The sequence below is a fragment of the Corylus avellana genome, chromosome 1 (genome assembly GCF_965113065.1).
Source record: "Corylus avellana chromosome 1, dhCorAvel1.hap1.2, whole genome shotgun sequence".
In the NCBI taxonomy this organism is placed as follows: domain Eukaryota; kingdom Viridiplantae; phylum Streptophyta; class Magnoliopsida; order Fagales; family Betulaceae; genus Corylus; species Corylus avellana.
Window position 1 is genome coordinate 45,495,504 of NC_142490.1, and position 130,114 is coordinate 45,625,617.

At 36.3% G+C, this 130,114-nt stretch overlaps 19 protein-coding genes, 2 non-coding genes and 3 pseudogenes across 23 annotated transcripts; 19 read left to right on the top strand and 5 right to left on the bottom strand.

The window, feature by feature from the left end:
* Positions 1 to 788: 788 nt before the first annotated feature.
* LOC132170603 (uncharacterized) lies at positions 789 to 4,258 on the top strand. Its single transcript, XM_059581633.2, has 7 exons — positions 789 to 1,050; positions 1,155 to 1,234; positions 1,352 to 1,482; positions 1,674 to 1,835; positions 2,273 to 2,387; positions 3,660 to 3,864; positions 3,970 to 4,258. Exons 3-7 carry the CDS (start codon positions 1,462 to 1,464, stop codon positions 4,064 to 4,066), a joined length of 600 nt encoding a protein of 199 aa, XP_059437616.2. The 5' UTR covers positions 789 to 1,050; positions 1,155 to 1,234; positions 1,352 to 1,461; the 3' UTR covers positions 4,067 to 4,258.
* A 97-nt stretch (positions 4,259 to 4,355) lies between these two features.
* Positions 4,356 to 8,453, bottom strand: RP1 (PPDK regulatory protein). 2 transcript variants are annotated; one of them, XM_059581632.2, is made up of 4 exons: positions 7,999 to 8,453; positions 5,501 to 6,140; positions 5,283 to 5,410; positions 4,356 to 4,430 (listed from the first exon to the last, which is right to left on the bottom strand). In XM_059581632.2, exons 1-3 carry the CDS (start codon positions 8,422 to 8,424, stop codon positions 5,307 to 5,309), a joined length of 1,170 nt encoding a protein of 389 aa, XP_059437615.1. In that variant the 5' UTR covers positions 8,425 to 8,453; the 3' UTR covers positions 4,356 to 4,430; positions 5,283 to 5,306. The 2 variants fall into 2 exon arrangements, with proteins under 2 accessions (XP_059437615.1, XP_059437614.1); XM_059581631.2 differs by lacking the exon at positions 4,356 to 4,430 and having other exon boundaries at positions 4,901 to 5,410.
* Positions 8,454 to 18,711: 10,258 nt separating this feature from the next.
* GA2OX8 (gibberellin 2-oxidase 8) lies at positions 18,712 to 20,469 on the top strand. The gene is made up of 3 exons (XM_059584252.2): positions 18,712 to 19,163; positions 19,818 to 20,139; positions 20,239 to 20,469. The coding sequence occupies exons 1-3, from the start codon at positions 18,712 to 18,714 to the stop codon at positions 20,467 to 20,469; spliced, it is 1,005 nt and encodes a 334-aa protein (XP_059440235.2).
* TRNAV-CAC (transfer RNA valine (anticodon CAC)) lies at positions 19,272 to 19,345 on the top strand. Its single transcript has one exon. It is a non-coding gene; the product is annotated as a tRNA-Val (tRNA).
* A 4,856-nt stretch (positions 20,470 to 25,325) lies between the features above and the next one.
* Positions 25,326 to 29,753, top strand: LOC132171384 (Chaperone DnaJ-domain superfamily protein). Its single transcript, XM_059582690.2, has 10 exons — positions 25,326 to 25,492; positions 25,586 to 25,648; positions 25,735 to 25,801; positions 25,917 to 25,976; positions 26,799 to 26,849; positions 26,991 to 27,071; positions 27,490 to 27,602; positions 27,788 to 27,905; positions 28,853 to 28,979; positions 29,324 to 29,753. Exons 1-10 carry the CDS (start codon positions 25,374 to 25,376, stop codon positions 29,425 to 29,427), a joined length of 903 nt encoding a protein of 300 aa, XP_059438673.2. The 5' UTR covers positions 25,326 to 25,373; the 3' UTR covers positions 29,428 to 29,753.
* Positions 29,754 to 30,449: 696 nt separating this feature from the next.
* On the top strand, positions 30,450 to 37,068 carry TDP1 (tyrosyl-DNA phosphodiesterase-like protein). Of its 2 annotated transcripts, XM_059581680.2 has the most exons (16): positions 30,450 to 30,612; positions 30,715 to 30,894; positions 30,982 to 31,191; positions 31,757 to 31,924; positions 32,177 to 32,237; positions 32,960 to 33,036; positions 33,155 to 33,412; positions 33,899 to 33,988; positions 34,142 to 34,276; positions 34,632 to 34,781; positions 35,519 to 35,622; positions 35,942 to 35,995; positions 36,082 to 36,172; positions 36,408 to 36,488; positions 36,610 to 36,757; positions 36,832 to 37,068. In XM_059581680.2, exons 1-16 carry the CDS (start codon positions 30,601 to 30,603, stop codon positions 36,927 to 36,929), a joined length of 1,917 nt encoding a protein of 638 aa, XP_059437663.2. In that variant the 5' UTR covers positions 30,450 to 30,600; the 3' UTR covers positions 36,930 to 37,068. The 2 variants fall into 2 exon arrangements, with proteins under 2 accessions (XP_059437663.2, XP_088374081.1); XM_088517955.1 differs by lacking the exon at positions 30,982 to 31,191 and having other exon boundaries at positions 30,451 to 30,612.
* Positions 37,069 to 38,263: 1,195 nt separating this feature from the next.
* On the top strand, positions 38,264 to 39,070 carry LOC148589939 (ubiquitin domain-containing protein 7SL RNA1-like). The gene has a single exon (XM_088512419.1). The coding sequence runs from the start codon at positions 38,264 to 38,266 to the stop codon at positions 39,068 to 39,070; it is 807 nt and encodes a 268-aa protein (XP_088368545.1).
* Positions 39,071 to 41,227: 2,157 nt separating this feature from the next.
* On the top strand, positions 41,228 to 42,040 carry LOC132170079 (ubiquitin domain-containing protein 7SL RNA1-like). Its single transcript, XM_059580987.2, has one exon. The coding sequence runs from the start codon at positions 41,228 to 41,230 to the stop codon at positions 42,038 to 42,040; it is 813 nt and encodes a 270-aa protein (XP_059436970.2).
* Positions 42,041 to 44,920: 2,880 nt separating this feature from the next.
* On the bottom strand, positions 44,921 to 45,891 carry LOC148589940 (uncharacterized). The gene is made up of 3 exons (XM_088515824.1): positions 45,710 to 45,891; positions 45,156 to 45,225; positions 44,921 to 45,097 (listed from the first exon to the last, which is right to left on the bottom strand). Exons 1-3 carry the CDS (start codon positions 45,889 to 45,891, stop codon positions 44,921 to 44,923), a joined length of 429 nt encoding a protein of 142 aa, XP_088371950.1.
* A 167-nt stretch (positions 45,892 to 46,058) lies between these two features.
* LOC148589941 (uncharacterized) lies at positions 46,059 to 50,432 on the bottom strand (annotated as a pseudogene).
* Positions 50,433 to 51,109: 677 nt separating this feature from the next.
* Positions 51,110 to 51,916, top strand: LOC132168482 (ubiquitin domain-containing protein 7SL RNA1-like). Its single transcript, XM_059579472.2, has one exon. It carries the CDS (start codon positions 51,110 to 51,112, stop codon positions 51,914 to 51,916), a length of 807 nt encoding a protein of 268 aa, XP_059435455.2.
* Positions 51,917 to 54,052: 2,136 nt separating this feature from the next.
* Positions 54,053 to 60,240, top strand: LOC148589942 (ubiquitin domain-containing protein 7SL RNA1-like). Its single transcript, XM_088515831.1, has 2 exons — positions 54,053 to 54,200; positions 59,576 to 60,240. Exons 1-2 carry the CDS (start codon positions 54,053 to 54,055, stop codon positions 60,238 to 60,240), a joined length of 813 nt encoding a protein of 270 aa, XP_088371957.1.
* A 9,064-nt stretch (positions 60,241 to 69,304) lies between these two features.
* LOC132172832 (ubiquitin domain-containing protein 7SL RNA2-like) lies at positions 69,305 to 70,114 on the top strand. The gene has a single exon (XM_059584399.1). The coding sequence runs from the start codon at positions 69,305 to 69,307 to the stop codon at positions 70,112 to 70,114; it is 810 nt and encodes a 269-aa protein (XP_059440382.1).
* A 2,582-nt stretch (positions 70,115 to 72,696) lies between these two features.
* Positions 72,697 to 73,518, top strand: LOC132170080 (ubiquitin domain-containing protein 7SL RNA2-like). The gene has a single exon (XM_059580988.2). The coding sequence runs from the start codon at positions 72,697 to 72,699 to the stop codon at positions 73,516 to 73,518; it is 822 nt and encodes a 273-aa protein (XP_059436971.1).
* A 2,699-nt stretch (positions 73,519 to 76,217) lies between these two features.
* Positions 76,218 to 77,651, top strand: LOC132168713 (ubiquitin domain-containing protein 7SL RNA1-like; annotated as a pseudogene).
* A 1,866-nt stretch (positions 77,652 to 79,517) lies between these two features.
* LOC132170081 (polyubiquitin-like) lies at positions 79,518 to 81,557 on the top strand. Its single transcript, XM_059580989.2, has 2 exons — positions 79,518 to 79,896; positions 81,115 to 81,557. Exons 1-2 carry the CDS (start codon positions 79,518 to 79,520, stop codon positions 81,555 to 81,557), a joined length of 822 nt encoding a protein of 273 aa, XP_059436972.2.
* A 3,372-nt stretch (positions 81,558 to 84,929) lies between these two features.
* On the top strand, positions 84,930 to 87,100 carry LOC132170082 (uncharacterized; annotated as a pseudogene).
* Positions 87,101 to 89,018: 1,918 nt separating this feature from the next.
* On the top strand, positions 89,019 to 91,224 carry LOC132170469 (polyubiquitin). Its single transcript, XM_059581460.2, has 2 exons — positions 89,019 to 89,124; positions 89,925 to 91,224. The coding sequence occupies exon 2, from the start codon at positions 89,925 to 89,927 to the stop codon at positions 91,068 to 91,070; it is 1,146 nt and encodes a 381-aa protein (XP_059437443.1). The 5' UTR covers positions 89,019 to 89,124; the 3' UTR covers positions 91,071 to 91,224.
* A 7,007-nt stretch (positions 91,225 to 98,231) lies between these two features.
* On the top strand, positions 98,232 to 99,147 carry LOC132172257 (MYB-like transcription factor ETC3). The gene is made up of 3 exons (XM_059583729.2): positions 98,232 to 98,423; positions 98,629 to 98,713; positions 98,813 to 99,147. Exons 1-3 carry the CDS (start codon positions 98,276 to 98,278, stop codon positions 98,898 to 98,900), a joined length of 321 nt encoding a protein of 106 aa, XP_059439712.2. The 5' UTR covers positions 98,232 to 98,275; the 3' UTR covers positions 98,901 to 99,147.
* Positions 99,148 to 100,034: 887 nt separating this feature from the next.
* On the bottom strand, positions 100,035 to 102,567 carry LOC132171616 (postsynaptic protein-like protein). The gene is made up of 4 exons (XM_059582986.2): positions 102,473 to 102,567; positions 102,234 to 102,351; positions 100,560 to 100,651; positions 100,035 to 100,468 (listed from the first exon to the last, which is right to left on the bottom strand). The coding sequence occupies exons 1-4, from the start codon at positions 102,486 to 102,488 to the stop codon at positions 100,404 to 100,406; spliced, it is 291 nt and encodes a 96-aa protein (XP_059438969.1). The 5' UTR covers positions 102,489 to 102,567; the 3' UTR covers positions 100,035 to 100,403.
* A 1,474-nt stretch (positions 102,568 to 104,041) lies between these two features.
* On the bottom strand, positions 104,042 to 106,449 carry XTH8 (xyloglucan endotransglucosylase/hydrolase 8). Its single transcript, XM_059582744.2, has 4 exons — positions 106,245 to 106,449; positions 106,059 to 106,159; positions 105,757 to 105,959; positions 104,042 to 104,513 (listed from the first exon to the last, which is right to left on the bottom strand). The coding sequence occupies exons 1-4, from the start codon at positions 106,435 to 106,437 to the stop codon at positions 104,111 to 104,113; spliced, it is 900 nt and encodes a 299-aa protein (XP_059438727.2). The 5' UTR covers positions 106,438 to 106,449; the 3' UTR covers positions 104,042 to 104,110.
* Positions 106,450 to 109,287: 2,838 nt separating this feature from the next.
* TRNAL-UAG (transfer RNA leucine (anticodon UAG)) lies at positions 109,288 to 109,367 on the top strand. The gene has a single exon. It is a non-coding gene; the product is annotated as a tRNA-Leu (tRNA).
* Positions 109,368 to 111,519: 2,152 nt separating this feature from the next.
* Positions 111,520 to 113,381, top strand: LOC132170520 (thiamine thiazole synthase 2, chloroplastic). Its single transcript, XM_059581524.2, has 3 exons — positions 111,520 to 112,067; positions 112,348 to 112,813; positions 112,933 to 113,381. The coding sequence occupies exons 1-3, from the start codon at positions 111,631 to 111,633 to the stop codon at positions 113,098 to 113,100; spliced, it is 1,071 nt and encodes a 356-aa protein (XP_059437507.2). The 5' UTR covers positions 111,520 to 111,630; the 3' UTR covers positions 113,101 to 113,381.
* Positions 113,382 to 115,733: 2,352 nt separating this feature from the next.
* On the top strand, positions 115,734 to 117,694 carry LOC132171763 (Tetratricopeptide repeat (TPR)-like superfamily protein). The gene has a single exon (XM_059583160.2). The coding sequence runs from the start codon at positions 115,754 to 115,756 to the stop codon at positions 117,470 to 117,472; it is 1,719 nt and encodes a 572-aa protein (XP_059439143.2). The 5' UTR covers positions 115,734 to 115,753; the 3' UTR covers positions 117,473 to 117,694.
* The last annotated feature ends 12,420 nt before the right edge of the window (positions 117,695 to 130,114 follow it).

Sequence of the window (130,114 nt, forward strand, 5' to 3'; positions counted from 1 at the left end):
CAATTTCATCCAATCCTCTAAACAATATCCCTCTATAAAACTGAAAGTTGTCACAATTAATTACCCCCAAAAGTAATAACAAAAATTATATGGAGTGTGGTGGAAAATGTCAAAACAAATTCTTACCAATTTGCCAAAGGTATTGACGTGCACCAATGCAACACTACAGCCTATAGGCTATGGACCTACAATTTTTGTTAAACTCAATTATTTACTCTTGCCCATGTGAACTAAAATCTTGGCTCTACCACTGGATATATATATATATATATATATATATATATATATATATATATATATATATATATGCCCCACTGTATTTGTATTGATTTTGTCTTTTAATTCATTAAAACTTACCCAAAAAAAGAAAAAGAAAAAGAAAGTCATGTATTATAATTGCCTAATTGGCGATTTCCGGAGAACAAAGTGGATTTGAAGAAAGTAATTAAGCTAGTTGTTCTATTCTCTTTCCTTTAAATTAGGCTAACACCCCTAATCTGCCGTGAGTGATAGTTGCACATACTTACACGTGTAGCATCAAGCCTGAGTTTGATATTTATCCCAAAAATATATTTAAAAAATGTAAAGACACCCAAAAAAAAAAATTAAATTAAATTAACCCAAATATGGATTAATTAAAGGGACATTAACATTTCAAAGGTAGAAGCAGCGGATGCCGTTTATTATAGACGAAAGGTCCAGGATAGTTAGAGTGGGTCAACCCTGCGTGATCTCCACCACCCACATCGTCCATTTGAATGATCACAAACAAATATAAAAGTATTAATAAACGTTACAAGGATCGCATAAACAACTCATCGCCATTTAAAAAAGCCAGAGAAAGAGAAGAATTGTAAGAAATTGCCGGCTCCTACTGTTTACACTTCTGCAGACTCCTACACACGACCAATATTTCTCTCTTTTCCCTTCCAACCCACCCCGATCATCGTTTTCCTCCTCAACGGAACAATTTCTATCTCTTTCTTGATCAGCTCTGTTCCTTTGCTTCACCAGAATTATCTTCTCAATTCGACAAAACACGGAGTGGTTGTAAGTCAGTTATAATCTACAGCGTTTCTCGTAGAAAACAAATTAACTTTATTTTATTTGATTAACGTCGTCGTTTGTTTAATTTGTTTTTTCGTTGGTGACAGGTTGAGGAAGATAGAAGAAGAATCAAAGGTTGTCTGAAGAAGAAGGAAAAAAATAAAAACAGCTCTGTTTTCTTTTGTTGGTTAAGTTTCTTTCTTTCTAATCATTCACGGAGAGTTGTTTCTATTATGTATTTTGTTCATCCAAGTTTTGACTTATTCGTTCCCGTTTGTAATCCCTTTTTTTCTTTTCCAATCAGGTAGTACATAAGGATTGACCCATTCGGCACGCCACGGTGACGCTGCCAAGTGCCAACCACCTCTCTTCGCATTTTTCTTCGTCGACTTTCTTCCCTGGAAAGTGACGGATATGGCGGAAAATCCAAAGTTGGTGAGCTTCAGTTTTCTGGTTTTTTCTTTCAAATTACATTTCTTCCTCCCAACTGTTTTATTGGGCTTTGCATCTTTTCTTCATCCATTCATTAATTGTCTCATTCATTCATATTCTTCTCTATCTCTCTGTGAGTTTTTTCTGGGTCGTTGTTGAATTAGTTCTTAGAAGACAGATAATGATCATGACAGGTTTGTGGCTCAGAAGAGAATATGGGTAACCAGAAAATATCGGTTTCCGATCATATGAACGGCTTTCAGTATACCGCCGATAATTCCGACAGCTTAGTTATTGACATGGAGAGCTTCTCCCGCCTCACCAATAAAGATATTACTGCAAATTCACGAATTACTGTAAGCTTTTCTTCTCTTTAATTAAAAGCTCTCGTTTTTTTTCTCTTTTGTTTTTGAGTGGGGGTGCCTAAATTTTCAATTTTCAATATTAAATTTCAACGTACAGTTGTTTTAATTAATAATAGTTAATTTCTCAATTATTGTTGACATTGTTGAATGGAGAAAACAACACACCCCAGATAACGCGTTTCCATTTCTGAATGGAGAAAACAACACAGCCCAGATAACACGTTTCCATTTTGTTCAATTTCAAATGGAATGTCTATCTCGAACATGATTTCACTATTATCTAGCTACCACCATTGCCAATGTACTTTTGACTTTCCCACTTCTTTAATGGCACATTAGTAAATACAAACAAGCAAGCTAGCTAGCTGCATCATCTTTTAAGAGCCTTTTTCTCTGCCCTGCTTAATCTTCTACTTTGATGGGAAAAGTTGCAGAGAAGCCTTTCCCGGAAAGGGCCTCAGCGTGGCGGCGAGAAAAAGATTACTCCCATTGCTAGTACTGCTAACGACAGAGATATTGTTGCCTCCACATCATCGCCCAGAGGTACCATTTTCTTTACAAACTTATTCCCTTTTCCACTGCTCTAACAATTATTGGTTCTTTTCTTAAAAGTTTTGTTTTCACTTTCGTTTCTTTTCTTTTTGGTTTTTTTTTTTTTTACCTCAAAACAAAAATATTAATAAACAACTTAAACACAAATACTCTTAAAAACGTCAAAACAGTTTTACATTTATGTGACATCATAACACTATTTCAAACCATCGTCAACAAATTAACCATTTACATTCATCATCATTATTATTAAAGGTATTAAAGTGATTTAATTAATGGATTAGTGTGTCCCAGTTCCAACCCTTATTAGTTGGATTTGTTTTGGAGAATTGGGGTCAAAATGTGGGAAGAATAAGTATTATATTGTTGCTATGGATCATTAGTCATTAGACTCATTACCAACCTCTACCAGTCTCTCACACTGACGTAGGGACTCACTAGTGTTTCTTCACGATTATTAATTTTTAAGAGAAATTTCACTTTCCCCTAAAATATCGGCGTCTTTGAAATCATAACATCAAACTTTTAATTTTTGCAATGTCGGTATCACAAGAATTTTCTCTTTTTAATTTTCACCAACTTTTGGTTAAAATACCCATATTTAAAAGGAGAAAATTTTTGGAATACCGACCTTGCAAAAAGTAAAAGTCAATGTTATGATTGCAAAAACGCTGATAGTTATGAGATTAAATGAAGTTTTCCTGTATTTGTTTTTTTTTTTTTTTTTATAGTTGTTTAATTACATGAATTAGGGCGTGATGGTTGGAACTTGGAACATGATTTAGTTTGGTCCACAGCATTTTGGTGGCATTAGTCTACGTTTCCCTAGTTGTCACCTACCCTTAAACATGTTGGAGACACGTTATGAATGGAAAGGGAGAGAAGCAACTCTATTATGCGAAAAACAAACTAACTCATATACGATCATATATCATGGGGTCAAGGGATTAAGTAGCTAGATTACAATTAATTATGAAAGAGATGTATTATCAGATTGCTGGGTCACTATGGAGTGTAGAGCAAATGAATTTGGGACTAAGGACTTGGTATCTTGTCCTTTTTCTTTATTTTGGTAGAAATGTAGAAGACAGATTATCATTCCTTTGTGGGCATGCATTTCTTGGAGGCATGTGCATTTGTATTATTGGAAAGTGGACGGTGAAGATCGTCTTGGCCAAATTATATATTCTAGATATATATATCATATATGTGTGTGTATACTGGGGGATGAAATTATTAATCAGGAGCTGCTATATATGGTAGGGTCTAGCACGCCTGAAAAGTCTGCAGTGGTGGCAGTAGGGACCATGGATAATTCTAGCAACCCACAAGTTCATCATCAGATCACCATCACCACCGGCAACATCACCACCCCCACCGAAAGCAGAAGCATTTCTAGGAGAAATAGTTTTAGGCGTTCTCCATGGGTCCTTGATCCTAAGAAGATTCTCTTCTTATTTGCCACCTTGTAAGTCTACTGTTGCTGTTGCGGCTTTCTACAGAGACACTTTGTTTCCTCCAACTTCTAAAGGTTTTCCTTTTTGCTTTTTCTTTTTTGTTTGTTTCGCGGCAGGTCAAGCATGGGAACAATCTTGTTGATATACTTCACCCTTTCAATTGGCAAGCTCAATGCAGATGAAGATGGTTTGGATTGGCAGCAGCGACCATAGACACAGCCATAAAAGAGAATCAGGACAGAAGTGGACATGACATGGCTTCAGAGTTGGCAGTTCTAAGCTTTTTTTCTCCAGGCATTTAAAAAATTTACAGACGAAGACAATGACATACTGCATCGTGACAAAGAAAAAGAATCTTCTTTTTTAGAATGAATGGCAGAGATCAGAGCAAATGAATTTTTCTTTCTTTCTTTTTTTTTTTTTTTTTTCTTTTGTATATTTGCTGTCTCTGTACAGCTTAGTGGATGATTAGAAGTCACTTTTTGCTCTCTTTCTTGCTCTTTCTTCCTTCCCATACCTTCTGCCCCGTTTCCTCTTTTGGCACTCCAACTTGGACAGGCCTTTTTGTTGTATGTGGCTTCCATGTGAGTAGGCAGAGGGATGAAAACAAGCATTAGATTTGTAAGAAACAAAATATGCTCAATGTGCGCATGCGCACTAGAATCTTCTACTTTTTTTCAGAAACATGGGAGGGTGAGGGATGCTTTGCCTAGCATTGAACAGACAAAAATTTAGGTACACCCAGCAACTTCATAACATCTCCAATCCATTATATGTTTGGTGACAAATTTCTAAGAATTAAGAATCAGAAGAAGTCATGCTTCATTTAACTTTAACAGATGCTACTCTGCAAGAGCTGACAGCTTGACAGACATCCCCACCCGGGTCAAGTTAGGCATCAGCATACAACATATGCAACATAATACAAGAAAAGTAACGCTACTTTTCAGACCAGCTGAACGTGACATGTTTTGAATGGATTTCCTTTTGGTTTTTTTAAGGCATTACTATACAAGAGTGAAGAGTAGCATTAGTCTACACGAAAAATAAGGCAGGCATACGTCAATGGGCAGATACAAGTAACAAGATTTACTTGTTATGATTACAATATGACAAGTTTAGCAGTCATGGCAACAACATGAATATCGATTACCCCAAAATCCACCAAAGGTGTGCCTAAACCCTGACTATAATAGTTAGTGACAAAACCATTTGAGGGAAGGTTTGAACAACCAATCATGTGGGATGATACAGCCAGCAACCATTCTTTTTCATGATTATATACATTAAGATATCTAGTGACAAGCATATGTTTCAAAATTGATTAGTTCATTTCAACTTATTGTTGAGGATATTGCAACTTGTGCCATGAGGGTTCAATATAAGAAGGAACTCTCTACTATTCAGCATCAGCATCACATATCCCTACCTCCTCGATAACAACTTGACATCTCTAGTAGCGTTTTGAGATTCTTGGCATTGAGCACCTCTGCTTCCTGTCATTGTAAAGCCTCAATACAACCGCGGCAGTTTCTTCTATTGCTTTTCCTGTCACTTCTGAAATAGCAGGAGGTAACAAAATGCAAGTTTCATTAGCAGAGAGAATCAAAATCCAAAGTAGATGGTTAATAAACATCAGATTCTTACCGATTACTGGCCAGACTGGATTTTGTGCGAAAATCCTACCGGCATGTTCCAGATCATCTCTAACATAGTCCATCTCCGAATAGTTACTCCTTGTTTCTTCGCTGAAGCCCAGACTCTTGGCTCTTGCTTTTCTGATTGTTTGCAAGACTAGAGGATTTATCGTCAAACCAAAAACCTTCTCTGGATCTACCTCAAAGAGACTTTTTGGCAATTCTACACCCATTACAATAGGCACATTTGCCACTTTGTATCCCTTTTGTGATATATAAATTGATAATGGCGTCTTCCCAGTACGAGAGACACCAGTAAGAACAATATCAGCTTTCTGAAGATTTTGGGGTAGTGCTCCATCATCTTGCTTGATTGTAAATTCAATTGCCTCAATCCGACGAAAGTATTCGTCAGTAAGGGGAAAACTCCTGCCAGGAGCCCCGCGGGGGAGGCCAGATGGTACGACCCCTAGATGCGAAGCAATTGCCTCTGTGATTGGGCCGAGTACGTCTGTTGAGGGTATACCCCACAGCTTGCTGGCTTGCCTGGCAGAATCAGCCATTGATGGGTCAGCTAAAGTGTACACAAGCATAGCACCATCTTTGGCTGCTTGCCTAACAATCTCCATTAACCGCTCTACATCATCAATCTGGCAAGTATGTGGATGCCATAGCATCAAAGTCAGTACAAGTCACGAAATTTAGGACAATTCAATTCAATTCAATTTGAAAAATGCAGAACACCTAAAGGGGGTGGTGAATAGGTGTTTGTAGACAATCACAACATTTTAAAAATCTATCAAGCACACTGACAATCACCAAAATCAGATAAAGCATAAAATAAATTCAATATGCAGATTTTGGTAACGAAGTAAAAACTTTTAAAGAACTCTTTAAAAGAAAAATCCTTCTAAGGGCAACCAACTCTTAAAAAAAATCCACTATACAAGAAAACAACTTTCAATCAGTCTATACTCACAAAGCCTTTGCAGTCTAAACACTGGCTTGTATCCCCACAAACAACTCGTTTGTCTCTTGTCATAGCAGCTCCAGAACTTTGACCTTTCTTCTATAGTGTTCCTTTGCAACCCGGGAATTTGGGTTATATTGTGGTTCAAAAGGCTTATAAAGGTAGGGTGAAATCTGGGTTTAAAAACGTAAGTAGGCTAAAAAATATAAAAAAAATTGTAGCCATTTTGATCGATCGAACTTTAGGGTTTCAAGATCGCATGTGTTTGATCGATCCAATTGCAATCGAAGTATCGATTGAACCTCTCGAGTTTTTGCATAAAGACTTTATGTACATCTTTGATCAATTGAACTTCCAATCAAACCTCTTCACAATCAGTATGGGAAACTTCTGCACCACTTCGATCGATCGAACCTCTTGGGTTTGGATTTGGCTTAGGTGCTGTAAAAGAAAATTAATTACAGCACCTATCTTGTAGTTTTGTAATGATTCATATTTAATTTCACTTTCTCTCTTTTTCTTATGAAAGACTTGAAATTAAATCTAGACCCTTGAAGAAAATATTACAGCATAAGTGCTGTATTTTTTTTTTTCTTTTACAACACCTACACCTAATCCCTTGAGTTTTTGTATGAGAACTGGTCACACTAGTTCAATCGATCCAACTACAATCGGGCATCGCTCGAAGTCTTCAAATCTTCAATTTCGACGTTCTCTTAAACCGACATTTTACACCGACTCAACCCTAATCCAAGACCTAAACTATTACAACCCAAATCACATATATGTTTTGACACATGAATTTGTCAACACACTTGTACCTTAACACAAGATGCAAGATTTACCATATAAGAAGTTGGGTAGTCCAGGTTCTAATGGGGAGATCTTACTATTGAAAAAATGTGGGAATATAATGTATAACTTTCAACTGAATGTTGTTGTTCAAGGAACTCAAGATGAGTATGCCAAATTGGGTCCAAAAAAGAGCTTCTCTACATGAAGCTTTCATCATTGCCACCCTCCTACAAATTCATGGCCCAGGATCAGGAACCTCCTTCTACTACATAGAAAATGTTTTTCAATCAAAGCTGTTGGGGATTGCATAAAATTGACATTGGTAAAGTATAACGTATTCCTTCAAATTAGGTTAAAGATTATTCTCACAATTTACATGTCTCCAAAATGCAAGTTATCATATTCATTTTTAATAAAATAAATAAATGATTTAAATACCAATAATTTTTCAATTATTAAGATATTTTATAATGTAAAATTCTTTAAATTTTAATTATTTTTTTCAAATTAAATAATTAAGATTTAGTCTCTAGTTGTAAAATATGACAACAACTCAGTGAACTCACATGTGATAAATATTAATGTGGTAAATACTGAGTAAGTGAATAAGCAAATTAACTAAATTAATTAAGGTAATGATAAAGAGGTACACCTACGGCCGAACTATAGCATATCTCCTTATCTTAAAAGACTTAAAAGAGAGAGAGAGAGAGAGAGAGAGAGAAAAGTAATAGACATCTTACTCCAGAAAACAAGTGGGTATTTACAGGGCACCCACGATCCACCAAGCAGTGGTCGAATTGCCCCAACGCCGCGCTGACGGAATGCTCCACCGTCCATCCAGTTCCGTCAGAGACCATGTATATCGACTTGGCCCCCGCCACGTCCACGTTATCGTCGCCGTCACCTCCCGTTGTAGAAGTAGGCTCTAGGGACGTGGTCTCTCTTGGTTGAACCCGAGGCTTCGGTTCCACTACCTGGGCCCGGTGGGCCGGTCGGTCCAGCTTGCGGCCCGAACGTACGGCTCGAGCTCTGGACCACCGGTTCAGCTGACCGCTGCCTTTGAGCTTCCGAGCCTGTGGCTCAGGGTCAGGTTCGGGAGCGACTTGGTTGGACGAGGTGGGTTTGACTCGTAGGTTCGAGATGCTTAAGGTAGATGAAGCTAACATTTTTTTTTTTTTTTTTTTTAAGTTTTACAGTTTTTCTTGGAAAAGAAAAGGGAATACGGGAAAGAGAAATGCTTGAGTGAGAAGGAATCAATCATAAATAATTGGGTTTGGGCCAAATTCTTATTAAACAGATCTGGGCCCCGGCCTTTTAATACCAACCATGCGCTGCCCTCCCGTCCCATCCCAAAAACCCTTTTCTTTTTTTTTCAAGAACAAAAGCACATATTTCTTAAACTATTTGACAAACAAACAAAAATATTAAATTCATAACCTTAACCTTAACCTTTAATTAACTCTCACACACCAATAATTTAAGAAATAAAAAAATATATTTTATCTGTAATTAACCAATTAAGTAAGTCTCACACCAATAATTTAAAAACTAAAGTTACATTTGTTTTATAATCTTATTGGTGCCGCCCAAATTGGAGATTGTCGGTACAAGATATGTTGACATGATATTGGTATCACATCATCTATTTGCGTAATGCATACAAAGTGACAATTGAATAGACTTAACTTTTTCTTTTTCTTTTCTTTTTTTGACATGTCCGCACAAAAGGAGAAGGGGGATTCGAACTAGTAATATTCGCTTCATTAGGTATAGTCCTAATTGATTGAGCTACCTCTTAGAGACTTGAATGGACTTGAGTAATTTCTCTTCTTGCTCACTTTATAAACTTTTTTTTAGCAAAAACTAAAAAATAAAAAAATAGTCGATAGTTTGAATCTTCATTTCCTCCTCCTTTCTTTTTTGCAACATCTTCAATCAATTAGCTATATCTCCACCAATTCTTTTTCTTCTTTTTTAAATTGGAGAAAGGGTACAATAATATTTTTACAGTAGCTTCAAAATCAGTAATTTTGCAAAATTTAAGTGGGTAACAATTTTATAGTCAATGTGCAAGGTGTAGGGCTTCTTTTTTTTGGGGTGGGGGGGGGCCCAAATCTAGGTGGAATTATCGCTAATGGGCCCTTTGGATGAGTGGATTTTTTTTTTTTCAAGAATGTGGTCCAAATTCCAGGATGGGAAGTTTTGAGCAACAATTGATTTGGATTTGGCCCAAAGCCTAAAGTCAATTGATTTGAAATTCTGTCCGACAGTTGGAAATGACACATACCCCCGAAATTCGACTCTCTGTACTTCGCCTATGGGTATTGTGCTTGGATAATCCCCCTTTTCAGCTAAGAAGAAGAAGATGAGACCAACCCATATTTAGATTAACACGTGTAAATTTTTTACTTTACATGTCGATATTATCTTTAAACAAAAAATAAATAAAAAAATAAAAAACAAGAAGTTGGGAGAGTGGTTTGATCGGCATATACAAATACGAGGCGGTAGTGATATACTGCACACCCGGCGTGCATCAACGTACAGTGATGCACGCCCAGCGTAAAATTTTTATTATTATTATTTTATTATTTTAACTTTTAAAAAAAAAAAAAAAAAAAAATTTATGTCTGACGTGCATCACTGTTAATGCAGGCCGGGTGTGCAGTATATCACTACCCATACGAGGGTAGTCAAACTATTCTCCAAGATTGTGAGATAATTTGGCTATTCCAAAGTTCTTTTTTTTTAGGGCACGTTAAATCTTTCCCATAGTTGCATGAGTGGTTTAATCACTCCCGAAAGTCCTTTCCCTTAAGTACTTGAACAGGTAGTTTGACCATCTTATCTCTGTCTCTCTTCTTTTAAAAAAGATAAAGAAAAAAATTAGTTGCATTTTTTTTTTTCTTTTAGTGAAAAATGCGACATTTAAGTCAAAAAGTCGGGTATTTTGATTGTTTCAATTAAATTTTTGTATGTATAAGTCTATTTTAACGTCAAACGCTAATGGATAGTGGTAGAGCGACGTGGAGACCAATAGGGGCCATGGCTCCCACAAAAGTTTGAAAAAAATTTCTCATTTATATGTTAATTAATAGAAAAAGATTTTGAAGTGATTGGCTAATAGCCTCCCAAAAATATCTACCAAGAAGCAATAATCTGGCAATTCAAGAATAAGTGGTTATTTTCACAAATGCTGTAAGAAGATGCAATGGAAATTGTAAATGCTTTGCGGATGGGATGGGACGACAATCGTAGAGTCAATATTATCTACTAATCTAGGATGTAAAGATGTTATAATTAAAATGTCTTCGATCATGGAGTGTGAAGCATGTCAAGAGGAACACAAAATGGTCATTCATAGACTAATTATGAAGGTGACAATTTAGAATCCTCCGAAGCAAATTTAGATGGAATATTATCCGGTTTTATTTATGATATTATATTTACTGAGAAAGTTAATTACATTATTTTCGCTAAAAATGAAAAAATAAAGATGGCCTTGTGCATTATATAATTAGGATGCAAAGGAATTAATAAAGAGAAGAAGAATTAATTGTTAGCATTATGCAAAGAAGTAGATAGAGGAGGAAACGAATCCAGCAATCCACATGATGTGAAGCAAGTGGGAGTGGCATTGTCTCCTGCGGCCAAATTGCCACGTTTCGGCGCGTCAACTTCATATAATAAAATTGAAAAGGCCGAATCTTTTGGGCCTCATAATGATTGAAGGGATTTAATTAAAGCAAGGGCCTCCAACAACGACATGACCTCTTGCTTTGACCCTAAAGACATGGACACAAGACTTGAAAGAGACCAGTGAGAATGACAAAAAGCGTATACAGAGTTGATAATTTTTGACATAATTTTTAAAATACATTCAATACTATAACAGAGTTGACGAATGACAAAAAGCGTGTATCAAGATTAATAATTTTTTACATAATTTTTGAAATGCATTCAATAATTGACGAAAACTTTAACCTGAGTTAACTGTTTTAACCTTATATTCATGCATCGATATGATTCGAACTCAACACAATATTTAAGGTCGATTGGCAAATTTTTATACAATGACATGCAAACACGAATCGTCAACTCCTTCCCTCTTACTAGCAATACTTATCAGCCATCTATAGGATGATAATGATGATCAGTTGAAATCCACTGAAGATGTTTTGTGCTTTCTTGAAAGAAAAAAGGAAATTAAAACAGGAAAAAACATATTAATTGTGATTTGAATGCAGATAATATCTATATATATGTCGTTTATATTGGTCTTTGAAAGATAGGGCAAATCATGTTAACTAGGTTAGTGTTACAGACGACTAAAGATGTCGACGGAGCTCTGTCAGCCAGAGGTATATAAGGAGGATGTAAGAGGTATAAGATGGAGGTTTTGAGCTTTCGACAACTCAACCTGTGGCCCATTAAACCTAATTAATAAGCTTTGCTCCTTCACGTCCAGATGCATCTCACGTATTTAATAATTACTTGTCATTTTTAGTCGGCAAAACTCTCCATATTTTATTCCCGGGCCATGCTCCAGATAAGATACTTAATTAACCTTCGGTCTCCCAACAAGACCACTCATGTTGTTTTAAAGAAATCATCAGATATGCATGGGCCTACTATACTCCTGTCTCTTAAGGTTGTTGTTTCTCCTTATCTCAAAAATTCATTAAAAAAATTTAAGTGAAGAAAAAAAAAATGTCAGAAAAGCAAGAGATCTTTGGTGTTTTTGATTTTGTAGCTAGGGTAAACTTGTATGTTACTTCGATTATGCAGAAGCTAGCTAGGTAGCACCCTATTTTACACCACAAGTTGCTTATCTCTTCCATATTGTGAGAATAATAGAGGATTTCTGCAAAATTCAAAAGGCTTCAATTCCACGGTCAATACCAGTCATGAGTATATCAATAGTACTATAGTGCTGCACGTTTAAAGTGCAGGCCTCCATGGATGGCAATTGATATCGATGCTTGTTCTAGATAGTCCACATGTACTGCCTCCCTAGCTATCATGGCCACATCTTACCAAGCCTTATTCCGGCCACCTGGTCGGTTCGCATCAGAAAACGTGAAATGAATGTGCATTTTTAAACAAAATCGTAGAAAATATCTTGTTTAATTGAGAGTAGGTATAAAAAAGTGAAAGAATTCATGTTTTCGTGCATTTTAAAATTATAATTTTTTTTTTCTTTTTTTTTTTTTAAAATTGCTAGTTTGGAAAAACTGGAAGACCAAGACCAAACTAACCCTAATTATATTTTTGGGCTGTCAGCATGACGTTCACACTCTCTATATATGTTGCAAATAGTGTGTAGTGATCGATTAAACGGCTGGTGGAGAGTTGCTATTTATCCATGTGACATTGTGACTAAAAGAACATGAAAAGAAAAAAAGAGGTTAAAGTTTTGGGACTTGGGTGGTATTTTTCTAATTGAAAGGAAATGTGATTCTACGATTAGCAGCAGGCCACGTAGCCTGACATGAAATATTTCTTTGGTTCTCCTGATTATAAACACAGGAACAATTTTGTCTATTATAAGGGAGTACCAATGATTTTTGGGAAAAACCATAATATATATATATATATATATATATATATATATATATATATATATATATATATATCACAAGATATTTTGCAAGGGGTTTGAGCCATCAATCTGGAGGCCTGATATCATATCATTTCCTATTTAGTGTCTGTTTGGAATTGCGTTCAAAAAATAGAGTTTTTAAGTTGAAAATAGCTTTTGGGCAAAAGTTTTATTTTTAAGCTTTTGTTAAAAGTGCGTTTTGGCCATTTTTAGGTTTTTTGGACTCTTAAAAGTGCTTTTAATTTTTTTTTACCAAAAGAATACTTTTTTCTTCAAACAGACTTTTTGAGTGTTAAAAGCACTTTTAGGCCATTCAAACGCAATTTCAAATAGGCCCTTAATCACCACACATGTAGCACCTCAGATTTTGAAAGTCTTATTTTAGAGATATTAATTTGATGTTATGATTATATTAATATTCATATTAGGCAATGATGTTAATTCTTGAGGGATTTATGATATTGTATGAATGGTAATTGGAGATTGGTAACTAGAATAGTAAATGGTAGGTAAAATAGTAAATGGTAGGTGAAATAGTAATTGAAGGGTAGAATTGTAAATGAAAGGTGGAATGGTATTTGATTTTTTCCCTATAAATAGAGCTCTTCCCCTTCACAATTTTCACCACTCATATCCTCTCTTCCACATATTCTTCCTTCTTCCGTTTTCTACTCGGTCTTTCTTCTTTCTGAAAGTATTTACACGAAACAGAGAGAGAAAGAGCGAGACAAAGCGTTGCAAGAAAGAAAGAACACGAGAGAGAACGGACTTGAGAAATTAGTTTGAAAGATATACTAGTGGTGTTAGTCAGATTGGAGCAACTAGATCATTCAGACCACTTTTTAGCTTCAGTCTAATAGTAAGTAAATTCACTACCCCTTCTAAAAGTACTTCATGTCATGCTATTTATTCATTCTTGTATCAAACTGTAAATGATTATTTTATTTACCTGTCATGGAGATATGTTGCATGCATGAAAGATTTCTAAAAGAATTATTTAGAAAGTTTCTATTTCTTTAAATGCTTTTTAAGTACAACAAGTTTATATTTGGAAAAGTTTCTATTATAAGAAAAGAAAGTTGAGAAATGATGATGATTATAAGAAAGAAGAATGATGATAAACCCTCCTACATGTTGCCCTAAGATGCATCAAAAGAAGTACAAGAAATGAGTTAAATGTTTATGAAATGAGGGCACATGTATGGAGGAGAGTATTTTTGGCCCCAAGATAAGTAAGGATGAGAGGAGTTCGGGACCAATACTCGGATGGAGGCGAAACCACTGAAGGAGGCTATGCCAGAAGGTGGTATTCCATCAACATGACCGTTGAGTGCACCAAGAAAAGAGTTAATTAACGGTCGGGCATGGCTGAGGCCATAGTTCAGTGTCATGGTCACAATGACCCGCAACCCTCGTACACAGGGGTAATAGTGTACATGGGCCCTAATATGAGAAAATGATAATATAATTTCAACGATGATATACTATGATGATTTTTAATGATGATATACTATGATGATTTACAATGATGATTTATAGCGATGCATTATGATTATGATTTATAAAGATGATTTATGACGATGATCTAATAATAGATATAATAATACGTATATGCTACGGAAGATGCAACCATACATACATGTATTATTATTATGGCTGGATGTATATTTATTTGTAAAAACAATTATCAAAACTGAGAACAAGGAGCAAAACTATTTATTGTTGTGGATTTTACTTGCTAGGCCCCCTTTGGGCTCATTCAGTTTTATTTCTTGTTTTCAGGTAGAAAAGACGCTGGAATAGAAGGCCGGAATGAGGGCGGGAATAATTATTAACTTTCAAAGTCTTTTCATATCAATTATTGTAATAATATGATATTCCGCAACTAAAGTTTAATGTTTTTTAATTTCGTTTGTAATAAACTCTCTTGAATAATGTTTTATACATTTATCGTATCCTTTGAAATCAAGTACTCTGATAGACCTTATAGATCTTTGCAAGAACTTTTGTTGTAAAATGAGAAAAGTGGCAAACTCAGCCTTAACGGGCTGGGGATGTTAAAGCACACACATGGCCTCACGTTACAAAATTGTAAAGATCAAGATAATTTAGGATAAGTTTCTTTGTTTCTGAACTAATTCCTTTAAATCAAGGTTTGGAAATTAATTTATTTTTATATCAATTTCAGTAACATTAAAGAAATTATATTTTTAATTAACAACCTGCCATTCCACGATATTGATTTAATTCAACCAACCCATTAATCAATCATTGTTAAAAAAAAAATAAAGAGTTGATTAATACTGCAAATGTATAATATCGTATACCCACTCTTGAAAGCCAAATCTTAAACCCATACAAGACACGTACACCCTCTACACAAATCGGGTATGTAACGGTACTCTATCGGTTTTTATTTATAAACTTGATTTAAATAGACTTACAACAATAGCAATTGACTCTCAATACTGTAAAACAATTCAAAAAAATCCCAAATATATATAAAACAACTTACAATTAATAAATAAATAATCTTACTTAATTATAAGCATATATATATATATATACACAGAGAGAGAGAGAGAGAGAGAGAGGGAGAGGGGGACCCAAAACACCTCAATTCTGAACGTGGACCAATTAGAGAGGGCAACGTAAAAATGTTAACATGCATGTGGGTGATAGACCCTAGGTAGCTAGGTAGCAGGGATCGATGTGCGGACATCCACTCAGAGGTTACGGCAATACGGTCGGTCCAGTAGTAAGCATGTGCCATATTCACAGGATTTCAGATTTCACACTACAAAGTTGGAGAGAGAGAGAGAGAGAGAGAGAGAGAGAGTAGCAGTGGTTTCAATTGAACCAAGTCTCCTTCAGTGTTGCATCAATTTTATCATTTGGTTCTCATTCCTCCAAGTCTATCTGTTCCCTATCTGTCCTTTCTTATCGACACACTCTCTCACTTCTCTCTACACACCATAAAAGGAAACAACATGATCCACGACGCCTAATTTTTCTCTGATTGCACCTTGAGACGCGTGTTTTTCTCTTAAGCATACCCTTAATTTCCCTTTAATTATCATTACATCAACTATGCTTATCATTGATTCACTTTTTGGCCTATAAAATATGTTCCTACCAACTTACAGGACTCCATCATAATTCACACATCTCTCTCTCTCTCTCTCTCTCTCTCTATCAATCTCTCAAACCCAGCTTTCTCTTCCTTCCATTTGTAAGTTGATTTTCTTAAGATCTTTTCCTGCCCCAGTAGTTCATTTGTTCACATGCTTTTGTTTCCTTTTCATTGCCCGCTGTCAGCAAAGTAGAGAGATGAGCTTTACATAAAATAAAATAAAATAACAAAAACGTACACATCGACACCTTCGGGCATTGCCATGCAAGTAATCTTTCATTATATTGCCAGTTGCCCCCATCTTTGAATTTTCTGCCACTCTAAGAAAGTAACGTTGAGTTCATCCTCCTGTTTATTACTCTAAGAAAGTGCCACCAAATTAAGCTCCCATAGTTTGGTGCGTGCATTGCAGCTAAAGAGAAGCAATGGTGGACTCCCGGAACATTGAGACTCAAAACCAGGTAAAGGATAAAGAAATATCATTTTTTATTCATTCAAGGCCGTATACTTTGTTATGTAGGAGAAGCTATTTATGGTAATAATACAGCTGATTATCTATTGATGTGATTTTCTTCAATCATTGGATGTTTTTGTTTTCATAACAGCCATTCATTACAAATCAGGCTTACATTCGCTAGAAGATGGTGCCATCAATAATTAATAGCAGTACATAGTACTAAGGTGTACCATCGACACATCAAATAACAACTTTAATTTCTCCCATCCTAGCTAGCTAGCTATTACTTGAGGATATATATATATGTCACAATCTTAAAATAGCTCTCATGTTTTAGCTAGCTATTACTTGAGGATATATATATATATGTCACAATCTTAAAATAGCTCTCATGTTTTTTTAATCCTTCCCGTCTTATTTTGTCACCCTTGATTTCTAAGATTCCTATATTCTATACAATATATTCCTGGCTAGCTAGCTAGGAAAGCGCACAGGCCAGGGAACAGATAGATATGTTTTTTTTTTTAGACAACAAGATATGGGCAAATCAGATCTTTCTAGAAATATTTATGGCTCACCTAATTTCAAGACTCCTATATATGAAGCTAGCCGAAGAATGTATAGGTTTACAAGTTTTTTGGACAGTTACAATAATCATAGGATGGCCGTTGGCGCTTATAGAACTTCCATGAAGTAGAGGCTAAATGATCTCGGGGAAATTAACAGAATGGTCAATACAATTATTTGTATTATGATTCTTTTGAAAGTTTATATTTTCAGACAGTGACACAGAATTTGTGGGTAATCCAGTTTTTTTTGGTAAGAATCCAGTTAGTTAGATTACTATAACTATTGTCTTGTTTATTTCTGCCATAAGATAGGACATAAAGAAGACAGCCATTGAACGTCTGGCAAAAACCATTAGACAAAATCATAAATCAAAAATACTTTAAGGAGACAAAGCCAATTGGCCACTCGTTAGAAAAGCTAACTATATATGTATGCGCGCAGCTAGCAAATCAAGCTCCAAACTACCATAGAAATTAACACAACAAATCCAACTTAAAGCTAATGCCACCATGGGATTATAAGTTATATATATATGTTTCCAAATTAGTACTATAAACAAGACAAACAAGCTAGAACTCATCATCTGAATGGATTATCCTCGTTTAATTAGTATAAGTGTCCCAACATGGCAACAGGGAAAAAAGTAATTTTTTCAGTTTCTTGATTTTGTACACATATATCTGCAAGTGAAATATTATATCTTTGATTTTAGTTGTTAATTTTACTTTTGTTGCAAGGAGTTCGTGGTTTGAATAATTAAAATCTATTCATATCTTTGATTTTAATTGTTATGAAATATACAACATGTCGTTTTGTTTTTTCTTCATACTTCTGTCGCCGTACATGTTACTTGACAACAACGAGATAAAAACCAGGAGTTATCCCATTTTTTTTTCTTCTTTTTTCTTTTTTCCATAATTTTTGAGATTTAAGGCTCCGAAATGTCCGCCGTGAAAAAAAAAAAAAAAAAAAAAAAAAAGGAAAAGAAAAAGAAAGAAGAAAAAAGAAAGAGAAGAGACCTCCGAGGGGTGAAAGTGAAACCATGATTTAATCAAGGGACGGCCGGATGGCCGACATAATGCTCTTTCAATCAACGGTAATGAGAGGGCAATCAAGGGGATGGCCGACATACAGGGAGGTCCCACTTTTCTATTTGTCGGGCCGGCCATACTCAAATGAGCTGATGATTATATGTCTTTGAGGAGTGTCTTCTCCGTAATAGTCCACAAATAAAAAGGTACAAAAATGTTATTTTGTAATTTTTATTTAACTAAAATATATCTTATTTTATACGCTTAAATGAAATGAATGGTTGAAATTTATGAATTTAAAAATTTAAATGAAATCTCAATGCATTTCTTAGAAGTCGAGCACAGAAGAAAATAGCAAAACAAATTTGAGAAAAAAGAAAAGAAAATAGATGTCTTCAAGTGTAAGAAAAAGACATGGATCAGCTTTGTGTCCAAAGTCCAAAACGAGGAAAAAGAAACGCCAAAGGGTTTTCATCGACGAGAAGAAACAGAAAGGAAAGGGTAGTGGGAAAGCATTTGTCCTATATTCAATTTTCCTTGTCTCTATCTCCCCAAACCTACTTATGCTAACCCTTAGTTTAACCGAACAAATGTTACTCGATCTTTTATATAAAACCTAGCTCTGTTGACGGTGTCTTTCTCTTTCAGCCGCTAATTAGCATGGAGTCGGACCCACCATTTCACGAAGCCTACAAGCGCCTCTTCGACAAAACCATCGAAACTGGTGACGGCGCCAAAGATAACGAGCTTGTCATCGTCGAGGAATGCGAGCTTCCGTTGATCGACGTCGGCCGTTTAGGGCTTGGCGAAGCGGAGATCAGGGAGGAGTGCAAGGAAGAGATAGCTAGGGCTTCGCGAGAGTGGGGTTTTTTCCAGGTTGTGAACCATGGAATTTCCCGTGAGATTTTGGAGAAGATGAGGTTCCAGCAGGAGAGGGTGTTTAAGCAACCCTTTGAGAAGAAGAGCAAAGAGTACAAGTACTTGAACTTTTCAGCCGGTAGCTACCGTTGGGGCACCCCTTCCGCCACATGCTTGGGGCAGTTATCATGGTCTGAAGCTTTCCACATTCCTTTGATCGATATTTTGCCTTCAGCCGGCTTCGACAGTCTCAGGTAAATTATTAGGGCCTACTTTTCAATCTTTAATATTTTCGTTTGTTGAAATTGATGCGAAAGACAAATAGGGAGATAACAAATAAACCTGTAGAAAAGAACTCAATTGTCTGGGTGGTGTAGTCGGTTATCACGCTAGTCTCACACACTAGAGGTCCCCGGTTCGAACCCGGGCTCAGACACTTTCCTGAAATCCATTTTCTTCCTTTTTTACTTTTTATCATTTATCATTTTTTGGGTGAGTGAGAGAGATCGAGAGAGATCGAGAGAGAGTGTGTGTCCTTGTTTCGCATCAGTTTCATTCAGGGAGAGAGTACAAGAAGCTGACGTATAAGAGTCAGCCTCTTGTTGACAACATCACATGTAGATGTTTTTGAGCCACACCTTGTGGCTGATGGAGCCCCAGTACTTGACAATTTCGCAGTTCCATCGGTGTGCCACCAAATATATGAGCCACACCAGGTATGGACTTTGCATGCATGGCCTCTCTCTTTCTCTCTCTGGGGCCTAGCTAGGAGCATGACTGTGTAACCGCAGATCTACACCCAGTAGAGGTTTACTTGTTATCTATGCATCCTTGGATTTTCTTTGCCTGCCCCTGGCCCTACTAGTTATTTAATTCCGACTTAATTACTTGCCTTGTTATTATCCCAGCACAACAATGGAACAGTTTGCCGCAACAGTTTCCAGTCTGGCACAAAACTTGGCTCAGATTTTGGCTGAGAAAATGGGCCACAGCTCAACTTTCTTCCAACAAAATTGCTTGCCAAGCACTTGCTATCTTCGAATGAACCGATACCCACCCTGCCCTATCCCTTCAGAGGTATTTGGCCTCATTCCACACACCGACAGTGACTTCCTCACCATTTTGCATCAAGATCAGGTTGGTGGTCTCCAATTGGTGAAAGATGGGAGATGGATTGCTGTTAAGCCTAATCCCGAGGCTCTTATTATCAACATTGGTGACTTGTTTCAGGTAAATTTCACACCCACACAAAAAAAATATATATATATTTACAGTACTACAAGTTTTACTGCAACTTTTTTACAAACTCATTTGATATTACACACACAGGCGTGGAGCAATGACGTGTACAAGAGCGTAGAACACCGGGTTGTCCCGAATCCTCTACTGGAAAGGTTCTCCACGGCATATTTCTTATGTCCTTCATATGACACAGTGATACAGACCTCCCGTGAGCCTTCAGTGTATAGAAAATTCAGCTTTATGGAATACAGGCAGCAGGTGCAAGCGGATGTTCAAAAATTGGGTTTTAAAATAGGGCTTCCTAGGTTTCTTGTGTAAAGCCAACACAAGTGTGTGTTAATTCATACATCGAGTACTAGGTAATGTTGGGAGAGAGAGAGAGAGAGAGGTGTAGTTGAATTAGAAAATAATTAAGAAAGGTATATGAGTTTTCAGCATGATTAATATTCCATGCTGGTTCAATTGTTCCGTGTGATCCACTATAACGCAAAGAAATTTTTTTCGGATATTGTGCTTGAGATGGGACTGTGATACATGCATTTAAATCTTGGGATACAAATTCTATTAAATCAGTGAATAAAAAATTATAAATTTAATTACTAAATTAATATGTTGTCACTCTCCTTCAATTCAACGCAATATATATATATAGGGATTAAACTTTGTAATTAATCAGGATTCAAACTGATCGAGGACAGAATCAAAAATTCTTATCGATCGATAAGAATCAAAGTATATATGAATGAGAAATATATCAAGATTGAAGATTAAATTAATATATAAAATATAAAAGTAATATAAATTTAATGTTAAGAAAAGATAAACAACAGAAAAGATAGAATAATTGTTTCTTAATATAATTACAGCCATACAAATCATATATATGATGCAATCAAGTGACCATTACCTACTAAGTTAGATATTGGATACCGCCTTAACCCTTTTTTTTTAAAAAAAAAAAAAGCATTAACCAAGATGAGAGATTGAAAATCTTTCCCGTAGTAATAGTCTGTTTGAGATTATGTTTAAGAAACAAAGCTTTTAAGTCAAAAAACATTTTTTGGCGAAAGCTTTATTTTTAAGCTTTTGTTAAAAGTGCGTTTTGACAATTTTTATAGTAAAAAAGTCAAAAACACTTCTAAAATTTTTTACCAAACATATTAGCTTTTGTTTAGCATGACTTTTTAAGTACTAAAAGTATTTTTTAAGCTCTCTAACGCAATCTCAAGCAGACCCTAAGTTATTCTCGCCTACTTATAAAAATTTAGATAATCTCTATATATTTGAATGAATAATCTCTATATATTTGTACTCGTTGGAGGGTAAATTTCTCTTTCAACTCACTCTATATATTTGCTAGGAAATAGAGGGGGCAACTAATTAAAGAGTTGCACTTAAACAGGCTACATTCTCTGTTATGAATTACAACCAAACAGGAGGATGCAATGCCTAACATGTGTATAATTTTTTAAGCGTTTTGATACCTAAAATTGGCTTAATTTTTATAATTTAAAATTTTACAACTCCTTTAAAAATGGTAGAGAATCTTAATCCCATCATGCCCACTAACTAGTTGATTAATTAGCAATTTATTTGGAGTAGCTAGGGTTACCAAATTCAAGGCACCAATCCCCAGATAGCTCATCATGTGCAAACGAGATTACTAACCGTCTATGTCCTTTTAGAAGTGCAGTCGTTGGTGTTTCAACTGCAATGATAGTATTATCTCTGCGTCATGACAGTGACTCTCGCACATATAGTCACGCAATTCAATCTAATTACTGTGGTCTTACGCAATTCCATCTAAATACAATGTTCAAATTCAAATTGAATTTCTCCTCTGCAGCACCTGTACGTTCCCACTGGAAGATGCTGGATTTGACTCTTTGATTTGTTAAGAATGTGATATCATATCATTTCCCTTCTGCACTATAATTCCCTCTACCTGAAGAAACTGAACTTGATTTTTTTTTATCACTAGTTATGGGAATCTAATATCCGATACGCATAAAAGTGTACGTACGATGCATATAATACAATTGATTTCAATGATCTTTTGAGTCATCATTTATCTAAAAAATAATTGTTTCTTGCGTATAGGTTTAAACTTTTCTTTAATAACTAACACGCTCAATAATTGAAGTGGAAAGTGAACGCTTTGATATTATATTCAATCACTATTTATCTAAAAAAATAATTACATAGACTTTACTTTGTGTAATCTCTAATATTAGTACTAGCTAGAGATGACCACACACGTATAAGAATTGATTTAGTTGAACACTTGAACTGAATCCCCAAATGAATCAAGGATTCAATTGACCTGGTCCATTATGCAAAAGTTTAAACTCAATCAATACTGTAAAATCTGAAGTCCATCATTTTGTACGGAAAAATCTTAGAGGTACTAAATTTTTTACTAAGATGATGCTAAGCTTATAATTTATAGGAGAAAATCAAAACAACTAATAAAGAAAAATGCTACGGGTACGAATGAATAAGGTCCACGTCATTTTGATATTCATATTTTAATAAAAAATTTGGTAGCCATAGCATTTCTTTCTTAAGTGTATGAAGAAGAAGGATTAAAACCCCCAAAAGTTAATTAATTTACTTCAGATTATGACAATAAGGTTATATATCTTTAAGAACTAATCACATTTTCTGAATTTTTCAAGGACAGTTTTGGAAATTGTAAAGAAATGGGTATGCTAAAAAAAAAAAAAAAGAAGGTTTCTTAGCCTTTTTTTTCTTTTTTTTTTTTGGGGCAAGACCAATTAAAATAAGGTTCTCTTAGAAAACTAATTATATTTTCTGATGTTTCATAGAGAACTTTGGAAATTGTAAACATGATCAGTAATTGAGTATGATAAAATTATTTTTGAAAAAACATGGGTCTTTTTTTTTTTTTTTGTTCCAACACCCAATTACGTACTCAACTTTCTATTTTACTAATTATAAGTAGGCAAGAAATGGAGAATACGAAACATATATATTGTGGAGTTAGAGATGAATGACGAATATGTGGAAGGAGACTATATATAGAAGAGCTGCTTGAAAAATGATGATTTTTTTTTTTTTTTTTTTTTTTTTTTTCCATATTGTTAAGGACTTGCAAAATAAATTGGAAGATGAGGATATTATGCTCATGGCGGTAGTGACTAGAAATTTGTGGCTTTGGAGGAATTTTGTGGTCTATATATGGACCATGGTGGGGTGTTTAGTCATCCTACTCATCTTGTAAGGAAAGCTTTGGAATCCTTGATTGATTTCGAAATTGATAATGCAGAGCCGCCACAAAAAAGGTTAGCGACAATGCTTCGACTCTTAGGTGGTTGGCGGTTACAATAAGTTTTGCTAAGGTCAATTGAGATGCAACTGTAAATAATAATAAGAAGAAGATGGGTATTGCGGTGATTATAGCTCCTCGACAATATGTCGCTGATGCCACTATTATTGAAGCCACGATGAGTCGACGACACTGAGGGTTGCAATTTTTGCTAAAGAATTGGAGTATCTAATGGTGGAACTATGACTGGATTCTCTAGATGGTACATGCATAAAGGAAGGAAGAAAATAATTGGTATAGTTTTGGCCAATTGATTGATGATGACAGGGTTGTAATGAATAGTTTGCATAATTGGAAGTTGAAGGTGTCTCATGTCAAGAAGAAGGTTAATGGAGTAGCTCATAGGCTAGCAAAGGAAATATTTCCTATTATGGATGAATAAGTCCATATGAGTGAAGCTCCCCATTGTCACAATATTGTAACTACTAATTTTCAAGTTTTGCCCTATTAATGAGAGATTGTTGGATTGATTTTTTTTAAGAAAAAATAGTCGAAACTATAGTCGTTTCTAACAGTATCAACATTGGTGAGATAGTATATATCATTACTTTATTAGAAAAAAATATATCATTACTTAAAAAAAAAAAACAAAAAAACGCTATTATATATGTATCTCTTATATTATATGAGTAATGTTATAAGTCTTTTTTTGTGTTACTTTAAGTAGGAGTGTATAAATGGTTGCGGTTAGTGGTTATTGGCTAAAACCGCTAAATTGCTAACCACAATCGCTTAAAGCAATTATTGGATTTTAATAACCGCAACCGCTCCGCTTAATAGTTATTTATTTTATAAAAGGTGGTTAGCGATTATTCAAACCAATAACCGGCGGTTTTAAGACCTTTTTTTTTTTTAAAAAAAAAAAAAAAAAAAAAAAGTGCTTTTGAAGTGTTTTGGGTCTTCATTGTACCTATTTTTTGAACTTATTTAAATAATTTTGGATCAAAGTGTTTAAAAAAAAAAAATGATGAAACCATATCCTTAACTGGTATTTAAAACAATACAGTTTTGGTGTTTAACACTAAAAAAACCTTGTTTTAATGTTATATTTTTAATAGAAAATAGAACAAAACATATATATTTATAGTATTATATATAAGGGTAGGCAGTTAACAGTTATTAACCGCCTTTTTCTACCCCTAAAACCGCTAACCGTCCTGCCTTAGGTGGTTAGTAGTTTTTTACAACAATCTATCAAAGCGGTTATAAGCAATTAATGGTTATAACCGCTCCGTTTGTACACCCCTAGCTCCAAGAATGATGTGATTTCTAAAATTATCATTGAATTTATTATTAATTATTATTATATTTTAATAAAATAGTATTTTTAAAAGTCGTCTCTCTCTTCTTCTTTTTGTTTTTTGTTTTTGTTTTTTTTTTTTTTGTTTTGTTTAAGACAAAAATAACACTGATAGAATTAACATGTACATCTCCCATATTTATCTTTTTTCTATCCAATAATTTATTTGAAAATGATACAGAAATATATGAAGAAAGATTATTTTATTTTATTTTATTTTTTTGAGAAACTTCACTTTAGCCCTCTGAACTTCTATTCGATTTTACAAACTTCGTGATCTTCTAAATCTCTTATTTTGAACCTCAGAACTTTCAATTATTTTTAACTGCTAAAATTAACGGAAGGGTTTTAATTGTGAGTAATTGGAAATTCAAGGGATCAAAAATGAGAGATTTAAAAGTTCAGGTTTGTAAAATTGGGTGAAAGTTAGGGGCAAAGTTATGTTTTTTTTTTTTTTTTTTTTAAATTTTTTTTTAAATAATAATAATATCGCTCTTGCTACACAATCTCTTTCGTTGTCAAAGCTCCAAACGAGAGAACTTTCAAAGGGAAATCTTGTAGTCTCATTTCCGGATGGCGCCAGCAGCAGCATTCCGGTGGTGCGCCGCCGTGTTAGCGCTGATGCTGTGTCTTCTTGTCTCCCCATCAACGGCGATCTATTGCGACGAGGACGATTGCTACGATCTCCTAGGGTCAGCTACCAAAATTTTCTCTCCGTTTCCGAATCTACCCCTTCATTTGTCTCAATTTTACTTCCACTGATCTATCTTCACCTGCATTTCTAGGGTTTCGCAGAATGCTAATGCTTCGGAAATCAAGAAAGCCTATTATAAGCTCTCACTAAAATAGTGAGTTCGTGATGTTATGATCTCAGATTATTTTCGGATTTCTCAAACTTTATTAATTTATTCGTTTGTTTGTTCTTGAAATTCAGCCATCCGGATAAAAATCCCGAGCCTGAATCAAGACAGCTGTTTGTCAAAATCGCCAATGCCTATGAGGTACTCTGGATCTTGCTTTTATATTGGAATTTAGTCATCCGGATAAATAAATATTTCTTTTCTTGTTCTGCTGATTTATTTGCTAAAAACTCACATTTCATTATCTCTTTTGTAGATTTTGAAGGACGAGGCGACGCGGGAGCAATACGATTATGCCATTGCTCATCCAGAGGAGGTAAACAAACAAAATCTTAAGTATTTATTCGGACATTTTTTGTGCCTTTTTATGCTGAAAGTGTGATATCTCGGATTATAGAAGTATTTTTTTAAAAAAATTGGGAAACACGAGAGGCTTGCGGGGCTGAACGTAGTTCTGCTCCTGGAAAGCTCCAATTGTAACTTTGACTCATTCTTTTGGGTAAAACATTTTGTTATGGTACTTGGAATAATTGGGTGCTGATTTACATTGGATTAGATTGTGGGTCGTTTTGTGAATTAGATCTTGGATCTTATGGATAGTAGGTAGTCTTGCGGATTAACATTGGTAAAATCACGTTCTCTTAGTAAGTGACTTAGCATTTTTAATTTGCTATAAATAGGATACAGGAAAAAATTGTACTAGTTGCTATATGAACTTTGAGTGTAGTGGTTGATTTACTTGGTCGTAAACTTAGTCCTTAGCTTAATGTCATAATGCTCTATTCGTGCAGGCCTTACGATTTTTTAAGTTATAGCTTTATATGACTGCAGTAGGAGCATTAAGAGTTGTTGAAGTGTAAGGGTATTCGCATTTTTAATTTGGTGTTAGAACTTCTATTTAAGTAGCATCTCTCTCTCTCTCTCTCTCTGTCTAGTGAATTGTCTGTGTGATATGATGACCGTCTTTAAATTAGTGTAATATTTTGAGTTATTTGCTTCCTGCCGCTGCATAATCATCTATCTTCCTCTCATTTTGTAGTGTACGTGAAAGTTGAGTTTCCCACAATTAGAATATTAGATTTGTTGAAATTTACATGTTTATGGAAAATGCTGTAACTGTCATCTTTTTTCTTTTCAGGTATTTTACAATACAGCTCGTTACTATCGTGCATATTATGGTCATAAAACAGTGAGTACATTTTTTTTTTTTTTTTTAATCTTAGTATCTGAGTGTTCTGTCTGGTTTAAAACTAAATGTGATGGTAGATAGACTAAGATTTGCATTTCATTCAAATTGTCATTAAAATTGGTTTATGCATCTACTTGCTAGGATCCCCGCGCCGTCCTCGTTGGCCTTCTTTTGATTCTCTCAGCATTTCAGTATCTCAATCAGTGGACAAGGTATAATCAGGTACTGTGACATATCAAGTATTGAAACATGATGCCATATGCATCTTGATGTTAGACTGTTCCATGGATGTGCTGAATGTTGCTAAGCTAGTATTGCTCACAAAACTTGGAAGTAACCTGAAGTTAAGACATCACAGTATTAGTTGGCATAGCTGATGTTACTTGCATGTCTGGAGTTCTACAAAAGTCTTTTTCTTTTCTATACTGCAATATACTGCTCTTACTGTTAATGGTCAGAATTTAGAGTGTACAAGAATAATATTTTTTTTAAAAAAAAATCAGCAGTAGGATAAGAGCGTATGTATACCTTTTTTTTAAATTTTTTTATGGGGGGGGTGGGTGGGGGGGATATCACACATAAAACTCAGAAAGTGTGATGGATTTATTTTACATAACTCTTTTAATTCTTCTTGTTCTAGGCTGTAGAAATGGTCAAGAAGACACCTGCTTACAAAAATAGACTACGAGCTTTGGAACTCGAACGCAGCGGAGGAACTACAAATAAGAAGAAGACTAACAGGCAGCCGAACAAGTATGAATTTGTCAAAAGCTTTTTGAAAGTTATTATAAGTTTCCATGGATGTTATTTTCTTCTATTGATGATATGTCCAATGCCTTCTCCCGTCCTTTTTTAGGATTATTCTTTAGCTACTCCCTGATTTTGATCTTTCTATTTTATGATTCTCAGAATATTGTTGGGTTATGTTATTATGGCAGGAAAATTGAAGAAGATGTTGGACAAGAACTTGAACTACAGATAAAGGGAGCTGAAAAGCCCTCCATCTGGGATCTTGTTGGTCTCCGCTTCGTGCTCCTACCTTACAGCATTGGAAAGGTTCTATCCTTGTTCTTATTCAAGAATATATTAAATTTCTTTTATAAGTAATCAAGATATCATTAAAATTGTAAGGCGCTCCAGGTACATAAGGAGCATACAAGAGAAACCATATAGTTAGAAGGAGTAAAAAGAATAAGAAAATCATGATAACTAATCACCAAAGGATAAACAAAAGCAATTGTCCAAAGATGCATGGTATTGAAAAATAAAGACTTAATCTCCTCCAAAGTCCTCTCACGGTCTTCAAAACTTATGTTATTCATTTTCCTCTATAGACACCACAAAAGGCACGAAGACACCATTTTCCGTACCTTTGTAATGGCATGGGCTCTTGCCTTTTGAATCATAATTGATGGACCACTCCAACCTTCTTCTTTTTTGATAAGTAATGGACCACTCCAACCTTCTTTATCTCCCTACTGCCTATGTTCCCAAGTTTAGAACTGGAGGCCGAGCCTTGATGACTATGGCTAGCTTCAACTTCAATAGCTGTTAGAATTGCCATAAACTGCTCCTAGAATATTTGTGGACTTTTGTTCTTCTTTTAGCCTTAATGGAGACTCTTTTTGTATACATCCTGAGTACTAGGGTTGCGCCCTTCTATGCTTTTCAATGATATGAATTAGTTAAAAAACAAAAACTGCTCCTAGAATCTCTGGCGCCCCCCCCCCCCCCCCCTCTTTTTTTTTTTTTTTTTTTTTTTTTTTTTTTTTGTGTCCAATTCTTCTGTCTTAAGAATGGAATATAATGACATAGAGCTGCTTGGAGGTTCCCCATGAAATGAGAACTTGAATATGTATTATTCAACAATAGTGAAGATGGCTATAGGTTCTTGCTGATCAATTTCTCTGGTAGTGTTTCTGCAATTAGTATTTGACTTAGATGCTGATCTTAGCTTATGGAACACAAAGATTAATGATTTAATTTTTTTTTATCCAATCCAGCTATTATTATGGACAGCTTGTTGGTTCTGGAGATATAAGGTGGTAAAGGCACCATATTCTTGGGAAGACGCCTCTTACCTAACACAAAGATCCCTCGGAGTTCCCTTTGATGCATGGAGAAATATTGGTGAGTAGAATTTAATTCATATAACCTTTTCTTATATTGGACCGGATGAATTTTGTTGGGCTATTAAGTGGAGTTTGATCTTTAGATGATATAATGCATGACACTCTTTACTGGGCAGAGGACCAATAACCCTGTTTATGAGAACCCATGGTTATGCTGTCCAATTTCATGAATCTATCATAACTTTGTCTGCCATATATTGTTTGTTTCCTTTGCCCATTCACGATTGACTTTTGGCCACACAAAGCCTTTACGAAGGATGCTAAACTAATAAAAAAACTTCCCATTATGTTTATGGAAATGGTTAGAGTTTCACTGATTAATACTTGGTGTGTGTTTATTAGATGATTCTACGAAGGAAGATCTTGTTCATAGACGTTTATGGGAGAAATCCAACTTGGAAAGCTACCTGTCTGAGACGCGGAAAGAATCAAAGCGCAGGCGATAACAGATTTTGTGCCTTTGCTTTCAAATACTCTTGGAAATACTGACGACGCAATTTTGATAAAGTCAACCTATACGGAAGAGTTTACTCATAATTATACTAAGATACGTCAACTGTCTAGGGGTTGGTTTATTTAAGTAGACTCCAGAGGTGAGCTTATGTTAGTTTTGTGGCGCCCTTGTTGGCTCTATTTGTTTTATTCTAATTTATAACCTTAGATGATTTACTACTTGTAAACCCATTATGAGATACACATTTTTTTCTTTTTATGGTCATACCTAACTTTATTATGCTGGCGAGTCTAAGTGCTCTGCTCTTTTATTTATTTATTTTTGGCCAATTTGTGAATTTACCATCTCTAAATAACAATTCTTGTCCCTTTTTTTTTTCTTTTTTTCCGAGTAAATAGCTTTGTGAATAAAAAGAAGGGTATTTGTAAAATACATTCGTGAGTCAACGCGTCAAAACAAGTTACACCCTCAATTTTATTTATTTTTTTTAACAGCTTAAGTTTATTGAAAAAGTGCAATAAATCTTTTTGTTGGTTTTCGATCTAAAATTTCAACTCTCTGATAATGCCATGTTAGGTTAAAATAATAATTTTTGATAAAAATTTAATAAAAAAATCAAATAAAAAGAAAAATTAAAAGGGTGGCCAACAGTGGGGCTGCCAACTCTAAGGCAGTTACCCATAAGTGTTGAGGTTCATATTGTTGAGAAACTAAATCATTCTTTCCTTAGAATGATCAGTTTTTTTTTGAAGTCCAAACATCCGATGAGATTAGTTCCTCTAAAAATAACGGAAATGTTAAGATTTGGGAGGATAAAATCTCTAATAATTTGCTGTTCAAATTGTAGCTTAGGAAAGAGTCTATATAAGATCATTAATTTGTAGTTCTCTTATTTTTTATTTTATTGAGGGAAAAAGTTCTCTTATTAATATGCTTGCCAAATGGCTGAAAATCTCAACGAGTCTCGGGGAGTCCCACTGTCACAACTCACAACAGTAGCAAACAGGTTGTGTTGAGAAACCACACACGAGCGGCTTCGTGACTTGGGGAAATCATGAAACGGTTCGTATCGCTAAGTACACTATGAACCCGGCTCTTTCGCTCTCGAAACCATCTTTTGGCTTTGGCACTTTCGCTCTCATCTCATGTAACCAAAGATTCTCCAATGGTGTCTCAGGTCCTCCCCTTTCCCTCTCTAAATCTCAACAACTAATTGTAACATAAAATATATAAACTATCTTTTATTCTCATGTATAAAAGCTCGTTTTTATTTTTGTAGATTGGATTTTTGGTTCCTCTTACTCAAAATCTAGAGGAAGACACATCAATCCCAAAGCTCACTCTCTCCGAAGGCCCAAATGTCATCGGCCGCAACAGTGTCCCTGCGACCGACAAGAGGCTCAGCCGCAAGCACCTCACTCTAACCGCTTCCGCCGATGGCTCGGTCAACTTGTTTGTGGTGACTCACTAATCCTTTTACTTTTTTACTTGAAGACAATTATATATGTTGTTTTGTTTGACTGATTTCTTAGAGTGGGAATTGTAGGAGGGTACGAATCCCATTGTGGTTAATTCCGGGAATAAAAGAAGGAAGCTGTGCTCTCGAAAAAGCGCTTCCATTGTTGACGGTACTATCATAGAGCTAATTCCGGGGCATCATTTTTTCAAGTATGTAAAACGGGGTGGTGACAAAAATGCGCCTTTGCTTGCTAATGAGGGGCCAAGTCGAAAGAGGTCGCGTCAAACAAACTTGCAGGTGTGATCTTGGGACTTAAATTATTGATACTATTCTAAATTTTTGTGTTGTTTTTGATAAAGGCAATTTTATTCACGCTTTTGGGAATCGTTTGCATTGTTTTCTTAGGGAAAATTGGGAAGAGTTGTTGTCCAAAAGACCATAATTACAGTTAATAAGACAAAATAATCACAAAAAAAAAACACTAAAATTTACGTTGGTTTCTTAATGTGCGGTATATCTGCAGGTGGAGGTGGTCACAAAAAAATTCACATAAAAAATGAAATACAAAATAGTGAAAAGAAAAAAAGTTACAAACTTCTCCTTTAGGAGTACATTTAAAAAAAATGGCAATTTGAAAAAGTAATTTTTTTTCATGTCTTCAATCCGCCGGCAAGGGGTTCGTTTTTAAGAACACTATTTTAAAGGCTGAAATGCGATTTTAAAGCCGGAGCTACAATTGTAAAAATCGTATTTTCATTAACTGTGTTTTGAAATTTATTTATTTATTTATTTTTTTCAAACTGCTCATTTTGAAAGCTAAACCAAACAGACAGTTTACTGCTTTTGTGTCTGAATTGTACAGGATGGGGTGGAAAAGAAGAGCCTGGGAAAAGGAGAGAGTAGTGAGAAGGCTATCCAACGTTTTCAGGTCCCTAATGATAAGTTACCTTGGACCTTTCGCCTTTTGCAAGTGAAAGGGCTGCCGGCTTGGGCGAACACCTCTTGTGTTTCTATAAGGGATGTGATTCAGGTAACAATATTGTAAAATCTGCAAAGGCGTTTTCTGCCTGCTTTAATCTGTAAACTTAGTATGTAGTTTTTTTTCAGTCGAGAGTTTTCTGATGTAAATTGATGGTGTTTGTATCACTTTCAAAGAAATAAAGGATTGTCTATAACACTATCATACAAATTGTAGGAGATATGGAGCCACAGAGTTGGCTGATTGTTAAATTGGTTTTTTTTTTTTTTGTTTTGATTACTGAATCAGCTATTTCTTTGGTAGGGGGATGTTCTCATTGCTATCCTTTCAAATTACATGGTAGATATCGGTTGGTTGTTACCTGGTGAGTCCTGTTCACTTTGGTTCATCCTTGGTTTGCTTTTGTTTCCTGTCTGTTTGAGATAGACTGTCAACATCTTAGACTGACAAATCCTGTTGAGAAGTAGTCATTTTGAATCCTTAAAATCAATGTAAATAATGCGTGCATGTGTGCACACACAAGCACTTCACCTATAATATCTGAAATCATTTTCCAATTCCCATGTCTAGGTTGCAATTTGAAAGAGCTGAAGATAAACTTATCTGCACATTGTTATTGTTTGTTTATATTACTCTTGAGTTAGGCATACAGATTGCTATAGTTATTTTTTTTTGGCCCTTGGTTACAGGGATAATTCCTGGTAGTTTTATTCATGAGCAAGTTGTCTTTTTGCTAATGATGTTTGTGGTTTTTTTTTTTTTTTTTTTTTAATTTTTTAATTTTTTAATTTTTTTTTTTAAATGGGTATTTGTTCTGCTTCTTTGGGTGGTTTTTCACTGCTCCTCAGATAGGTTTGCTACATGTGTTGCCTATATTACAAGTAATATTTGCACTTACATAATTTGTTCCTATTATTGTTACGCTTCCACTGCATTTTTTACTCTCATTTGCTGTTTGTGTATTATTTTGTATCTAGATGCAGTTATGGGCTAATCTCATCAGCTATTTGATGATTGCATTTTTCTTGAATCCAATGCATACATTCCTTTATAAGTAATGCTTTCTTTTTCTTTTTCCTGTTGTAGCATGTCCAACACTTGCAAAAGTCCCTCATGTGTTGGTCGTTCATGGGGAAGGTGATGGAACATTGGATCATATGAAGGTTTGCTTTTTTTTTTTTTTTTTTTTTTTTTCTTCCAATTAAATACTAACCTCTGCAATACATAAAGGTTTAGATTGGGGGAAACAGATGCTTACTTAGTAACTCTGATATTTTCTAGAGAAATAAGCCTGCAAACTGGATTCTGCACAAACCGCCCCTGCCTATTTCATTTGGGACACACCATTCAAAGGCCATGCTTCTTGTCTATCCTCGGGGAATGAGGATTATTATACATACTGCAAATCTAATATATGTAGATTGGAACAATAAAAGCCAAGGATTGTGGATGCAAGATTTCCCCTGGAAAGATCAAAATAGTCCAAGCAAAGGATGTGCATTTGAAAATGACTTGATTGATTATCTGAGTGCCTTGAAGGTATTACATATAACATCTTATGTGGAAGATTGAGGCCTGAAGTTATTATTTGGCTTTCTCGAGCACATGTAATATTTCTTCAGTCGATTGAGATGATATTTTCCTAGAAGTGATATCATGATTCTCTTTTTATTCCTTATTTTCTTAATTTGTTCCCTGCAAAGAAACTGATGCCTATATCATTGGCATTTTTAATCTAATTTTTGATAAGTCTTGATTTTTCTTCTTTATTTCTTTAACTTTCATGCTTTGTTGCTTCGGGGCATTTTATTTGTTTCTGATCTTTAGTTTATTCTCTTTCAAAAAATTGTTGCCCAACAAAGCCCTTGTCTAACCCGTAGATTTGGAACGTAAGCTTGCCTGTGAAAGAGATTGTGGATGGGTGGAGCTTGACATTGATTTTGTTGCTTCAAATTTTATGTTCTCTTTGTAGTGCTGCTGTCCAGATTAAGCATACTAACCTTGTGTATTTTTTTCTTTTTACAGTGGCCCGAATTTTCTGTTAAATTGCCAGCCCTTGGAAGCTTCAATATCAATCCAGCTTTCTTTAAGAAGTTTGATTATAGTGAGGCAGCGGTACATTTTCCATTCCCTTAATTTTCTTTTTTTTATTTTTTCTTTCTAAAATGACATTTCATTTCTGTTGGGAGGATATACTGTTAAAGTAGTATCTATCTGTGTGTAGCATGGCATTATATGAGGACATGAAACTACTTGCGTATTTTTCAGGTCAGATTGATTGCTTCTGTCCCTGGATATCATACGGGTACCAATATGAAAAAGTGGGGACATATGAAGCTACGAACTGTTCTCCAGGAGTGTACTTTTGATAAAGAGTTCAAAAAATCCCCACTTGTTTATCAGGTATAGTTAAAATTCTTCTTGATGGGCATAATGATCATGTGGCAGTTGATGGATTTTGATGCTAGGGTTTTCTGTTAGTAGGTGAAGAAATCAAATAACAGATTCTGCTAATTAATAAACTTTTCTTTTATTTGGTTTCTCTCTGTTTTATGCTGTTCTGGACCTAGTCTTTTCATTAATACTTTTCTGCTGAACTTTTTATGTGCATAAGTTTTGTAATGGATCTTTCCATAATGTTATGAAATGAAAGTGCTGATTGGTTTCTTGAATTTTATTTTTATTTATTTATTTTTAAGAAAACTGGCACTGTATCCAATTCTTAATGAATTTTGCTAATTATCTTGTATTGTTGCAGTTCTCTTCTCTTGGTTCTTTGGATGAGAAGTGGCTGGCTGAGCTGGCTTCCTCGATGTCATCAGGCTCTGCTGAAGATAAAACACCTCTTGGTCTTGGGCAACCACGTATTATATGGCCTACTGTGGAAGACGTCAGATGCTCTTTAGAGGTACTAACAAGTAGGTCATTCTTGCAGACCTTTTTACCATACCTTGCATTACATGCTAGGTACGGTTATCTTGCAAAACCACTTCCAGGTTTTGGACATTCGCTGTAGTTGGGTATTTGGTAGACTCAGCAATCGTTGTAGACAGCTGATTTCATGCTTATATTGATGGACGCATAAGACTTACAGCCATTGTAAAGCCAATAGCCAACAGACTCAACACCTTATGAACATAAGGTTCTGAAATTGTTTTAAAAACTTCTTGGATTAAGGTAAGGCTTGACTGTAGATGAATTCTAAGAATAACTGGTCATTGAAGTTTTTGTAATATTATAATAGAAGCATCTTTGACTTACCAAAAAAATAATAGAAGCATCTTGGATGCTGACACATAAATTTGTTCTATGATTTGTTAAAATTTTCCAGATGTCTTAAAGCCAACTGTACAGTTCTTAGTTCAAAGGCGAGTAAGAATTTCTGAAATGCATAAAAAGCCTATTAATCATGCCTTTTTTCCAATGAGTTCGGACTAATCAAGTAATTTTGAACTCACGAAAGATGTGTCAAGTTGACTTAAGTTGACAATTTCTTCTCAAGAAAATAATTGCAATGTAGAAATTGATTAGCTCCAAATTTTTTCATGTAAATTTTAGAGTATGCATACCATATTAGATTCTTCTATTTGTCCATTTCTATACATTCTGAGTGAATTCTGTTTTTGTTCTTTCTTTCTTCCCCAGGGTTATGCAGCTGGAAATGCCATTCCAAGTCCACTAAAGAATGTGGAGAAAGAATTCTTGAAGAAGTACTGGGCAAAGTGGAAGGCAAGCCACACTGGTCGCTCGTATGTATATCTCATCACTAGAGAGAGTTTGTACCTTAAATGCTAATTAAGGTTGTATATTCGATTGGAAGTCTAATATCAAATTTAGTCAGTTGCTGAACGAACTTGTTGGCTTCTTGTTACTTCATAACCATTTAGGCATTTAGTGAAAAAATGGTAACCAGAGAAACTAATAATTTTGTTTGGTATTTGTTATCTTAGATGTGTTGTACCTTCTGACGCAGAAATTCACAGTATTTAGTGTTCCTACTTTCTATTTTTTGTTTCTTTAAGTATTTTTATTAATTATACTTAACAGTAATTCTTTTCAATATTCCAGTTGTGCAATGCCACATATAAAGACATTCGCACGGTATAATGATCAGAAATTCGCGTAAGAGTTCATATTATGCCTGTTGGTTGGGTCATTAAATTTTCATAGTTTAAGCATGGACCTTGAACTTTACTCTTCCCCAACAGTTGGTTCTTGCTGACCTCATCAAATCTTAGCAAAGCTGCCTGGGGAGCCCTCCAGAAAAATAATTCTCAGTTGATGATCCGTTCTTATGAGGTATGTATATCAATATTTGCACCAACTGAAAGATGAGAATTAAGTTACAAAATGAAAGCTAGATAATGAAGTTTGAAGAACATAGTTTTAAAACTAACCTCAGATCCTTAGACTGTTTTTCTTTGGATTAATGGTTATATAATTTGCCCTTTGACATTATTGAGTCTTTTCCTTATTGCTCCAACTGAAGGATTGACATTGTATTTCTACCATTTTCTGTGTGTTCTTATTTCAGCTGGGAGTGCTATTTTTACCATCTTCTATTGAAAGACACGGTTCTGGATTTTCTTGTACAAATAATGGCGATGTCGTGGAGGTAATGACTATATCCTGGCTTGTGAGTTCTTTGATCATCTGAGCATTGAATTCATTGTCCGACATTTAGAGTGTTAGTGAAAGAAGAATCTAAGCCAAAAGAAAATTTCTGGGAGTTTCAGGATAAGTGCAGATTGTCAGAAAATTCAGAAGAAGAGAGAACAAAACTAGTGACTCTGACTTGGCAAGGAAGCAGAAATCCAGACTCATCTGAAGTAACTCAATTGCCTGTGCCTTATGAACTTCCTCCTCAACCATACACTTCTGAAGGTCACCCTCCCTATCCCCTCAGCCTGTGCCTTTAGGAGTCGCATATATCTGACTTCTTCATCTCCTCTCTGCAGATATCCCCTGGTCTTGGGACCGGCGCTACAACAAGAAAGATGTTCATGGTCAAGTATGGCCACGGCAAGTACAGCTGTATTCTTTCCAAGATTCCTGACCTTCTTTGTGTATATGCTAGGAATTCCATTATTGTGTGCTTTTAGTTTCTCTTCTTAGTTTTGTTTATTGTGAAGAGTAAAATGTGGTCAGCCTACATCCATGATTCTACATTTGGTTAATATGAATATTTTTGGATATTTGGTGCGTGGATCCTTATGTTTTATAACTCTGGAACTTGGTCAAAATACACTTGTTTTTTCATGAGTTTCGTGCAAGGTCAAGATATCCCAACATGGCTCAAACTAGACATTGGGGTTAGCAATTTTTTATACTACTTGGAACACAAATTCAGTACGAAATTAATGGGTTAGAGTTAAAGATCAGTTTTATTGGTTTAATTAAATAAGTTAGGTTAAAATTGATTTATAGTTTTATATTCATTTCTCGATACGATTTGGATTGACACCTTTAATTATCGACACGAATTGAAATAAAAACTTTTTGACAAATTGACAATTGGCTTAGACGGCACTATTATTTTTCACATAATTCAAGAACCCACAAATTTTTATGTTTCTCTTTCAGCGACTACAAAAACACATATTTTGAAGTCTAAATTTATGCATCGTTTAAAGCAAAATTGAATAAGAAGTCCAAAATCAACACTTCTTGTTGTCTGCATGTCTCGTGAGTCATGAATCGTTTCAATTATTTAATACGCATCGTTTATAAAAGTTACTGTTCACCATCTTAACATGCGGCTCGATGGTGAGGGTGGGCAACAAGAGAAGTCTTAGGAAGCCAAACAAATGAATTTAGAAAAATTTTCAAACTGACGTGGTAGACAAGAAAAAGAGAATTGCATTTTTTAATTTAAAAATCTCTGCCACGTCAGTTTGGAAATTTTTTTAAATTCATTTGTTTTGCTCTCTAGCACTTCTCGGGCAATAAAGGGCGCTCTGGATAATTAAATTTTTTTAAATTTAACACGTGCAACCTCTGGCAAGCATTTTTTTTAAAAAAAAAAAAAAAAAAAAAAAAAAAAATTGAAAATTTTGGGTGCTATTTTGGTAATCAAACTACATGTAAAAATAATATAACCGTAGAATATATACCTTGCCAGAAAATCTGCCTGCAGGATTAGAAAATCTAGATGACATATCTTTCGTTTATTCTGAACCAAAATCCGTAACTTCCTTAGAGACTATCCCAAGTTTCAAAAACATTTGATTGAGAATTATCAGCATGCATATAGGCTTTCAGTTAGACAATATCGGAAATTGTTACAACAATCTCGCCATCCACATTTTGTCACCATTCAAAAACTCTCACATATATACAAAGTTTTGTCGTAGAAAAAGAGACTCACACCCCACCTCTTGTTTTCCAACCATGGATGTGATTTTTGAGCCACCAAGAGGAAGGCCATTTTCCATTGAAGTGGGTTACTTTGACACTGTCCTAGAAATCAAAGAAAAGATACAAAAATACCAAGCCATACCCATATCAAACCAAACACTCATCTTCAATGGCAATGTCCTCCAAGACAACCGCGATGTCGAGCACTGCGACATTCTCCAAAGCTCACACATTCAACTCATTGTTTCTCCCGAATTCGATAAAGCCGCTGTTGAGATTGAGAGCTTATCACTGCCCAAGAATTCGAAAGTGCAGCTCAACATCAAGACCCCAACGTCCAAATTTCACGCCCCTCTAGAAATGGACGTAAACAACACCATTGGACAGTTAAAGGAAAAGATACAAGAAATGGAAGCTCTACCTATTAATCGGTTGATGATTCACTCGAGCGGTACTGAATTACAAGACCATAGGTCTTTACGTGATTATGACCTTTCCGACAATTCGGATCTTGACGTCAGTTTCAAAGGGTCACCGACGAATTCGACGGCAGCACGGCCGCCGACTACTGCAGGATCGAAGAAGTTAAAGCTAATGGTGTTGGCGAAATGCGGGACGAAGAAGATTCCGATTGAAGTGAATGCATCGGATAACGTTGGGGAGCTGAGGAAGGAGCTACAGAAGTTGCAGCAAAGGCTACATTTCCATCTTCCGCATGAGGGTTATTTTTTCATTTACGAACAGAATGTGATGGATGATGACAGGTCGTTTCGGTGGCACCATGTTGGACAAGGTGATACCATAGAAATCTTCAATGGGAGTGTAACCGGCGGTTCATGAATCACGATCGATCATATGTTTTTGTTCCATGATTATGTGCTAGAATTACTTCCGGATGCAATTTTGAGAGTCCATGTGGACAGATGCTTGGGAAGTCAAGCAGAATAAACAGAAGCAATATTCCAATTAATTTCACATGTCTTTGGAAACATGAAGCAATCAGCTCGGTATCGTTTTTAGAATAATTCTATTCTTCTGACTTATTTATTATATTTATTTTACATAGGTTAAAGCATCGTATTTTAAATGTTTTTTTTTTCCCCTTTTTAATGGCTAACATAGAAAGTTACTTAAAACAAGTAATGTTAACCTGTGAAGAGTATCATAATTATTACTTATGAGTTATGACTAATTCTATTTAGTATACTCAGTGAAAATTAGCCCCTCCAAGTTGTGTGAAAGTTATATAATGTTTACTAAACAATATTACTCTTTATAGGGTTAAATGGTTAATTACCTTTTTTTTTCCTCTCGAAACACTACTCATTTACAAGTTGCACCCATTAAACTACCATTAGTTAGTAAAAACCCAATTCTGTTAGTCCAAATCATTTTACAATTAATTCTTCTCGGCATACAAACTTCCCAACTAACGATCAACACTGGCAATCATTAATATATCCCCTTTAATACGAAAGGGTATTAAAGGGGATATTCTCTTGATTATTACTTGGTATTCATTTAAGTTCTTATTATCTTTTTGATCGAGTCAATAAAATAAAACAACTTATTTTTAACATGTTCAATGCTATTATACTATAGGATGACCACTTACCTTGATTAGTAGATGAATAAGTGTTTTTTTTTTTTTTTTTTTTTTTTAAGTAACTCCTTGTCGTAAATGCAGCCCATATGTTCAAAAGACACGACAAGGATTTCTACATACGAAGTATTAACACACTCATATGATTGGGTACTATCTTTTTCTTAGGTTTTTGTTTCTTCACCCTTATTTAACAGATTGGTCACATAAAGAAACACTAAAATCCCAACTTCATTTCCCCATATAGGAGGTATTTAACCTATGGTATACGATATAGAGTAATCTTAAGTTGCACCTTTATTTCAACCAATTTTATTAGGCTAATGTAGCAATGCACATCGTTATTGGATAAGTTTTATTATTAAAAAAAAATTAAAAAAAAATCAAGAGTTGATAGGCACAACCACATCATCCGTTATTGGATAAGTTTTATTATTAAAAATAAAAATAAAAAAAATCAAGAGTTGATAGGCACAACCACATCATCCGAGTGAAATGGAAGTATAACATGTGGATTTGGATCCACAACAAATAGCTGCCCAAATTTCTAGAGAACTTATATGGCCCACCTGAATAGGTAGGTGGTTAGACAACTTAAAATTTATTTTGACATGTGGCTTTTATATGAACTCTCTCACATTTGTTATCTAAATTTCTAGCAATTTGGACAGCTAATTTCTGTGAATCTTGATCATCTCAATTTTTTATTCCTATTTAACCTATGGCATACGAGTAATGGGCGTTTGACTACTAGAGGAGTGAGACACTAACTAAATCGATCCAACTATTCAATCATATTGAGGGTCTTGTAAATTAGGACCAAAACCCCTTACAATTGGTTATCCAAATTACAGGGGGTCGCCAATTGCAAGGATCCTTGTGAACAACGTTAATTAAATTTTTTTTAAAATTTACTGTGACTTTAAAAAGGAAAAGATGATAAAATATTTTTGACCAAAATAATTTAATCGTGAAAATTTATTGCGGACCGGGCTTCGTTCGTATTTGCTCACTAGGCTTAGAAATAGTCAGAAGAAAAGGATAAACAGATGATTTTTACAGCAATTAAACAATATGTGTGTGAAGTCATGCAAAGTGCATGCCCATTTAATTGGCCCCTTTTAAAAATTATTTTCTTTGATTATTATTATTATTTTTCGTTGTGAGTGTTAATTTTTTGCGAATCATGTTGGAAGCATGCATGGGAAGAAATTTTCATGAATTTAACAAGCAAATATAGCATTGTAACTACGTACCCCACCCTTATGGCATGAATTTCAATTGGTTTAAAAGATGGCCTACATTGTCTTCTCCTTATTGAGACTTGACATATAGTGATAACATCTGAGACTTCTCTTGGTGGCCTGGCCTGCTTGATTTCTTCTTTTCCAACAATGGATGTGATTTTTGAGCTACAGCAAGGAGGTTCATTCTCCATTGAAGTGGGTTTCTTTGACACTGTCCTAGAGATCAAAGAAAAGATACAAAAATACCAAGCCATACCCATATCAAACCAAACCCTTATCTTCGATGGCAATGTGCTGCAAGACAACCACTATGTTGGGCAATGTCAAATCCATCAAAACTCACACATTCAGCTCAATATTGTTTCTCCTGAACCCAATAAAGCCATTGTTTCTCCTGAACCCAATAAAGCCATTGTTGAGATTGACAACTTATCGATGTCCAAGACAATCCAGGTCAACATAAAGACCCCAAAGTCCAAATTTTATGTCCCTGTACAAATGGACGTAAACGACACCATTGGAGAGTTAAAGGAAAAGATAAAAGAATTGAAAGATGAAGCTATTATTGATGAGATTGTGCTTCATTCAAACGGCATTGAATTACAAGACCATAAGCCTTTACGTGATTATGAGTTTTCGAACAATTCGGAAGTTGACGTTAGTTTTAGAGGGTCACAGAAGTTAGACATAATGGTGCTGACAAGGTGCGGGACGAAGACGATTCCGGTCGAGGTGAATGATTTGGATAATGTTGGGGAGTTGAGGAAGGAGCTGGAGAGGTTGCAGAAGATGATACCTTTTCCTCTTCCACAAGAGGGTTATTTTTTCATTTACGAGCAGGATGTGATGAATGACAATAGGTCATTTCGGTGGCACAATGTTGGGCAAGGTGATACCATAGAGATATTCAATGGCACTGTCACATCGATGACGCCAGACCACCCATCGCGTCCAAGGTGAATGATGGGAAATTACCGTCAGGTGCTTTTCAATACCAACAAGACTAATTAGTTAATTTCTTATGTATTTGTGCTGAATGTCAACGAAATTGATGAACAAGAAAGAAAGAGGAGACTGATTTGGTGGACTGTGATTTGGAAGACCTTTAGTTTAATAACTTTCTCTAATTTTTTTTTTTTTTTTTTCATCTAGAAGATTCCCATCCTTGGGTTGCCTTTGACGTCAAGTATTATCATATATACTTATTATATTTTCCCTTTTGTCTTAGAATATTTCTACCTTTTGTAGCTATAGGGTTTCACTATAAATTTGGATAAGTTGTATTAGAATAATGAGATTTTTCCATTAATAATATTATCAGTTTGCTTTATCTTTATTTTGTGTATTTTTTTATAATTTTGTTTGGAAATTTAAATAATATTTTATAATTTTATTATTAATGGGACACATGGCGACATATTGACCTTCGAATCACATTGGATGACTAGGATTTCAAAAATTATTGATGGGCAATTTTCCCCCCGATTGCTAGGATATTCGATTGCTCACTTTTTCTTAGTAATGAAAAACAATACATAAACATGGCATTTAAAGACTATTGAGACAATGATGAGTTGTCAAGAAGGTAAAGAAGGTAGGATAGACAATTGGATCGTACACCCGCCCAACTCAAAGGATAGGCCAATCCAACTATTCATTTTGGGTAAGACCAATACAAATTATACAACCATTCAATTATAGTGTAGATCTCAGGGTGGTTAAAAAAAAAACAAACAAACAAACACACAAAAACAAAACGAGAGAAATGATCAAAGATTTCTATTTGTTATGTTTGTTAAAAATTTTATTTTATACTTTTCAAAACAAAAGCGTTGACAAACAACTAAAAACACAATTATTTTAACCTTTATGTTTTATCAAATTAAACACTTTCTTTTTTTTTTTTAAAAAAAAAAAAATCCTCAAAATACATTAACAAATAACAAACATACCCTATTGTGCTTAAGTCATGCCAACTGCATGTGTTAGAACTATCTGCTCACTATGCATGAAAATTGTGAGAAGAACAGTACATTTCTAAACAATATTTGCATGATACAACATACACTATGGACCTAATCATAATTCACTAGTTGAAGAACATGAGTACCTTAGTTAAACTAAGGTAACACTAATTTTCAATTCTTCTCCTTCAGATACAACATACACTATGGACCCTCAAACTTTTCTAGTAATGCATTCATGCACTCCACAAATTTCATGTTACGAAAATGAATATGTAGCAGTTAATTTCCTTCTTATTTTGTTATTTTATTGCTATTTCCTTTTATTCTTTCCTTTATCCATGCCTAATTTTAACTATATAATCTGCTAAAATTAATTTATCTACACAAAAAATGAATTCGTTGGTTTCTGGCAGACCATGGCGATCACCATTCACCGACTAGGTTATCTGTTTAAATTGAAGATTCTCATTGCTGCAAAATTGTTGATATAAAAATTTAGTTAGAGAAAATGATTGGTCTCTCACCAGATAAGATGGACTTGACCTATAACGAAGAAGTTCTAAGAGATGAACTAACTGTGCTAGATTATCAAATTACCCCTGTGACAACCCTCATTGCTAACAACAAAATCCTAATTTGGATCAAGGCGGATCCCGTGCATCTGTGTAGCTTATTAGAGACGTTACGGTGGGGCAAGTGAAAGAAATACTCCATGCAGAGTTTGGGCTGGAAGAATTCTATATATATTAAATGCTAATTAACAATAAAACTAGCAGCAGAAATAATTTAATATATAAGTACCTCCCGCCATCGCTTTGCTCAAGCAGATTGAAGAGTAACTTCATAGCAACCAAAACTTGAAAACCAAAAATATTGAGAGGTTCTTCTGACCTATGCCTACCAGTGTGTACCAATTGATGGAATACACATGCCTTATTTATAAGTAGGTCAAAGATCCTCAATTAGAGCTGTTACCTTAATTATTCCTTCCATCAAGGAATAAAAATCAAATAAAAAATCAATACAGAATATTTGATTCCACAAAATAAAATCAATAATGAATTCAAATATTTGTTTCCACAAGAATTAAATCTACAATTTAATTCAGAATATTTGATTTCATAGAATTAGTTTTAATTGAAATAAATCACTGAACACCGTAATTATATATATTTTATAATCATAATAATATATGTGACATAAGGGACATACCTTAAATGAAATTTTTTACATTCTCCCACTTGGCCCTTATGACACATAAATTCTTTATGGTGTTTAGTTCTATGATATGGAATCATCCCAACCATTCATGGAATCATCCCACTCACTCAAGGAATACTACATACGAATCATGGAGGTAAAGCTTTTATATGATAAGTCGTCCTTTCCATGTATCACAACGTGCAATATCTCCCTAAATGAGTACTTTACGGATAATGTACTTTATGAATAAACTTCCTATAAGTCATTCGGGTCCAAACTTAACTTTTATCCCCATGGATAAGGTAATAAATGTAAACAAAACTTTATTAAAATAACATGATGTCTATAGACTGATTAGAAAGAACTAAGTACAAAATGAATCAATGAGCCTTATATGCTCCACATGACTTTTAAACTGCTTTACCGGTAAACCTTTAGTCATGAGATCCGCAATCATTAGTTCAGTACTGATATTTTCAATGAATACTTCATTCCTTTTGATGTTCTCTCTCACATGAAGGTACTTGATGTCGATATGCTTACTTCTACTTCTACTTTTATTATTCTTAGAGAAGAAAATGGCAGTACAGTTATCGCAGAAGATCTTGATTGGTCTCGCTACAGAATCGACAACCTTGAGACTACCAACAAAATTTTTCAACCATAATGCCTATGTAGTGGCTTCATAGCATGCTATAAATTCTGCCTTCATTGTAGATGTAGCAACTATAGTTTGCTTGCTGCTTCTCCAAGATATAGCCCCTCCAACAAGAAGAAAGATATATCCTGAAGTAGACTTCCTGCTATCTACACATCCAGCAAAGTCTGAATCTGAATATCCAACTACCTGCAAATGGTCAGTGTGTCTGTATGTCAGACTGTAGTCATTGGTTCCTTGCGAATACCGCATGGCTTTCTTTGCAGCTTTCCAATGTTCTAATCCTGGGTTGCTTTGATATCAACCCAGCATTCCAACTGCCATTGCAATGTTAGGTCTAGTACAGACCTGTGCATATAATAGGCTGCCAACTGCAAATGCATATGAGATAATTTTCATCTTCTCTTGTTCTAATACATTATGGGGACACTGATTTTTACTGAATTTTTTTTCCTTTAATGATAGGTGCTACAGAAGTTGAACAGTTCTTCAGTCTGAATCTCTTTAAAACCTTTTCAATGTGAGCCTTCTGAGACAATTTTAATATTCTGATTTCTGTCTCTATGAATTTCTATGCCGTTGACATATGAGGCTTTACCGAAATCTTTCATTTCAAAGTTTTGAGAGAGGAACTGTTTAGTCTCTTGTAGCAAACCTAAATCATTACTTGCAAGCAAAATATCATCTACATATAGGACTAAGAAAATAACTTTACTCCCACTGACCTTAAGGTATATGCATTGATCAACAAAGTTTTCAATAAAACCATATGAGGTAATAACTTTGTGAAATTTGACATACCATTGATGGGAGGCTTGTTTTAGCCCATAAATAGATTTCCTTAATTTGCAAGCCTTCTGACTGTCATCATCAAATCCTTTAGGTTGTTTCATGTATACCTCTTCTTCAAGATCCCCATTTAGAAAGGTTGTTTTCACATCCATTTGATGTAGCTCTAGATCAAAATGAGCTACTAATGCCATGATTATTCTAAATGAATCCTCTTTGATACTGGAGAGAAGGTTTCATGATAATCAATGCCTTCCTTCTAAGTAAAGCCCTAGGCCACAAGTCTAGCTTTATAACGTTCAACATTACCAGAAACATCCGTTTTGGTTTTGTAAACTCATTTGCAGCCTATGGCTACAGCTCATTTTGGTAAGTCAACGAGATCCCTGACTTGATTTTTAGCCATGGATTCCACCTCTTCCTTCATGGCATTGAACCAAAATGTGGAGTTATCTTCACTCATGGCTTGTGAAAACGATTTTGGATCATCTTTAAGACCAACGTCAAAATCAGACTCTTGAAGGTATACAACATAATCACTAGGGATTGCTGGTCTGCTTATTCTAGAGGATCTTCTTAATCCTACTTCCTCCGCATTTGGAGGAGGTTGAGTAGGTTCATTCAGAACTTGTTCCTTAGGAGTTGGCTGTTCTGAAATTGATTGTGGTTCAAGGCAATCATTTTGATTTTTCCTAAGCACAATCAAACGTCTTTCATGTGAAGGAGCTTCAGTCAACTCTCGTGCTTCCTCTAATTCAACCATTTGAGGATGAGCACTCCCACAAGGTTCAGCATCCTCTATAAATTTTGCATTTATAGACTCAACAATTCTAGGACTATGCGAAGGACAGTAAAACTTAAATCCCTTAAAGTTAACTGCATAGCCCATAAAAAATCCGTTGGTTGTCCTTAGGTCTTATTTCTTCAGATTTGGATTGTAAATCCTCACTTTAACAGGACAACCCCATATGTGTAAATGATTTAACTTGGTTTCAACCCATTCTATAATTCAAAAGGTGTCTTGAGGATAGCCTTGGATAGAACCCTGCTTAAAAAATACACAACAATTTTTAAGGCTTCACTCCATAAAAATAAAGGCAGATCGGAACTACTAAGCATGCTCCTAACCATGTCCATAAGTGTGCGATTCCTTCTTTCTGCTACACCATTTTGTTGAGGTGTGCCAAGCATCGTGTATTGAGCCATAATACCTTCCTCTTTAAGGAATTTCGCAAATGGACCTATCATTTGTCCTTTTTCTGTGTACCTACCATAGTACTCTCCGCCTCTATCAGATCTTACGATCTTGATTTTCTTTTCCTTTTGTTTCTCTACTTCTTCCTTATAGGTCTTGAAAGCATTTAATGCTTCAGCCTTATCATTTAGAAGATAAAGATACATAAACCTTGTATGGTCATCAATGAAAGATATGAAATATCTTTGACCATTTATGCAGGGAGTAGAAAAAGGTCCACAGATATCAGTGTGTATGATCTCAAGAATCTCATAACTCTTTTTGGCACCTTTAGTGGTCTTGGTGGTTTGCTTTCCCTTTATGCAATCCACACAAGTACCAAGGTTTGTAAAGTCAAGAGTTTTTAAAACTCTATCATTTACTAACCTTTTGATTCTCTCTATAGAGATATGTCCTAATCTCCTGTGCCATAACAAAGCGGAGCTTTGATCCATTGGACTCCTCTTTATGCCAACATTAGTATGCAATGATGAATAGTTGTTTTCAAAGTTGAGATCTAGATCAATTTTGAATAAACCATCAATTTTTATTCCACCACCAATCAATTGTTCACCTTTAAAAATACCGAAAGTTGAATTGATAAACCAAAATCCAAAACCAACAATATCCAATTTGGAGACAGAAATTAAATTTCTAGAAAATTCTGGAATAAAAAATATATTTTCAAAATCTAAAACATATCCAGATTTCAAAATTATTCTAAAAGTCCCAACAACATCTACTTGTGAAAACAGTTTATTTCCTGAATAGACACGTTGTTCATTGCTTGCTGGCTTCCTTGTTGTGAGAAAACCCTGCATTGAGTTGACAATATGGATTGTAGAACCCGAATCAATCCACCATTTATTATTCGGAGTCTTAACAAAAAAATATTCATGACACACTAGAGATATAAGATTACCTTTTCTTTCGAGCCACTTTATATACATTTGGCAATCTTTCTTCATATGCCCTTCTTTCTTGCATAAGAAACAAGTATCCTTCTTGCCAATTTTCTTGATTGGCACCTTGTTCTCCTTCTTGAATTTTTGGGCATGCTTGCCTCTCTTGGTCTTTCCCTTAGCATGAATAGTCGTGTGAACACCTTCTGGCTTCTCATGTTTTAACCTCTCCTCCTCTTGAACACACATGGTCAGAAGTTCATTTATAGACCATTTATCCTTATATGTGTTATAGGATATTTTAAAAGGAACATACTCAGGGGGGAGAGAGTTCAATATAAAATGAACCAAGAATAACTCAGATATATCAATCTCTAGGGACATGAGTTGAGCTGCCATGTCCCTCATTTCCATAATTTGCTCACGCACACTTCTAGAATTATCAAAGGACTTGCTTGATAGCTTCTTCCTTAGGGTGCTAGCTAAGGCCTTGTCGGAACTCACAAATTATTCCTCAACTGCCTTAATGAATGCCTTAGCCTTAGTGCATTCAGGGATGGAACCCCTAATGCCCTTAGAGACATGAGATTTCATAAACATTAGACTTAAGCGATTAGATCGCTTCCACCGTTCATGTTTAGCAATCTCTTGTGGGGTTCTTTTCTTCGTGAGGGCGGGTGGTTCGTCCACACGGAGCGCCAAGTCAAGCTCTAAACACCCCAATGTAAAAGATAAATTTTCTTTCCAGTGTTACCATTAAGCATTGGAACATGAAAAGTTCCATCCATTAAAGCAGAAGGAATAGCTGCAATAACCAAAGAAAATACTTTAATGTTATGAAATAACTTTATTTAAATTAACCAATGTTAATTTCATAGTAAATTTCAACCTACCTGTGGGCAAAGGTTACATCACGCATGAAATTTACTCTTTATTAATATGCGGACTAATAAATTTAGCATTAATAAATAAAATTTTCCGTACCTGTGGGCTTAAGAGAAATTTTATTTTCAATGTTAAATTTACTATCTTATTCTAATTAAGTCATAAAAATAAAACGTTCATGTGGAGATTGGCAAATTAAATTTGTGAATTAATTACAACATGATGTTAATCTTCTTTATGAAGTTCACATATATAATCTTAATGCAATTATCTTTATAAAATCGGAATGTTGTGGCTCTCCCAAAATTATTATGATCATCACTACTTCATTAACATCCAATAATTGTATAGATGCCAAAATAAAGTTCTCAAGAATAAAAGACAAAACCAACATGTCAGTAGGTAAACAGTTTGTTTTCAAAGTACAACTGGATAGTGTCTCAGGTAAGTGGGGAGGCGCACAATGGCACACTTAAGTCCCAAGACTTGCCTTGTCAGAGCTTTCTGATTGCAATTTTGGATAGTAGCATAAACATTTACCAACATATGTGGCTTAGTTAATTATTCTCAAGTCTAGGCATCAAACAATTTATTTAAACAATAAAAGTACAAATTTAATCTTAAGTCCAAGCATTAAAGAAATAATAATTTCAATGCTAAATAATTTAAATGATAACATATATTAAATTGCAAAATAAAAGCTTATGAAAATACATGGCCTAATGGTAGAATGTCTTAGGCCCCTTTAACCTTAAGAGCCCAGGTTCTAATTCCATAAGAGCCCTAAACTGTTTTCTCCCCCTTTTTCTTTTTTCTTTTTTGTTTGTTAATTGAATGGGTTATTGGGTTGGGCTTCCTTATTGGGCCAGCCTTTGGTTTTTGTATTGGGTTGGCTCAATCGGGTTAGCCCACTTAATAAACCAAATTTTTTTTTTTTGTTTTTAACTGTATCGGGCTTGGTTTAAAATAAACCCATACCCAAGGGCCGAAAAAACACTAGGCCCGGTTTCCTTATGGGTTAAAAACCCTACCCGGAAAACTTAATCACAACTCGGAAAATATTAAAACCCTAGCAGCCGCCTATCTTCTTCTTCCTCATGCGCCGCCGCCGTTCCTCATGCGCCGGCTACCAAGGGCCGGCGCTCCGGCCAGATGACAGGCATCCCGTGTGCGGCTGCTGCCTTTTTTTTTTTTTTGGGGTAGCCCCGGTGAATAGCCGCTGTTTCAGCTAGAAGATCGGCAAGCCCGTGTGGGCGGCCGTTTTTGTCCATCACAGCCGGATAAAAAATTAATAAAGTTTGTTCAGCATTAAGTTATTTGTGGTATTAGAGAATTGTTAAAGATAAGTTTTAATTGTTTAATTAAATAAACCAGGTTAAAATTGACTCATAGTTTTATATTCATTTCTCGATACGATTTGAATTGACACCTTTAATTAGATGGGCACGATTTGAAATAGAAACTTTTTGACAAATTGACAATTGGCTTAGACGTCACTGTTATTTTTCACAAAATTCAAGAACCCACAAATTTTTATGTTTCTCTTTCAGTGACTACAAAAACGCACAGTTTGAAGTTTAAACTTATGAATCGTTTAAAGCAAAATTCAATAAGAAGTCCAAAATCAACAATTGTTGTTGTCTGCATGTCTCGTGAGTAGTGAATCGTTTCAATTATTCAATACTCATCGTTTAGAAAAGTTACTGTTCACCATCTTAACTTGCGGCTCGATGGTGAGGGTGGGCAGCAAGAGAAGTCTTAGGAAGCCAAACAAATGAACCCAGAAAAATTTCCAAACTGACGTGGCAGACCATGAGTTGCAGACAAGAGAAAGAGAATAGCATTTTTTTTAATTTAAAAATCTCTGCCACGTCAGTTTGAAAATTTTTTTGAGTTCATTTGTTTGGTTCTCTAACACTTCTCAGGCAACAAAGGGCGCATTCAGGGCCGATCTACCGGGATAATTAAATTTTTTTTAATTTAACAAGTGCAACCTCTAGCAAGCTTTTTTTTTTTTTTTTTTTTTTTTTTTTTTTTTTTAAATTGAAAATTTTGGGTGCTATTTTGGTAGTCAAAGTACATGTAAAAATAATATAACCGTAGAAAATATATCTTTCCAGAAAATCTGCCTGCAGGATTAGAAAATCTATATGACATATCTTTCGTTTATTCTGAACCAAAATCCGTAACTCCCTAAGAGACTATCCCAAGTTTCAAAAACATTTGATTGAGAATTATCAGCATGCATATAGGGTTTCAGTTAGACAATATCGGAAATTGTTACAACAATCTCGCCATCCACATTTTGTGTCACCTTTCAAAAACTCTCACATATATACAAAGTTTTGTCGTAGAAAAAGAGACTCACACCCCACCTCTTGTTTTCCAACCATGGATGTGATTTTTGAGCCACCAAGAGGAAGGCCATTTTCCATTGAAGTGGGTTACTTTGACACTGTCCTAGAAATCAAAGAAAAGATACAAAAATACCAAGCCATACCCATATCAAACCAAACACTCATCTTCAATGGCAATGTCCTCCAAGACAACCGCGATGTCGAGCACTGCGACATTCTCCAAAGCTCACACATTCAACTCATTGTTTCTCCCGAATTCGATAAAGCCGCTGTTGAGATTGAGAGCTTATCACTGCCCAAGAATTCGAAAGTGCAGCTCAACATCAAGACCCCAACGTCCAAATTTCACGCCCCTCTAGAAATGGACGTAAACAACACCATTGGACAGTTAAAGGAAAAGATACAAGAAATGGAAGCTCTACCTATTAATCGGTTGATGATTCACTCGAGCGGTACTGAATTACAAGACCATAGGTCTTTACGTGATTATGACCTTTCCGACAATTCGGATCTTGACGTCAGTTTCAAAGGGTCACCGACGAATTCGACGGCAGCACGGCCGCCGACTACTGCAGGATCGAAGAAGTTAAAGCTAATGGTGTTGGCGAAATGCGGGAGGAAGAAGATTCCGATTGAAGTGAATGCATCGGATAACGTTGGGGAGCTGAGGAAGGAGCTACAGAAGTTGCAGCAAAGGCTACATTTCCATCTTCCGCATGAGGGTTATTTTTTCATTTACGAACAGAATGTGATGGATGATGACAGGTCGTTTCGGTGGCACCATGTTGGACAAGGTGATACCATAGAAATCTTCAATGGGAGTGTAACCGGCGGTTCATGAATCACGATCGATCATATGTTTTTGTTCCATGATTATGTGCTAGAATTACTTCCGGATGCAATTTTGAGAGTCCATGTGGACAGATGCTTGGGAAGTCAAGCAGAATAAACAGAAGCAATATTCCAATTAATTTCACATGTCTTTGGAAACATGAAGCAATCAGCTCGGTATCGTTTTTAGAATAATTCTATTCTTCTGACTTATTTATTATATTTATTTTACATAGGTTAAAGCATCGTATTTTAAATGTTTTTTTTTTCCCCTTTTTAATGGCTAACATAGAAAGTTACTTAAAACAAGTAATGTTAACCTGTGAAGAGTATCATAATTATTACTTATGAGTTATGACTAATTCTATTTAGTATACTCAGTGAAAATTAGCCCCTCCAAGTTGTGTGAAAGTTATATAATGTTTACTAAACAATATTACTCTTTATAGGGTTAAATGGTTAATTACCTTTTTTTTTCCTCTCGAAACACTACTCATTTACAAGTTGCACCCATTAAACTACCATTAGTTAGTAAAAACCCAATTCTGTTAGTCCAAATCATTTTACAATTAATTCTTCTCGGCATACAAACTTCCCAACTAACGATCAACACTGGCAATCATTAATATATCCCCTTTAATACGAAAGGGTATTAAAGGGGATATTCTCTTGATTATTACTTGGTATTCATTTAAGTTCTTATTATCTTTTTGATCGAGTCAATAAAATAAAACAACTTATTTTTAACATGTTCAATACTATTATACTATAGGATGACCACTTACCTTGATTAGTAGATGAATAAGTGTTTTTTTTTTTTTTTTTTTTACGTAACTCCTTGTCGTAAATGCAGCCCATATGTTCAAAAGACACGACAAGGATTTCTACATACGAAGTATTAACACACTCATATGATTGGGTACTATCTTTTTCTTAGGTTTTTGTTTCTTCACCCTTATTTAACAGATTGGTCACATAAAGAAACACTAAAATCCCAACTTCATTTCCCCATATAAGAGGTATTTAACCTATGGTATACGATATAGAGTAATCTTAAGTTGCACCTTTATTTCAACCAATTTTATTAGGCTAATGTGGCAGTGCACATCGTTATTGGATAAGTTTTATTATTAAAAAAATAAAAAATAAAAAATAAGAGTTGATAGGCACAACCACATCATCCGAGTGAAATGGAAGTATAACACGTGGATTTGGATCCACAACAAATAGCTGCCCAAATTTCTAGAGAACTTATATGGCCCACCTGAATAGGTAGGTGGTTAGACAACTTAAAATTTATTTTGACACGTGGCTTTTATATGAACTCTCGCACATTTGTTATCTAAATTTCTAGCAATTTGGACAGCTAATTTCTGTGAATCTTGATCATCTCAATTTTTTATTCCTATTTAACCTATGGCATACGAGTAATGGGCGTTTGACTACTAGAGGAGTGAGACACTAACTAAATCGATCCAACTATTCAATCATATTGAGGGTCTTGTAAATTAGGACCAAAACCCCTTACAATTGGTTATCCAAATTACACTCAATTCGAATAATCGTCCCACATAGAGAGCTTAAGGGGGCTACAGGGCGTCGCCAATTGCAAGGATCCATATATATCCTTGTGAACAACGTTAATTAAATCTGTATAAAAAAATTACTGTGACTTTAAAAAGGAAAAGATGATAAAATATTTTTGACCAAAATAATTTAATCGTGAAAATTTATTGCGGACCGGGCTTCGTTCGTATTTGCTCACTAGGCTTAGAAATAGTCAGAAGAAAAGGATAAACAGATGATTTTTACAGCAATTAAACAATATGTGTGTGAAGTCATGCAAAGTGCATGCCCATTTAATTGGCCCCTTTTAAAAATTATTTTCTTTGATTATTATTATTATTTTTCGTTGTGAGTGTTAATTTTTTGCGAATCATGTTGGAAGCATGCATGGGAAGAAATTTTCATGAATTTAACAAGCAAATATAGCATTGTAACTACGTACCCCACCCTTATGGCATGAATTTCAATTGGTTTAAAAGATGGTCTACATTGTCTTCTCCTTATTGAGACTTGACATATAGTGATAACATCTGAGACTTCTCTTGGTGGCCTGGCCTGCTTGATTTCTTCTTTTCCAACAATGGATGTGATTTTTGAGCTACAGCAAGGAGGTTCATTCTCCATTGAAGTGGGTTTCTTTGACACTGTCCTAGAGATCAAAGAAAAGATACAAAAATACCAAGCCATACCCATATCAAACCAAACCCTTATCTTCAATGGCAATGTGCTCCAATAAAAAAAACAATGAGACACCAAAATGGTAGTTTTATTATTGAATGAATAATCACATAGGATGTCTTACACATATATACATGTATACAGCAGTATAACAAAAATAGAAAACAAAACACTGATTTCTAATTACATGGGATTGACTCTAATTCCTTCTTTATCTTGATTATTCTCTTTCCTTTTTATATGAGCTTGAGCAGCACGTTAGTGTATCAAATCTTGGACAGATTTGATATGTATGGATCTTTCCTCATTGACTTGTTCACATCTTTCCTTTCTTATTGAGATATGATACTATTGACAACAACTGGCATGATCTTCTTTTTATTGCACGAACACAGTCTGTGAGGATTTATTCTCAACTTAGCCTTGGACAACACGTTCCAAATCAGGTGTAGCTTGAGTAACTGATGGAGGTGTATCACAGGTTGCAGTATGTATTCTAACAGCCCCTCGCAAGCGAATGGGGGGAACCACCATGAGCTTGGACTTGAAGAACAAAAATTGAGCAGAAGAAAGTCCCTTTGTAAAAACATCAGCAATTTGATCTCCAGAGGAAATAAACTTAACTGTGATATCACGGTTCACAACTTTCTCACGTACAAAATGGTAATCAACTTCAATATGTTTTGTACGGGCATGGAAGACCGGATTTGAGGCCAGAGCAATAGCACTAACATTATCACACCAAAGGGTAGGCACAGAGGGAAGAGGAATACCAAGATCTCTAAACAACATACGAATCCAAAACAAATCAGCAGTTGTAAGCGCTAAAGCCCGGTATTCGGCTTCGGTACTTGAACGAGAGACAATAGCTTGTTTCTTAGCACTCCATGAGACAAGACAATTACCAAGAAAGATGGCAGAGCCAGAGGTGGATTTCCTATCATCAGGGCTGCCAGCCCAATCAGCATCACAATAGGCAGACAAAGTAAGAGGGCCCTTGGTGTACAATAGTCCATGATCAACAGAATTCTTCAAGTAACGTAAAACACGTTTGGCAGCCGTCCAGTGAGTGGTAGTAGGAGAATGCAAATGCTGACAGAGTTGATTGACTGCAAATGCAAGTTCGGGCCGGGTCAAGGTGCAGTACTGAAGTGATCCCACAACATGCCTATAAATGGATGGATCAGGAAGAGGAGACCTATCAAATTGGGACAGTTTGCTGCTGGAGGAACAAGGAGAAGTGGACGGCTTAGCTCCTGTCATCTGAACACGATGTAAGAGATCCGAGATGTATTTTGCTTGGCAGAGATGAAGGCCGACGTCAGTCCGTGTAGCCTGAATACCAAGAAAGAAGCTAAGTGGACCAAGATCCTTAAGTGGAAATTCCTGCTGTAACTTGGAGATGAGTGACTGAATTACTGCAACATGAGAACCAGTGAGTATAATATCATCTACATAGATAAGCATGAACAACCGAATGCTCCCATGAGTAAAGATAAATAACGAGGGATCAACCAATGAAGCTATAAATCCAAGTTCAAGCAAAAATGAAGATAACCGATGAAACCATGCCCGGGGAGCTTGCTTGAGACCATACAAAGATTTGTGTAGCTTACAAACAAAGTCTGGATGTAGCTTGTCGACAAACCCTTGAGGTTGTTCCATGTACACTTCTTCCCCAAGATACCCATGTAAAAATGCATTAGAGATGTCCAATTGTCGAATAGGCCAATTAAATTGAACAGCCAAACAGAGAATGATACGAATAGTAGAGGGTTTGATCACAGGACTAAACGTTTCATTATAATCAATACCACATTGTTGTTCAAAGCCACGGGCTACCAAACGAGCCTTAAACCGCTTAATAGAACCATCAGGCTTTTGTTTAATCTTGTAGACCCACTTGTTGCGAATGATATTATGATGCAAAGGTCTTGGACACAAGGTCCATGTGTCATTGGAAACCAAGGCTTGATATTCTTGAAGCATAGCTTCCTGCCAGCGTGAATCAGCAGCAGCTTTAGTAAAGCTGCTGGGCTCCTTCTCGGTAAGAATAGTATGAAAGGAATGAAATGGGTGTTTAGTAGAGTGATAGAGTTTGAAGTTGGTAAAGGGTTTAGGTTTAAGGGAGCCAGTTTGGGAGCGGGTAGTCATTGGATGATGAGGTAAAGGTACAGATTGTTGAGGAGGAGGCAGGGACGGAGAAACAACAAGGGAGGTATCAAGGTGATCAAGAGGGTGTGAATTGAAAATGGGGGAGACAGATTCAGTGTGGTCTAATGGAAGGGTGAGGGGTACAGGGGAGGTAGGTGGGCTGGTTGGGATATGAGATGAGGGAGGGGAAAAGGAAGTAGATGGTGAATGAGGAGTTAGGGGAGGATCCAAGGGTGCAAGTACATGAGGAGGAGCAGGAGGTGGGTTGATAGTTGATGGAGGTGTATCAGTGGGTGCAAGTGATGACTGAAATGAGGATGGCAAAGAGAAACTTACCGGGCTGAGCAAAGGAATATCATTCTGTGCAGTGAGCTTGGAGGGCAGCAGCATGGCATCAGGTTCCTTGGCTGGAAAATTACTCTCATCAAACACCACATGTCGAGAAAGGTAAACTTTGTTGGTGGTGGGATCAAGACACTTATACCCTGCATGATGATAACCAAGAAACAAGCATGGCTTTGACCTATATTCAAGCTTGTGTAGACCATGAGGACGCAAGAGAGGAAAACATTTACACCCAAAAACCCGAAACCGTTGGTAGTCAGGTGCTTTCTTATATAATTTAGAAAAAGGGGATTTGAAGTCTAGAGTGGGAGTGGGTAGCCGGTTGATTATATATACAGCAGTTATAAAAGCATCAACCCAATACTTGTTAGAGAGATGAGCATGCGCAAGGAGAGTTAGGCCAGTTTCTAAAATATGTCTCAATTTTCTCTCAGCAAGCCCATTTTGTTGAGATGTGTGGGGACATGATTTTCGGTGAATGATCCCATATTGGTTAAAGAATGATTGAAATCGAACTGAGTTATATTCTCCACCACCATCAGACTGAAATTGTTTAATGGTGGTAGAAAATTGGTTTTCAACCATGAGTTTAAATTTGACGAATTGATCAAAAACTTCTGATTTGGCATATAAAGGATAAATCCAAGAGAAGCGCGAAAAATCATCAATAAACACCACATAATACTTGTAACCACTCACAGAGGAGACGGGTGAAGTCCACACATCTGTGTGGATTAATTGAAGGGGATGAGTTGAGACACGGTTGGATGGATGGAAGGGTTGTCTTTTGCTTTTGCCCAACTGACATGAAATGCAAACATCACTTTTATTCATATTATGAAAAGACAAGGGTAAAGAAAAATTCTTAATAACACGTGAAACGATATCAAAGGAAGGATGTCCTAATCGAAAATGCCATCCCATTGAGGATGTCTTTATTCCAAGAAATGCAGTGAAGGAGTGATGATCTCTAAGAGAGGATTTGTGAAGCCGAAGGGGGTAGAGGCCATTCTCACTTCTGCCCTCCAGCAGCACCGCATGAGTCCGATAGTCCTTCACATAAAAATGATGAGCAGTTAGAATAAAATAACAATCATTGTCCATACAGAAACGTTGAATAGATAACAGATTGGCAGTGGCTTGTGGACAATGAAGAACTTTATTAAGATGAAAAACAGAATTAGAGGGAGATTGAAGGGTTGTAAGACCAGTATTTGTTATTGTGAGCCCAGCACCATTACCAACAGCCACTGTATCATCACTCTGGAAAGGTTGTTGTAAGCTCAAGTTCTCTAGGTCATTGGTGATGTGGGCATTGGCACCACTATCAGCAAACCAAGGTTGTTCTTCAGTGGCGGCATTAGTTTGAGCCACCATAGCAGCCAACTGAGGTGGTGGATGCTTGCCTTGATAAGCATAATCCATGCGGTGGAAACAATCCAGTGCTTGATGACTGGTTTTTCCACAGATTTGACAAGAAGGCCTACTGCTACGAGTAAACTGGTTGTCATATGCTCCTGGACGGAAGGCCAAAGGACTTTGTCTTCTATTGTTGTATGGTGGCCTAACAGAGTGGTCAGATGCAGGGGAGTACCCATACTGCCGAGGGTGAAAATTGTTTGATCTTGTAGCAAATGAATAGCCATGTTGACGAGGAGAGAAATTGGATTGAGAACCCCGTGGGAGAAATTTCATGGGCTGCTGTGATGGGGTTTTGTTCCTCTGCTGCCAGTTGCGGTCACCTGTAGGTTTGTTAGTAAACAAGGCAAAACTAGCTGGGTCTGCAGAATGAGTTTGCTGCTGCTGCAAAAGTGTCTCATGATTGAGTAAAAGATCACGAAAGGCATCAAATTTCAGAGTTTTGTCATGTGTAGCCATTGCATATGAAGTAATAAAATTAGTGAAGGAAGGATTCAAACCACCAATGATAAATGAGATGAGATCCTCATCAGCAAGAGGACTACCAACTATAGCCAATTGATCAGAAATCCCTTTGGCAGTCTGAATAAATTCTGCACAGGTTTTATTTTCTTGGCGAATGGTCTGAAGTTGGCGTTTCAACTGAGTGATGCGATACTTGGATTGGGACGCAAATCTGTTTGCCAAAGAGTCCCAAACTTCTCGAGATGTGTTGAGTCCAAAGACAGTAGACACAACATTTTCAGACAAAGTTACAAGGATCATACTAAGAAGACATTGATCCTTCTTTGTCCAATCCACAAATGCTGGATTAAGTACTTCTTTACCTTCACTATTAGGAGGTAAGAATTGAGGAGGGCAAGGCTCTGAACCGTCAACTATGCCCATAAAGTCATGACCACGAAGGATTGGCCGGAATTGAGACAACCATGTTGGATAGTTAAGGTTGTCAAGCTTAATCTGAACTGTGGGAGTGGGATTTGGAAAAGAGAAAGCAGTGCTGCTAGAGGCGGCCATTGAAGGATCGAAATTCAGCGTTGGCTATAAGGCTCTGATACCATAAAAAAAACAATGAGACACCAAAATGGTAGTTTTATTATTGAATGAATAATCACATAGGATGTCTTACACATATATACATGTATACAGCAGTATAACAAAAATAGAAAACAAAACACTGATTTCTAATTACATGGGATTGACTCTAATTCCTTCTTTATCTTGATTATTCTCTTTCCTTTTTATATGAGCTTGAGCAGCACGTTAGTGTATCAAATCTTGGACAGATTTGATATGTATGGATCTTTCCTCATTGACTTGTTCACATCTTTCCTTTCTTATTGAGATATGATACTATTGACAACAACTGGCATGATCTTCTTTTTATTGCACGAACACAGTCTGTGAGGATTTATTCTCAACTTAGCCTTGGACAACACGTTCCAAATCAGGTGTAGCTTGAGTAACTGATGGAGGTGTATCACAGGTTGCAGTATGTATTCTAACATCCAAGACAACCACCATGTTGGGCAATGTCAAATCCATCAAAACTCACACATTCAGCTCAATATTGTTTCTCCTGAACCCAATAAAGCCATTGTTTCTCCTGAACCCAATAAAGCCATTGTTGAGATTGACAACTTATCGATGTCCAAGACAATCCAGGTCAACATAAAGACCCCAAAGTCCAAATTTTATGTCCCTGTACAAATGGACGTAAACGACACCATTGGAGAGTTAAAGGAAAAGATAAAAGAATTGAAAGATGAAGCTATTATTGATGAGATTGTGCTTCATTCAAATGGCATTGAATTACAAGACCATAAGCCTTTACGTGATTATGAGTTTTCGAACAATTCGGAAGTTGACGTTAGTTTTAGAGGGTCACAGAAGTTAGACATAATGGTGCTGACAAGGTGCGGGACGAAGACGATTCCGGTCGAGGTGAATGATTTGGATAATGTTGGGGAGTTGAGGAAGGAGCTGGAGAGGTTGCAGAAGATGATACCTTTTCCTCTTCCACAAGAGGGTTATTTTTTCATTTACGAGCAGGATGTGATGAATGACAATAGGTCATTTCGGTGGCACAATGTTGGGCAAGGTGATACCATAGAGATATTCAATGGCACTGTCACATCGATGGCGCCAGACCACCCATCGCTTCCAAGGTGAATGATGGGAAATTACCGTCAGGTGCTTTTCAATACCGACAAGATTAATTAGTTAATTTCTTATGTATTTGTGCTGAATGTCAACGAAATTGATGAACAAGAAAGAAAGAGGAGACTGATTGGCAGATTGTGATTTGGAAGACCTTTAGTTTAATAACTTTCTCTATTTTTTTTATTTTTATTTTTTATTTCCCATCTAGAAGATTCCCCATCTTTGGGTTGCCTTTGACGTCAAGTATTATCATATATACTTATTATATTTTCCCTTTTGTCTTAAAATATTTCTACCTTTTGTAGCTTTAGGGTTTCACTATAAATTTGGATAAGTTGTATTAGAATAATGAGATTTTTCCATTAATAATATTATCAGTTTGCTTTATCTTTATTTTGTATATTTTTTAAAATTTTTTTTTTTGAAATTTAAATAATATTTTATGATTTTATTATTAATAGGACACATGGCGACATATTGACCTTTGAATCACATTTGATGACTAGGATTTAAAAAATTATTGATGTGCAATTTTCCCCCGATTGCCACGATATTCAATGGCTCACTTTTTCTAAGTAATGAAAAACAATACATAAACATGGCATTTAAAGACTATTGAGACAATGATGAGTTGTCAAGAACGTAAAGAAGGTAGGATAGACAATTGGATCGTACAGCCGCCCACCTGAAAGGATACACGGATCCAACTATTCATTTTGGGTAAGACCAATACAAGTTATACAACCATTCAATTATAGTGAAGATCGCAGCGTGGTTTAAAAAAGAAAAAACAAACTAACTAACTAACTAACACACAAAAACAAAACGAGAGAAATGATCAAAGATTTCTATTTGATATGTTTGTTAAAAATTTTATTTTATACTTTTCAAAACAAAAACGTTGACAAACAACTCAAAACACAATTATTTTAACCTTTATGTATTATCAAATTAAACACTTAAAAAAAAAAAAATTTCCCCAAAATACATTAACAAATAACAAACATACCCTATTGTGCTTAAGTCATGCCGACTGCATGTGTTAGAACTATCTGCTCACTATGCATGAAAATTGTGAGAAGAATAGTACATTTCTAAACAATATTTGCATGATACAACATACACTATGGACCCAATCTTAATTGACTAGTTGAAGAACAGTACCTTTGTTAAACTAAGGTAACACTAATTTTCAATTCTTCTCCTTCATATACAAGATACACTATGGACCCTCGGACTTTTCCGGAAATGCATTCATGCACTCCACAAATTTCATGTTACGAAAATGAATATGTAGCAGTTAATTTCCTTCTTATTTTGTTATTTTATTGCTATTTCCTTGCGTTCTTTCCTTTATCGGTGCTTAATTTTAACTATATAATCTGCTAAAATTAATTTATCTACACAAAAATGAATTGATTGGTTTCTGGTAGACCATGGCGATCACCATTCGCCGACAAGGTTATCCGTTTAAATTGAAGATTCTCATTGCTGCAAAAATTGTTGATATAAAAAATTTAGTTAGAGAAAATGATTGGTCTCTCACCAGATCAAATGGACTTGACCTACAACGAAGAAGTTCTAAGAGATGAACTAATTGTGCTAAATTATCAAATTACCCCGCGACGACCCTCATTGCTAACCACAAAATTCTAATTTGGATCAAGGCGGATCCCGTGCATCTGTGTAGCTTATTAGTCAAAGACGTTACGGTGGGGCAAGTGAAAGAAATACTCCATGCAGAGTTTAGGTTGTAAGAATTCTATATATATTAAATGCAAATTAACAATAAAACTAGTAGCATAAATAATTTAATATATAAGTACCTCCACCCATCGCTTTGCTCAAGCAGGTTGAAGAGTAACTTCACAGCAACCAAAACTTGAAAACCAAAAATATTGAGAGGTTCTTTTAACCTATGCCTACCAGTGTGTGCCAATTGATGGAATACACAGGTCTTATTTATAGGTAGGTCAGAGACCCTCAATTAGAGCTGTTACCTTAATTATTCTTTCCATCAAGGAATAAAAATCAAATAAATAATCAATACTGATTATTTGATTCCACAAAATAAAATCAATAATGAATTCAAATATTTGTTTCCACAAGAATTAAATCGACAATTTAATTTAGAATATTTGATTTCATAGAATAAGCTTTAATTGAAATAAACCACTGAACACCGTAATTATATATATTTTATAATCATAATAATATATGTGACATAAGGGACATACCTTAAATAAAATTTCTTACATTCTCCCACTTGGCCCTTATGACACATAAATTCCTTATAGTGTTTAGTTCTATGATATGGCAATTACTTTATTTATTCTAACCATTCATAGAATCATCCCACTCACTCAAGGAATACTACACACGAATCATGGCGGTAAAGCTTTTATATGATAAGCCGTCCTTTCCATGTATAACAATGTGCAATATCTCCCTAAATTAGTACTTTATGAATAATGTACTTTATGAATGAACTTCCTATAAGTCATTCGGGTCCAAACTTAATTTTAATCCCCATGGATAAGGTAATAAATGTGAACAAAACTTTATTAAAATAACATGATGTCTTGAGATTGATTAGAAAGAACTAAGTACAAAATGAATCAATGAGTCCCATATGCTCCACATGACTTTTAAAATGCTTTACCGGTAAACCTTTAGTCATGAGATCCGCAATCATTAGTTCAGTCCTGATATGCTCAGTAAATACTTCATTCCTTTCGATGTTCTCTCTCACATGAAGGTGTTCTCTCTCACATGAAGGTACTTGATGTCGATATGCTTACTTCTGCTTTCACTTTTATTATTCTTAGAGAAGAAAATGGCAGTACGGTTATCGCAAAAGATCTTTATTGGTCTCGCTACCGAGTCGACAACCTTGAGACTAAAATTTCTCAACCATAATGTCTGTGTAGTGGCTTTATAACATGCAATAAATTTTGCCTCCATTGTAGATGTAGCAACGATAGCCTGCTTGCTGCTTCTCCAAGATATAGCCCCTCCAGCAAGAAGAAAGATATATCCTGAAGTAGACTTCCTGCTATCTACACATCCAGCAAAGTCTGAATCTGAATATCCAACTACCTGCAAATGGTCAGTGTGTCTGTATGTCAGATTGCAGTCCTTGGTTCTTTGCAAATACCGCATGACTTTCTTTGCAGCTTTCCAATGTTCCAATCCTGGGTTGCTTTGATATCAACCCAGCATTCCAATTGCCATTGCAATGTTAGGTCTAGTACAGACATGTGCATATAATAGGCTGCCAACTGCAAATGCATATGGGATACTTTTCATCTGCTCTTGTTCTAATGCATTATGGGGACACTGATTTTTACTGAATTTATCCCTTTTAATGATAGGTGCTACAGAAGTTGAACAGTTCTTCAATCTGAATCTCTCTAAAACATTTTCAATGTAAGCCTTTTGAGACAATTTTAATATTCTGATTTTTGTCTATGTGAATCTCTATGCCGTTGACATAGGAGGCATTACCCAAATCTTTCATTTCAAAGTTTTGAGAGAGGAACTGTTTAGTCTCTTGTAGCAAACCTAAATCATTACTTGCAAGCAAAGTATCATCTACATATAAGACTAAGAAAATAACTTTACTCTCACTGACCTTAAGGTATATGCATTGATCAACAAAGTTTTCAATAAAACCATATGAAGTAATAACTTTGTGAAATTTGATATATCATTGGCGGGAGGTTTGTTTAAGCCCATAAATAGATTTCCTTAATTTGCAAGCCTTCTGATTGTTATCATCAAATCCTTCAAGTTGTTTCATGTATACCTCTTCTTCAAGATCCCCATTTAGAAAGGCTTTTTTAACATCCATTTGATGTAACTCTAGATCAAAATGAGCTATTAATGCCATGATTATTCTAAATGAATCATCTTTGATATTGTAGAGAAGGTTTCATGATAATCAATGCCTTTCTTCTGAGTAAAACCCTTGACCACAAGTCTAGCTTTATATCTTTCAATATTACCAGAAACATCTGTTTTGGTTTTGTAAACACATTTGTAGCCTACGGCTACAGCTCCTTTTGGTAAGTCAATGAGATCCCAGACTTGATTTTTAGCCATGGATTCCACCTCTTCCTTCATGGCATTGAAACCAAAATGTGGAGTTATTTTCACTCATGGCTTGTGAAAACGATTTTGGATCATTTTTAGGCACAACATCAAAATCATACTCTTAAAAGTATACAACATAATCACTAGGGATTGCTGGTCTGCTTATTCTAGAAGATCTTCTTAATCCAACTTCCTCCGCATTTGGAGGAGGTTGAGTAGGTTCATTCAAAACCTGTTCCTTGGGAGTTGCCTATTCTAAAATTGATTGTGGTTCAAGGCAATCATTTTGATTTTTCCTAATTACAATCAAACGTCCTTCATGTGAAGGAGCTTCAGTCAACTCTCTTGCTTCCTCTAATTCAACCATTTGAGGATGAGCACTCCCACTAGGCTCAGCATCCTTTATAAATTTTGCATTTATAGACTCAACAATTCTAGGACTATGTGAAGGATAGTAAAACCTAAATCCCTTAAAGTTAATTGCATAGCCCATAAAAAATCCATTGGTTGTCCTTAGGTCTAATTTCTTCAGATTTGGATTGTAAATCCTCACTTTAGCAGAACAACCCCATATGTGTAAATGATTTAACTTGGTTTCAACTCATTCTATAATTCAAAAGGTGTCTTGAGGACAGCCTTAGATGGAACCTTGTTTAAAACATACACAACAGTTTTTAAGGCTTCACTCTATAAAAATACAGGCAAATCGGAACTACTAAGCATGCTCCTAACCATGTCCATAAGTGTGCGATTCCTTCTTTCTGCTACACCATTTTGTTGAGGTGTGCCAAGCATCGTGTATTGAGCCACAATACCTTCCTCTTCAAGGAATTTCGCAAATGGACCTATCATTTGTCCCTTTTCTGTGTACCTACCATAGTACTCTCCGCCTCTATCAGTTCTTACGATCTTGATTTTCTTTTCCTTTTGTTTCTGTACTTCTTCCTTATAGTTCTTGAAAGCATTTAATGCTTCAGCTTTATCATTTAGAAGATAGAGATACATAAACCTTGTATGGTCATCAATGAAAGATATGAAATATCTTTGACCATTTATGCATGGAGTAGGAAAAGTTCCACAGATATCAGTGTGTATGATCTCAAGAATCTCAGAACTCCTTATGGCACCTTTAGTGGTCTTGGTGGTTTGCTTTCCCTTTATACAATCCACACAAGTACCAAGGTTTGTAAAGTCAAGAGTTTTTAGAACTCTATCATTCACTAACCATTTGATTCTCTCTATGCAGATATGTCCTAATCTCCTGTGCCATAACAAAGCGGACCTTTGATCCATTAGACTCCTCTTTATGCCAACATTAGTATGCAATGATAAATAGTTGTTTTCAAAGTTGGGATCTAGATCAAATTTGAATAAACCATCAATTTTTATTTCACCATCAATCAATTGTTCACCTTTAAAAATACCGAAAGTTGAATTGATAAACCAAAATCCAAAACCAACAGTATCCAATTTGGAAACAGAAATTAAATTTTTAGAAAATTCTGGAATAAAAAATACATTTTCAAGATCTAAAACATTTCCAGATTTCAAAATTATTTTAAAAGTCCCAACAGCTTCTACTTGTGAAAACAGTTTATTTCCTGAATAGACACGTTGTTCATTGCTTGCTGTGTTGTGAGAAAACCCTGCATTGAGTTGACAATATAGATTGTAGAACCCGAATCAATCCACAATGTATTATTAAGAGCCTCAACAAAAAAAAGATTCATGACACACTAGAGATATAAGATTACATTTTCTTTCGAACCACTTTATATACATTTGGCAATCTTTCTTCATATGCCCTTATTTCTTGCAGAAGAAACAAGTATCCTTCTTGCCAATTTTCTTGATTGACACCTTGTTCTCCTTCTTGAATTTTTGGGCATGCTTGCCTCTCTTGGTCTTTCCCTTAGCATGAATAGCCATGTGAACACCTTCTGGCTTCTCATGTTTTAACCTCTCCTCCTCTTGAACACACATGGTCAGAAGTTCATTTATTGATCATTTATCCTTATGTGCGTTATAGGATATTTTAAAAGGATCATACTCAGGGGGGGAGAGTTCAATATGAAATGAACCAAGAATAACTCAGATATATCAATCTCTAGGGACTTGAGTTGAGCTGCCATGTCCCTCGTTTCCATAATGTGCTCACGCACAATTCTGGAATTATCAAAGGACTTGCTTGATAGCTTCTTCATTAGGGTGCTGGCTAAGGCCTTATCAAAACTCACAAATTGTTCCTCAACTGCCTTAATGAATGCCTTAGCCTTAGTGCATTCAGGGATAGAACCCCTAATGCTCTTAGAGACATGAGATTTCATGAACATTAGACTTAAGCGATTAGATCGCTCCCACCATTCATGTTTAGCAATCTCTTGTGGGTTCTTTTCTCCGTGAGGGGGGGTGGTTCGTCCACACGGAGCGCCAAGTCAAGCTCCAAACATCCCAATGTAAAAAATAATTTTTTTTTTCCAGTTAGTAAAATTGTTAACATTAAGCATTGGAACATGAAAAGTTCCATCCATTAAAGCAGAAGGAATAGCTGCAATAACCAAAGAAAATACTTTAATGCTATGAAATAACTTTATTTAAATTAACCAATGTTAATTTAATAATAAATTTCAACCTACCTGTGGGTAAAGGTTGCATCACGCATGAAATTTATTCTTTATTAATAAGCAGACTAATAAATTTAGCATTAATAAATAAAATTTTCCGTACCTGTGGGCTTAAGAGAAGTTTTATTTTCAAAGTTAAATTTACTATCTTATTCTAATTAAGTCAAAAAAAAATAAAAACGTCCATGTGGAGATTGGCAAATTAAATTTATGAATTAATTACACCATGATGTTAATTTTCTTTATGAAGTTCACATATATAATCTTGATGCAATTATCATTATAAGATCGAGATGCTGTAGCTCTACCAAAATTATTATAATAATCACTACTTCATTAACATCCAATAATTGTATAGATGTCAAAATAAAGTTCTCAAAAATAAAAGACAAAACCAACATGTCAATGGGTAAACAGTATTTTTTCAAAGTACAACCAGATAGTGTTTCAGGTAAATGGGGGGGGGGGGGGGGGGCGTACAATGGCACACTTAAGTCTCAAGACTTGCCTTGTCAGAGCTTTCCGATTGCAATTTTGGATAGTAGCATAAACATTTACCAACATATGTGGCTTAGTTAATTATTCTCAGGTCTAGACATCAAACAATTTATTTAAACAATGCATTAAAGAAATAATAATTTCAATGCTAAATAATTTAAATGATAACATATATTAAATTGCAATATAAAAGCTTATGAAAATACATGGCCTAATACTAGAATGTCTTAGGCCCCTTTAACCTTAAGAGCCTAGGTTCTAATTCCATAAGAGCCCTAAACTGTTTTCTCCCCCCCCTTTTTTTTTTTTTTGTTAACTAAATGGGTTATCGGGTTGGGCTTCCTTATTGGGCCAGCCTTTGGTTTCTGTATTGGGTTGGCCCAATCGGGTTAACTCACTTAATAAACCAATTTTTTTTGTTTTTTTTGTTTTTAACTGTATCAGGCTTGGGTTAAAATAAACCCACACCCAATGGCCGAAAAAACACTAGACCCGGTTTCCTTATGGGTTAAAAACCCTACCCGGAAAACTTAATCCCAACTTGGAAAATATTAAAACCCTAGCCACCACCTATCTTCTTCTTCCTCATGCGCCAGCTACCAAGGGCCGGCGCTCCGGCCGAACGACAGGCATCCCGTGTGGGGCTGCCGCCCGTTTTTTTTTTTTTTTTTTGGGTAGCCCCGGTGAATAGCCGCTGTTCAAGCTAGAAGATCGGCAGCCCGTGTGGGCGGCGGCCGTTTCTATCCATCACAGGCGGATAAAAATTTAATAAAGTTTGTTCAGCATTAAGATATTTGTGGTATTAGAGAATTGTTAAAATATCAGTTTTATTCGTTTAATTAAATAAGCCAAGTTAAAATTGACTTATAGTTTTATATTCATTTCTCGATACGATTTGAATTGACACTTTTAATTAGATGGGCACGATTTGAAATAGAAACTTTTTGACAAATTGACAATTGGCTTAGACGGCACCGTTATTTTTCACAAAATTCAAGAACCCACAAATTTTTATGTTTCTCTTTCAGCGACTACAAAAACGCATAGTTTAAAGTTTAAACTTATGAATCGTTTAAAGCAAAATTCAATAAGAAGTCCAAAATCAACATTTGTTGTTGTCTGCATGTCTCGTGAGTCATGAATTGTTTCAATTATTCAATACATATCGTTTAGAAAAGTTACTGTTCACCATCTTAACCTACAGCTCGATGGTGAGGGTGGGCAACAAGAGACGTCCTAAGAAGCCAAACAAATTAACTGAGGAAAATTTTCAAACTGACGTGGCAGACAAGAGAAAGAGAATTGCATTTTTTTTAATTTAAAAATCTCTGCCACGTCAGTTTGAAAATTTTTTTGAATTCATTTGTTTTGCTCTCTAGCACTTCTCAGGCAACAAAGGGCGCATTCACGGCGGATCTACCTAGATAATTAAAATTTTTAAAATTTAACACGTGCAACCTCTAGCAAGCATTTTTTTTGTTTTTTTTTTTAAATTGAAAATTTTGGGTGCTATTTTGGTAATCAAACTACATGTAAAAATAATATAACCGTACGAAATATATCTTTCCAGAAAATCTGCCTGCAGGATTAGAAAATCTAGATGACATATCTTTCGTTTAGTCTGAACCAAAATCCGTAACTTCCTTAGAGACTATCCCAACTTTCGAAAACGTAAATTATAATCAAGATTTGATTGAGAATTATCAGCATGCATATAGGCTTTCAGTTAGACAATATCGGAAATTGTTACAACAATCTCGCCATCCACATTTTGTGTCACCTTTCAAAAACTCTCACATATATACAAAGTCGGTCGTAGAAAAAGAGACTCACACCCCACCTCTTCTTTTCTAACCATGGATGTGATTTTTGAGCCACCAAGAGGAAGGCCATTTTCCATTGAAGTGGGTTACTTTGACACTGTCCTAGAAATCAAAGAAAAGATACAAAAATACCAAGCCATACCCATATCAAACCAAACACTCATCTTCAATGGCAATGTCCTCCAAGACAACCGCGATGTCGAGCACTGCGACATTCTCCAAAGCTCACATATTCAACTCATTATTTCTCCCGAATTCGACAAAGCCGCGGTTGAGATTGAGAGCTTATCACTGCTCAAGAATTCGAAAGTGCAGCTCAACATCAAGACCCCAACGTCCAAATTTCACGCCCCTCTAGAAATGGACATAAACAACACCATTGGACAGTTAAAGGAAAAGACACAAAAAATGGAAGATCTACCTATTAATCGGTTGATGATTCACTCGAGCGGTACTGAATTACAAGACCATAGGTCGTTACGCGATTATGACCTTTCCGACAATTCGAATCTTGACGTCAGTTTCAAAGGGTCACCGACGAATTCCACAGCAGCACGGCCGGGTCCGACTATGGCAGGATCCAAGAAGTTAAAGCTAATGGTGTTGGCGAAATGCGGGACGAAGAAGATTCCGATTGAAGTGAATGCATCGGATAATGTTGGGGAGCTGAGGAAGGAGCTACAGAAGTTGCAGCAAAGGCTACATTTCCATCTTCCGCATGAGGGTTATTTTTTCATTTACGAACAGAATGTGATGGATGACGACCGGTCGTTTCGGTGGCACCATGTTGGACAAGGTGATACCATAGAAATCTTCAATGGGAGTGTAACCGGCGGTTCATGAATCACGATCGATCATATGTTTTTGTTCCAATGATTATGTGCTAGAATTACTTCCGGATGCAATTTAGAGAGTCCATGTGGACAGATGCTTGGGAAGTCAAGCAGAATAATTAAACAGAAGCAATATTCCAATTAGTTTCACATGTCTTGGAAACATGAAGCAATCAGCTACGTATCTTTTTTTAGAATAATTCTATTCTTCACACTTATTTATTATGTCTATTTTACATAGGTTGAATTGGCGTATTTTAAATGTTTTTTTTTTTCTATTTAATAGCTAACATCAGATGTTACTTAAAACAAGTAATGTTAACCTGTGAAGAGTATCATAATTATTACTTATGAGTAATTCTATTTAGTATATTCAGGGAAAATCATCCCCCCCGCCCCCACGTTGTGTGAAAGTTATATAACGTTTATTAAACAATATTACTCTTTATAGGGTTAAATGGTTACTTACCTTTTTTTTCCTCTCGAAATACCACTCATGTACAAGTTGCACCCATTAAACTACCAGTAGTTAGTAAAAACCCATCTGTTAGTCAAAATCATTTTACGGCTAATTCTTCTCGGCATACAGACTTCCCAACTAACGATCAACACTGGCAATCATTAACACGCCCTTTAATACGAAATGGTATTAAAGGGGATATTCTCTTGATTATTGTTTGGTATTCATTTAAGTTTTTATTATCTTTTTGATTGAGTCAATAAAATACAACAACTTATTTTTAACATGTTCCATACTATTAAATCACTTAATTAATACTTTAACACTCACCCTTACACGTGGAACATTTAATTTAAATAGGGGGTAATTTGACGGAGTCAAGGTTCGATCCCGTGATTTTTGGCTCTAATACCATATTAAATTATCAGTTATCCCAAAAGCTTAAGCTGATAGGAAGAGATAAATTTAATCACTTAGTCAATACTTTAGCAATTATACTACAGGATGACTCGTTGTTGTAAATGCAGCCCATATGTATAGAACACTCGACCAGGATTTCTACATAAAAAGTATTATCACACTCATATGATTGGGTACTATCTTTTTCTTAGGTTTTTGTTTCTTCACCCTTATTCAACAGACTGGTGTAATAAGGAAACACTAAAATCCCAACTTCATTTCCCCATATGAGAGGTATTTTTTTTTTTAATTAAAAGGGTGGGAAGGGGCGACCAGTGTAATTTTTCCCCTTGGGCGTTACCATCGGGGTCCCCACCCGCTGTGGAATGTCCGGTTTGAGCCATAGCTACTGCCGGGGAAGGCTAGCCCGTCACCACAACCCCACCAACGTGCAAGCCGGTAAAGCCCCTTCAAAGTAGCATCTGGTTCACGCATCTACTACCGCAAGCGGATTCGAACACGCGACCACTTGGATGAAATGAATTCCATTACCAACTCGACTACCACCTTGGTGGTATATGAGAGGTATTTAACCTATGGTATACGATATAGAGTAATCTTAAGTATCACACTTTTATTTTAACCAATTTTATTAGGCTGATGTGGCAGTGCCACATCGTTATTGGATAAGTTTTTATTATATATATATAAAATAATAAAAAAAAAATAAAAAATAAAAAAAAATCAAGGGTTAATGGGCACTACCACATCATCAGAGTGAAATTGAAGTATAGCATGTGGATTTGGATCCACAACAAATAGTTGCCCAAATTTCTAGAGAACTCATATGGCCCACATGAATAGGTAGGTGGTTAGACAACTTAAAATTTTTTTGGACATGTGGCTTTTATATGAACTCTCTCATTTGCTATATAAATTTCTAGCAATTTGGACAACTAATTTATGTGGATCTTGATCATCTCAGTTTTCTATTCCTGTTTAACCTATGGCGTTCGACTAGTAGGCGTTTGACTACAAGAGGACTGAGACACTAACTGAATTGATCCAACTATTCAATCATATTGAGGGTCTGGTAAATTAGGACCAAACCCCCTTACAATTGGTTATCCAAATTACACTCAATTCGAATAGTCGTCCCACATAGAGAGCTTAAGGGGGCTACAGGGCGTCGCCAATTGCAAGGATCCATATATATCCTTGTGAACAATGTTAATTAAATCTGTATAAAAAAATTACTGTGACTTTAAAAAGAAAAGGATGATAAAATATTTTTGACCAAAATAATTTAGTCTTGAAAATTTATTGCGGACTGGGCGTTGTTCGTATTTGCTCACTAGGCTTAGAAATAGTCGGACGATCGAAAAGGATAAACAAATGATTTTTACAGCAATTAAACAATATGTGTGTGAAGTCATGCAAAGTGCCCATTTAATTGGTCCATTTTAAAAATTATTTTCTTTAATTATTATTTTTTTTCATTGTGAGTGTTAATTTTTTGCGAATCATGTTGGAAGCATGCATGGGAAGAAATTTTCATGAATTTAACAAGCAAATATAGGATTGTAACTACGTACCCCACCCATATGGCATGAATTTCAATTGGTTTAAAAGATGGTCTACATTGTCTTCTCCTTATTGAGACTAGACATATATTGATAATATCTGAGACTTCTCTTGGTGGCCTGGCCTGCTTGATTTCTTCTTTTCCAACAATGGATGTGATTTTTGAGCTACAGCAAGGAGGTTCATTCTCCATTGAAGTGGGTTTCTTTGACACTGTCCTAGAGATCAAAGAAAAGATACAAAAATACCAAGCCATACCCATATCAAACCAAACCCTTATCTTCAATGGCAATGTCCTCCAAGACAACCACAATGTTGGGCAATGTGAAATCCTCCAAAACGCACACATTCAGCTCAATATTGTTTCTCTTGAACCCAATAAAGCCATTGTTTCTCCTGAACCCAATAAAGCCATTGTTGAGATTGACAACTTATCGATGTCCAAGACAATCCAGGTCAACATAAAGACCCCAAAGTCCAAATTTTATGTCCCTGTAAAAATGGACGTAAACGACACCATTGGACAGTTAAAGGAAAAGATAAAAGAATTGGAAGTTGAAGCTATTATTGATCAGTTGGTTCTTCATTCAAACGGTATTGAATTACAAGACGATAAGCCTTTACGTGATTATGAGTTTTTGAACAATTCCGAAGTTGACGTTAGTTTTAGAGGGTCGAAGAAGTTAGACATAATGGTGCTGACAAGGTGCGGGACGAAGAAGATTCCGGTCGAGGTGAATGATTTGGATAATGTTGGGGAGTTGAGGAAGGAGCTGGAGATGTTGCAGAAGAGGATACTTTTTCCTCTTCCACATGAGGGTTATTTTTTCATTTACAAGCAGGATGTGATGGATGACAATAGGTCATTTCGGTGGCACAATGTTAGGCAAGGTGATACCATAGAGATATTCAATGGGACTGTAACATTGATGGCGCCAGACCACCCATCGCGTCCAAGGTTAATTAGTTAATTTCTATGTATATGTGTCGAATGCCAACGAGATTGATGTACAAGAAAAAAAGAGGAGACTGATTGGCAGATTGTGATTTGGAAGACCTTCAGCTTAATAACTTTCTCTAATTTTTTGTTTTTTTTATTTCCCATCTAGAAGATTCCCATCTTTGGGTTGCCTTTGACGTTAAGTATTATCATATATATATACTTATTATATTTTCCCTTTTGTCTTAGAATATTTCTACCTTTTGTAGCTTTAGGGTTTCACTATAAATTTGGAAAAGTTGTATTAGAATAATGAGATTTTTCCATTAATAATATTATCAGTTTGCTTTATCTTTATTTTGTGTCTTTTTTTATAATTTTTTTTTTGAAATTTAAATAATATTTTATGATTTTATTATTAATGGGACACATGGCGACATATTGACCTTTGAATCACATTTGATGACTAGGATTTCAAAAATTATTGATGGGTAATTTTCCCCCGATTGCCAGGATATTCGATAGCTCACTTTTTCTAAGTAATGAATATGAAATGAATCAAGAATAACTCAGATATATCAATCTCTAGAGACTTGAGTTGAGCTGCCATGTCCCTCGTTTCCATAATGTGCTCACGTACACTTCTGGAATTATCAAAGGACTTGCTTGATAGCTTCTTCATTAGGGTGCTGGCTAAGGCCTTGTCGGAACTCACAAATTGTTCATCAACTGCCCTAATGAATGCCTTAGCCTTAGTGCATTCAGAGATAGAACCCTTAATGCCCTTAGAGACATGAGGTTTCATGAACACTAGACTTAAGCAATTAGATCGCTCCCACCATTCATGTTTAGCAATCTCTTGTGGGGTTCTTTTTTCCTTGAGGGCGGGTGGTTCGTCCACACGGCGCGCCAAGTCAAGCTCCAAACACCCCAATGTAAAAAATAATTTTTTTTTTCCAGTTAGTAAAATTGTTATCATTAAGCATTGGAACATGAAAAGTTCCATCCATTAAAGTAGAAGGAATAGCTGCAATAACCAAAGAAAATACTTTAATGCTATGAAATAACTTTATTTAAACTAATCAATGTTAATATAATAATAAATTTCAACCTAACTGTGGGCAAAGGTTGCATCACACATGAAATTTACTCTTTATTAATAAGCAGACTAATAAATTTAGCATTAATAAATAAAATTTTCTGTACCTGTGGGCTTAAGAGAAGTTTTATTTTCAATGTTAAATTTACTATCTTATTCTAATTAAGTCATAAAAATAAAAACGTCCATGTGGAGATTGGCAAATTAAATTTATGAATTAATTACAACATGATGTTAATCTTCTTTATGAAGTTCACATATATAATTTTGATGCAATTATCATTATAAAATCGGGATGTTGTAGCTCACCCAAAATTATTATGATAATCACTACTTCATTAACATCCAATAATTGTATAGATGTCAAAATAAAGTTCTCAAGAATAAAAGACAAAACTAACATGTCAGTGGGTAAACAGTTTTTTTTTTTAAAGTACAACCGGACAGTGTCTCAGGTAAGTGGGGGAGCGCACAATGGCACACTTAAGTCTCAAGACTTGCCTTGTCAGAGCTTTCTGATTGCAATTTTGGATAGTAGCATAAACATTTACCAACATATGTGGCTTAGTTAATTATTCTCAGGTTTGGGTATCAAACAATTTATTTAAACAATAAAAAAACAAATTTAATCTTAAGTCCATGCATTAAAGAAATAATAATAACAAGAGTTGATGGGCACTACCACTTCAGCCCAGTAAAATAAAAGTGTAGTATGTGGATTTGGATCGGCAACAAATAGCTACCCAAATTTCTAGAGAACTCATATGGCCCACCTGCCTAGATATATAGGTGGTTAGATAGCCTAAAATTTATTTGGACATGTAGCCTTTATATGAACTCTTTCACATTTGCTATCTAAATTTCTAGCAATTTGGACAACTAATTTCTGTGGATCTTAATAATCTCAATTTTTTATTCCTGTTTCGCCTATGGCATAGGAGTGGGGGGCGTGTGACTAACAGAGGAGTAAGACACTAGTTGAATTGATCCAACTATTCAGTTATATTGAGCGCCTTGTAAATTAGGACCAAGACCCTTACAATTGGTTGTCCAAATTACACTCGATTCGAATAGTCATCCCACATATATAGAGGGCTTAAGGGCATCGCCAATTGCAAGGATCCATATCCTTGTGAACAATGTTAAATCTGTACCCAAAAAAAAAAAAAATACTGTGACTTTAAAAAGAAAAAGATGATAAAATATTTTTAATCAAAATAATTTAATCTTGAAAATTTATTGCGGGCCGGCCTTTGTTCGTATTTGCTTACTAGGCTTAGAAATAGTCAGAAGAAAAGGATAAACAGTTTATTTTTAAAGCAATTAAACAATATGTGTGTGAAGTCATGCAAAGTGCCCATTTAATTGGCCCCTTTTAAAAATTATTTTATTTAATTTTTTCTCTTTTCATTGTGAGTTAATTTTTTGCGAATCATGTTGGAAGCATGGGAAGAAATTTTCATGAATTTAAAAAGCAAATATAGCATTGTAACTACGAACGCCACCCTTATGGCATGGATTTCAATTGGTTTAAAAGATAGTCTACATTGTCTTCTCCATATTGAGACTTGAAATATTGATAATATCTGAGACTTCTCTTGGTGGCCTGCTTGATTTCTTCTTTTCCAACAATGGAGGTGATTTTTGAGCTGCAGGGAGGAAATCCATTCTCCATTGAAGTGGGTTTCTTGACACTGTCCTAGAGAGATACAAAAATACCAAGCCATACCCATATCAAAGCAAACCCTTATCTTCAATGGCAATGTCCTCCAAGACAACCACAATGTTGAGCAATGTGAAATCCTCCAAAACTCACACATTCAGCTCAATATTGTTTCTCCTGAACGCAATAAAGCCATTGTTGAGATTGACAACTTATCTATGCCCAAGAAAATCCAGGTCTACATAAAGCCCCCAACGTCCAAATTTCATGTCCCTCTAAAAATGGACGTAAACGACACCATTGGACGGTTAAAGGAAAAGATAAAAGAAATGGAAGCTGTATCTATTGATCAGTTGGTAATTCATTCCAACGGTATTGAATTACAAGACGACCATAAGTCTTTACGTGATTATGAGTTTTTGAACAATTCAAAAATTGATGTTAGTTTTAAAGGGCCGAAGAAGTTAAACCTAACAGTGCTGACAAGGTGTGGGACGAAGAGGATTCCGGTCGAGGTGAATGAGTCGGCTAATGTTGGGGAGCTGAGGAAGGAGCTGGAGAAATTGCAGAAGATGATACTTTTTCCTCTTCCACCTGAGGGTTATTTTTTCATTTACAAGCAGGCTGTGATGGATGACGATATGTCGTTTCGGTGGCACAATGTTAGGCAAGGTGATACCATAGAGATACTCAATGGGACTGTAACATCGATGGCGCCAGACAACTCATCGCATGCAAGGTGAATGGGAAATTACGGTCAGGTCCTTTACAATATATACTGATAAGATTAATTAGTTAATTTCTTATGTATATGTGCCGAATGCCAACCAGATTGATGAACAAGAAAGAAATAGGACACTGATTGGCAGATTGTGATTTGAAAGACATTCAGCATAATAACTTTCTCTAATTTTTTTGATTTCCTATGTAGAAGATTCCCATCTTTGGGTTACCTTTGACGTCAAGTATTTTCATATTTATTATATTTTCCCTTTTGTTTTATTTCCTTTCTTAGAATATTTCTACCTTTTGTATCTTTAGGGTTTCACTATAAATTTGGATAAGTTGTATTAGAATAATGAGATTTTTCCATTAACAATATTATCAGTTTGCTTTATCAATGTGCGTGTTTATTTTGTGTATTAAGAATATAGTTTCTCTTTCATGTCTATCGTTTTCGCTGTGTCAATTCCGGTCAAGGTGAATGCATAGGATAATGTTGGGTTGCTGAGAAAGGAGCTGCAGAAGTTGCAATAGGGGCTACATTTTCATCTTGCACGAGGGTCATTTTTTCTTTTACGAGCAGAATGCAATGGATGACGATAGGTCGTTTTGGTGGCATCATGTTGGGCAAGGTGATACCATAAAGATATCCAATGGGACTGTCACTAGCGGTTCATGATTATATGTTTTTGTTCCAATGATATGTGCTAGAATTACTTATAGATTAAATTTTAAGAGTCTAAGTGGGTAGATGCTTGGAAAGTCGACGAAAATGTACATAACCAATCCAATTAATTTCATATGTGCTGAAAACCTGAAGTAATCAACTAGCTAGATATTTTTCAAAGTGATACTACTTTTCGCACTCATTTGTTACACATATTTTAGTATTTCAAAGTGATACTACTTTTCGAACATAACGTAGTAGTGAATGAACTTCTTGGTTTCTCCTATGGAAGCTCACATTTGAACTAGAGTCTGAACCACAGTCAATTCTATAAGTCTGTTTTGTCCAGCTTGTTCAAAGGATCGTTCGAACAAAACATCTTCAGTTCACCCAAAATTACAAATTTAATTGATTTTACCATTCAACCTATTTGGACACCAATTTTACATATTTGAACTCGATTAGGAAACGTTAGAATTATCTTCTCCTACATTGTAAAGTACTTGTAAATGTTATTGCCATTTCGAGTGTCCATTATTGTTAATTATCATATTGAATTATTTTCCTCACATATTTCTTATGGAAAATTAATACTGATGGGTGGTGTAATTAAGCTCACACCATTAGGCATGATTTTCAACGTAATGCTTACATAAAGAAACACTAAATTAAATCACAAGTACTTCTTGACCCCGCAATGCATGAGAGGTGTTTTACCTATTGAATAATGCTACATATTACACAATCATTTCATCACATTTCACTGGGCTAATGCGGTAGTGCACATCAATTATTGTATAAACCTTTTTTAAAAAATAAAAAAATAAATTGTTCATGAACACTACCACATCAGTCAAATGGAATTGATGTGTATTATATGGATTATTGTCCACAACAATTAGCTGCTCAAATTGCTAGAAAAATCATTTGGCACATATGCCTAAGTAGGTGGACTGACAGCCCAAAATTTATTTGGATAGATGAGTTCCGAGCTCTCTCGCATCAGTTGTCCAATTTCTATTCCCGTTTCTTGTATGATGTACGGAGTAGCTAGCTATTGGAGTGTGTGACTGCCAAAGGAGCAAGACTGATTGAACTAATCCAACTATTCAATTATGATTAGGGCCTTGTGTATAAAGAACAAGACCCTCTACAATTGATTGTCCAAAAGAGTGTAATTCAAACCGTCATCACACAAAGAGGGCTAGATGGGGTTAAAGGTCGTAGCCAATTGCAAGGGATCCTTATCCGTGTAAACTATGCTAAATCTGCTCATACAAATTCTGCGATGATAAAATATTTTTGACCAAAATAATGTAATCTTGAAAATTTATTGCAGGGTTTTGTTCGTATTTGCTCACTGGGGCATATTGTCATGAATAGTTGATTTTTACAACAGTTAAACAGTATTTGTGTGAAGTTAGCCGCAACGCCCATTTAATTAATCGGCCCCTTTTATAAATTATTATTTTGCTTTCATTGTGAGTTAATTTTTTGCTGCTCATGTTGGAAGTTGGGATGAAATTTTCATGAATTCAACAAACTAAAAGCATTGTAACTACGTACCCCATGCATCCTTATAGCATGAATTTTAATCAGTAGTTTAAAAGATGGTCCTCATAGTCTTCTCCGTATTGAGACTTGACAGATTGATAATATCCGAGACTTGTCTAACTATATATGGAGCCTGATCAGAATTCTACTGTATGCAGTTTTTATTCTTGCACTCCATGAACTTGACTTTATAAACATTCTATTTAACACTTGATTTCCTGATTCTTAATTATTAACCTTTTTTTGTTTTTTTAATGCTTTTGAGTGTGCTTGAATATATAATCTTACGCTAAAATTATTTATCTGGTTGGTGTTTGGCAGACGATGGTGATCACCATTTTCCACTTAGGTGTGTCGTATCCTCTGGAGATTCCACGTGCAGCAAGAATTGTTGAAGTGAAAATGGAGATAGCAGAGAAAATATTAGATATGCTACCGGCGAAGATGGATCTGGCCTATAATGCAGTGTGGCTAAGACGCAATGAACTGACTTTGCTGGATTATCAAATTCCTTCCGGGGCTAAACTTGTTCTCTACAAGAACTTTCGTGTTTGGATCAGGTTTGACCCTTACCGGCGGTATAGCTTAATGGTGAACGATGACACTACGGTGGGGGACTTGAAAGAGATGTTCCACGCAAATTCTGGCCTTCCTATCATGAGATCAAATCTCCAATATCCGAAAGATCATGATCTTAATGAAGGTTGTTTTCTGTGGAGTTACGGAATTATTGATGAATCAGAAATATATATTGATCATTTCTGAAATACATATATCGAGTATGATATATATATATATATCATACTCGGTGGCACAGCTGCCGGAATTTTGGTTCAAGGGTCAATTTCAAAATAAAGTTGAATAAAAATTGATGAAAAATAAAGAATATTACTTATGAATCATCGTTGTTGTTCATAATCTACAATATAATAGAATTTGATTGGAGCTCTCAAATTATTGTCGTTCTTCATAATCTCAACTAACAACAATTATATATATTTCATACAATTAAAATACAAAAATTATATATATTCCTAAGTAATTAATTTTAAAAAGCAATTTAAATATAAAAGTTCAATCAATATAGAAGTTTGATCACATACCTCTGATCATTCTCGATCTCCAAGCTAAGTTAACTGATGATTTAAATTGTTGAAAGCTTGAAATAAGAAGAACCAAAGAAATACTGCAAGAAGATTATGTTTGTACCTAAACCGGTGTCTCGGAACAAAGATTTCTATTTTTTATGTTTTTTAAAACAAAAACATTAACAAACAACTCAAAACACAATTATTTTAACCTTTATATTTTATCAAATTAAACACTTTTTTTTTTTTAATTAAAAAAAAAATCCCCAAAATACATAATTAACAAATATCAAACATACCCTATATGGTGCTTAAGTCATGCCAACTGCATGTGTTAGAACTATTTGCTCACTATGCATGAAAATTGTAAGAAGAACAATATTTGCATGAAATCAGCGGCATGAAACCCAATCAATTGCCTCCCCCTGATACTTTTGATTTTATTTAATTTGTTCAGATCATGTTAGAAGTAATTGGGACAAAATTTGCATGAAGGGAATATATTCATGCAAATAACATTGTCACTAAAACACCTTTATGGCATGCATATTAATTTTATATATATGGCATTTCTCTAGTTAAACTAAGGTGTCACTAATTTTCAATTCTTCTCCTTCTGATACAACGTACACTATATATGGACCCTCAGACTTTTCCGGTAATGCATTCTTGCACTCCATAAATTTCATGTTACGAAAATGAATATGTAGCAGTTAATTTCCTTCTTATTTTGTTATTTTATTGCTATTTCCTTTCGTTCTTTCCTTTATCCATGCTTAATTTTAACTATATAATCTGCTAAAATTAATTTATTTACACAAAAAATGAATTAGTTGGTTTCTGGCAGACCATGACAATCACCGTTCACCGACTAGGTTATCCGTTTAAACTGAAGATTCCCGTTGCTGCAAAAATTGTTGATATTAAAATTCAGTTAGAGAAAATGATTGGTCTCTCACCAGATAAGATGGACTTGACCTATAACGAAGAGGTTCTACGAGATGAACTAACTGTGCTAGATTATCATATTACCCCTGAGACGACCCTCATTGCTTACCACAAAATCCTAATTTGGATCAAGGCGGATCCCATGCATCTGTGTAGCTTATTAGTCAGAGATGTTACGGTGGGGAAGGTGAAAGAAATACTTCATGCAGAGTTTGGGATTGACGTGGAAAACAAGAGACTCCAATTTCCACGAGGACATAATCTTGTTGATCGTTGTTATCTTTCTGCTTATAGAATTGATGAAGAATCTGAGTTATATCTTGTTTGACTTATTATAATGTGGTTATAGCATTATATAATATGAAATAATAATATTAGATATCAAGGCATGAAGCATGCATTAATTATTAATACTATAGGAAACGATATATTTGCTATGAAAATATTAAGAAGGTATAAGATGTAACTACGCTCTGAAACTGCATGTAACACGCATGTTATCTTCGTTTGATTTTCTAATATGTATTTGATGTTAATGGATGTAATATTGTAAGGTGATAATAATGATTTGGTGATTTGAATAGATGAACGAATTTTTAGAACAATGTATTGAATGGAATTGTATTGTATGAATGAATTGGATGATCTCATTTTTAGTAGTGATATGATCTAAGTATATGTTTTTAAGTTGAAAGCATATTTTGGTCGTAAAGTGTGAGAGATATAATATTCAAAAAATTATTTAATGTGTTTGTTATGATTAATTAAAAATAAGTTGAATTATTATCACACTTAAAAATTGAATGAAAAAATTTTATTAAAATTTATTTTGAGTAAATAAACTATTATGAATTAGTATAGTAAATTAAAACAAGGCGTTTTCCTATTATCCTATGAGCTTGGATGACTCGAAAATACCAATAAAAGAAAATTTAAAAGTTTTCAACGCAAGGCCCTTACCCGTTCCCAAAAGGATCCTCCCCATTTCAAAGGAAATGGAGAGAAAACCGGTTAAGCAAAAATAAGAAGACAAAAATAAAATAAAAATATCATTATATCCTCTTATTTATTTTTGCCTTCCATTCTTTTCATGCTTTCCTCTCATCTTTCACTTAAACTAAGGGTAGTTTTGAAAATTCACTCAAACCCTTGTCCCCTGGACCTCTTATGACTCAGGCCCATCACTCATTTTCCTTTCCCCTCAATCACGTGTGGCAGCCCACATTTGACATTTCTCTACTCCATGCATGTATTTTTCCGAAGTAATGCCCCCACGCATGGTTCAAGGAAAGAAAACCCATTCATTTTCCTCTCTTAGACGCGTTGGGCACATTATTCTGGTTTCACACCACGAAAACAAAAAGAAATGAAAGTCTTCGTCGCTCTCGACAAAACACTAGCCCACATTTGACATTTCTCTCCTCCATGCATGTATTTTTCCGAAGTAATGCCCCACGCATGGTTCAAGGAAAGAAAACTCATTCATTTTTCTCTCATAGAACATTCTTAGCAGACTCCCTATAAGGGAGTTTGTTCCCTATGTGTAAGAAATATATTCAAAAAATCTCAAAAAATGTCCCACAGCAGACTCTTTAAATGAACTTCAACCATGAGAACTGCTACAGTGGAACCCAAAGTATAGGATTCCACCATTACAATCTTTACTATTATTAAAATAAATAAATAAACATTTCTCTCTCTTCTCTACTCTCTCATTGGCCTTTCTCCTTTTTCCTCTTACAATTCGCTCTCCTCTCTCCTCTCATATATATATATATATATATATATAATATAATATAATTAAAAAAAAAAAAAAAACAAATATTTTAATGATATAGAAAATAATTAAGAGAAGCTATTGGAGTGTATTTTGACATAGGAAAGTAAAAAGTAGTTTAAATCCTTAAATGTAAGAAAAATGATGAGAAAGCTATTAAGAATGCTCTTAGACGCGTGGGCACATTATTCTGGTTTCACACCACGAAAACAAAAGAAAAACGAAAGTCTTCGTCGCTCTCGACAAACACTGGTCACACGTCAATTCTGTGTTATTTATACAGTGGAACCCAAAGTATAGGAATCCTATACAGTGGAACCCAAAGTATAGGATTCCACTATTACAATCTTTACTATTATTAAAATAAATAAATAAACATTTCTCTCTCTTCTCTACTCTCTCTTTGGCCTTTCTCCTTTTTCCTCTTACAATTCGCTCTCCTCTCTCCTCTCATATATATATATATATATATATATATATAAAATTAAAAAAAAAAACAAATATTTTAATGATATAGAAAATAATTAAGAGACGCTATTGGAATGTAATTTGACATAGGAAAGTAAAAAGTAATTTAAATCCTTAAATGTAAGAAAAATGATGAGAAAGCTATTAAGAATGCTCTTAGACGCGTGGGCACATTATTCTGGTTTCACACCACGAAAACAAAAGAAAAACGAAAGTTATCGTCGCTCTCGACAAACACTGGTCACACGTCAATTCTGTGTTATTTAATATTATTGTTTAACTTTTTTCGCCACATGTTTTGATGTTTGATGTGATATCTAGGTTTATGTTATGAGATGCTATTAGGCAAGTACAAATTATTGAAACAACTCTTCCTTATTTGCTTAGGCTATGTTTGGCAAAGGACCGACCAGTTCGTGCGTAAAAATTAAAAAAATTATTCTTAAAAACAATTTTAATATTTTTATTTTTTACATCACATCAATTACTTTTTATTACTATTTAAATAAAAAAATCACTACAAATAAATTTTTTTATTTTTTATACAAAACATTATTACTTTTTTTTCTCCTATCAATCAAATCTGGTACATGCAGTACTGTTTCACTCCCTTTTTCTATTTCATTGCTAAACACAGCCTTAGAAAAAGACAGGGCCGATCCTGGTGCCCACCCTCGACGCTTAAAACTTTCTCTTAGCATGATAAACAAATTTTTATGTCATTATTATGCTCTCTCTCTCTCTCAGCTATAATTATGCTCTCCATCCTCATGTTTCAGCCATATTATGCTTCTTAACAAGTTGAAATTTGAAAATTTTCAGAAAAAAAAAAAAAAAAAAAAAAGTTTCAATCTTTTAGAAAAATGAAACAAGGAAGATGATGAATAGTTCCAACTTCCAAACGTACCGTTTTGCAGTCTCGAGTTTGGTGAGAAATTTAAGTTATTTAACATAAAGTTAATAAAGTTATAATATTATGTAATGGATAAAAATAATAATATACATTATAGTATTATATAATGGACACAAAAAATAGAGAAATGCTCCGGTGCATTCTCCAAACCATCCACTCACCATCTATGTGTCTTAAGCATCCTGATGTTTTCCCAAAAAAAAAAAAAAACAAAGAAAGGACCAGCCGTGCAACTTTTTTTTTTTTTTTTTTTTTTGAAGAAAATTAAAAATAAAAATGAGAGTGGCCGGCTGCAACAGGCGTATGTACTTGTAGTTATCTGAGTTTGTGCGGAAGGTGCGCTCATCATTTGTCGCCCAAACGGAAGAAGGAAGGAAAGAACCAAAAATGAATTAGATAATCTTCAGTACTACTGTAGATGTGGATCCTGTATAATCAACTTATCAATATATAATATTCGAATTTCTCGATCTACAGATAGGAGTTCAACGGTTTTCATTGCCTATGAATAAAAAATGCCTGTAGAAATCTTTTTTTCAAAGATGTTTGAAGGGGCGGCCGCCCCTGCTCACCCTCCTTTATCCCCACCACTGGATAAATCATGTGCAAAGTATTCTGAGCGGAAGCTAGCGATCATAGAATTCTATGTAATTTTGACAGCAATTCTTTTATGCATTCTTGTAGTCTTGGGATCATGCAGGCGTCGAACCCACACGAAGGCGCTCAAATATTTGATATGGTCAGCTTATGTTCTGTCTACGTACCTCATCTCCTACACCATGGGCCAAATGCAGTCCACACCTTTCCGTAATGGCCTCTTCCCTGTTTGGGCCGTGTTTTTGGTTATTTTTCTTGGAAACGCTAATTCAATCTCTGCCTACAATCTTGAAGAAAACGAGAATCGGAAGACTTATAACTTTGTTGTTGTGGTTCAATGTTTCTGGATGATATATCTGATATATACGTATAGAAAGGAAACAGATAAATTTCAGCTAGCGCTCGAGTTACTCTATTTTTTGAGTATTTACAGGACAGGAGAAAGACTTAGGGCTTTGACTTTGGCTAGCAGATCATATGGTATGGTGAGAAGCTCCAAACTTGTGGCAGACTTCATGATCTATGAGCATCAGTTGAGCAACGAAGAGGAAGTAGATCCTACCTGCATGAAAGGCTACAACTATTTGGTGAATGGTGAAGAGGAGGGAAGCGTGAAAGTTGTCCCACCACTCTACCAAAAACAGTTGGAGATTACAGATGAAGTTATCACCATAAATAAGATATGGCAATGCCAAGGCCGGACAAGTCTTAAGCTCCACCGGGGATCCAGATGGGCGACTCAAAGACATTTGCCTCTCCTTTGCATTGTGTAAGCTTCTCCTTCGTAGATTTGCAGGATATTCCATGTTTGAAATCTCCCAGGCAAAGACGTGGAACTTGGTGCGAAATGGGCTACTTTCCAACGAAGGTGATCATGAGAGAGTATTCAGAGTAATCGAGGTAGAACTCGACTTTCTTTATGATTTCTTCTACACAAAATACCCTGTCCTCTTTGCTAAAGGAATTCCAATATTTTCAAAAAGTATGCAAATCATTTTTGTCATAGTTAGTTGTTGGTATTTTGTTGCAATCCTAGGAAGTTACCAAACACCCGACGGAGAATTGAACCTCGTTACAGAAAGTGGTCATAATGTTGATGCTCTAGTTACTAGAATAGTTATAATTGCAATCCTTTTTATGGAAGTTGTGCAATATTTCGGTATCATGTTCTCCGAATGGGCAAAGGTAAACTGGCTTTGCAGATATGTCAAGAAGCCCACGTGGCAGAGGAAGATATGGGTAGAGAAGATTATACAAATTTTATGCCACAAGAAATGGTTAAGACCTTGGGAAAGAAAACTTGGCCAATACTCTCTACTTGAATCCTTATATCATAATCCTTCCAAATTGCTATACAATCCTTGGACCATTTGCACTGGGTTCTTAGATAAGCCTATAAAAGGCCAGAAAGAAAGTAGCCGCATCAAATTGCCCGTGGAAGTGAAGAAAGCAATTGTACTTTCACTAAGGACCAATGGCCAGCGATTGAGTATTAATGGGGAGGCTTCTCTACAACGAAATGGGGTAGAGAATGAATTATCTTGGGCATGTCGACTTGAGACACAGACGCATGTTATTATGGTTTGGCATATAGCCACTAGTCTTTGTGAGATTGCAGCCAGGGAAGAAGCCCAAATACAAAGGGAAAGCGAACACTTCATTGTGGCAACGAGCTTGTCTAAGTATTGTGCCTACTTGGTGGCTTTTACCCCAAGACTTCTACCTGATCATGCTTACACAACAGAGACTATTTTTGACCAGGTTGTTGGTGAAGCCAGGGACCTTCTCAGGGGATTCAAAACCTTGACTACTAGGTACGGAAAGATGATGAGATTAGGCGAGGGCGATCCTGGGGAAACAATTATGAAGAGAAGTGCTGTTCTTGCAAAGCGTCTGATAGTAGGAATAGAAGACAATGAGCAGAGGTGGAAAATTCTGGCAGATTTCTGGGCAGATATGATGTTGTTTGTGGCTCCCTCGGATGATATAACTGCTCATGCGGAGTTTCTAGCTGAGGGAGGGGAGTTTGTGACTCACTTGTGGGCTTTACTTTCTCATGCAGGCATACTCAAGCGAGAGACAGCTCAGCATGTTTGACTAATGCATTTATGTGTGTTTTCTCAGCGCATGTATAATTAATGTTTATGCATTTGTAATTGTACGTGTATGTTGTAAGATAATGGATTGAGAAAAACAGTTTGTTGATGATCTGCATGCTGTCTTATAGAAGTAGATTTGAAGTTTGAATTACATGTATATTGTATCTATACAAGCTAATTAACGTAAAGATTCAGATAAGCAGTTGAGATAAGTTCATCAGATGTTGCGAACAGTCTATTGAGGAACAGTCCCTTTGTCATTATATATATATATATATCGAGAAGAACTTCTTTCTTTTTTTTTTTTTTTTTTTTTTTTTGACATGTTTGTTCAAGGGAAAAGAAATGAGAGAGAATGAATTAATAACCTCTGTTACATAAGTCGTAGTCCGAAATGATTGAGTTAGTCCTTAAAAACTATTAAAAGAGCTTTTGATTAATACCAATTGCGAGATGTTGATTATTACCAATAGAATAAAAGTGTACCTCGCAAAATGAGTTAATTTAATTTGTCTCTAATCCAAACCAATATCTCACAAACAAATATTATAAATGTTATTTAGTAAAAAAAAAAAATTATATTTACTTTAATTACAAGCATGCATTGCCTATTTTGTATTAATAATAGAGAGCCATTACTAATTGGATGGGCTATAAAACAGTACTACTTTTACGACCTCTAATAAAAATGTAATGAAAACACGAAAAACAAACCCATTCATCATTTTTATCATCTCCACTCTAACTAGGTTTCCACTATAAAGCTATGGCCATCAATTTTCTCACACTCTGCTGATTTGATTGCCCAGTCCATTGGCTAGCTTTACTTTGTGCACCCGATCACCAAGAGCCAAATAAAAAAGTGATTTAAATCAAGACAATTGGATATTGGGGTATGCTCCCTCATGGTCTTAATTAAGTTCGAATTCTGCTAAGTACTACTTCTCCTAGGGGTGGATAATGGGGTATGCTTCCTCATGGTCTCAAATTCGAACCGTACTGAGTACTACCTACTCCTTGGGTCAATCATTCAGGTCGAAGGCTTGCAACTTACCTGTCCAATAGAATGAGTGGTGCAGACTATTGGACCGAAGATAAGTCGATGGATCTGTCTGAGACCAGTGCACTTGCTAAGCCTACACCCGGTTGAAGGCCCACGGTCTGGCTGAGTCCAAGGCATTGTTTCGGGCACCGGATACCATGGAGACTATAAAAAAAGATTTACACCAAAATTTGATAAAAGTTATTCTCATTTAACTCTATTGCCCATGACTTAACCAGCAAAAATAAAAAACTCTATTGCCCATTTGCTCCCAAAGAGAGGAAAACGATCAGTCACGTATTCACACGACGGGCAATCTAAAAAGTAGCAACCGGTAACCGGCAACCGGTAACCGGCAACCGGCAAACCGGCAACCGGTGCAGCTACCAATCAACTCCGGTGGAGCCCTCATTGATTAATCAAAAGCCCACTTTGCAACCAAAAAAACCAAGCCTCATGGGCCCCACGACACTGACTTCGAGTCCCCTATGGCCCCTACCCCATAAAGAAAAGCCAAACATGACGGAGATACCTATGTGACTTCCGTCTCTCAAACGTAACTCCGTCAAAGTAACCGCTTTTTTTATTTTATATCTCAACTCCGTTAATATTTACATGGCTACCAAACCGACAACATCTTTATATAGCTCAACTCCGTTATGACTACGTTAACGGCCGGCGAATCGCACCAAAAAAGTTTCAACCACTCCAATTCAAAAAAGGAGGCTTCACACGTCAAAAAAAAAAAAAAAAAAAAAAAAAAGGAGGCTTCACGCCAACCCCAATTAATTCCAACCTTGCCGTGTAAAATAAGTGCATGACACCTCATACGAATGACGTGTCAGGAACTGATTGCACCTCTTGTCACGGGATCCTCCGTTTTCGTGTTCAAGTTGTATATCTCCTCCGCTATAAAAAAAGCCCCAAGCCCCTCTTGTTTTACACCGTTCTGATTGTGAATTTTGTGAAGCAAATTAAGCTTATTCAAACTCTCTCAAGGTATTCTTCTTTTTCTTTTCCCCTTAATTTTCTTTGTTCTTTTTAAATTCCTGTTTGGCTTGTAGCAAAGTTTTGGAATAGGTCAGAAAATTACTTCGATGTAGATTTTGATTTATCGGATCTAGAAAATTCATAACCGAAATTGAAGTAATATTGTTGATGTATTGTGGATCTGTAAGGATCAAACCGATGTTGAACTAAGATGTGCTAGATCTAGTAAGATCTAATTTCTACGAATTTACCGATTTTGCTCTTTGGTTCATATCTGAACCGACATATCACAAGAGATCTGTACTGAAATTTTCGAAAGTTTGTTATGTTCGTTTTTGAGCCCCTTATTAGCTGATAGATCACGTTATACATGTTACTAAAATAACAGAAAGATGTTAACAGATCACGGCAGATCTGTGCTGGAAATTTTAGAAATTTGTTATTTTTTCCTTTTAGCCCATTCTGATCAGATAGATCACAACAGATCTGTACTGAATATTCAGAAATTTGCTCATATTGTGTTTGAGCCATAGACTTGAGTTTTGCTAATATTTTCCAATTTTCTCACGCTTGTTGGATCTATATCTGGTCCAACACTTTACTTTTCAGGAATTTGCTAGTCTTTTATGTTTGATCCCATACTGAAATTTTCAGAAATTTGCCAAATTGTCTTTGGTCCTTGATAGTCGAATCTAATTTTGATACTTATAAAGGATTTTGCTAATTTCATTAATTCCTTCAAAAGGATAGCATAAAGAAACGACATCGTAGGCTTCGTAGCTCAAATCTCTGTTTCTGTATTCTCACAGATGCAAATCTTCGTTAAGACCCTCACTGGCAAGACCATCACTCTCGAGGTCGAGAGTTCAGACACCATCGACAACGTAAAGGCTAAGATCCAGGATAAGGAGGGAATTCCTCCGGACCAGCAGAGGCTGATCTTCGCCGGCAAGCAGCTCGAGGACGGCCGCACCCTAGCCGACTATAATATCCAGAAGGAGTCCACCCTCCACCTTGTGCTCCGCCTCCGCGGTGGAATGCAGATCTTCGTCAAGACCCTCACCGGCAAGACCATCACCTTGGAGGTCGAGAGCTCCGACACCATCGACAACGTGAAGGCCAAGATCCAGGACAAGGAGGGCATCCCACCGGACCAGCAGAGGCTTATCTTCGCCGGAAAGCAGCTAGAGGACGGTCGCACCCTTGCTGACTACAACATCCAGAAGGAGAGCACTCTCCATCTCGTCCTTAGGCTGAGGGGAGGTATGCAGATTTTTGTGAAGACCCTCACCGGCAAGACCATCACCCTGGAGGTGGAGAGCTCGGACACCATCGACAACGTGAAGGCCAAGATCCAGGACAAGGAGGGCATCCCACCAGACCAGCAGAGGCTTATCTTCGCTGGGAAGCAGCTAGAGGACGGCCGCACCCTCGCCGACTACAACATCCAGAAGGAGAGTACTCTCCATCTGGTGCTAAGGCTGAGGGGAGGCATGCAGATCTTCGTGAAGACCCTCACCGGCAAGACCATAACCCTGGAGGTGGAGAGCTCGGACACCATTGATAACGTGAAGGCCAAGATCCAGGACAAGGAAGGGATCCCACCAGACCAGCAGAGGTTGATCTTCGCCGGAAAGCAGCTGGAGGACGGTCGTACCTTGGCCGACTATAACATTCAGAAGGAGTCCACCCTTCACCTTGTGCTCCGTCTCCGTGGTGGGATGCAGATCTTTGTGAAGACCCTCACCGGCAAGACCATCACCCTGGAGGTAGAGAGCTCGGACACCATCGACAATGTGAAGGCTAAGATTCAGGACAAGGAGGGGATCCCACCGGACCAGCAGAGGCTAATCTTCGCTGGTAAGCAGCTTGAGGACGGCCGTACCCTTGCGGACTACAACATTCAGAAGGAGTCCACCCTTCACCTTGTCCTCCGTCTCCGTGGTGGTTTCTGATGGATTGGCGCTCAACCCACCCCCCCTTTTGGATTTAAAATAAATGTTTAATGTTAATGTTTAAGTTTCTCTTTTAAAAAACAATTATTATATATGCTAATGGCCTTGTGAGGCCTTTTAAATAAATTTGGTGTATGTATTTGTATTTCTGCTATATATTTGTGTTATGCGTGTTTATCATAGGCTTTGGCTTTGGTTGATAATACCCTAAAAATCATATATTTACAGTCCTAAATGTTCATTTCGATTAGAACTTTCATTTTAATTTAGAGAATAGTTTTCTTAGAAGTTTTCAATATGCATTTTGATGCGGTGGGTATAAATTCGGTAGGCAGGTGTTGATAGACATGAAGTGTGAAATAAGTTTTGGCTGGTGAGACCAAAAGCTAGTGCGTCTCTCGGTTCTCAAATTGCAGTAATTAATATCTTAAATTTCTCTTCCTTTATTACCCCACAGGGCCAAAGTCTTTCAACACCTAAAGAGAATTTTTTTTTTCTTTTTAATTTAAAAAAAGTAAGACTTTCTACAAAACTTTAAATGCCTTTATTAAAAAAAAAGGGCCTGGTTTGAGCCCATTTAGCTTGAAAGTTAAAAAAGAATGTTTGGTTTATTTAAAGTTGGGTTAGAAGTCTTTTCTTTTCTTAAAAAAAAATTATCTTCTATGAAAGTGTCTTTTAAAGCCGTTTAGTGTATGTAGAAAGCCGTACAAAAATCTTATTGAGTGTTTCCTGTTTGTAACCTCTATGTATTGGTATGGCTATACTATGATGCCTTCTAACGATCAAAAACCACCATTGTCACGCATCGTTTTAAGTTTATTCCACGCGTTTTTTTGAGAGATGGATATGAAGAAGAAATTCAAACCTTAGGGGTAAGTTGGTATGGTGAGTACCGCTGCGAATAAGAATATATGAAGGCAGAATGAAATTACCATTCATATTTATTAACACATGAATGACCAAAATTTTTAAATAGAATGAAAATATATTTCATCCAAATTTTTCAAAGAATAATGCTACACACATTCTTATTTCCTTACACCAATAAATGCCCCCCCAAAAAAAAAAAAGAATTGTAGAGAAGTGAGTATTTAGAAAAATAACCACACTTCAAAAAAGATAATACATGAATTGAACTCCTTTCTAGTTAGTGTCACCTCTAACAATTGTGCGAGAGTAGTGCGACGACCCCAGAGGTTCAGTTGGATCGACTACTCATGGTGGAAACTTAAATAAAAATTGATAAATAGTTTTTTTTTTTTTTTTTTTTTTAAAGGATATTTTCTTTAAAGCCATACATTTTTTAGATAAATAGTTATTTTTCCATTTTAGAGCTCAGAAATGGTTAGTCCATTCTTTGGTCTATTTCTGCAAGAATATCTTTTTCTTAATTTGTTCTACCACATGATCACATGATTTTTTTTTTTTTTTAAAAAAAAGTTATAATTATTTTTTTTTATAATATTTTTGATCACATGATTTTGAAATTCATCAAAGGGCCAATGTCTTAAGACGCAATATCTTATATTCCATCTTCTGTAAAATCTATTTCTAAGCTTAAGATTTTGTGATTCCACAATTAATAGGCATATAATTCTGTTGTTTGGTCCTTTTAGACCAGATCTAGAATTTGTTTCTGAATTTGTACTGCATTTACTTTTTGGGCTTTGTTGTCGGGGTGCCCACCCTTTTTGTAGTCAATTAATCTTGTAACCCCCTTTCCATTATTTGATTAAAAAAAAAAAAAAAAGGCATGATAAAGCCTATGAAGGTAAATGTTTTGACACGAGTGTATCTAGTAAGAGTCCATTAACAATGGCTCAAGCTTTAGCCCAAATAAGTCCACAAGCCCAACAGAATACCAAGGGCTAAATTGAAGAAATCCTGATGCGGTCTAAAGAGTTCTAGTGAGTTCAAAAACATCATAGCCGTCCATTACTTTATCATTTCGAACACATGCCTATGTCTAGCTTGAAGTTCAGAATCTTATCTTTCCAACTAAAAACGTTTCAGATCATTTAGAGTCGCGTGCCAAAAGTTATGACCGTTTGAAGTAGAGTGGTCAGCCTTCTCGGGAATATCCTTTAATGTGGCTGTTTGTCCCCTTATCTACTGCCCCACGAATTAATAATTGTTTTCTGTCATTGTTACTTGTTTAACTTCATTAGATGCTTATCCTATGATTAAAAGGTTGTTTTAAGCTTATATAATACTTGTGTCTGCAAGTGTAGGTTAGACTAGAGTATTGTGTTAAAAATTCAGCCTTTGACTTTTGAGATGAGAGTTCTCATTGTATCTTTGTATCTCTTTGGTGTGAGCCTTAGAGTGGTAAGTGTTCTAGTTTTGTATCCCTTGTTATAATCCTTTGGATGGTGATATCCTATATCATTTTGGTGTTATCTCTTAAGTGGTGAACTTCTATCTGTCATTTGAGTGTGAATTTGTGTAATTGTTTTCCATCTCCATTTATGTTCGGTATCAAATTGGTATCAAAGCTAAGGTTGCTCAAAGTTTTGGTTTCTATGGTTGTTTGTGGTCGTCGTGCTCAGGCTAACCAAACCCCAGCAGCTCCCGAAAAAAAATGGCACGATATCAAACTGAAAAACTTTAGGAGAGATGTGAAGTAGCTCCAACTACGTTTTGAACGTTTTGCTGCCTCTGAACATGATGCCTCTCATCATGATTCAGATGTTGAAGATCTTTCACAAGAATTCATAGATTGGAATTCTCCACCAACCTATGATGAAGACTTTTTGGAGAGTTATTTTTTTGATCCTTCACGAGGATTTGTGGATTGAAATTCTCCACCAAGCTTTGATGAAGATCTTGTGGAGAGTTATTTGCCATATGATCAAAAAGAAGAATCTGTAGCAGATTGGTTCACTCCAATATTCTACAGCATCCATCCTCAAGAAGAGAAACCATTCAAAGAGGTAAATCTATCGAATAGTTTTACAATTCTTGATGGCATTTCTGTACCTCGTGCAAGATAAAAAAACTCAAAGTGAAGTGTTTGATTTTAATGTTGAAAAAGTGTTTGATGTGGATTCCCTTGGGGTAAACAATATTTTGTCAAGCTCAATTAACATGATGAAAACACTCATGTTTACAAGGGAAACGATGATTGATTCCTTTTTTAACACTTTCATGGCATGTGAGGAGAAAATAGTACAAGAGAAGCAAGTAAGCTTTGGATTGTCTCACAGTATGGACCGAAGCTTTCAAGATAATCATCATGGTTTCGTGATGATTAGACTAACCTTACTTATTGTGAAATACTATCTAGTGCTGATTCTGAAAAGAGAAGAGCAGAGTGAGTTGATTGGGCATCCAAAGGATCACGGGAAGAAAAGATGGACTTGAGGGCAAGTCCTCATCAACCGGGGGAGTATGACAATGGTGTGTCCAGCAAGAGTCCATTAACAATGGCACAAGTTTTAGCCCAAATAAGTCTACAAGCCCAACAGAATACCAAGGGCCAAATTGAAGAAATCCTGATGCGGTCGATCTAGAGAGTTCTAGTAAGTTCAAAAACATCATAGTCGTTTATTACTTCATCATTTCAAACACATGCCTAGGTCTAACTTGAAGTTCACAATCTTATCTTTCCAACTAAAAACGTTTCTGATTATTTGGAGTTGCGTGCCAAAAATTATGACTGTTTGAAGTAGAGTGGTCAGCCTTCTCAGGAATATGCTTTAAGGTGGTTGTTTATTCCCTTCTCTGTTGCCCCACGAATTAATGATTGTTTTCTACCATTATTACTTGATTAACTTCATTAGATGTTTATCCTATGCTTAAAGGGTTGTTCTAAGCTTTTATAATACTTGTGTGTGCAAGTGTAGGTCAGACTAGAGTATTGTGTTAAAAAAATCAGCATTTGGCTTTTGAGAGGAGAGTTCTCCTTGTATCTCTGTATCTTTTTGGTGTGAGCCTTAGAGTAGTGAGTGTTCTAGTTCTGTATCCCTTGTTATAATCCTTTGGATAGTAATATTCTATATCCTTTTGGTGTTATCTCTTGGGTGGTGAACTTCTATCTGTCATTTGAGTGTGAATTTGTGGACTTGTTTTGCATCTCCATTTATGTTCGGTATCATGTTTCCACATGGATAGTTGATCTAGTTAAGTTGCTTCTTTTATATATTTTTGGCTCCTAAAATTTGGTGTAGGTACAATTTTTATTTTAAAAAAAATTAAATTAATTTCATGTCTGAAAAATTAAATAGTAGAAAATTCGTCCTTTTATCCATCAGCCATGCATATTATAACGAGTTATAAATTATAATTATGCCATTTCAGGTTAATCTTCATCTCCCGAAATTCTGATTTTGAGAAAATTAGAATTCTGTGATCTCTAGAAATATCTTTTGCAATTATATTGTGATAAAGTGATACACCATCATTGCTCTTAGTTGATACTGTTCACGAATAGTATGCAACCACCATCTGCTTCTTTTCATTTTCTTTTTTTTTATTCTACAAATTAATTCTGACCATCCATTACAAGCATAATGGATTTGAGATCATCACAACTCTGTGTTCTGTCTCTTTTGGAAAGAAATATATTTATATTTTTTTCAACTATTTTGTGTTAAAAGGTATACGCTATCATTGCTGTTGATACTTGCATTATTTTGTCTGCCCTTTGTTACTTTTTTCTGAATCATGATTATTAATGTATTGAATCTTGTGTTAAGTCCACGTGTTAGATGCAACTACTTGGTGTTATCCTTCCTTAACGTGTTTGAGCTGAATTCAGATTGCTTCGTTTGCAATTTTGATTCACATCCCGATCAAATGGTAGATGAAAAGGATTTCTATAGAGTTCTATTTGCAACCTCGTTCAAAGTCTGTTTAAACAGGAAGGTTGATAGAATGCTTCGTTTGAAGTGTAGTTTAATACATGGTGTTAATTTCAAGTCTTGGTGTTTCAAACCCCTTCAGTGTTCTGGGGTTGGGCTTTATGGGGTACGTTTAACTTGGTTTTAGCTCTTGAATAAAAAATAAATAAAAACTTGGTTTTAGCTCTTACCATCTTTTCATCCTTTTTACTTGGTTGTGTTCATAAAGGCAGCTCATGTCCTGTCCTTCGGAATGAAGTAACCGCACTGCTTGGATCCTGTGGAAATGCTGCTGTTTTCTGAACACGATGGGAAAACATAGTACATGAAATTATGTCAAATGCAGATGACTAGAATATCTAAGAGAAGTGGAATGACGTTACATGAAATGAGCGTCGACTACTTTTCGCACAAGACAACAAGAACACCATGTGCTCACTATTCTGCCGTTTGTTTGCTGGATTCTGCTTCTTCTATGATTTGCTACGCATCGATATATGTATCCATTGGCTGATGAGTCAGGTGTTGCCCCCAAAGGACTACGTCCATGTGCGAATACAGCACCCTAATGGGGCTAGGAAAAGCCTGGCCAAGGACTCCAGGTACAGTAAGATATTCGTCCCTACGCAAGGTTGAATCATGTCGACATATGAAGCCAAAGTTAGGCCAAATGTTGTATCTCCTGTTTACTTTTCGTAGATATATAAGATAATTTTCTAAAGTTATGAAGCCAAAGTTAGGTCAAATGTTGTATCTCCTGTTTACTTTTCCTAGATATATAAGATAATTTTCTAAAGACGTTCAATAATTCTTTAGAGAATTAGATCTCATTCAATAGGACAACTCATGCTAGAGTTTGTCTTGACTTTATTTGCTCTCACATAATCACATGGAGCTGTCCTATTACACGGAATTTCCGTCTGTCTTCCACGTCGATTTTTTCAAATTGTTTAGCATGATTTATGCTTCCTATTATCCTATGCCAACAGGCAACAGTCTTCTTAGCTTAAGGCAAATGCTCAAGCTCATCATTGCGTTTAAGATATTGTTAATAATGTTATTAAGAGACAAAATTGACAGGAAGTTAGCCATAACTTTCATACTTTCCAATGATCAGAACAAAACAAAGAATTCTTCAAGTGGGGTTACCTTAGTGCCTTCAACTGTCCTTAATGGAAAGGGAGTCGGGGCCTTATCCTCTCCATTCAAATGTTGACCAATCGAAAATATGAAAGGATTTACCTTTCAACATTGACAGTACTATGAATATTGTTGGTTCTCTTCATGGCTTGACCTGTTTATTTACATGTATAGTGTTAGAAAAAATATAATCAAGCGGAATATAAATTTCGATTCTTCTCTTTCACATATTTGGCTCTTGAGTCACCAAAAAGAGAGAGAAAGAGACGGCTCTTTTGATGTATGTCATTTTCCCGCACACGGGCATTCAACATCAAAGCACGGCGTTCTTTTATTTGGTTTCTTTATTTATGATTTGTTTAAGATTGCGATTTAAAACTATTTTTTTAAAAACACGTCATAAGATCAAAGATTGCTGCAAGTTAGTAGATCCCATATAACACGTTTGTATAATGACCAGTACTTCCAACTTTGGTTTGCACTTTTAAGACTTTTAATTTCTATCTGGTTTTCTTTTTTTGTCTGGATAATGGAAGGACTCCGAAAAATGTTCAAAGGTTGTGAAACACATGGTCGCCCAATATGGATAAGGAAAACAAACAAATAATTCCAAGCTTCTGGAGCTATCAATAATAGTGTACAATATTCGAAGTTCCATAGTTGTGGAACACATGGATGCCCATGGATTAGAATAAGAAATAAAATATTTTCCATGCTTCTAAGTGTAATGTGTGATCCAAATTTGCCATACGTCACAGCGAACATGACAAAGTGCAGCTCAATGGACAGCCTTTTTCTTCTTTTTTCTATCTATAAGCAGTCGCAATGCATGTATATTCACGCCCATACTTTGTACCCATTAAGTCCTGATAAAGATTTTAGCAAATTTTACTGTTAGAATTTTTAATAATTCGGACAGTAAATAAGAAAAAGGGTTATACGGAACTTACCTATGTATTCGAGTTGATCATGGGTCACCCACCTAATCGGGTAAGTAGATTCTATAAAGTATTTTTTATATTTACTGTTCAAATTAATTGCTAGCAATTCGAGCAGTAAATTGCTGAGAATTTGACACTTCACTGAGGGGAAAAAAGTTTCACCCTCTGACCAAGCAATGCAGCTACATTTAAAATATGTATATATTTCTATTTTTGAGACTATGCATGCTCCCATCATTCAACTACCATTCTTTGCACTCCCTATTATTAATATCTAGCACATATGCATCTCCATTGCCCCCCAAATACATCTCCCCATTCGCTCTCCATATTTCCCAGAAATTTGTTCCCCATGGCTGACTCTCAGCACTCTTCCTCCAATGAGTTTAGGAACCAAACCCCTTCCAATGACACTTTGGCCGACTCTCAAGGTACCCTTTTTGACACCAAAATTTTCTCTGCACAAGTGCATGTCTAATCTAAAAGTCCTGTTCATACACAATTGTAGTTCTTTTTTTTTTTTTTTTTTTAATTTTTATATATGGCTCTATAGCCTCTATATTTGAACTTATTGGCATACTCTTGACATGGAGTCCCTAGAAGTTTCCCCTTACTGATCTTGGGTTCTTACTTCAGAGGAAACAAGTGAAGAATCAAAGCTGGAATTCTCTGAAGATGAGGAAACACTTATTATAAGGATGTACAATCTGGTTGGAAAAAGGTAGCTTCATTCTCTTCACTTCTGAGTCTTCCATACACACACACAAAAAAAAAAAAAAAAAACAGCTTCTTCAAAGCTAAATTCTATTACTGTGATCAGGTGGCCTCTAATTGCTGGAAGGATCCCAGGAAGAACAGCTGAGGAAATTGAAAAGTACTGGACTTCTAGAAATATACTCAACAAGTGAATGAATGTACAACAAATTGGTCGCTGCTTTTTCTCTGCCAAAAGCATATTGGGGAGCATGGTTTAACAAATTTAACAATTAATTGTGGATTTCACCGTCTACTTTCTCTTGTTATTAGGATTCAAAGCCAGTGTGATTGATTATTCCCCAAGTTCCTATGTACAATATATCCCTTTGTGTTTGTTTTCATGTACATAGATATTGTGCTATGAGAATGGTATCAAAATTGGATTTTGTTTTTCCTTTATTTCTCGGCTGTCTTTATCCCTTTGGTCTTAGATTTCTTTAATCCATCCTTATCCAAACTCTCATGTTTATCTTGTTATCCTTTCAGTTTTCAAAAGAGAATTTTAGAATGTGGTTGTCCAGCAGTTTGTCAACGCAAGCACTGTAAATTTCCACGATGATGTTCTTTAAGAAAAACAAACATTAAACAAAAATCCTTTTGCTTTGGATTATTCACTACCTTATGATGTTGACAAAAAAAAAATGATAATTAGTTCTCTGTTGACATGAACGTCACTGACGAAGTGTAGCATGCAAGATTACACGAGGATGCACCTAATAGATACCTAATCAATCATATTACCAGGTGTCTTAAGCATTTGGTCATACATTTTGTTCGTTTAAAGAGTGTTATAGGACAACCAATAATCACCAGAATCACACTGAAAGTAGGGAAAAAGAGAGAAAGATGCTACAAGGAAAGAGAGAAAGAAGAAGCTAAGGGAAGAAAAGAAGCCAGAGAGAGAAAGGAAGAGAAAAAGAGAGAGAGAAAGAGAGAGAAAGAGAGAGAATCAATTCTTTTAACTTTTTTTTTTTCATTAAAGTCTGTTTTTATTGGAGTACAGTACAAAATTAAATTGATTAAAGACTTTATTACCCTAGGGCAACCCCGATTTATCGAATTAGCTAAAACATACTAATTACTAAAAATTAGAACAATATCCGATTATTGAATTACCAAAAATATTCTAGGACAACACTCATTTGTTGAATTACCAAAAACAACACACTCTTGAAAATTAAATTAAATGTCAATAACACAAATATTAGACCTATATAAAATTAGGTGGACCCAATGACTCTTATCTCCATCGCATCAAAGAGTATATCGTTTAATGCAAGAGAAGGTAAGAAAACATAGCATTACCTTCATATTCCTTGACTGGAAATTAAGGCATATCTCAGCCAGAAGTTACTGCCGGACGAGTAAGTAAACCCAAAAGATAGATGCAAGAGAAAAATACATTTTGAAGCATGCATCAATAGACAGAGTGGCCCATTTAAAATATAGATTTACATAGAAACACTAATAAATCCATGTAAAAAGTTATTGCTGTGCATTACCACCAAGTACATGTCATAGTCATTGAACTTTTACAGCCACAATTGTGATTTGAGTGATTTGTTGCTCAATAACAGGCACCAATCATGAGAGAAAGACAATGCTGCTAAAAGTTATCACTTTAACAGAAAACACCAACTAGTATCTGGGTCGCATCATACATTGCTTTGTCTATATAACTTGGTGTCAAGTACTTGCTTACCGCACATTGCACAGACACCTGCACAACGAAACACATTTAAGAAGTTTCTTAGCACCAAACTACATACATGCAAACCGCCAAACAGATCACCCACAAAAAATAATAGTACCTTTGGAATAAGCACAAGTGTGGCAGTACTTGGCATTCTGGTGTACTTGCTGCTTGCATATGATGCATTTGGTATTTCCATAAGGAGTCCACCTGCAAGCAAAAAAGAAAACGTGGATAAGATTATGAAATTCAAAACCTAAATCATCTACACTGAAAATTGAATTTAATACAATAAGCAAAGATGTCAGATGACCACCTGACTTTCATTAGACAGATCTGCTTATTGTAGTTAATTTTGTATATTAGTTTCACTTTGCATGACAAAGAGGTCAAAAGCTCAATTGAACGCAACAAGCAAGTCTAAGCTATAACTCAACTAAGCCGTGACCCTAACTAATTATTCAACACTTCCTAAGGCCCAGGAGCTCTATCTAAGGCCATATTCATTGTTGCAAGAAACTTCAATCTATAACTTCACAAGTTTATGCACAATTATGCAACCTCATCAAATATCTTATAACTCATTGGAGCTATGTCAAATAAATACTTTTATATTCACTATATACCTTTGGTGAAATTTGTCCTACTCTGTACCCCACTCATTCCAGTGTCACAACCCCAAAAATTCTTCATAATATATGCATATCCTTGACTAAATAAACATTAAAGTGTGACTTATACTCATTATTACATTCAATCAAAAATATAAGATCATGAAATAAAATGCTAATATATAATCTTTTCCCATGTACATCAGGCACAACTCAACTGATTTTAATTTTTTTGACTTAACTATTTTCACTTTACCCTATAATTTCAACATGAATCCACAGCCACCAACTGTAACTATTGAAAATTTTAGAATCAAGAATTCGTTGAATAAGTAGTAACATAGCAAGCAAGAGATGTGCTACAAGCAAAAACCTTAGGTTCCACCATGGTAGGAAAGAAAAGCATACTGGTTAACAAGCCCACAGAACCAAATGAGAGCATACAAAACATACCAAATACACACATTCAAGATCCCAAAGGTTCACTCATATTGGGAATAAAAATATAATTTAATAACCTAAAAAGATAACGAGATCACTAGTTGCAGTAGCTAGTTTGCTTGCTACTTCAAAGGCTCAATGTGTAGTAGTAAACTAGTTTAGTAACAAAACAGTTACAGTACATACAGAGCACATAGTCTAGTCTCAGATTCTCGCTTTCAAGAAAGAGGTAGCCAATTCAGTTCTTGCAACACCCCAAGGACCCTATAACAAGATTAATCAAATGAAGTCTGCACGACAATGTTAACTTTGTTGCCAATCATAACACTAATCAAAACCCCACATACTACGGTAGAAACACCGACATTCTAGCGTTCAATAAAAACCAACATCAGGGTAAACTCTGTGTCCCACTTCTTTCTCCAATTTCCAAACACTACGAACTCGAGGAAAATTGCAATTGATTACATGGATTTGACCATAATAGGACTCTATTGCAATGTATTTATCTTAGTGAATCAAATTAATATAAACTTACCACCAACAGCCATGGCCCATTATCGTTTTTTTTTTTCTTCTACTATTCAATCCCAACATCGTAACCAAAACAAGCAAAGCATTCAACAAAGCAAAAGAATATATATTTAAACCAAGGAATAACTCAAAAACAAAATTATTTTTGAAAAAAGAATATAATACCATAAAATTGGAAAATTTTACACAAGCGAGAAGAAAAGAACCTGTTCTTTTTGGAGAGGAGCTTGTTCTCGTTGATCTTGCGGCCACCGCCTTCTGTGGTATTGCTCGCTCCTTCTTTCCACTTGTCCGGCACTATCACCTTCGATAGTTTCTTCTCACCTATACACAACCAAACACAAAATCAAAACAAAATTTACAAATGTCTAAAGCGTATCATCAAAACCACATGATTTCAATTAGAGGAACATCAATCGCAGAGGGAAAATCAGAAAACGCTTACACTTCTCGCACACCATTGTTTTCCTCTCTGAATTTTGTTGCTTCTCTCTCTCTCTCTCTCTCTCTGTGAGAATCGGAGCCCTATGTCTCACGGGCCCTGAGAAGCCCAAACAGAGTTGATTTACTGAATTGCCCCACATATTTTATTTTATTTCCGTGTGCTGTGGGTACCGTAATGGGAGTGAGGTGACGCTTGATTTTTTTTTTTTTTTTTTTATGTCCACACAAGAAAGAAGAAGGAATATTCGAACTAATGATCTCTGTTTCATAAGCCGTGATTCATATCCAATTGAGCTACCCTTAGAAATCGAGATATTCAAACTAGTGACATCCACTTCATAAAACGTGGTTCATACTTGATTGAGCTATCCTTAAAAACCGGTGACGCGTAATTGAAAGCCAACTTGAATAAATGTAAAATAGTACGAATCATTAAAAGATGTTTTGTAAAAGAGTAATTTTATATAATGCACTATTAATCTAGTAATCTACCTTTATATTAAGCTTTGTAAAAATAAAAAATAAAAATAAAAAAGTCAATGATAAATTGGCAATGACACATTAACATAATAAAGTAATAAAGATATTATAAAATGCAATGATACATTTCTTACACTGATGTGGTTGTACAACAGGGTATAGTTATATCGGTTAAAAAAAATTTCACAGATTCTCTCTTATGGTACAATCTCTAATCACCACAAAGGGATGATTGTAAGTTTGTAACCACTTGATTTAGATCGAAAAGATTTGGTAGGCAGTGAGTATGTGACTACCAGATCTCACTAGTTAAGGTAGTTGTGATGCATAATGGATTAAAGTCCGAATAAAGTTTTCTTTTAAACTTTCTAATCTATCAAACTCACACGACTTCAAGTTGACTATGTCCCATTGTTGCTTATTAATGGGTAAAAATGGTATTTTTTATTTTTTATTTTTTTTTAGGAAAAATTAATCTGATTTCATTAATAGTGGTCAAGAGTATAAAAGCTCTTACAATCACAGAACATACAGTTCTGCAAGATCATAGCCGAAACCAAAAGATTACATGTCAAAAAATTGAAAACATAACAGATCTTACAATGAAAAACCAATCTATGACGTCAAACATCTATTATCCTAGCTCGATTTTACAGATCTGCTAATGCAAACTCCTTATGGAAGTACAGGAAGCCATTTCTCAGATATGAGCAAAATACTCATATCCAAATCATTTCCCTCTCGATCCGAAAGTTAGAAGATTACAAGCAGTAATACTCGTAATTCAATAAATTAAGAAGTGCTAGGGAGCCAAACAATGAACTCAGAAAAATTTTCAAACTAACGTGACAAATCGTGAATAGCAGATAAATGAGAGAAAATTGCATTTTTTTAATTTAAAAACCTTTGTCACATGAGTTTGAAAATTTTTGAGTTCATTTGTTTGACTCTCTAGCACTTCTCCAATAAATTACACCCTTTTTAAAAAAAAAAATCAAAACTCACTCATTTATAATTTATACTGAATAATTGAATAAATCGAATAGAAATCTAATTTTCACAGAGTTAATAATGGCACAAAAATTACACCTTATACCGATATAAAATGAAAATTGATTAAAAAAAAATGGATAAAATAAAGTAGCTATTCAGTTGCTGATCAATCCCAGGGGCTCAACGAACACTCCCCGGGCAGCGTCGGGTAGCGTTCATAGTCCTTGCAATAATCATATATAACAAGGTTTCTCTGCACCCAAGCAAAGTCCATTTTCTGAGAATCCGACAGATGCCAAGCTTTATATTGATCCCACCAATTGTCGGTGGTGGTGGACACGCAGGCAGGATAGGGGTCCTCCCATTGGCAGCCGTCGACGGTGAAGTCCTTGTAAGATGACACAAATGGGGCCCGGGTCCAGTCCGTCTTCTCAAGCCCACCTCTCGTGGCCCATTCGTCGGCATTCCATATGCTGGAGAACAAGTACATGGGCTTCTCGTTGGGGAAGAAGTCATTTGCTTCCCCGTTGTTCTTGTACACCCTCATCGGAACGCTATCCACAAAAAACCTGTTTCCGTATTTCAAAAGAAAAAAAAAAAAAAAGGAAATTGTAGCCGGTGAGTTTCACCGACAGAGAAAACAAAAGGTGATCATGTCGGTGCAGCATACATGTGCTGAACGTGATTGGTTATGGTGTTACACTAGAAGTTATGAATAAGTCATGTGTGTTGTAGATGAATGAGAATCTTTTCAATTCCCTGCCAGAATTGTATGATAATATATGGATTGGTTACCAATAATTTAGTGTTAGAATTATTAGCAATTCGGTCAATAAATATGATAAAATTTTTATTAGGCCTCTATACCCGAACATGAGACGAGCTGCTTGAGATTTGCTCTAACATGTACGTTTCATAAAGGTTTTCTCACATTTACAGTAATTTGGCAACAAATCTCTATCCATGTTATGGATGGATGAGAATTTCTTACAATTAGTTGCTCGAATTGCATGTAATTCGCAATTCGAGCAGTTCTACAAAAGAAAAGGTTGTAGAACCCAACTACTCGAGGTTAGGGGATCTTGTAGCTTGGACTATCCAAAGTAGGTGAGTCAGACGACCTCTTTTATGTGGAGCTGTGTACAATTTGAGGAGTTAATTATGAAAGATCTTGATCTTAATCTTAGGTTTAAATTCATAAATTTATGGTTTGAGATAAATATTGTGGCAATTTGTGAAATTAAAGTCTTATTTAAGAGATGTTAAATCCACAAGCCCTCCCTTAAAGGGCCCAAGCCTATATTATCGGTTCCCATATTAGTACCTATGTTTATTATAGTAAAACTATTGGATCATTGTTGGAATTTTGGTACTTGTTGGATTAGGAATCTTATTGTCTTCTTGACATATAGGATTGTGTATTCTCTTATGATTATGAATTATGTTCTTTCTCTATTGTAAATCCTAATTTCCTTGAGAGAGGATTATTCTTGGTTATAAATAAAGTCTTATGTATAAATGGGCTATACTCACATTGTATTTAGAGATAATTTGAAGTTTCATAAGAAGGAAGAAAGAGATTCATTGTATTTTCCCAAAAAATAAAAACATTATTATTACTACTTGTCGACATATACAATCTTGCGAACAATCATTCATTTTATTTTTATGATTATGATTTAAAGTTAATGTACTTAACAATGAAAATTATTTAAATTTTTTTAAAAAACAGGCTGACATTAACTTTAATCCTAATTGTCAGGAGTGGCTTAAAGAAAAAGGGATGTCAAGGAAGGAGTGAGAGAAACTTACACAATCTGGTGGTTGTTCCAGAGGACAGAATAGCTATGGAAGTCCTCGGTGGGGTCGAACCAAAGCATGTGCCTCATCTCACGGCCACCAGTTCCATTCTTGTACACGTTTGTCTGAATCAGATAGGGCTGCCCGGTCCTATTCCCCAAGAACTCAAAATCCAACTCATCTCTCGTTGGCCCTGCCCCATTTTCCGTGCACATCTACACCATTCACATGCTTTCAATATTACTAACAACAATTTTCAACATTGGGTGCATCTGATATTTGATAAAAATCTCCAGGAAAAAAAAAAAACTTACATAGTAAGCTGTCACTACGCCGGCAGAGTCACCTCCGACCAACTTCAGCTTCATGCTAAACCACCCAAATCTATAACTTTGCTTTGTTTGAAACCCACACCCTATTTACAGATAAATTTATATACTATTATAATCACAAAGAGTGCCTTCAAACTAAAGCAAGGAATCTTGTGTATTTGTTTTTACCTGTTTCTTTGTCCAAGGCGAGATACCAGGTCTGCCCATCTTCAGAGGTTGTAAAATGGTTCTCCGACCACATTATATTGAAGTTATCTGTAAATGAAGCTTTAGAATCAGCTGCTTCGGATACAAAGCCAGAGGCAGCCATGAGAGCTGCAATGAAAAGAAGAGTGGGCATTGCAGAAAGTCTTCCTTTCATTTTCGGGTGGGGGGGGGGGACTTTGGAGTGAAGAGGAGGAAGGGGCTTCAATTCTCAGCTGGATCTCTGAGAAGGAGATGTGTATTAAATGATCTGTATTTGAAAAAGGATTTTTCACATGAAGATTAGACCTGTATTGGCTGGCTGAATCAATTATTTAGTTATTATATTATATATGTACAATTTTGCCCATGTAAAAGTGCAAACTATGCAAATAAATATCAAGTAAACTCTATGGAATACTAAAATAAATAACAATATGCATATTGATTATCATGCAAGTTTTGTATGTATATGTATTATCTTTTAGAATTTGGCTTAGCTGCTTAAAAAAACTACACATGTATTGTAGTGTTTTTTTACAATATCTAAGTCAAATCCTATTTTTTATGTAAATCTACTCTTGTATAGTTAATATCATATCTCTTAATATATACATATATCTATATATTCAAAATTAATGTTAAGGATAAAAATAATAGTTCATAGATTAAAAATTTCTCAATTTGTCATGAGGAAAAAGTGACGAGTTATGTATGTGGAGCATGATCTCTATGTAGAGTTCGTGAAAGGTCCACGAGAGAGAGATGCCTACTCGAGGGTATGCCCTTACTCAAGGTTTTAGGAGATAGAACTCCTAATCCAAAAGTTAATTAAGAGGATAATTTTAATATTTAACCTTTAAATTTGTAGCCCTAATGATAGTTGAACAAGGTATCATACACATTTATAGGAGTGCTAACTTTAGAGCACATTGTTTGGCTAAATGGGTTGCTTCCCACCTAGTGTTTGGAAACATTCACATAGGATCATCCATTTTTTCGTCCATTCGAATCAAGAGTGGTAAAGATCTCCCTTGTCACCTTTTTCCCATTTCAATTTTTTTTTTTTTTTTTTTTTTTAAAAAAAGAAGTAGCATATACATTCATTATTCCCTAACAAAAAGAAAATGGCTTTGTTTGATAGAAAATTTTTTTTTTTTAAAAAAAAAACTCTTCTCTTTTTTTTTTTAAAAAAAAATATATTAACAAATACTCCACAATAAAAATAAAACTTTCATTTTTATATTACATCAAAATACTTTTTCAAACATAAAATAAAAAACTTCCGCTAAAAAAAAATTAACAAGGAAGGGCCATATAATTTATTGTTCTATTTTTTATTAATTGTACAAACTAATTAGTTTTATATTTTGACACATAAATTGATTAATTGTATCATCACAGTCTGGATCAAAATAGAGCCGACATGGGCAATTTAGGAATTGAAGTAAAAATGATTAGTGGGGAATATAGATATTAAAAAATAAATTAAAAAAATCGGGAGGTGGGAGGGAACTGAGGATAGGGATAGCTTAGCCAGGCTGCCCTCCAATGGGTTTTTGCAGACTCAAAATGGAGGTGGGGTCAATGTGTCGAATCTAAGAGCATGAGTGATTTTGATTGGTCATATTAATAATCAGAAAGTTATAGGATTTGACAACTGGAATTGGGGTCCGTAGGATGTAGCCAGTAGCCACTAGTATAATTACTATTTAGGCACTTGAAATAATAATAATAATAATAATAATAATAATAAATCTGTTTATTTGGCAATATTTTAACAAACAATTTCAAACCCACATTACTTTTATCTTTATGTTACTTTTGTATCACTTTTATTGGGATTCACGGTCATTAAGGTCTTCAAAATTTTATGATTTGGACAATTTAAGATAGAAGTTTGAGCAGCCGATAGTTATAATGAAAGAGTATTTATATTTTTTTATTTTTTAAGTAGATAAAAATATTTATTTTTTATAACTAACGGAATATTTTTCAGTTCAAATGAAATAGAGAGGATCATAATTCTAGTTATTTTGGGCAAATGACTTTAAGTGTGATAATTTGTGTTTGTGTGTTAGGGTTTAAATCATGTTGTGTCATAGATATATGATTATGTAAGTTAATTATAACTCACACCATTTGATTAAATGAATCCGATTCTTCAACTATAACTTATTAATTTTATGTTAAATTTGCGGGTTATGTTAAAAATTATCAATCCTAAATATCACGTGTTAAGTTTGAATTGTGTCAAAATATGAGTATAAGATTTATATACTTATTATTTAATTAAACGAGTAAGATCTTTGAATCTTTACTCACTAATTTTATATTGAATTTGTGTTAAATTCGCAAATCATGTCATAAATTGTCCCTAAATGAATGTTATTTTTTTACCTTTGTCAATACCATATAAATCCAACCACCCCCTTCTTTTATACCGTCTAAATTTGTATGGCAGAAAATCCCTCTATAAAAATTTGAACAGCCTAATATGAGAGGATCTCATCGCTAAACTTTTCTTTCAAGACTTGAATTAGATTTGGTCAAAAGTTAAAACCATCATAGTTAGTCTACCCCTCTTGTTTGTTCCTTTAACTTTTACGTGGGTAAATCTTATTAAACAAAATTATTTACCAAAAGAAGTGAACTGTGGCCTGCTTTCTTGGTAATAAAAATGACCAACACGCAGATTACAAAAACCAAGAAAAGGGAGGATATGCTGCAATGAAACCCAAATGCCTTTACTTAAAAAAGAAAAAGAAAAAGAAACAGAAAATACCCCAAAAACATATCCTTTCCTTGTCTTCATGAAGCCAGAGTCTCCAAGTGGGTAACATGCAAAAGCTTGATTATACTAACCGTTTGATTGAAGGTCAAAGCACAAAACATTGACTTAATGAAGGTCCACATGCCAGTTAAATTATTGATGGAGATGGGTTTCTTTTGTTTCGCGTTTTGGATTGAAGGGCAGCTATGGTGGCATTGTATATTATACTGACTAATCAAAGAAGTATCAACATGCGACAGTTTGGCCGAGTGGTCTAAGGCGCCAGATTTAGGCTCTGGTCCGAAAGGGCGTGGGTTCAAATCCCACAGCTGTCAGTTTTAAAAAAAAAAAATTTGACTTATTTTTGTTTACTAGCCATTTCTAAAAGATATCAAAATCACAAATATTGGGCCGGAGGCGATACTGCTACTGGACCTGGTTGCACCAATATTGATTGAGTTTTGTTATATAATTATAATTCTAACATGGAGCCAACTTCTTGTCTAATAAATTCATTCATTATTTTCTTTTTTCTTTTTTTAAGGAGAGAGTCAACCAACACAAGCAAAACAAAGCACATGGCTGTCAAAAGAGAGGCCACATATCAAGGCCCAAAATGGAAAAAGAGAGAATGTTCATGGTTAGAATTTATTCTCATAAATCATATAGTCATAAATTGAACACGAGTGTCACTAATATAAAATAATAAAAAAATATTATTTAACATTAAAAAAAATTAATAAAAAAGATAAGGAGTAGTCATCTTAGTTATAAGAGGTGGCCGGACCACTCCATTTTAGCTAGGTTGAGCCATCCCATTATTTTTTATTATTTTTTTGTTTGGCCCTTGGGGGTAGCCGAACAAGGGTGGTCCGGCCACCCCCAATGGCCAACACATTTTTTTTTTCATTTTCGTTTTTCGACCACCTCCAAGGGGCAACCCATTATTATTATTATTATTATTATTTTCGTTTGGCCATTGGGGGTAGGGACTACCCCCAAGGGCCATGGAGTGGCTTCGGCCACCCTTCCTGTCTGGGGTGGCCGAAGCCACCCCTAGGCCCAACGGGGGTGGTCCGGCACCTACTATGGCCAAGATGTGGTAACCAACCACCCCTTATTTTTTATTAATTTTTTTTTTTTTAATGTTAAATATATTTTATTATTATTTTTTTAATAGTGGGACATGTTTCTCATTTGTGGTTCTAGGATTTCTAAAAAGAAATTCTAGCCATAAACTTGATATTCTTCAGTCTATTTTGGAGAAGATTTAATTAGGGTTACAATTAATGGAAAAGTTGTTAGTTCATCAGGTGATAGCGGTTTTATAAGTTATATGAGTCGTGATACACAACACATGGCGTGCTGTGCACGCTTATGCAAAAAAAAAAATTTTAATTAAAAAAAAAAAAAAAAAATTTGCATACGGCGTGCGTGGCACGCCATGTGCTCTTTTACTTCACCCAAGTTATATTATGAGCACGGAGATTCACCCTCTTATTAAATGCTATTTATTAGTATTTTCTTATTCTTCTCTTATTCTCATTTTTGAAAAAAATTAATCTTTTTTTTTTTTTTTTTTGACATGTCCGTACAAGGAAAGGGAGAGGCGGATTTGAACTAGTAACCTCCACTTTATAAGACGTGGTCTACAGCCGATTGAGCTACTCTTTGGGATTAAAAAAAAAAAAAAAAAAAAAAAAAAAAGGGTCAATATTAAGTTATTAACTACTACTAGCTAAGATCCGGTGGAATCACCTGTCCAACTTTACTGCATTATGATCCATGAAAAATGGGCAATATTGGTTGTTGAGGACTTGCTGGTTAGGCCCATTTAAGTTTAAGGCTCGCAGCAATTCTAGGAGATGAACATGAAATACTGGAGCCTCCTGCATCATATTCATGATCTTCGGATCTTCCAACCGCCATTCGTTATCTCAAACCTGTGTTATTTGGTTCACTTCAATAAAATTTGAGTACTCATTTTTTCTTTTTTTCTTTTTCTTTTTTTTTTTATATATTTTTTTCTTTATATTTATAAATGCCTTTTAAAATTACTATTAGATTAAAATTTAATAAAAAAATTCAATAGTGTAATTCACCTTAACTTGAGAGAGATTTATTATTATTTATAATCATCAAAGTATTCAAGTTTCTGATTGCAAGAAATGGTTTAAAAAAATCTGATTACAATTTATAGTATGCAAAATTTATCAAACTTTTAAAATATGAAAAAAATTATAGTATTACAATTTTTATTATAAAATTATTTATAAATTGATTTGACAATTAATAATTGATGTGATAATTTATAATTAATAAAATAATTAGAAGCGTAAATTGCACAGCTGTCAGCATGTGATTAAATCTCTCTTAAAGCAATATCAACCATTTCTTTCCTAGATAGCCAAAAGATAACAGGCCTTTTGAACCGTTCAAATTCTATCTTCATCACTCACTACTCTCTTTTCGAGATTTTTGTTCAGATATTTTCTTACCTCCGCCATTGCCTTTCCAGCTTACCCAAATTCTTAAATACCCCCTCTTCTCACGCTTGCCTCACAACATCCTCAACAAACAACCATATCAAACACTTCAATGGCAGCCATGGCCACGACCCTCACTTCTTCACTCTCTTCGAACCCAAAACTATCTTTCCTGGATAACAAGTCCTCCTTCCATGGCACACCTGTCGCTTCTCGCTTCACACCCATCAAATCCACCCCACAAAACTCCACCATTTCCATGTGCGTAGCCCCGCCGTATGACCTCAACTCCTTCAAATTCAATCCCATCAAAGAATCCATTGTCTCTCGTGAAATGACTCGCCGATATATGATGGACATGATTACTTACGCCGATACCGATGTTGTCATCGTCGGCGCTGGCTCCGCTGGTCTATCATGCGCTTATGAGCTCAGCAAAAACCCCTCAATCCGTATAGCCATAATCGAACAATCCGTTAGCCCCGGTGGTGGTGCATGGCTCGGCGGCCAGCTGTTTTCGGCCATGGTTGTGCGTAAACCAGCTCACAGGTAAATTATCATTTATCTCAAATACTTAAAATTAATAAAAATAATAATTAATTTAGTGCTGGTTTGGAAGTACTTTTTTTTATTAATTAAATGTTTGAATACCATTAGCATATATAATTGCAGTTTCATTGCTAAATTACCAATAAAAACACTTCTTTATAACAGTAAAATGACTAACATTGTCTATAAGCTTGAGATGGAATACGATGAGCAGTATAACTACGTTATTCTATAAGCTTGAGATTGTTACATAATTCACCAATAATTTAAATTCTACCAGGTTTCTCGATGAGCTTGAGATTGAATACGATGAGCAGGATAACTACGTCGTGATCAAGCACGCGGCCTTGTTCACGTCCACAATCATGAGCAAGCTACTTGCCCGGCCTAACGTGAAGTTGTTCAACGCCGTGGCGGCAGAGGATTTGATTGTAAAGGGAAATACGGTAGCCGGTGTGGTGACGAATTGGGCGTTGGTATCGATGAACCATGACACTCAATCGTGCATGGACCCGAATGTGATGGAGGCCAAGGTTGTTGTGAGCTCCTGTGGGCACGACGGGCCGTTTGGAGCCACCGGAGTTAAAAGGCTGAAAAGCATCGGCATGATCGATAGCGTTCCGGGGATGAAGGCCCTCGACATGAACGTCGCCGAGGATGCGATTGTTAGGCTTACAAGGGAGATTGTTCCCGGCATGATCGTGACCGGGATGGAAGTCGCCGAAATCGACGGTGCCCCGAGAATGGTAATTTTCCGTCTATTAAAGTTAATAAAAATAGATGAATTTAATTATTTAATTTATATTTTAAGCTGTTTGATTGAGTTGATGATGCTTTTACTAATGAAATGGTTGTGACTTTGCAGGGCCCAACATTCGGGGCTATGATGATATCTGGGCAGAAGGCCGCTCACTTGGCACTCAAGGCATTGGGGCAGCCCAACGCAATTGACGGGACATACGGCGAAGTGGGGAGCGCACAGCCAGATTTTGTTCTTGCTGCTGCTGAGGCTGGGGAGATTGTGGATGCTTAAATGACACAAGGTTTTTTGGTGATTAAAATTTGGATGAAAATAGGCCATTTTGGTAGGGATTGCTAGGCTGGGTGTGGATAGATATGATGGTGAAGTGAAGATTCACTTTGAATTTGTGTTGAATTGAGTTACAATTAAATAAGCATATACTATTGGAAATCAGATTGCTCCTTTGAGGTTCGTAAGTACTCATCTCTAAAGATGAAAAAATTTAATTAGGTCGTAATTGATTTATCCAAAGACAATATAGTTGTAATTATTAAATCAATCATTTTCTATTAGCCTAAGCTTTTGAAATATATGATTGGTGATTTTGTATGGTATCGGAACAATGGCCATGAATTCAAATCTTGTCTGCGTTGTTCATCTCCCATTTTAAAAGTGTTAGAATATTTATTAATGATACTTAACATCTGAACTAGCCTCCCATAAAACTGAAGAATTTTTCTTTTTTTAGTTTGTTAGCATACCAATAAGGGGAACCTAAAAATAACTCAAGTAAAGTTTCTTGGTCAATTCACTGGTATATAATCAACTTGAGTTAACCTATAATAATCATATGAATTTTTGGCCTTGATGAACAAGTTTGTTATTTTTATTAATGTTATTTAGTAAACTATTATACCGACACTTATAAAATTGAAATAATGTACAGTGAAAAGTCATATAACAATGTAGCAGTGGAAAGTCATATAGCAGTTGTATAGCACATCGTGACTAGCAAAAGATATTTCTTCTTCTTGAAACGAAGATCATTGTTGTCTGCAAGCACAACTTGTCTCATGATTGTGACATTTTATACTCAGAATCATAAAGAGTTGGGGATGTTTTGGCATTTGTGAAGCTAGTTGTAGGCACCGGGAAAGACATGGGTGGTCTTAAGTAGGCCTAGCTATTGGCTTTGGCTTTGAAACAGATACATGTGTATGTATGGGTTTTACTTAAACTAGATATGAAACAATATAGAATAATAATAATCAAGAATAAAAAAGATTGAGTAAAGCAAGAAATAGTGATATAGATATATTTGCATGAAATTTACAAACTTGTTTACATACTCTTACGGAAATTGCAAATATTGATGCTAGTTGCAGAAAACTCAAGAGATCTCTTATAGAAATATCAAACTATTTTATATTCGACGATATTTATAAGAGATTTGGTTGCTCTTTTATAGAGAAGTATTGAGAATATTTTCAAACACAAATTTAAAAGCGGCCTATTTTATGAAATAGTGTACACAAAAATTGAGATCCCTCAATACTTTTGTAGTATTTTAAGCTTGAAATGCTGAATTTTCAATTGAATGCCAATGATGATTGGAGCGAAAGTCCGGTCAATGAAGAGTAGGGCTTGATTGATTGCACCCCTTTTGTTAGCATCAATAAAGGATAGTTTCTTTGTACAGGCATGACGATTTTGATTCAACACTATTCATCTCACTTTTTCATTTTTTCAATATTTTTTTACTTTTTACATCACATCAATCATTTTTTATTATTATTTAAATTAAAAAATCACTTTAAAACAAATTTTTTTCATTTTTTCATATCAAACTGTTGTTATCGTGCACAATAATTGATGAACAATATAGAATCAAAAAGAGAGAGATTAAGAGAGAGAGAGAGAGAGTCGACACACAGATTTACGTGGTTCGGCAATTTGTCTACGTCCACAGAGAAGCGACTATATTTTTACTCTTAATGATTCAGAGTTACATTATACATATATATAGGAAAAAAAAAAAACCCTAATCCCCACTTGTACGGACTTATTAAAGAAATCCCCTCACCCCCACAACCTAATCGTTCCCCTCCGCAAACTTAATTATGCCCATGGACCAATAGACTCCCGCTCCGTGAGCATCACAAATATACTTACTTTTTCACTTTTTTTTTTTTTTTTTAAAAAAAACATTCTTACTTTTTCTTATATCAATCAATTTTTGTTACAATATCAGTCCAAAACCTTTTAACAAACACACCCTAAAAACTGCTAAGGACAGCAGCAACAACTGCATATGTGGGGGGAAATGGGAATAATAACGTCAAAGTTTACCAAGCTGTGAAGTGGTTTCTAACCATATTTTTGTAATGTTCGTCAAAGTGGTATGGATTTTAAGAGTGATATTATTGTGGATCAATTGGTTTCTTGTATATCAAATTAGACTAAAACAGAGTCTAGATGAGCCATGCTAGTCTTTATTTTACTTTTGAATAAATTGTAAGTAAAGTTCTCTTTATTGTTGCTAGCTTGCGGATTCTCTGCTTTTCACAAAGCAGCTCAATCCCCATCTATTATAATGCCAAATTATAAAAATACTTTGACAAAATAAAAAATTTTGATTACTTGCAGCTACCTTCAAGGAGATACCTTACATTGGTTAAAGCAATGGAAAAAAATAGAAGAAAGTAAAATGCAAAAAAATTGTATTACTTTCTAAAATCTCTACATTGAGAGTTTTTTTTGGCGATACAGGCTGGGGTTGAACCTTTGAGTGGGCCGACATTAGATGGGTTGGACAACTAGAGCCCAGACCTGAGCTTGGGTTGACCAGTCATACATACCCAACCCAACTCGCTCACCTTGACAACATCACCTTGACAATCTCAGTTGAAGCACATGAGAAAAAAATTTCTTAGCGAGAACCCAAATGCTGCAGAAAGCTCACCATCTCCTCAAACCATTCTCAACTTCAACAACACCAACTTCTCTCACTTGGAGAAACCAAATCAAACAGAACCAGCTAGCCTCCCAAATCTCATCCATTCTGTTGCAAAGGCACAACTGGGTTCTTCTCCTCCAAAACCTCAAACTCTCCTCGAAATTAACCCCATCTCTCTTCCTCCAAATCCTCCATAAAACCCACACTAACCCTCAAATCTCTCTTAACTTCTTCAATTGGGCAAAAACAAATCTTGGGTTTCAACCAGACCTCCAGTCCCACTGCAAAATCATCCAACTTTCACTTGGGTCGGGTCTTGTCCAACCCGTGAAGCCACTTTTGGATTCCTTGATTCAGAGCCACCCTGCATCAGTGCTTGCACAGTGTCTGATTCGAGTTTGTAGAGGTACGGATTCTCAGTCTAATGCGTTAAGCTTTGTTATTGAATGTTATTCGCAAAAGGGTTTGTTCGTGGAGGGGTTAGAGGTGTTCGGGAAAATGAGAGGTCAGGGTTGTACCCCTTCAGTTCGTGCCTGCCATGCACTGCTTGATGTTTTGCAGCAACAAAACGAGATTAAACTGGCTTGGTGTTTCTTTGGTGCTGTATTTCGTAGTGGGGTGTCGCTGAACCGGCATATGTGGTCAGTGTTTGCTCAGATTTTGTGTAAAAATGAGAAATTTGAGAGAGTTGTTAGATTGCTAGATTTTGGTATTCATAACTCTGTGATTTATAATCTTGTCATTGATTATTATAGCAAAGGTGGGGATTTTGGAGCTGCATTTGATACCTTGAATCAGATGTGTGATAGGAAAATTGAACCAGGTTTTACTACTTATAGCTCAGTTCTTGATGGGGCTTGTAAATATGAAAAAGCTGAAGTCATTGAGAGCATCATGAGCATTATGGTGGAGAAGGAGCTGCTTCCGAAGACTCCTTTATCCAAATCTGATTTGGTAGTTCAGAAGCTTAGTGATCTGGGCAAGACTTATGCTGCAGAGATGTTCTTTAGGAGAGCTTGTGATGAGAAGATTGAATTACAGGATGCTACTTATGGGTGTATATTAAGGGCATTGTCCAAGGAAGGGAGAGTGAAGGAAGCAATTCAGATATATCGTTCAATCTCGGAAAGGGTTCTTACAGTGAGTGATAGTAGTTATAACGCATTTGTAAATGTTCTTTGTAAGGAAGATCAGTCCGAGGAGGGTTGTGAATTGTTAAGGGATGCCCTAAGAAGAGGAAGCAGTCAATGTGCATCAGCATTGTCTGAATTCATAGCATCACAATGTAGGAAAGGTAGATGGAGAGAAGCAGAGGATTTGTTGAATGTGATTCTAGAGAAAGGGTTAGTGCCGGATTCGTCTTGTTGTTGCTCCTTGGTGGTGCATTACTGTTCCAACAGACGCATTGATTCAGCCATTGCATTGCATAATAAGATGGAAAGATGGAATATTACTTTGGATGTAGCAACTTATAATGTACTTCTCGATAGGCTTGTTGCAGGGAGGAGGATTGAAGAAGCGGTCAGGGTGTTTGATTACATGAGAAGACTGAATTTGGTGAGCAGTGCAAGTTTTACAAGCATGATTCGTGGGCTTTGTCGCGTAAAGGAACTCAGAAAAGCCATGAAAATTCATGACGAGATGTTGAGCATGGGGCTTAAACCTGATCAAGCAACATATAAGCGGTTGATTTTTGGGTTTAAGTAACAGATTGCTGTGTTTGACAAGAGTCCATTTTGGCTTTAACCATCTCTTGTAAATTAGCCGGCATGATCAGGCCATGTACTGCACCTTTTGATGCGCGATACAAAGAAGCTTTCAGTTTGTAATCCTAGACTTCCTAGTGACAAAAGAAAATGAAAAATTTCCCCCATCTTTATTTGCCCATGTTTGCACTACCAAGTACCAAGTAATGTGAATGTTACTTCTTGCTCGATATCATAATTGTTGGGCCATGGATCAGTTCTAAAAGCCCAACGGGTTCCAAACCCGTCTAAACTGAACGGAATACCCGACAAGGCCTCGGACAAGCTTGAGGTCTCGGACAAGCTTTCCTCGAGGAGGATTCAGACACAAATCCGAGACCACTCCTCGGGAGGTATCTGATGCGAAGTCCGAGACGCAACTCGAAAGCAAATTGTCAGATGCCAAGGGTGAAACGGTCATTTTACAATTAAGGATATGCAAAAATTCAAACTAGTCCCAGTTAACATTATCTCACATTCAAAAAAGCTTTCTACAGTGTAGAAGGTTTTCCACCTACGAACAATCCCTACACAAGCGGGATAAGCTATTATTCAAATTCAAAAGGTTGTTTAACTCAAAACAAAACCTTAACGCCTTGTCCTAGGATTCCTACCCTTATCAAATAACTGCAAAACAGATATTTAGGGATAGGAATCCCGAGACGTGCGGGAAACAAATTTTACTCCATGCCTATAAATACAGGTCCCAATTTCCATCGAAGGTAAGTGCAATCTGGACTAAAAATTTTGGTTGCTTACCTATTCTATCCTCAAATTCTAACTTAGGCATCGAAGCTCCCCTGCCGGGACACCACCGGGGGTTCTGATCCTGTTTTATTCTTTCCTGTGTGTAGTTTGAAGCGTTCCTGAAGTTGGCAGCACCACATCCAGGAGTGCCACGTCACCACCTCGGAAAATTGTGTATCAATAGTTTGGCGCCGTCTGTGGGATCATACTTCCTTTTCTTTTGATCAATTCTTATCATTTTGATATGGTGACTACATGCTCTCACTCTCAATCGGTGCCTCAACCTGACATACCTCACGCGGCTACTGGAGCACCCCTTGACTTAGCTGGGTTCATGAAGCAAATGACCGAATCTATGAAGGCTTTGCAGAAGCAGAACGAAGATCTCGCCACTAGACTCACGGTTGTTGAAGGCCGAAGTAGCCGAAGGGATCAAGAGCGGGAAGAGAGAAGGACTAAAAGACACGAAGATAGGCGCGAGAAGGAGAGACGCGCTGAAATTCGCAGGGGGAAGAGGCCTCGAGGTTCTGATCACGAGGATGATGCAAGCTCAGTTCAAGCCAACCATCACACAACTGTCCAGAATGTAGAAGACAGTCAGCAGGCGAATCCTGAGAGGTCTCGTCATACCAGATCTCGACAGGAGCAGTCTCCCCGCTAGGAGGATCGTCGTACTGAAGGGCATAGCGAGAGCAACGTTAATGCTGATTTGCAGGATCTTAAGAAAAAATACAAAGAGGTGGTCCTCCTAATAGCGAATGGCGGAGATCAGTCCAATGCAGGGGAGCTTATGGAGAACACAAATCTGCCCTTCACTCCTCGGGTCATGAATTTCCCCCTCCCTGACAAATTCAAGATGCCCCGAGTTAATACTTATGATGGCACTGGGGATCCTACAAACCATATGGAGAGTCTTCGTGCGCATTTCATCCTCCATGGTACCCCAGATGAAATTTCATGTAGGGCTTTCCCCTTAACTTTGGCTGGAGTAGCTAAAGATTGGTTCGGAAAACTCCTAGCCAATTCAATAGATGATTTCAAAACTCTTGGGCGTCTCTTCCTAAGTCAGTTCTTGGCTACTCAAAAGAGGACAAAGAATCCGGCTTATTTGTTGTCCCTTGTCCAGGGGAAGGAGGAGTCGTTAAAGGAATTCATGCTCAGATTCAACCAGGAGAAGCTGATGATTGAAAATTTGAATGAGCAAACAGTACTTGATGCTTTGATGCACGGAGTAAGGGCTGAAGGGCCATTGATGGCCGAGCTGTCGAAAAATACTAAGTTAATGACTCTCAGTCAATTCATGAAGAAGGCTGATGAGTACATTAATCAAGAAGAGACTATCAAAGCTCTCATGAAATCTCAAAGGGAAGAACTTGAAGCCAAGAGTGGTATTGTGAAGGCAGCACCAGCTAGTGTTGGAAAGAAAGAAGAGAAGAATGTGAAGAAGTCAGAGAAGGTGGTCTCATCGTACCTATGGATGGACCCTCGGAAATTCCATTGCTCGAAGTTCACTCCATTGAATACTAGCATAACTGAGGTATTCATGGAGATAAGGAGGGATCCTGCCTTCAAATGGCCAAGCAAATTGAAAGGCGACCGTAAGAGGCGTGACCCTTATAAATACTGCGAGTATCATCGTGACCAAGGTCACTTAACCGATGAATGCATAACCTTGCGGCAAGAGATTGAGAATCACGTCAGAAATGGGAAGTTGGTGAAATTCCTGGCAAACAAGAGGAATCAAGGAAGGAATAAGGAGTTCCCGCTTCTTGAAGGGAACCGAGAAGCTCCCAGAAACCGAGAAGTAAGGCCGAGGGAAGATTGGTATGTCGAACCGATACACAACCAACAAGCAGGACCGAGACGGGATCAGGACGCCCATCCGCCTCAGCATCAAGATGTTGTCAGGGAGATCCACACCATCTCGAGAGGAATAGCTGGCGGAGGAAGTTCTAGTTCATCTAGAAAAGCTTATGCAAGAAGAACAAAGGTGGATGATGAAGTTTTGTCGATAGGGAGACCTTCAAAAATTGCGAAGAAGGAGGTGATGACTATATCCTTCTCTGATGAAGATGCTAGGGGGTAATATTTCCCCACGACGATGCGTTGGTAGTTATGCTAACGGTAGCCAACCATTGAATGCACCGAGTTTTGGTGGATAATGGTAGCTCGGTTGATATATTATATTGGCCGGTCTTCAAACAGATGGGTGTTGACCGAGACAGGATCCAATCGTTTGATTCGCCGCTAGTAGGGTTTGCTGGAGAACAAGTACAGCCAATGGGGCTCATCTCCCTCCCAGTTACCGTGGGGATAGCCCTTAGGCAGTCAACAACCATGGTGGACTTTTTGGTGATCGATCGACCATCTGCTTATAATGCAATCATTGGTCGACCATCCCTCAACAAGTTGAAGGCTGTTACTTCAACTTACTATATGATGATGAAGTTTCCTACTGAAGGAGGAGTCGGAGAGGTGAGAGGAGATCGAATCGCAGCTAGGAAATGTTATAACATTTCCTTCAAGAAAGCTGATCCTGCTCCATTAGCGGTCGGCGTTGTCGGTAGCCGAAGCAAAGATCCCCTAAAAGGGGAACCTGCCAAGCCTTTAGAAGACGTGGAGCTGGGAGAAGGAAAAGTAGTGAAGATAGGGACACAGCTCGCCTCGGGAATCTGAGACGCTCTTGTAACCTTTCTTCAAGGTAACATAGAAGTATTTGCATGGACTCACGAAGATATGACGGGAATTAGTCCCGATGACATTCTCCACCAACTCAATGTGGACCCAAGCATAAAGCCAGTGAGGCAGAAGCGAAGGAAGTTTGCCCCCGAGTGGAATATGGTCATCACTAAAGAAGTAGAGAAATTGCTCAAGGCTCAGTTTATAGAGGAGGTACATTATCCCGACTGGTTGGCCAATGTGGTGCTGGTCAAAAAATCTAATGGGAAGTGGAGGATGTGTGTGGACTTTACAGACCTCAACAAAGCATGCCCGAAAGACAGCTTTCCTCTGCCACGCATTGAGGCGTTAGTAGAATCAACAGCTGGATATGGCCTGCTAAGCTTTATGGACGCCTTTTCTGGTTACAACCAGATCTATATGCATCCAGAAGATCGGGAGAAGACCGCGTTTATCACTGACCGAGGCTTGTACTGCTATAAGGTTATGCCTTTTGGTCTGAAGAACGTGGGAGCAACGTATCAGAAACTGGTTAATAAGATGTTCCGAGACCAGATCGGGCGTAACATAGAGGTATATGTTGATGACATGCTGGTGAAAAGTGTGTTACCGGAAGGCCATGTGGATGACCTGCATGAAACGTTTAGAACATTAAAGCATTATGGGATGAAGTAGAATCCCGCGAAGTGTGCATTTGGAGTGGCCTCGGGTAAGTTTCTCGGTTACATGGTGTCAAATCGAGGAATAGAAGCTAATCCCGAAAGATCCAAGCAGTCTTGGATATCCAATCACCTAAGAGTACGAAGCAACTTCAGCAATTGACGGATAGGATTACAGCGTTGAACCGGTTCATCTCTCGGTCAATTGACAAGTGCCTACCATTTTTCAAAATCCTGGGAGAGCATTTGAATGGTTCGAAGAGTGTGAAGAGGCTTTTGATCAATTGAAAAAGTACCTTACACGTCCACCCCTGTTAAGCAGAGTCGTTCCTGGAGAAGCATTGTATTTATACTTAGCTGTCTCCCCAACAGTTGTTAGTGGTGCCCTTATTCGAGAAGAAGACGGCACTCAAAAGTCAGTTTATTTTGTTAGCCGAGCATTGAGGGGAGCAGAAGAGCGGTACTCTCAAATGGAGAAGTTGGCATTCGCACCGACAATTGCCTCTAGGAAGCTCCGTCCATATTTCAAAGCTCATACTATAAGAGTCTTGACCGAGTATCCATTGAAGAAAATACTCAGGAAGCTAGATCTGTCTGGCAGATTAGCTAACTAGGCAATCGAGCTTGGAGAATTTGATATTGAATTCCTCCCAAGGAACGCTATCAAAGGGCAGGTATTGGCCGATTTCTTGGTAGAATTCACCAATCTATCTGTTACCTTAGTGTGGCAGAAAGACGAAACATGGGTAGTCTACGTGGATAGATCTTCCACAAGAAAAAATGGTGGAGCCGGTGTTGTGTTAATCACCCCGGATGGAGAAGAGTTTTGCAACTCCCTGAGGTTGGAGTTCAAGACCACCAATAATGAAGCCGAGTATGAAGCAGTCCTAGCAAGACTCGGTTTAGCCCGAGAGATGGGAGCTGAGTTTGTTGGACTACGGAGCGATTCATAGGTGATTGTCGGACACATCCGAGGAGAATTTGAAGCCAGAGGAGGTAAAATGAAGCAGTACTTATCAAAAGTACAACATTTACAGAATGCATTCAAGAAATTATGTATTATAAAGATCCCAAGAGATGAGAATGAAAGAGCTGACCAGCTAGCTCGAAGGGTGGCGGCAGTAGCTAGCGAAACTGAAAAGCCTGAAGAACCAATCCAGACTTTCATAAGACCTGCCGTAACCGAGGCAGTCTCGGTCTCGAATACCGAGACTGTACCGGAATGGCAGAGGAGCATAAGGGAATATTTGGAACAGGGAATTCTCCCGTTAGATAAGAAGTCAGCAACGCAAGTCAGAACTAAAGCTGCCAGATTTACCGTCATTAATGGGATTCTGTACAAACGAGGCTTCATGCTACTACTCCTCAAGTGTATCTCCAAGGAAGAAGGCGATTATGTCCTCCGCGAGATCCATGAAGGTATCTGTGGTAGTCACTCGAGAGCAAGAGTATTGGCGCATAAAGCAATCAGAGCCGGTTTCTACTGGCCAAAAATGAGTCGGGACTCGGTACAAATTGTCAGATATTGTGACAAATGCTAACGCTTCACCAACATTACAAAACAACCCCTAGAAGATCTGAGTTCAATCTCTTCGCCATGGCCTTTCTCACAATGGGGGGTGGATATAGTAGGGCCACTACCTCGGGGAAAGGGGGGTGTGCGGTTCGCGGTTGTAGCAGTGGATTATTTCATCAAATGGGCAGAAGTAGAAGCCCTAGTGAATATTACAGCCAAAAGCATTGAACGATTCTTGTGCAAGAACGTCGTATGCCGCTATGGTATTCCACATGCGTTTATAACTGATAATGGGAAGCAATTTGACTGCGAATCATTCCGAGAGTGGTGTGCAAAGTTTCATGTAAGAAACTACTACTCCTCTCCAGCTCATCCCTAGGTAAATGGGCAAGTAGAAGCCACTAACAAGACAATTTTCAAAATTCTAAAGAAGAAACTTGGAGATCGGAAGGGAGATTGGGCAGATGATCTTCTAGAAGTCTTGTGGGCATACCGAATAACTAAAAGAATACTCACTGAGGAGACCTTATACGCCTTGGCTTTTGGGACCGAGGCAATCATACCAGCCAAGATAGGCTCGGAAAGCTACCGAGTCGAGACCTTCCATCCCGAGACTAATGATGAAGGGCTCAAACTTCATTTAGACTTGCTACACGAGAAGCAGGACCAGGCCCAAGTAACTATGTCGGCATACCATGAGAAAGTGGCTCGGTATTTTAATAAAGGAGTCAAGCACAGAAGTTTCAAGATCGACGACCTGGTTTTACGCAAGACCACCATTGCTACCAAAGACCCTATTGAAGGAAAATTAGCTCCAAACTGAAAAGGACCCTACAAAGTGATTGAGTGCAGGAAGGTATGAGCTTATTACCTTGAGGACATGAAAGGAAAAGCACTCCTCAGGCCATGGAATGCCGAGAACCTCAAAAAATATTTTATCTAGCTTATTTTAGTAAGGTGATTCTTGTTTTACTCTCATTCGATTCTTATTTCCCTTGTAATTTTCATTACATTTTATTTGATTAAATAAAAAGAATCTCCTGAAGTTTCGATCACCTTTCGAGTATTTTAAAAGCAAAGTAAATCAAATTTCCCTTAGGGTAGACGGCCGAGAGGCCATCAGGAAAATTTTGAACTTTTCCGAGACTAAACCTGTAAAGGACGTAAAACCTTTGAACGAGGTGTGTCTGAAGAAGATTAAAACCAACAACCTGTAAAAGACGTAAAACCTTCAAATAAGGTGTGTCCAAAGAAGGTTAAAACTAGTAACCTGTAAAAGACGTAAAACCTTCGAACAAGGTGTGTCCGAAGAGGGCTAAACTAGTGACTTGTAAAGAACGTAAAACCTACAAAAAATGTGTTCAAAGAAAGTCAAATGAGTAGCCCGTCAAGAGCAGAAATCCTTAAAAAAAAAAAAAATGTGTGCTCGAAAAAGGTTAAACAAACTTCAGAAAAGTAATCTATTAAGAACATTAATTCATTCAAGGAAATGGGTGTTCGGAAAATATTGCTAGTTCACTCCAAGAAATAAATAAAAAAATCTCATTAAAGAGTCAAGTTTGTCATTTACAAAAGAATCAAATGTACTAACTATTGATTACAAGTCATAAGGAAAAGTTTAGCCTTCCTTGGGGTCGGCAGATGGAGCCTTGGTAGCAGATGGGGTCTCGGCACCGTGTCCAGAAGTTGTTCCTTTGTCACCCGAGGACTCCTCGGAACTCGAGAAGGGCTGATGAGCAAACCTGTTGATCCCCTCGGCATCAAGCATCAGATCCAACCCGAGACTGATAAGTTATTTTAAAGCCTTGTCAGAAACAGGGATGGCCTCGGGTTTCACCGTGTCGAGGTCAATAGTGCGAGCAAGATCCTTAGCCCAAGACCGAAAGGTCTCGAAACCAAGAATGATCCCATCCGCCCAGGCACTATCCCGAGTCTAGGAAGCATACGACAGTTGCTGCAAATAGTTGGAAGATTGGGCCTCGGCTTCTTTGAGTAGTAGCTTCTTTCTTCGAGCTTTCCCCGAAAAAATTTAAGTCACTCCTCAGCAACTACGTGGCCTTTGATAACATCTTCAAGTTTAGTATTTTGGCCGGCAGCCTCTGCCTGAGAAGCCTTTAGTTGCTCTAAAACCTCTGCATGCTTCTCCTCGAGTTGGTGCAGATCTTCCTTTACAATGGAATGCTCCTCTTGGGGCTTCGAGTGATCAGCACGAAGGGTCTGCACTTCAAAGGATAGAGCTGAAACCTGGGATTCGGCTTGTGCAAACTCAGGTTGAGTCGTCGATTGCTGTTGGCCAAGATGGAGTAGTTCTTTGTCCTATTGAGCTAGTATATCCTTCAGTTTTGCATTCTCGGCTTCAGAGGCTGCAAGCCTGCTTCGGAGGCTCTCGGATTCTGAGGCGGACTCCTGAAAAAATTTCTTGAAGTAGCAGTATAAAACTATTGACTTCATAACTCCCTGCAACAAACAAAGTTAATCAAACATAATACAACTCATGCAAAAAGAAAGTCCTGTGAAGAGTGATACTTACACACAACTAATTGAATAGCATTGACTCTGCTATACCCCTGGCAGAGATGTCTCGTTCACCTGTCAAGCTATCTTGGGGAACCAGCTCTACCAAAGCTTGAAACGGGTTCCTCAATAATTGTCCACCGAACCGAGACAGGGGCTTCTCCACTGTCCATTTGACGTTATGAGGTTTCACCAAGGAATAGTGAGAGGAAGCCTCGGAACCAATACCAGCCTCAATCTCGGGAATCGGGGTCGGGGCCCGAGACGCGGCCTTAGCCACCGGAGTCGGAACCCCAAGCCGCTCCTCGGCTATCGGGGACAAGACCCAAGGCCTCACTTCTTCCACCTCAGCGCGCGGTCCATTCTCTTCCGGCTCCATCCCTACCGAGCTATCTGAGAATGGGTCTATTAAGATATGTTGAATGTTGGGGCCCGAATGGACTGGTGATGTCGACCCTGATGTGGTATTTTTGTGACCAAAAATATCAATTACAAAATTACCACTCGCAATAGGACGAATCCCGTAGGATATGGCTATATTAAGGGTGTCGAACCTCAAGGACTGCAGAGGTTTTATTATCAAAATTCAAATGATTAAAATTAACTTAATTAAAAAGAGAATTGATTTGATTTTCTTTAAAAGTTAAAGTGCATGAAAATAAAAGAGATTTAAAATAAGAGAGAGAGTGTAAGGTATTGACTTCACCTCTATCCGCACAACAATCGTTAATCATAATTAATCCCAGAAATTTATTCTATGCATGTTATAAATAAATAAGAAACTACCTTATTAAAGAATAAGCATAATCTATCTTTGGTTAGCACGGATCGTCCACCTAACTACTAAGATGCGGTACGACCCATTTTCCCTAGGTATAAATTATCAAATTCTTTAACAGGATACATACAATCAATGAATAAGTGTAACCCATCTTCGGTTGGCACGAACTGTCTATCTAAATTATACTAAACTAAGGTGTAGTACAATCCGTCTTCCCTAAGCGTGGCCTATCAAATCCTATTGATTATATGTCAATTAAACCCAATGTATAACCATCATCCTCATAATCATAGAAAACAAGAATGATTTGAGATCAATAAAAGTAAAATACTTTCTAAGATAAGAGAAAAATTTCACAAATATTGATTTTAGAATTTAAGAACAATTGCCTTTAATATGAAGAACAGAAATCAGTTGTAGGCTTGTAGCAATCCTCATAGTTATACAATCAACATGCATAAATTGAAAATCTAGAAATTAAATATAATCAAACTATTGTGCTTGGATAGAGTTACATCAACACCCCACGAAGAGGTTTAGCCGCTCATGATCTTTTAAGCTCCAAAGACAAATTTTTGATTTCTAACTCTAGGAAGCGGTGTGTCTGTTTACAATGTTTAGAGCCCTATTTATAGGGATTAGGAGAACCCTAAAAACCCTAGAAACTCTGAGAAAATCGGAGGCCAATCTCCCAGTCCAATTAGGAGACGTAGAAAAACTTTCCTTCTCAATTTCGAACTCCTTTTTGTCTCTGCAGCCTGTGTGCGCTCGAGTGCACTGTAGCTATAGTAACGTGCTACAGTAAATTGCTATAGTACCGCTACAGTAAATTGCTCCAGTGAATCACTACAGTAAACTGCTATAGTAAACTGTTACAGTGAATCCGCCACAGTAACTGCATTTGGAGCCCAAAATCAATGATTTTCTTGTATTTTTATTAAATACCTGAAAACACAAAAACAAAACAAAATCAAACAAATAACAATGCTAAGGAATTAACATATGCAAATTAAGGGGCTTGAATGTGCAACATTCGACCCTTATCAGACCCCACCGGGATAGCAGTAGTAGGAGCAGCTCCAGGAGGTTCCAAAGGGGTTGCTGCCAGAGGAGTTGCAGCAATAGGATTGTTTGCGAGAATATTCTGGTAGGCCAATATCAGATCCATATCAGGCTCTGGATTAGCCTTCCTCCGAGCGGCCAAGAGGTCGGCAAAAAGGAATTTTCCCTTCTCAACCTCGACAGCAGGACCCTTGCTGTAACATCCCACCCCAATGACACACAATATTACAAGTGGTATCAGAGCCACCTAGTAACGCCAGGTCATGTGGTACTAGAGGACTGCATGACGTGGACCTGACGAGGACGTCAGGAGTTTAAGAGGGGGAGTTTGTAACATTCCGATCCCATATTAGGAAGATGAGAAAAAAGCTCACATAGAGTGGATGATTTATAGAGATAGTCATGGGTGCTAAGTCCCACATTGCCTAATTACTAGATGAAACTGAACTTTATAATGAATTCTATGGAAACTCTAAATTGACTAGTCCTTTTGGAGTAATAGCGCAGATGTGGCTAGCGCTTTTCCTTGGGTCGTTACACTTGCCCTTCACTAGTCGCCTTTTCTTTGTTTGAGGAGCCTTGCTCTCCACGGGCTCGTCAACTAAGTGCAAAGCCTTTTCTACCCGAGACAAAGCTACCTTCTTGCCTTTATCAAGCGTAGGCTTCCGAGGGGTAGCGCCTCGGGTATTGGCCGCCGAAGGGCCCAAATAAACGGATGGACGAGATGGTCTCATTCGAGACCCACCGGTGTCCTCTCTGCCGGCATATAAGCAGTGGTTCAGTGCACCAGTCGTAATCAATTGCTTGAAGGTCATAACAGACTCATGCCTCTGAACCCAAGATAGAACCGTGTTAACTCGGACCGTCTCATCCTCCGACAAACACAGATTCTTGTGGAGACCCAAATGGGGGGTAGTCGTCTCTCGGGGCACTCGAGGCCCCTCTTCTTTCTCTCCAGGAGCAAATTCCCATTGCCCCTGTGCGAAGAAATATTTGTTTTTCCATCCGTGGTTACTGGTGAAGGTCTTATCCATAAAAAAGAGTTTTCCCCGTCTTGATTGGAAGTTTTATAGCCCATCATTATTGGGATTCTTCTGGAGTCGGTACATCCAAAGAAATTTCGAAACCGTCAAGTACTTTCCTTCTCCATGGGCCAAACAACCACAGAGGCGAAAAACATCCTCCAGCCATTAGGAACCAATTGGTGGGGAGCCAGATTCAAGAGACTAAGCAGCTCATGAACGACCTTGGGGAAAGGAAGCTTGAGGCCTGCACGAAACATTTCTTTATAAAGGCAGACCTCGTGGCTCCTAGCATCCACGATGGCGCCCTTCCTCTTGTCATCAAAACGGAGTTTCACCCTTTTTGGGATATAGCAGTCCAATCTAATTCGGCGCTCATTAGCTGTGGTCAAATCTAGCTTCCACAAGGCTGGGTAAGTTTTGCCCAAACCACCATCAGACCCTGATCCTTCTTTTTGAGACATGGTCGAAAAAGAGCGAAAGAGGAAAAGCAGAGTAGAAAAGAAAGAACAGATTAGAAAAGAACAAACAGTGCAATGACTTGGTGCGAATAAAAGAGAAAACCAAAAAAGAGAAAAGTTTTAAAAAGTAAAGATAAGAGCGTAGAATACCAACGGATTCCCCGAGACACGCACGCAATAAATGTGGCAAAAAAGGTGCCTCTGTAAATCCCGCATGACAGCTGGCAGCCGGCAACTGAAACGACGTCTGTCCCGGCATTGACACGTGGGGCAACCGATACACCCTCCGTCAGGTCAACCATCTCGGCAAAATTTGGTTTCAAGTTTCCCGACAAAATTTGAAATTCAAAATTCCCGCCTCAAAGGTCTCAGATTTTTTGGGTTTAATTTCAGAACGCCGATCCATTGATGGACAAAAATTTCCATAATCTTTCAGATCAGAAAATTTGGGGGTAACTCTTGGGCCATGGATCAGTTCTAAAAGCCCAACGGGTTCCAAACCCGATCTAAACTGAACGGAATACCCGACAAGGACTGGGACAAGCTTGAGGTCTCTAACAAGCTTTCCCCGAGGAGGATTCGGACACAAATCCGAGACCACTCCTCGGGAGGTATCTGATGCGAAGTCCGAGATGCAACTCGAAAGCAAATAGTCAGATGCCAAGGGTGAAACGGTCATTTTACAATTAAGGGTATGCAAAAATTCAAACTAGTCCTAGTGAACATTATCTCACATTTAAAAAAGCTTTCTACAGCGTAGAAGGTTATCCACCTACGAACAATCCCTACACAAGCGGGATAAGCTATTATTCAAATTCAAAAAGTTGTTTAACTCAAAACAAAACCTTAATGCCTTGTCCCAGGATTCCTACCCTTATCAAATAACTGCAAAACAGATATTTCGGGATAGGAATCTCGAGACGTGCGGGGAACAAATTCCACTCCATGCCAATAAATACAGGTCCCAAATTCCATCGAAGGTAAGCGCAATCTGGACTAAAAATTTTGGTTGCTTAGCTATTCTGTCCTCAAAATCTAACTTAGGCATCGGAGCTCCCCCGCCGGGACACCACCGGGAGTTCTGATCCTGTTTGTTCTTTCCTATGTGTAGTTTGAAGCGTTCCTAAAGTTGGCAGCACCACATCCAGGCGTGCCACGTCACC

Excerpts from the sequence above, each read along its gene's own strand:
- RP1 (XM_059581632.2), bottom strand. The coding sequence starts at position 8,424 with ATGTTAGCTTCATCTACCTTAAGCATCTCGAACCTACGAGTCAAACCC. Across the intron at positions 6,141-7,998 it reads ATACCCACTTGTTTTCTGGA|ATTGATGATGTAGAGCGGTT; the intron begins GTAAGATGTCTA and ends CATACTTGCCAG. Across the intron at positions 5,411-5,500 it reads TCCAGTCTGGCCAGTAATCG|AAGTGACAGGAAAAGCAATA; the intron begins GTAAGAATCTGA and ends CTGCTATTTCAG.
- LOC148589940 (XM_088515824.1), bottom strand. The coding sequence starts at position 45,891 with ATGGCATTAGTAGCTCATTTTGATCTAGAGCTACATCAAATGGATGTG. Across the intron at positions 45,226-45,709 it reads AAACAAGCCTCCCATCAATG|TTGGAATGCTGGGTTGATAT; the intron begins GTATGTCAAATT and ends TTGCAATGGCAG. Across the intron at positions 45,098-45,155 it reads GCTGCAAAGAAAGCCATGCG|GTAGTTGGATATTCAGATTC; the intron begins GTATTCGCAAGG and ends GACCATTTGCAG.
- LOC132170081 (XM_059580989.2), top strand. The coding sequence starts at position 79,518 with ATGGTGATCACCATTTTCCACTTAGGTGTGTCGTATCCTCTGGAGATT. Across the intron at positions 79,897-81,114 it reads AGATCATGATCTTAATGAAG|TTGGTTTCTGGCAGACCATG; the intron begins GTTGTTTTCTGT and ends AAAATGAATTAG.
- LOC132172257 (XM_059583729.2), top strand. The coding sequence starts at position 98,276 with ATGCATCTCCATTGCCCCCCAAATACATCTCCCCATTCGCTCTCCATA. Across the intron at positions 98,424-98,628 it reads CACTTTGGCCGACTCTCAAG|AGGAAACAAGTGAAGAATCA; the intron begins GTACCCTTTTTG and ends TTCTTACTTCAG. Across the intron at positions 98,714-98,812 it reads TACAATCTGGTTGGAAAAAG|GTGGCCTCTAATTGCTGGAA; the intron begins GTAGCTTCATTC and ends TACTGTGATCAG.
- LOC148589939 (XM_088512419.1), top strand. The coding sequence starts at position 38,264 with ATGGATGTGATTTTTGAGCCACCAAGAGGAAGGCCATTTTCCATTGAA.
- LOC132168482 (XM_059579472.2), top strand. The coding sequence starts at position 51,110 with ATGGATGTGATTTTTGAGCCACCAAGAGGAAGGCCATTTTCCATTGAA.
- LOC132170080 (XM_059580988.2), top strand. The coding sequence starts at position 72,697 with ATGGATGTGATTTTTGAGCTACAGCAAGGAGGTTCATTCTCCATTGAA.
- LOC132170603 (XM_059581633.2), top strand. The coding sequence starts at position 1,462 with ATGGCGGAAAATCCAAAGTTG. Across the intron at positions 1,836-2,272 it reads CTGCAAATTCACGAATTACT|TTGCAGAGAAGCCTTTCCCG; the intron begins GTAAGCTTTTCT and ends TGATGGGAAAAG. Across the intron at positions 3,865-3,969 it reads CTCTTCTTATTTGCCACCTT|GTCAAGCATGGGAACAATCT; the intron begins GTAAGTCTACTG and ends GTTTCGCGGCAG.
- LOC132171763 (XM_059583160.2), top strand. The coding sequence starts at position 115,754 with ATGCTGCAGAAAGCTCACCATCTCCTCAAACCATTCTCAACTTCAACA.
- LOC132171616 (XM_059582986.2), bottom strand. Across the intron at positions 100,652-102,233 it reads CTCCTCTCCAAAAAGAACAG|GTGGACTCCTTATGGAAATA; the intron begins GTTCTTTTCTTC and ends TTTTGCTTGCAG. Across the intron at positions 100,469-100,559 it reads CACTTGTGCTTATTCCAAAG|GTGTCTGTGCAATGTGCGGT; the intron begins GTACTATTATTT and ends TTCGTTGTGCAG.
- LOC132170520 (XM_059581524.2), top strand. The coding sequence starts at position 111,631 with ATGGCAGCCATGGCCACGACCCTCACTTCTTCACTCTCTTCGAACCCA. Across the intron at positions 112,068-112,347 it reads GTGCGTAAACCAGCTCACAG|GTTTCTCGATGAGCTTGAGA; the intron begins GTAAATTATCAT and ends AAATTCTACCAG. Across the intron at positions 112,814-112,932 it reads TCGACGGTGCCCCGAGAATG|GGCCCAACATTCGGGGCTAT; the intron begins GTAATTTTCCGT and ends GTGACTTTGCAG.
- GA2OX8 (XM_059584252.2), top strand. The coding sequence starts at position 18,712 with ATGGAGTCGGACCCACCATTTCACGAAGCCTACAAGCGCCTCTTCGAC. Across the intron at positions 19,164-19,817 it reads GCCGGCTTCGACAGTCTCAG|CACAACAATGGAACAGTTTG; the intron begins GTAAATTATTAG and ends TTATTATCCCAG. Across the intron at positions 20,140-20,238 it reads ACATTGGTGACTTGTTTCAG|GCGTGGAGCAATGACGTGTA; the intron begins GTAAATTTCACA and ends TTACACACACAG.
- LOC132171384 (XM_059582690.2), top strand. The coding sequence starts at position 25,374 with ATGGCGCCAGCAGCAGCATTCCGGTGGTGCGCCGCCGTGTTAGCGCTG. Across the intron at positions 27,906-28,852 it reads TACCTTACAGCATTGGAAAG|CTATTATTATGGACAGCTTG; the intron begins GTTCTATCCTTG and ends TATCCAATCCAG. Across the intron at positions 28,980-29,323 it reads TGATGCATGGAGAAATATTG|ATGATTCTACGAAGGAAGAT; the intron begins GTGAGTAGAATT and ends TGTGTTTATTAG.
- LOC132170469 (XM_059581460.2), top strand. The coding sequence starts at position 89,925 with ATGCAAATCTTCGTTAAGACCCTCACTGGCAAGACCATCACTCTCGAG.
- LOC148589942 (XM_088515831.1), top strand. The coding sequence starts at position 54,053 with ATGGATGTGATTTTTGAGCTACAGCAAGGAGGTTCATTCTCCATTGAA. Across the intron at positions 54,201-59,575 it reads TATCTTCAATGGCAATGTGC|TCCAAGACAACCACCATGTT; the intron begins TCCAATAAAAAA and ends TGTATTCTAACA.
- TDP1 (XM_059581680.2), top strand. Across the intron at positions 33,413-33,898 it reads ATTATCTGAGTGCCTTGAAG|TGGCCCGAATTTTCTGTTAA; the intron begins GTATTACATATA and ends TTCTTTTTACAG. Across the intron at positions 36,489-36,609 it reads ATAATGGCGATGTCGTGGAG|GATAAGTGCAGATTGTCAGA; the intron begins GTAATGACTATA and ends TGGGAGTTTCAG.
- XTH8 (XM_059582744.2), bottom strand. The coding sequence starts at position 106,437 with ATGAAAGGAAGACTTTCTGCAATGCCCACTCTTCTTTTCATTGCAGCT. Across the intron at positions 105,960-106,058 it reads GCGTAGTGACAGCTTACTAT|ATGTGCACGGAAAATGGGGC; the intron begins GTAAGTTTTTTT and ends TGAATGGTGTAG. Across the intron at positions 104,514-105,756 it reads TGGAACAACCACCAGATTGT|GTTTTTTGTGGATAGCGTTC; the intron begins GTAAGTTTCTCT and ends ATACGGAAACAG.
- LOC132172832 (XM_059584399.1), top strand. The coding sequence starts at position 69,305 with ATGGATGTGATTTTTGAGCCACCAAGAGGAAGGCCATTTTCCATTGAA.
- LOC132170079 (XM_059580987.2), top strand. The coding sequence starts at position 41,228 with ATGGATGTGATTTTTGAGCTACAGCAAGGAGGTTCATTCTCCATTGAA.